General features: G+C 42.3%; 5 protein-coding genes across 8 annotated transcripts; 1 reads left to right on the top strand and 4 right to left on the bottom strand.

Moving 5' to 3' along the window:
* Positions 1–20,766: 20,766 nt before the first annotated feature.
* ANXA5 (annexin A5) lies at positions 20,767–40,207 on the bottom strand. 2 transcript variants are annotated; one of them, XM_066186711.1, is made up of 13 exons: positions 40,165–40,207; positions 40,004–40,046; positions 33,356–33,440; positions 32,220–32,314; positions 31,745–31,858; positions 29,492–29,582; positions 28,471–28,550; positions 27,994–28,050; positions 25,498–25,591; positions 25,031–25,126; positions 24,508–24,566; positions 22,352–22,474; positions 20,767–21,298 (listed from the first exon to the last, which is right to left on the bottom strand). In XM_066186711.1, the coding sequence occupies exons 2-13, from the start codon at positions 40,010–40,012 to the stop codon at positions 21,236–21,238; spliced, it is 966 nt and encodes a 321-aa protein (XP_066042808.1). In that variant the 5' UTR covers positions 40,013–40,046; positions 40,165–40,207; the 3' UTR covers positions 20,767–21,235. The 2 variants fall into 2 exon arrangements, with proteins under 2 accessions (XP_066042808.1, XP_066042807.1); XM_066186710.1 differs by lacking the exon at positions 40,165–40,207 and adding an exon at positions 40,124–40,164.
* Positions 40,208–61,564: 21,357 nt separating this feature from the next.
* EXOSC9 (exosome component 9) lies at positions 61,565–66,534 on the top strand. The gene is made up of 12 exons (XM_066186709.1): positions 61,565–61,669; positions 61,845–61,939; positions 62,519–62,638; positions 62,725–62,827; positions 63,253–63,390; positions 63,497–63,579; positions 63,738–63,870; positions 64,342–64,430; positions 64,601–64,747; positions 65,055–65,245; positions 65,543–65,621; positions 66,116–66,534. The coding sequence occupies exons 1-12, from the start codon at positions 61,604–61,606 to the stop codon at positions 66,195–66,197; spliced, it is 1,326 nt and encodes a 441-aa protein (XP_066042806.1). The 5' UTR covers positions 61,565–61,603; the 3' UTR covers positions 66,198–66,534.
* CCNA2 (cyclin A2) lies at positions 66,526–74,046 on the bottom strand. The gene is made up of 8 exons (XM_066186708.1): positions 73,839–74,046; positions 73,496–73,733; positions 72,576–72,691; positions 72,018–72,241; positions 71,291–71,495; positions 70,410–70,523; positions 70,009–70,142; positions 66,526–69,599 (listed from the first exon to the last, which is right to left on the bottom strand). Exons 1-8 carry the CDS (start codon positions 73,977–73,979, stop codon positions 69,545–69,547), a joined length of 1,227 nt encoding a protein of 408 aa, XP_066042805.1. The 5' UTR covers positions 73,980–74,046; the 3' UTR covers positions 66,526–69,544.
* Positions 74,047–74,964: 918 nt separating this feature from the next.
* BBS7 (Bardet-Biedl syndrome 7) lies at positions 74,965–91,088 on the bottom strand. The gene is made up of 19 exons (XM_066186707.1): positions 90,974–91,088; positions 90,743–90,808; positions 89,457–89,519; positions 88,445–88,620; positions 87,706–87,892; positions 86,966–87,038; positions 85,992–86,108; positions 85,165–85,295; positions 84,512–84,596; positions 82,984–83,086; positions 82,216–82,408; positions 81,168–81,242; positions 80,048–80,113; positions 79,005–79,144; positions 77,872–78,036; positions 77,686–77,795; positions 77,474–77,577; positions 75,939–76,062; positions 74,965–75,624 (listed from the first exon to the last, which is right to left on the bottom strand). The coding sequence occupies exons 1-19, from the start codon at positions 91,007–91,009 to the stop codon at positions 75,491–75,493; spliced, it is 2,148 nt and encodes a 715-aa protein (XP_066042804.1). The 5' UTR covers positions 91,010–91,088; the 3' UTR covers positions 74,965–75,490.
* A 405-nt stretch (positions 91,089–91,493) lies between these two features.
* Positions 91,494–124,894, bottom strand: TRPC3 (transient receptor potential cation channel subfamily C member 3). 3 transcript variants are annotated; one of them, XM_066186704.1, is made up of 13 exons: positions 124,535–124,775; positions 115,538–116,309; positions 107,677–107,862; positions 102,547–102,711; positions 100,249–100,465; positions 98,929–99,162; positions 97,559–97,823; positions 96,857–97,052; positions 95,558–95,767; positions 94,959–95,042; positions 94,394–94,469; positions 92,509–92,544; positions 91,982–92,071 (listed from the first exon to the last, which is right to left on the bottom strand). In XM_066186704.1, exons 1-12 carry the CDS (start codon positions 124,756–124,758, stop codon positions 92,534–92,536), a joined length of 2,640 nt encoding a protein of 879 aa, XP_066042801.1. In that variant the 5' UTR covers positions 124,759–124,775; the 3' UTR covers positions 91,982–92,071; positions 92,509–92,533. The 3 variants fall into 3 exon arrangements, with proteins under 3 accessions (XP_066042803.1, XP_066042802.1, XP_066042801.1); XM_066186706.1 differs by lacking the exon at positions 92,509–92,544 and having other exon boundaries at positions 91,494–92,071; positions 124,535–124,894; XM_066186705.1 differs by lacking the exons at positions 92,509–92,544; positions 102,547–102,711 and having other exon boundaries at positions 91,494–92,071.
* Positions 124,895–136,957: the final 12,063 nt, after the last annotated feature.

The following is a 136,957-nucleotide window of genomic DNA, read 5'->3' as shown; positions in this document are numbered from 1 at the left end:
GATTGGGCAGGATCTGCTCGGTTGGTGGAGCCTCTAGTGTTCACCAACCAGGTGGCCTTTGCTAAATTAATATCCCAGTTCTTGAAGGTTCTTCCACCCAGTGCCTTCAAGGTAGTTTTAAGCAGGCCATTGCACTGTTCAACTTTTCCGGCCGCTGGTGCATGATAAGGAATATGGTACACCCACTCAATGCCATGTTCTCTAGCCCAGGTGCTTATAAGACTATTCTTGAAATGAGTCCTATTGTCCGACTCGATTCTCTCAGGGGTGCCATGTCTTTACAGGACTTGTTTTTCTAGGCCCAGGATGGTGTTCTGGGCAGTAGCATGAGGCACAGGGTAGGTCTCCAACTATCCAGTGGTGGCTTCCACTATGGTTAGCACATAACGCTTGCCCTGGCGGGTTTGGGGAAGGGTGATGTAGTTAATCTGCCAGGCTTCCCCATATTTATATTTGGACCACCGCCCACCACACTATAAGGGCTTCACCCGCTTGGCTTGCTTGATTGCAGCACATGTCTCACAGTCATGGATAACTTGAGAAATACTGTTCATGGTTAAATCTACTCCTCGGTCTCGGGCTTACTTATAGGTGGCATCTCTGCCCTGATGACCCGAGGCATCATGGACCCATTGGGCTAGGAACAACTCTCCCTTGTGTTGCCAATCTAAATCTATCTTTGACACTTCTATCTTGGCAGCCTGATCTACTTGCTTGTTGTTTTGGTGTTCTTCATTAGCCTGACTCTTGGGAACATGGGCATTTACATGGCGGACTTTCACAGGCAGCTTCTCTACACGAGTGGCAACGTCCTTCCATTCATTAGCAGCCTAGATTGTTTTTTTTCTATGCTGCCAGTTGGCCTTTTTCCACCTTTCTAGCCAGCCTCACAGAGCATTGGCTACCATCTACGAATCAGTGTAGAGGTAGAGCTTTGGCCACTTCTCTCTTTCAGCAATGTCAAGGGCTAATTGAACAGCTTTGAGTTCAGCAAGCTGACTTGATCTTCTTTTTCTTTCAGTGGCTTCTGCAACCTGTCGTGTGGGGCTCTATACGGCTGCTTTCCACTTACGGTTCATTCCCACGATGCGACAGGAACCGTCAGTGAAAAGAGCGTAGTGTGTTTTTTCTGCAGGCAGTTGGTTGTACGGAGGAGCTTCTTCAGCTCGTGTTACTTGTTCTTGCTCCTCTTTGTCCGTGAGACTGAAGTTTTCTCTTTCCGGCCAGTTTGTAATTATCTCTAAAATCGTAGGGTGATTTGGGTTTCCAATACGGGCACACTGTGTGATGAGGGCAGTCTATTTGCTCTATGTGGCATTGGTGGCATGGTGCGTGGAGGGAGCCTTTCCTTTAAACATCCACCCCAGCACTGGTAGTCGGGGTGCCAAGAGGAGTTGTGCTTCTGTGCCAATCACTTCTGAGGCGGCTTGAACTCCTTCATAGGCGGCCAAGATCTTCTCTGTGGGAGTGTAGTTGGCTTCAGATCCTCTGTAACTTCGACTCCAGAATCCCAGTGGTCGGCCTCGGGTCTCCCCTGGCACCTTCTGCCAAAGGCTTTAGGACAAACCATTGTTCCCGGCTGCAGAATAAAGCACATTCTTCACATTTGGTCTCGTCCTGACTGAGCCAAGGGCTACTGCATGAGCAATCTCCTGCTTGATCTGGGCAAAGGCGTGTTGCTGTTCAGGGCCTCAGTGGAAATTGTTCTTCTTGCGGGTAACTAGGTAGAGAGGGCTCACGATTTGACTGTACTCAGGAATGTGCATCTTTTAAAAACCTATGGCTCTTAGGAAAGCTTGTGTTTCCTTTTTGCTGGTCGGTGGAGACATTGCTGTGATCTTATCAATTACTTCAGTGGGGATCTGCCGCCGTCCATCTTGCCACTTTACTCCCAGGAACTGGATCTCTCTGGCAGGTTCTTTGACTTTGCTTTTCTTGATGGCAAACCCGGCTTTCAGCAAAATCTGGATGATTCTCTCTCTTTTCTCGAACACTTCAGCTGCAGTCTTTTTTCACACAATGATGTCATCAATGTACTGTAGATGTTCCGGAGCCTCACCCTTCTCCAGTGCAGCCTGGATCAGCCCATGGCAGATGGTGGGGCTGTGTTTCCACCCCTGGGGCAGCCGGTTCTAGGTGTACTGCATGCCTCTCCAGGTGAAAGCAAACTGAGGCCTGCATTCTGCAGCCAGAGGAATGGAGAAAAATGCATTAGCAATGTCAATAGTGGCATACCACCTCGCTGCCTTGGACTCTAGCTCGTACTGAAGTTCCAGCATGTCCGGCACAGCAGCGCTCAGCGGTGGAGTCACTTCATTCAATGCATGATAGTCCACAGTCAGTCTCCATTCTCCATCAGACTTGCGCACAGGCCAGATGGGGCTGTTGAAGGGTGAGTGGGTTTTGCTGACCACCCCTTGGCTCTCCAGCTCACGGATCATCTTGTGGATGGGGATCACGGCGTCCCGATTTGTCCGATACTGCCGATGGTGCACTGTCGAGGTGGCAACAGGTACTTGTTGTTTTTCTACTTTCAGGAGTTTCACTGCAGATGGGTTCTCTGATAGTCCCGGCAAGGTGTTCAACTGCTTAATGTTCTCTGTCTCCACAGCAGCTATTTCAAAAGCCCATCTGAGTCCTTTAGGGTCTTTATAATATCCATTCCTGAGGAAGTCTATGCCCAGAATACATGGAGCCTCTGGGCCGGTCACAATCGGAAGTTTTTGCCACTCCTTCCCGGTCAGGCTCACCTCGGCTTCAACCAGAGTCAATTCTTGTGATCTTTCCGTCACCCCGGCAATGGAAATCGGTTCTGCCCCCACATGTCTCGATGGCATTAGAGTACACTGCGACTCAGTATCTACGAAAGATTCATATTTTTGTGGCTCTGATGTGCCAGGCTATCGAATCTACACAGTCCAAAAAACCCGATTTTCTCGTGCCTCTTCCTGGCTAGAGGCAGGGCCCCTCTAGCACTGGTTATTATTCCCTTTTTGGACATACATGGTAGAGGTTCCTTCGAGGGAATCTGACACAGCACTCTCACCTCCGTAATACCTGGCAGCTTGCTCATGGGAGGCTGAGGCTACTTTCATTCTAGTGGAACTCCCTCTGTTAGCGTTTCTCTTCTTGAGCTCACGTACCCGTGCTGCCAGGACAGAAGTAGGTTTCTTGTGCTATGCTCCCATGTCCTCTCCATGGTTTCGCAGATAAAACCACAGGTCAGCTCGAGGGGTGTACCCTCTCTCTCTCGCTGGGGGATGTTGGGCTCTGATTCTAGGGCCTGTGACTCGCACCAGTGCTACATGGGAACTGTTCTTTCTCATCTCCTCTCTTATTTCCCTCATCTCCTCTTTGAGTTCTTTCACCACCGCAGAGACATGAGCCTGCATTGGGCTACTGATCATACTTTCATAATTTTTGAGCTTGTTGGCAACAGAACCCACTGTTTCTCGGTTATCCTCGGCATTAATTGTTGCGATGAATGTGGCGTATTGGGATGGTCCATGAGTTGCCAGATTCCACAACATGTGCCCTGTGCATTTAACCTTGTCGGGGTCATTATCATGCTGTCCGGTCCTCCTAAAAAGTACTTCCAATACTGCCACTTCTCTCAACTGCTGGATTCTTTCTTCAAGGGTCTTCCATTGCATTCTATTGTTGTGCTCTTGCATTCTATTTCTGTGGACAAATCTCTCTCTCACACTCATTAGAAGTCGTTCCCAAAGGGGAAGGGGCTTTTGCTCTCTTACAAATACTTGATTTATACCTGAGTCCTGGGTCAAGGGTCTCAAATTCCTTGCTTCAGCACTATCCAGTTGCACACCTGTACCCATAAGGTCCCAGACTCGAAGTAGCCAGGCTGTATAAGCCTCACGTCCTCGTCGTGCAATATCTTTTTGCAGATTACGTAGACTTTCATATGTCAGGGACTCAGTGATGATCTCAACCTGTGGCTCTTCTGTGGACTGTGAGGACCCTCCTTTCTTATCCTTAATACCAGGATCTGACGATTTCACTTTACACTTCCTTGTTTCCACAGGGGCGACTGCTGCTGACTGTGGCTGCCCTTGTGGTTCAGCTGGAACCTGGACAGTTGTAACGTCTGTGGGTTCCACTGCTGCACTATCAGACTCTGCCTTCTCGGGGCAGGGGGAGGGTTTTTCATGAGCTGGGGAAATGTACTCCTTCAGCATTTGGCCCATCTCTTTTACCAGAACCTCAACCCAGTCCGGGTGGGTCCTTTCTGAGGCAGGCTGTGGGGCAGAGTCAGGCTCTGGGGTATCATCCCTATTCTGTGGGGTAGGTATCAGGGTGGTTATCCAGGTCAATCTTCCTTTATCTCTGAATGCTAAATAGAATATGCTTATTAGCAGCACCAGCCATTGTATGATATCATTAGCATTCAGAGAGGATTTAAACCCTTCAAAAACTGGTGGGGCAGACCCAAAGAGATGGGTAAAGGGTTGGGAAAAAGAAACTTCCCCCGGTGTCATTTCCTCACAGTAGGTACCATTGTTAAAGTAACTCCAAAAACACACAGTTAGTGTACGATAGCCCTGAATCCATGTGCCTGCCTTCCAGAGGAAATTAAAAATCCATGAGTTCTTCACCTTATTAAGCTATAAAATAAACTGGATGACAGTCACAGTAGCCTTAGTTATAGGGCCCATGTTTAGATAAGGGCCTGCAAATGGAAGGAATACAGCCACAACTACATGCCACCCAAACCAGGCTAAGTTAGACCACATGATGCAGCTTAATGAGGTTTTTATATCCAACACACACAAAAGAAAGCACTAGGTTAGTTAAGAACTGCTATTTCTCTTCCTTTTTCTTTTCTCAGTGCCTTCAAGCCGCACGTTGGGCGCCAAAATCTGTCTTGGTTTAGGAAGACAGGTATCTGCTAGGTAAAATTACAATCAGAGGCTCTTTGGCAAAGATTTGGGAAATAGGAATAGCAGTTCTTTACTAGTATGTAATACAAAGCAAACAAACACAAAAAAAACTCCCCTCCCCCACCAAACAACTACAGCATTAATGACAAACGACAACAGTACCAAGAACCTTGAGGGCTTTGTTTCACAAAACCCAGGGCAGTTTGGTTTCGGTGTCCCTGCAGGATCCTCAAAGCACCAAGCTGAAACAGTGGAAAAGTCCCGGGCTGGTAGCTGGGATGGCAGGGTGTCTCGGCAGCGCAGGGGTTGCAGGGTCACGCTGCAGCAAGAGGAGCAGCGCCAAAGAAGCCGAAGGCGAGGCAGAAAAGCGGCCCAGCTTCCGCGAGTGGCAGAGAAAACTCAGGATTCAGGTCGAACCGGTGATAGTAGATTTCCCAGGACTGGATCCCTTTGGCCACAGTGAAACTCCTCCAGCCAGCAACAGCCGTTCTCCGCTCGGCGTGCTTTGCGGCGGCTGAGCTCCTCGAGAAGCGGCAGACACGCGTCTCCCCGAACACCGGAAAAAGAAAAGCACGAAGCTGCCTCAAGCTTTGTCTTTTACTTGCGTTATCTCCCCCTTCCACCTTTGTCCACCTCTTTGTTTCGGTTAAGTACTCTCAAGTATCCAACACTTGGTCTCCTTGGTAACTTGTGGTGAAAAAATTCTTTAGAGAAAGAAGGAACAAACCTAACCCCCAACAGCTGGCTTTTTTTTCTGGGTTTTTTGGGGGGGTTTTGTTTGGTTGGTTGTTTTGGTTGTTTTGGGGTTTTTTTAGGAGGAGTGCAACTTCTGAAATTCCAGGTTGTGTCAGGTAGAACACTTCAGATTTTCTCAGCAGATTCATCGTGTCAGATAAGGGACCTGCCCCATGTCAAAGATGATTTCGGAGATCAAGTCTTCCTGTGGGTAAGGTGAGAATTGTGAACAGGAGAGGGAGGATGAGCAGGGTACCCAGGTAGGAGTTACTGTGGCTCTACTTTTGACTGCAACGCTAGGGTGTGCAGCACAGAGCAGTTCCAGTCTGGGTTGTGTTGTCTGGCATTTTGTGTTGTCTAGCAAGTCTTTGCGATCCCTCAGATCCGATATCTCTGCCTTTTCCCCTCGAGGGCCTTATCACAGCTGTCATCTCTAGATTCTCAGATGTTCACAGTTCTTGGCACAATGCCGATATAAGTTTGTTCTCTTACCTATTGGGATTGCACGAGAGAGACAGGACCAGTGAGAAATCTGTTAAAGCAGGATTTATTGTTCTTGCCTTCTACAGTCTCATAGGAAGGGTGAGAACATCTTCACTGCATAAGTCAGAGGTCATAAGATCTCAAGTTACAATGCCTTTTAAAGATTTATTAGCCAATAAACTACTGCCACAAAGATTGTTTTTATCTTTAACCTAATCGTTAATTCTTTTGTTTTACATATCTTTCCACAGTGCGGACTTTCTTAACTAATCACATAATGACACACAAACCTACAGAACTACACCTTAAAACTTCTTACTACCTTTATAACTACTTCTATATCTTAAACTTTAAAACTTTCCACTACCTCTCTTGATATGTTTTTGCTTAAACTACAACTCCACATTCTTGCATCTAGTCTCTAAATCTGGAAGCCTTTTCCAAGGTCTTAAGCCGAACCCTGTATTCATTTCTAAGTCTGGGCCTGTAAGCAGAAAGTTTTGAGAATTTTCTATGCCTTGATTTCCCACAATTACTGGCGGGCTGGGCCGCATCTCAGAGTCACATCTCAGAAGCATCCAGTAGGATGTCTTTTGGGGCCTCATTCCCGGCTGAATCGCCCTCTGTCCTTTCCAGCCCTGAGTTGTAATGTCCTGGGGCTTGTAAGTTTGTATGGATACAAGGAGCATTCTAAACATAGCATTGTCTCACAGCCATCTTGATCATTGTGACCAACAGTTCTTTTAACAGATCACTCTGTTATAGTTTTTTCTTCTGCCCCTTAGAGCCTCTTCCATCCAATGTTGCCATGCCATCGGTCATCTCTTTTGGCATCATCTCAGTTTGCCATTATTCTTCTTTTTTATTCTCCTTGTGTCACACGGTAGCATAAGCTGTTGTGTTTAGCCTGGAACTGCTCTGCCTTGTGGAATAGACTGAGGGGTAGGTGGAATAGAAAGAAGACTTTATAGGTAATATTTTGCTTTGCTTAGCCACAGAGCCACACCTCGGACAGAGCAACCATGGCTGGTCCATGCAGAGCTGGGCAGAGACAGCAGGAGTGGTACAGTGGTGGCTGTTCTCTAGTTATTTGTCTTAATGCACGCTGTTGTTGGATCCTAGGCAGTTTGCTTTCAGAAATGAGGACTTTGGAAAGGTTAAGCTCTCCTTGTGTGTCTGAGTGACTTTGACAAATAATCTTTTTGCAGAGGCAGAGGGATAGGGACAAGTAAACCTGACATGAATGCAGGAGGCCAGGGGAGTACAGCAATGAGGTGGGTCGGCACCCAAAGTCTGAGCTGCAGCCTGGCTTTCTTCTCTACACTTACCTCGTCATTCAGCTTTTCATTTCATTTTGAAGATGCAAAGTATTCATCACGGCCAGATATCAGCACCAGGGGAAACATGACTGAATGAGTACCAGTGATGGAGATATCGATTCCAGCACAGAACTGGGTGCTACCAGAGTTGTTGTATTAGTGATGAAACTGTGAGCAGCCTTTCTTTTTTTGTGTTTTACAGGTGGTCTGCAGCATTTAAACCGCTGGTCCAATATGACTAAGATCCTTGCAGATGGAGGTCAGGTATGAAGCAGTGCAGCAATGTATCTGTATAACAGGCCATTCTGATGCACCAGCCAAACTCGTTGTGAGTAATATCAAACCACCTGCAGTTTTGTTGTTAGAGCTCTCAGAAATTTGTCAAGGTTACTGAGAAAACAACAGGATCAAAAATAAAAAGAGAGCCTGAGAAACTCTCTGCAAAAAATGTAAACCCTAGATACGGGAAGTACAACGTGAGGATGGACGCTTGACCAGTTGGATGTCCTGAAGGATGTGTGCCTGCCTCATGACGAAGCAGCTTAGCCAACTGTCTTGGTTTGGGAAGACAGGTTTCTGCCAGGTAATAAAAAAAAACAACTGCAGTTTCCTTTGGAATGGAGAGTGTAAACCCCCCCCCTCCACCCTTTTTTTTCTTTTTCAATTATAAATTACAATCAGAGGCTCTTAGGCAAAGATTTGGGAAATAGGAATAGCAGTTCTTTACTAGTCTGTATTACAAAGCAAACAAACACACAAAAAAAAAAAAAACCCACCAAACAACTACAGCATTAATGACAAACGACAACAGTACCAAGAACCTTGAGGGCTTTGTTTCACAAAACCCAGGGCAGTTTGGTTTCGGCGTCCCTGCAGGTTCCTCAGAGCACCAAGCTGAAACTACCGAGCTGGTAGCTGGGATGGCAGGGTGTCCCGGCAGGGCAGGGGGTGCAGGGTCACACTGTAGCAAGAGGAGCAGCACCGAAGAAGCCGAAGGAGAGGCAGAGCCAGCCCAGTTCCCGCGGGTGGCAGGGAAAACTCAGGATTCAGGCCGAACCGGTGGTAGTAGATTTCCCAGGACTGGATCCCTTTGGCCACAGTGAAACTCTTCCAGCCAGCAACAGCCGTTCTCTCTCTCCCCAAACGCTGGACAAAGAAGAGCCCGCAGCTGCCTCAAGCTCTGTCTTTTACCTGCTTTATCTCCCCCTTCCACCTTTGTCCACCTCTTTGTTTCGGTTAAGTACTCTCAAGTATCCAACACTTGGTCTCCTTGGTAACTTATGAGGAAAAAATTCTTTAGCGAAAGAAGGAAAAAACCTAACTCCCAACACCAACCCAGAGCTGCGTGCCCATGTGGACAGTAGACCTAGAATCTATATCTGCCATGTAATGTAAACAATAAACGGCTTCTGTTGGAATCATATTGGTTCTGTTATTCCGTGGCCCATTTTCCCCCTGCATAATGGTGACCCACGATGTTTCTAGGAGCACGTGGTATTGAAGCAGACCAGGACTCTTTGAACTCTGATCGGGTGGGAAGAGGGTCAGTGGATAAGGCAGGCAGGGGCCCCAGCCTGACGCCTCCGTGGGAGTAGGAGTCAAGGGACAAAAGCATTAAGCCTTTTGAAGAAAGACTCCGGAGAAACGCACGCTGCAGCGAGTTCACCGGATAGAATAGGTGAGAAGCCAGGGCTCGAGGAGATGGGGGAAGGCTTTGTCCAAGGAAGAGGAAGCCATGTTACACCTCCTCCAAGTTATCCTTTCTGGGAAGGGAATTGTATATGACCAGGAGGTCTTAAAGAGATTATTAAAATGGGGCCAGGAGAGAGGATTTTTGCCACCCCCAGGAGCTCCGTGCTGGTGAGTTTTATTCTTCAGAAAGCCCCTCGCCCCGGGTACCGGTCCATTCGCGGCTCTGAACACGGCAGGAACAGGACAACACCCCCTGAAACACGACTCCTTTCCCGGAGCTGAAGTTCCAAGGCCATTCCCTCCCAGTCTCGGCGCGTGGGGTTTTTTTAACAGACCCAGCGGCTTTGCCGGGGCGGGCCCTGTCCCCGGGGCTCTGCGGGCACCGGGGGAAGTGAGACTGGGTCAAAACCTCTCAAAATAACAAAGGGACGTTTACTGTAATTTAGAGGCTTTGCATTCTCGTTCGATTTCCAAGCAAGAAATAAGAGATTCATTGCTCAGGTGTTGCAGATGTTCCTCTCGGTCATACAAGGAGGCCCCCGGAGCGAACACATTTTAAACGTGGCGCGGAAACAGGCGGTGTTCTTCGGCAGCACTGCGCATGTGCAGCACGGCCGTCCGTACAGCAAAATGGCAGCGCCCTTCAAAGGCCTTTCCTACAGCAGAAGGGCTGCTCCTTGTTCTTTTCCGTACAATAAAATGCCGGCGCCCTATCTGGAGCATGCGCGTTTCCGCCGACGCCATTTTGTAACCACCGAGGCTCGCAGCCTCCAAGTACAGCGCCGCCTCTGGCCGCTTCTATTATTGCAAGGAGCTGGGGGGAGAAGAACGGACGGAAAGTTACACACGAATGGAAGGAATGCGGCAGCGAGGAAATTATTCTGTCTCGGCAAAAAAGGACAGATTTGCAAGATACAGGCTCACTGGATCTAGGAACAGTCCTCTCAAATTATAAGCCACAAGATGTTTCAGGGAAACAGTTTAAAATCAATTAATCGGGCTGAAGTGAAGCGAAAAACGATTAAAGAAAGAGGTTTTTGTGTAGTAAATGACCAGCTTTTAATTGTGCCTTGTCGAGAAACTCAAAAAAGAGCCCTCGCCTCCTCTTCCTCCGCGGTGGCCAGAGACACAGAGACCCGAGGCAGCGGCAGAGCGGCTCCACCATCGCTGCCGCCGCAGCAATGTAGATTTTTAATTGGAGTCACAGTTGCATTCACCACTCTAAAGCTAATTGGAAGACAAATAATCCTGTTTAGGCAGATGCGGGTAGAAAAGATCCAAGAGCAGCCGGCTTCGCAGGGAGATGAAAAGACCTTGTAAGAAATCTCAAAGAAGACAGTAACAGCAATCCAACGACCCAGAAGCTTGCCAAGAAATACAGAAGGAAATAGAAGAAGCTTGAATATATTGTACAGACATTTCCAAAATACTGCAATGATGAATAACAATTTAATAAACTTTAGGTTGTTGGTGGTGGTTTTGTTTTGGGGTGGTTTTTTTTGTTGTGGTTGTTTTTTTTTTTAGTAAAGCTACAGTTACTATGATTTATACTTAAGGTTGTATTTATATTTTAATATAAATTAAGGGTTGATATAGCTAAGCATAATTAAGCTCCACTATGTTTTGGTTAGGGTACCGTTAAGTTATATGTTCTTGCTTTAGTATCTGGATGCTAAGTTCTCTTCAGATTAATTTTTATTAAGTTTAAGAGTTGTTTAATTCAAAATTCTTAAGTTTTGTTAAAAGATGCTTCTCTAAATTTTAAAGTATTTGAAATAAATTTGAAAAAAATATAATTTTTTTTTTTAGGAAAAAGGCAACTCCAACTGAAGCAGCTGTGATGAACTGCTCCTAAACACCTGCTTGTAGATGGAAGAAGATGTAGTTTGTTTGTATACCTTAAAACCATGTTGATATAGGGTTTTTTTAAAGTTAATTTTGTTTTTTGAAGGAATTCTAATCTTTTACAGTTTTAAGGCTGCTGGAGAGATAAGAAGCAATAAATGCAGTGCCTTATTACCTATCAAAGATTTCAGCATAGTCTGATTTCTTAAACAAGAATGTTGGCAAATTTGCCAGATGAGATTCCACAGGATTCAATTGCAAGACGCTACTAAGCTGTTCATCAATCTGCCGAATTGCACGTTATTATATTTGTTCTTTCAGTAACCCTGCACTTTAAGAAGTTTTACTAAATTCTTGTTTTGGTGAAATTTGCAGTTGCCAGGGGTTTTTCTCATAACTGATTTACTTATCAGTTTACTATGCTTGTTGAGACTTTTATCCCTCCAGTATACCATCATGCTGTTATTCTTCTTCCAGATTATTCAGTTTTTCATTTTATTTTTGTGTTAAGAGTAGTAGAATAAGCTATATTTTGTTGTGTTTATAATGGTATTGATGGTACACTTTGAGTATGATGGTTGAGTATGATTGTTGACTGATTTCTCTTCAGGTTACCTTCTGTTTACTGAAGTAATAATTGAGCTACATTTTATGAATTTGAAGTCCTTTTAAGGCAGAATTCTATTGAGTTCATCTTGTTGAGCTTCACTGCTGTCTGAATTCATTTATGCCAGCTTTGAGTGTTATTCAGTCTGAGTTAGTATGGCTTTTCCTTGTCAGTTGTTCAGTGTTTTTCTTTCATATGCATCCTGATACCCATGGGTTGTGGCGGTACAGGCTGTGAAGGAGGCAGGGCTGTTTGGGCTTCTCTGTGTGTTCTAGGGGTTCTTTGGGCCTCTTGATGTCTTTGAGCTTGGGCGGAAGGTGGAAGCTTTTGTGGACCTTAGTCTGAGTGGTGGAGAGACTCTCTGGTCTTTTTCTTTATGGAGCGTTGTTGTCCATCCTTTCTATGGGATGCTGTGTGTCTTTTCAGCTTTGGATTGGGTTTGTCAGTGCAGTCTCCTTTTGCTTCCATTCTGTTTCTCAGATTCCAACTCATTTGGTGAAAGAGCTCATAATTTTGCCTCCCTTTTTGTTTCATTTCACAGTTATAAATACATTAATGTTTAGAATATATTATCTTAACTTTTTCAAATAGTTACTTACAACTGGTATATTTTTAAGAGAAAAGGTTTCAGATGACTTCACCCCTGATAAGTCACAGCTGTGTTTTGAGCGTGATAAAAGAATGGGATAGCTACTCAGGGGAAGATCCTGAGGAAGAAGGAATTGAAAGTATTGCAAGAATGGCTTGGGAAGGCTAGAAGACTGACCAAATGGGAGAGGCACTTACTGCTGTGAGGAATCTGCTGTGAGGTGAGTACTGGACCCTTCAGTAGGAGTTTTGCAGTCATAGTCGAGCTAGGTGAAGGCCTACAGTCAGAGGCAGCAAGGGAATACTTATCATATTCTACTGTCACAGTCCTACTAGAACACAGCCATATTCTAGTAAGAAATAACCAGCAGTCAGAGTCTGCAAAAGGAACCCTACAGTGGGAGTTTACTGCAGTCAAAGGTCAGTGAATAGTTAGGATCACGATGACTGAATTATAAAGAAGAATAAACAGAGACTTTTTCACATTATTAGACAAGAGTCTGTAGCTTGACCCATTTCTATCTCAAATGTGAGGTCTGAATATTAATTGTATGGTGTGAACTTACTGATATGATAATAGGCATTACTCATAAGTTGATATTTTTGTATTGTAGCCAACTTCTTAGAAAACGTGTTCTTTCAAGATTTTATTTATTTTTTCTTTAATTGCCTTAGGCATTTCATAATTGCTGTTGTTAAGGACTTTGTTTTAAATATGTGTTATTGTTCTCTAGGTGTTTATGCCAGTTTCTCTACTAGCTCAGGGGTTTGACCCAGTGCTGTCTCATGATTTTTAAGTATTTTTCTGAGTTCAAAGAAACGAAATCTGAACTTTATCGAAAACCTCCTTTGAACTGATGATATTGTGACCTTCAGTTCTTGTTAAAGAAGCACTCTGACAGTTTGCTGTGTTTAAGGCAGCCCTATCCTAAGGGTATTTTAGTGGAGACCAGTTATTAGAAAGCTCATTTAGTCTTTCACCCTAAGATTCTTAGGAGCCTTGTTTTGAATGTCTAGGGAATTCTCTTCCAGTTAGAGCTCAGGCAGTGGTCAGGCCTTAGCTCTGTATGGATGGGAAATTTTCCAACAGACCCAGGTGTTTTCTGCCTTCAAGTTGCCTTGACTTGGCAATTTGGCCCTATGGATTTGACAGCTGGACCTGTCTTTGACAAGAGCTTGGAGAATCATTATCCAGAGGATGATTGTCCAAATCTTCCCTGATTTGAGGTTTATCAGCTGTCTGCAGACTCTGGGATGATGGTACAGTATTTCAGAGATTGCTAATTACCTAATTTCACATGTGTTAATGATTAGGTGTATAATCTGAAATACTCTTAATGGTTGTACCCAACTTATTCCTGATTGCTGTCAGTTTCTTGTTTCACTGCATATATAGTTTTGTTTTATTATTCCCTTCATGTTCTTAGCAAGAACATGAAATGCATGCTGGTTTTAGCACAAAAAATAAAAACAAAAACAAAAAGGGGAAACAAGGGGGAATTTAGTGCCTTGAGAGGGGTGAATAATGCAAGATGTGCATCAGAGCTTTAGGCAACAGATAATTTTGAATAATGCAATAGTTACATTATAAATTTGGAAAAAGAGTTATCAAATCTATATTTCAGTTTTCAGCTCAGATCACATCTGCCAGAGGCTCTTTGTGTTCAGATCTACCAAGTTTTTGGTTGTAATCTACATGCAATTAGAAAACGAGTGAAAAAAAACCTCTGTAACCTAGCTGCATAAAGTTTCCCAAAAGAGTTTCCAGGCCTTTAAAGGAAAATCCACTTTACCAATATAACAGATTTTTTTCAAAATATTTTTATTAATTGATTCATTAACTTAAAGAGAAGAGGTGCACGTGTTTTTATCATTAACAGGTTAAAAGTAGTCATCTATTCATTTGTTCAGACATCAATGGCCTCTGAGAAAAATGAGGTTCAGTGAGAAGAGAAATTACTTCATCACCACCCAGCCTTTTGTAAGCAGAACAGGAGCAAAAGTAGGACTGCCAAAAGAGGGCTGTGTCTGGAGACTTAGAGGGAACTAGCCAACAAAAACCTTATGTCATCATCATGGTACAGTGCTCCTACTAACCTTCTCCAGCTATTTCCTGTTCCAAGTTCCCAAAAAGACTTTTGGTGACATCAAGAATGAACATTTTCAGCTAATGGGCCTTCTTCCTGTGTCTCAAGTATTTGGACTTTAAAGTAATGATCATTCATGTCAATGTTATTATGTTAATATTAGTTTTCATTATATTTTTGCTTTGTTTTATTCCGTGCATTATAAAATTGGTGACTTGTTTGGTAGAAAATGCAGTAAAGAAAGTTTGGCTGGTTCAAGAAAGAGAAGGGGGAACTGTAGTGATGTATCTGAATAACTTAGGCCATTCTGTGTACCAGCCAAAATGTTTGTAGGTAACAAGCCACCTGCAGTCTTGTTTTCAGAATTCTCAGGAATTCATCAAGGCTACTGAGACAACAACAGAACTCAAAATAAGGACGAAGAGCCTGAGAAACTGTCTACAGGAAATGCAAAACCTAGACAGAGGACACATAGTGTGATGATGGACACTTGACCAGTTAGGTGTCCTGAAGGATGTGTGCCTGCCTTGTGAGCAAGTGGCTTAGCCAGTCAAGAGATACCTGTATGTGTGGACAGCAGTCCTACAATCTATAACTGTACTGTCATGTAAACAATAAACGGTTTCTGCTGAAATCATACTGATTCTGCTATTCAGTTGCCCATATTCCCCTGCATCCCATCCCATCATATCCCATCCCAGGCAGGAAGCCCCATCCAACTTGGCCTTGAAGGCTTCCAGAGATTCAGGGGCTGCAGCAGCTTCTTGGGCGAACCTGTGCCATGGCCTGACAAGGCTACAATTCCATACCCACATCCCATCTCAGCCTGCCCCTGGCAGCGCAAAGCTCTTCCCTGTGTCCTCTCCCTGCAGGCCCTTGGCAAGAGTCTCTCTCAGCCAGTAATTGCTGCTCCTCCCTGCCGAGGGCCACAAGCTGCAAATTGATGTTGTTGTCCGTGGCCCCGGCCCAGCCCGGAGCCAGGTCCAGGACCTTTCCCCGCAGCTCTGTGGCCGCTGCCTCCCTTCGGCCTCAGCCCAGCAGACGGAGCTTGGAGCTGCAGCTCCTTGCCAGGGCTGGCGCTGGGGCAGCTCCCACCTGGGCCCCGGGGGAGCAGGGACAGCAGCCCAGGGAACAGCTGGGGCTGGGCCAGGCCAGCTGTGGGCTGGAGATCAGCAAAAGCTTCTTCCCCTACAGGGGGCTGGGCCACTGACCAGGCTCCCCAGGGAACGGTCACAGCCCCGAGGCTGCCGCAGCACCAGGAGCCTTTGGACACCGCTCCCGGGGAGCCCCAGGCTGCCACTGCCTGAGCTTTTGTCACAACATTCAGGATCAATTCGGATGGGTTTCATGGGTTCTTGATGAGACTCATGGAATCTATCCTGGACAAACACATATTTACATCCCCAAATGTTTCTTCCTTCCCAAGAAGTTGCATTTGTAACCTTCAACATGTGCCCCAAAAACATACAGGAATGAAAATCATAGGCTCTTCATTCACACCTCTATATACCTGTCACATTATATGTGTGTGGTGTTGCCTTAACACCAGCTGTGGCTATAATGATGGTTTCAAAGGCCACAGGTCTCCAGACTATGCCTATTTGATTTTCCATAACAACTACAACTCTTCCTATTCTTCAAAAGCTATTGAGCTATTCTAACATTTTACACACACACTATTCACTTTCCCGAATAAGGTTCAATTTTAGTTCATTGTCTCCCAGTTTGGATCTCCAGATTCCTTCAGGAACCTTCTTCACTCGAGTGTGATGAATCCAGGCATTTTGCTCTCTGATCTTGATTGCAATAAATGTGAGGAGCACCTGGTCCTTCCCAGTGGGGTTCCAGAGTATTTTATGCAAAAGACATATACCTGTTATAAATCGTGTAACATATTCCCTGGCTGTATGTTATGTACTGGCTCATCTAGTTCTCTGCTTCAAGCCCCAGCCATGTTTCTCATTTTCTCTAAATTGTTTGTTTAGGGCCACCATACACCTGTGTAGGGTTTCTTCCCCTCCTTGGGTAGGTGTTGTTCCTTCTTGGACCCTGTACGGTCTTCCATACAATATTTCAAAAGGACTTCATTTTTCTTTTGTCCTTGGCTTGGTCTGAATTCATAATAATGCTAATGGAAGAGCTCGAAGCCATTGCTTCTTGTCCCAATCTTATAATTTGCTGCTTAATCAAATGGTTCATTTTCTCTACCTGGCTACTTGACTGAGGATGATACAGGAGATGAAGTTTCCAGTCTATGCCTAAATTGCAGCTAATTTGCTGCACAATTTTTGAAATAAAATGTGGCCCCCTATCTGAAGACATTGTGGCTGGGACTCCAAAACATGGTATTGTTTCCTGTAACAATGCTTTGGTTACTTCTTGTGCTTTGGCAGTTCTGGTAGGGAAAGCTTCTGGCCACCCTGAAGAGGTATCTGTTAACACCAATAGGTATCAAAACCCTCCCCATTCTGGGTAGTTCTGAAAAATCAATTTGCCATTGCTGCCCAGGCCTACAACCTTTCCCAATTTGTCCAAGCTTTGGTTTAGGAATATTTTGGGGATTGTTTGGGCGCAAAGGCTACATTGCTGAGTCACTTGAATTACTGTACTTTGCAAATTTCTGGCTATGATTCTGTCCTTCAAATAGTTATACAGAGTGTTTATTCCCCAGTGTTGTTTTCTCATATTCCTCTTTAACCAATGACTGTAGCATGTAAGAGGGAATCCACTGCAGCAGTGGCTCTGAGGCACCCTGGACATCCCTTGGCTGCTCTATCCAGTTGCTTGGAAAAGTAAGTGACTGCCCTGTGATATGGGCCCAGGTCTTGTGCCAGTATTCCCAAAGCAATCCCCCGCTTTTTGTCAGAAAACAAAAAGAATGGTTTACTCACGTCTGAAAGTCCCAGAGCTGGAGCTGACATGAGGGCCTTCTTTAGTTGGTCAAAGCCTTGTGTTGCTTCTTTCATCCATTGGAGGTCTCTGTTTCCTTCTGTAACCAGGGCATTATAGGGGATGGACTAACAGCCCACAATTGTAAATGCACAGTCTACACTAGCCTGTCATGCCAAAAAGGTTCTCAGTTCCTTTTCTGTCTGGGGTTTTGGGGTCTGGCATATTGCTCCCCTGTGATCCTGCCCTAAGGTTCTTTGTCCAGCACTGACCACGTAGCCCAAGCAAATAACTGTTTTCCTCACCATATGGGCTTTCATCTGGGATACTTGGTACCCTTGTAAACCCAATAAGTTTAGAAGGCTTACTGTCCACTCCACACATGTCTCTTGAGTTCTGGTCGCTATCAGGAGGTCATCCACATATTGTAACAGCTGTCCTTCTCCTGATAGGGCTTCCCAGGATTCCAGATCTCTTGCGAGTTGCTCCCCAAATATGGTAGGTGGGTTTTTAAATCCTTGGGGTATAACCAACCATGTGAGCTGTGTTTTAAGCCCACTCTTGGGGTTTTCCCATTGAAATGCAAAACTTTTCTGGCTGGCCTAATGGAGAGGAAGGCAAAAGAAAGCATCTTTCAAATCTAAAATGTAAACTAAGTTAATTGAGGTGTTAAAGAGGTTAGCAGGCTATAGGGGTTGGCAACCACTGGATATGAGTCTTCAGTTATCTTATTAACCACCCTCAAATCCTGTATTATTCAGTTAGACCCATCAGGCTTTCTAGCAGGTAAAACAGTAGTATCAAATTCAGACTGACTCTTTTTAATAGTCCTTTCTGCAAAAAAAGTTTTCAATTACTGGGCTAATCCCTTTCCTGTCCTCCTTCTTTAAAGGATATTGTTTAATTCTAACTTGCTGTTTTCCTTCTTTAAGCTTAATTTGTGCTGGGGTGCATTCTTTGGTGCATTCCCTGGTATATCAGAATCCCATACCCCTGGAAATACTTGGTTCATTATTTTCCTGTTAATCTCATCTTTCCTTTCAACTTAGGCCTCATTGGCTATTAAAATCAGGCTTAACATTTCCACATATTTTTGGTCCTTAACCTCTGAAATAATCTCTCAGTTTTTAAAAATTATTTTTGCCTCCAGTTGCTCCAGTAAATCTCTACCCAAAAGTGCTGATGGAGCACTGGACATGTATAAAAACTTGTGAATTCCCCACTGTTTCCCAAGTTTATATTTCAGTGGTCTACAAAAGTATGCTCTTTCAGATTGGCCAGTTGCCCCCTTTACCATGACATAATCATCTGTTATTGGTACTAAAGCTTTATTTAACACTGAATATGTTGCTTCTGTGTCTACCAAAATTCCATTTCTTTTCCTTTGTTCCCTAGTTTCATTATAACCAGAGGGTCTCCTAGGATAAGATCCTCCAGTCCTCCTCAGTCTTCCTTAACGTGAGCAACCACCCCCACCTCCTTTCGGTCTCCTCTTTTCTGATCATTGCCGTTTCGTTGTTCTGGGCACTGGTTTTTCCAGTGTCCAGATTTCTTACAAAATGCACACTGGTCTTTCCCTAGCCAGGGTGTTGGCCCTTGTCCACGCCTCCCTTTTTCTTCTTCCCTTACTACTGCTACTAATTTTCTCATCCCTTGTTTGCATCCTTCTACCCGGTTACTAAAAACTTTCCATGCCTCATCTAGCAAAGTCTCTAAATCCTGCGCCCTTGGGCCCTGAATCTTCTGAAGTTTGCGTCTGATGTCCCCTGTAGATTGTCCTAGAAATAAACCCACCAGTTGTTGTGCCCCTTTCTCAGGGTCAGGATCTAAGGTTGTATGGCGATGCATTGCATCTCATGCATCTAATGAGATGTTCTAAAAATTCAGAAGGTGTTTCAGAGGGACCTTGCTTAATTGCATGTAGGGCCAACCAGTTGCTGGTGGAGAGCACAGAAAACACACAGGGCTCCTGCTCCAAGCAAAGTCACAGAACCCCCCACGGAGGCCACAAGATCTGCATGCAGCAGTCTCCCGGTTCCAAGGCTGGCAGAGGACTAGCTTCTCTGCTTGTGGAGAGAAGGGTGAGAACGGATGTGTTGGTGAGGGATGAGTTGGTGAGGGGTGGGGTTTGCAAGGTGGTATGGCGTGGTTTGGTCTTTTGGAGTGTGGCATTAGAGGGAGGGGAAGAAGGGGGCACTTTTGGCAATGTTCCTGCTGCTCATAGTAATTCTGGGGCCTTGATGACCCTTCTGGGTGGTTGCAGTTCAATTGGGAAGGTTGAGGTCAAGGTGCAAAGCGGTGGAGATCTGCAGTGAAGTGCCAGGGATTTGGGGAGAGTGAGGGCACCAGGACGGACGGACGGACGGACGGAAGGAAGGAAGGAAGGAAGGAAGGAAGGTCAAATTGTTAGCAGCACTTGGAGCCTGAAAGCCGATATTTGCTGGCACCGGCACTGCCCCCCGATGTGCCAGTGCCTGGAGTTGAGATGCAGCAAATTGCCAGCGCCTGCCCAGGTGTGTTGTTTGCCAGCACTGGCAGTAGCCAAATGTGACAATTTCCTGCTGCTGGGGCACTGGGGAGCCTGGCTGAGCAGGAAAGGTGAGCCTGAGCCAGGAGATTTCCTTGTAGCTGCAGCAAAGCCTTGGCACACCAAGACCTTGCCAGCGCTGTACCCTGGGCCAGGAGGGATTGTGCCATGGCAGCTGAGCCTAAATTTCTTCTCCCAGGCAGCTTTAGAACATGGACTGTGGAGAAGGCAGAGCTGACTCTCGGCTTGCTGCAGTCCTCCAGAAGAATGCTGTGTGTGAAGCAGCCTGGGAGCAGGCTTGACGTGCCAGGGCCGGCCAATTGAGAGGCCTTTTCTCCGCGGTGGACCGAGGCACTGGGCCTTGCCCTTTGCAAGGGCCCTAGAGCTGCCTGCCCAGGGGCCTTTCTCAGTAGGATGAGCAAAGTGCTGCTGCAAGGCTGTCCTCAAGCTGCTTTTCCTCCACATGTGCCTGAGCAATGCTGATTCACCAAGCCACTAAAGACAAGTCTCTTTATTCTCCTTCATGCACGTCAATTTGATTTTCAGATCTAGTCATAAATGCTGAAGAAAAGCAGAGAATTCAAGGCAGCCCACAAAACAGGCTGGTGTTTCTCTCACCCTGTGCTCTGCTCCCCAATAACCTGAGGGGTGGGATGCTGCAACCATCCTCTTTTCTCACAAGATTCCCGAAGAACAGATCCCATCTCTTCTTCACCTGCTTCCATCCCAGACATCCTTGACCAGTCCTAGAGTGCAGCACACATCTGCTCTACCTTGGCCATGCACAGCAACTCTCCTTCCTTCCCTGCCCCAGCTTTAGAGGAGAAGAAAAGCACAATGCAGCACAAAATGAGAATGCAATGTCCAGCAATCACCAACACTTTGGTTTTCCAACTATACTGAGCAGCAGCATCACCACAGCACCCATATCCTAGGCTAGACATGAAGATGGAGAGCTGCAAAACACCATAGATACTTCAAAATCTCAATAATGGGAGGAAATATATGCCAACAGTCTGAGGCAGTGGAATCACATCAAAGGGAAAATAGATTGTAAAACATTAAATTCGATTAAAAACCACATACACAACTGTGATGTGAGGGGAAAAAAATTTATTGGTCCTTTGGATTTCCAATGATTACTTGTAATATGTTCAGCAAATTCATTCAAATATTACATATAAAGGATTCCCTTGCCATGTTAGAACTAGCTTAACATTCAGTGGAAGTGTAAGGAATAAAAGCAAAAAGGATAATCTTGAGTTTATCGTGAAATACATGATTATTTTTTCCTATTTCAGCAAAACACCTGTAAAGAACTGGGTTCTGTGCTCAGCACCCACCCTCCATGAAGGTGACTCTCGCAGATCACAAAAGGCACTTGAAATTCCTGGAAATTGGGATGTGGGGAAGAAGAGGGATAACAATGCGCTCCTTTTTTACTAAGTGCAATCCTAGTATAAATTCAAGCAGCCACAAAGCATTAAGATACAAAACCTCAGGCAGACATGCTAATGAAGGGCTGCAAAGCTGGAGGACGACGAGTGCTGCGTGTCCCCTGCCCGTCAGTCGTCGTCTCCACCGCAGAGGAGCAGCAGCGCTTTCCTGTAGTCCCCAGAGGTGTCTTTCTGTCAATGCAGCACAGCAGCCCCGTGAGTCACCAGAGCAGCTGCCAAGGAGGGCCCCAGCCCGACACATTCGTCCCGCCCACAGGAAATCCACACGGATGACTCTCCGCTCAGGAATGACACAAATTCTCTGCCTCTCACGTGCCAGCTTTTTTTACACAGACAGACTCTGCCAGAGCCAAAAAACCTCCAAAAGCTTTACTAGAAAACAGAACTACCCATTGCACATTTGATGCATTTGTCTCCAGGGGAAAGTCCAAAGAAGAAGCTCAAAGCAGCACCAAAAGCAACATGTGGTCAAAGTGCACCTGTCAGTGCCTAGAAAGGCACCAGGTCTGCTCGTTGTAATCAATGGGAAGCTTTGATACAAAATCCGTATGGGCCTGACAGGCAGTGCCAAAAAGCAACGCCATCCAGCCTAGTTAAGGAGCATAATGTCAGGAATGACAGTAGAAAAATCAAAAAAAAGCAGGACTTTCAAAATAACGGGGAAAAAAAAAGCCTTTCAGCTTCACTTTGCAGCAACAGCTGGCTCCAGATTCCTTGCTGGCTCCTTCCCTCCCTGCTCCTTCCCATCCACTCAAAGGAAATTATGACTCAGAGTGGTTCCACAGTGAAACTCTTGCCACTTGGCAATGTTGCAAAGGGTTCCATACCACAACCCAAGATCTAAACTTCAACCTCATGATAATTCAGACTCCCAGCCCCATTGTTATTTCTCTGGAGCCAGCATCCTCTCTGAAGCACTGCACAATAAGGAACCCAGACGAGAACAAGGAAATTATGCAGTAACTAAAAATGGTGTATGAGTAATTGCAATTTCAGAAAATGACATCACATCTGGCCCTAGTGAACACTAGAAAGGGAACATTTTTCCATAGGAAGTGTCCCCCACTTAAACAATGCCATGTCAAACTGCAGAGGAACCCATCAATCTCAGAGCCCAGGTCACCCAGCTCTACCCATACCCACCCTCTGACAAGAAAAACAACAGTGAAAACAGTGACATCTCAATGACCCCTGTGTTCCTCGAGAACAGAACAGAAATTTTACCTGAATCATTTGATACAGGGATTTAGCAAAATTCTTTCTGAATTCTCGTCTAATATCCAGCAGATCAATTTCACTTCTTGAAACCATGACTCTGATTAGGGTGTCATCATCAGTGCCAGCCCCCTAAAGAGAAAAGATCACATAACATTCAAAAATGAGTTTGTTCTGGACAGATGCTGCAACAAAACATGAAACACAAACAACTATGGTACAACATGAAAGCAACAAGTGGCATCTCAGACCACTCCTGCATTACAGTTCAGCTCCAAAACAGGATACTTGGGACAGTACCACAGGACACTCACACCAAAATGTAGCGAACACAGGGCTGACCACGCAGGGTGCTCTAACCCCTGGACCTCTGTCAAGTGCCAAATGCTCAGGCCTCTTATTTTATGTTTTACCTCAGGCTTCAACTGTGAATGCCCACAGATTTAAAAGAACCCCATTCCAAGCTTACACAGTAGCACAGCTGCTCACCACAACCAGAATCACGTGTAAATCCCCCTTGCAGTGCACCATGAGGCTGCAGAGCTGCAGGCAGTTCTGGAACTGGGTACTTCAATCCCAGCAGTGACCAGTGCAAAGGAACATCATACAGCAGGACACAGGCAGCACAACTCATCCCATGAACTCTCCAGCTGTTTATTATGGGGGCAAACGTCACAAACCTTTTCCAACCACACAAACATGCCCCACTCTGTTCATCATCTTCAGTGCTTGAAACATTTCACATTCCTGTGCAGACCAAGGCCCTGATCCCTCTACTCAGACAAGGCAGACTCCACACAAGCTGAAGCCATAGAAACTTTCACATGCTGACCTGCGGATGCACCTCAGTGAAGGACTTGGCAGAGCCCCCATGGTCATCTTCAGCCTAACGTCCAGGGCCACTCAATCCTTCTGGGGGCAATATTCTTGGATTACACCTAGAAATGCCCTAAAGCTGCTCACAAGTTATGCCATGAGTCTGGTGGTTTCCAAGGAATAAAGGCCAAGCTCTGCCCCATGTAATCATGAAAGCAAACTCTGCTCAGTGTAGAACCTTGACATGCCAAACTGATAAATTAAAAGTACAAAATCCTCTGTCAAAGTAATAATTGACAAAAAGCTTTCTTATTCGAAGTGTTTAATGATTTTTGTTTTTTAAAAAAAAAATAAAATCTGGGGATCTCACCAGCACACCTTGGTCAGGCTCCTCATAACAGAAGGGTGTAAGAATCTAAAGCCTACAGGAAAATTTCATTCTTTAAAAAATAAAAATTAATATTTAAAAAAAGGTAATCCTCCGCAGCCTACTGGTACAGTATTCTGTGTTTTTCACCTGAACTTTATTCTACGTTGGTATCTAAAAAAGCAGTAATGGACTTTTTAAAATTAAGCTATCATTGTGTGTCTCATCATTAACTCTAAAGCTTGTCACCTCCTCTTCTGACAAACATATGTCAGGGCTCTCCAGCAAGGGGAAGGGAGGAATTCCTCAGGGAAGCTGATAACTTGCCTGAAAACAACAAACTACTTGCCTCAGGTTTAATTAATATTACTCACTGGGAGTTAAAAATTACAGTTTTCCCTACTTATCTGTTCCCATCCAAGAGACGGTGAAGCCAACAGAAACATGGATGCACTAATGCAATTCCTGTGTGTAATCTTTTGCAGCTGTTTACGCCTTTCCTTTTCTCTGCTCAGTTTCTTTTGCTTCTCAAAACAGGATGGATAGTAACCAAAATGTATTTCAAAGTTACCTAATGCCCTCAGTCTGGAAATACTCACATCCAAATCAAAGAGCACTAATTTTCACAATTTACAATCCTTTCCTTTTTCAGTACATTCACCACCTAAAGACACTGGAGTTTAATCAGCTGGAAGTGCCCAGTGGATCTTGCCAGACATAATCCAGTGTAGCAACAGCAAATTAAAAAACAGCTGATGAGACTAAAAGGTCTAGGGTCTGACAAACCCAGGAAGAACTCCAAGGAAACTATGAATTGTTTGTATGCTCTCCCAGACCTGCATTCCCTGAACCTTTTACAGATACTTAGTGATCCTGTATCTTGTCAGCATTTACAGTGGCAGAGGAAATTAAGAACAAGCTAAGAGAAAAGGAATTGTAGCTGGAGGAGATGGAAAGTGACTTCGGGAAAACATTTACATACCTTCATGGAATAATACAGGGTCTCAGCAAAATAGGCAGGCACACTTCGGATGCATTTCACTGCAGAAAGCCAAATGATTGAATTATTGACTGCTATTAAATACATGGCAATCTGTGATTGCCAAGACAAGGTGTGTCGTACTGGGTTATTCTCTCCTGTGGCATCATCTGGTCTGTTTCTCTTACAACTTTTTGGGTTCTGAGATTTAGAACAAACATGTATTTCTGATAGTAGAGAGACTTTACTAGTCAAACTCTACAACACTGTCCTAGATAAGCTGCCAGGATGTCAACACAGGAATACAAGTGAAGGCAGAGTTCTGTCTCACCTCTGGCAGAGGTGCACATGACCAAACAGAATGCAGTTAACCATCTCTTCTCTAGATATAAAAATAGATCCCAGGTGATTAATTAACTTCCTAAAGGAACCCTGTTTCAAGCCAGTCTCTGTGACAACTGCAATTTTAGGAGGCCTGGGAGCAAGCAAAGGCAGCCTAGTGCTAGATGTGTTAGGACTCAATTACCCACTGCCAGAAGCAGCTTCTCCAAATCACCGGAGGTCTCCCGGTCAATGGTCTCTTCAATCTGGAAGCCAGAAATGGTCATGTACTTGTCAAACACTGCAAAACAAAGTGTGCTCAGTCAGTGAACAGCCAACATTCCTGACAGTGCCCCTCGGTTCAGGACAATGCCACCTGTGTGTCATTATCCACAGCTCAGGTGCTACTGCCACTCACTGTCCTGTTCTGAGCACCAATTTCCCATCAGACACCCCCTATCCAACCCCTCCTCGCACCTGGAAGGGACAGCCCCATGCATGAATCCCAATGGCCTAAACAGATTAGTAAAACAGACTTATGGACGGGCAAGAAGCAGGGGGGAAAAGGTATTGTGCCTCAATCATCAGCTCATAAAATAGGCACTTTGATGTGGGCTGAGTTTTTCCAGGCTGGATTTCAGGCAGAAGCTTTCAGGCCCTCATAGTACCTACCCCTCCTCAAGTGGGAAATGCTGCGGGTTCCCAAGATAGTGATGAACTTTTCTTCATCTGTTCCCCATTTCAGCTCTCCAGCTCTGAATAAAACCTGTTATGAATTCAAGAGATCATAACATCAGCATTTGTTTTGTGTCCATGCATCCTGTTGAAAAGCTCTATTTGTCTCACTCTAAGGAGCATTAAATTTACTCACAAGCTATAGGTGGAGGGAAAAAAATGAGATAATGCTGCCAAGTACTGAACTCATCTTAGAAATAAATGAAAAAATCTGAAATGGACTGTGAAAGCATTTTCATAAGCAATGCAGCTTCAGGCCCTGAAACTGACTGTGCATAGTCCCCTTCATAAGCCTGAAGTTTCCTGAAACTGTGATAATACAGCAGATGAAATCTATTCACAGTACTGCCTTTTCTGCCTTTTTTTCCCCTTTCCTTTTTCAAACAGAGTAGCAAAATTTTGGTATACGATGGCTCTTTAACAGCAGAACCCTGCCAACTTGGCCCAGGAGGAAGTTTTCCAAGAAGGAGGGGAGGATGGATCTAGCTCTCAGAAACAAGATTTGTGGGCTGATAAATTCTTAGTTGTTTGAAACCAGATTTTAATCATAGTTTTAGCATGTTCATGGTTTTTCAGGCAAGTCTGTCTTTGATGTAGACAAAGACCTGGGTGCATTTTCAGCATTAGGAAAATAAAGCACTTCAAAAAGGTGGAATGGGCAAGTGCCAGGAGGAGAAAGAAAAAGAAATTTGGAAAACGAAACAAGTTGTTTTTCCTGACAGCTGGAAAACTTTGCTGTTTTCCAAATTGTGTGCTAAATACTCTAAGGAGAAAAGTTGTACATGCTGTAGTATATATGCTCTTTTTAATATTAATGGTACAGAATAAAAAAAGGTGGAGAGGAAAAAGCTCTCAAGGCAATCACTGCAAGGATATTTATTACAAATAACCTATGCTAAGCCCTCCAAATGAATACCAGCACTCTCCATCCAGTAGCAAATGAGAAGTCTCAGTACAGCATTTAGAAATATCAGCAAAAGATTGATTTACAACTAGAAGTTGTAAATAGAATTTTATGTCAGCTGTAAGTTTTTACCCGACTTGCCACTTGGCAATACACAAAACGTACCTCAACTATGTAACTTTAAAGAAGTGATATTCACAAAATCTTTTCCAAAAAGTGAGACTTTCTCCTTCAGGCATTTTCAGAAAAGTCTCACAATTGCTCTGAATTAATATTTAGTAATCGTAGACACAAAAAACTTAAAAATTACCACTGAGCAAGAAGTTTGCCTTCTAACGTATCAAGTCCTTTCCAGAATATATGACTTGAGAAAAACAAGGGGAAGCTGAAAATACTCCTACATTTGCACAGCCATGTACCTCAGTTCTGACCGTCTGTACCTGGCAATAGCAATTAGAAAATGACTGAATCTGTTCTAGCTGTGGTGGGTGGTGAATGGAAACTTCATTCACTCAAGGTTCCAGCCCAAGCTAAATGTATGCAGCAAACCACAGAAGACTGCTGGAAAACCAGGACCTTTTTAACAGCTGGGCTTGGTGCCTCCTAAATTTAACTGCTCATTTAAACCCAATTAAAGGGCTGATGCTTCCTTGGTTTCCTCAATTACGTAGGCCCAGCCAAAAGTGAGACTGGAAATTTCATCGTCTAGTTAGCGATTCAAATGTTTGCCCCTCTAATTTTCCAGCTGTAACTGTCACAGGAAATTAACAGCAGAAGAATAATGCTTTCTGAATTGAAGTGACAAAGGATAGGCCCGTGCCAGTAAAATACATTTTGCCAGTCTGTCTCTCCATCTTGCTGTGCTGTCAGGAGAATGTTTTATTGATCTGATATTCTGTGTTTACTCCATGTCACCCCGAACAATCCCTGTACCTCCTTCATCTCAACGAACAATTTATGAGAGAAAACTGTCTCATGCAGAGTTGTCTGAAATAACTGGGAAGAAACCTGTATTAAATGAGTTGTAATCAAATTGCTGGAATATTGACCATCACTCCAAAAAAGCAAATGGCACCCATCAAGAGACTGGCAAGGACATCAATTAACTGCTGCCATTCCTTTCCATCCAGAGCACACGGTTAGGGAGCAGTCATGGACAAGGGATTAAATTCAGAGAGAAGTTCAAGTCAGGTACTAAGGAATGAATGGTTAACATCTGAGTTTTCCAGCAGTGGGCCCCTCAGCATCACCAAATGTCAGCCTCTCTTCCAATGGTCGACTCAACTGGTTCATTCAGGCCCTTCATCACGTAATAAGCAAAACTGAAATGTGGAAGTGCCAAAAATTAGTTTGGCACTTAGTGTTTCAGGTTTGGCACTTCTTTTGTCCAGAACATACAAGATCACATGGAAACGTTATAAAACCACATCAAACTTTAACTATCACTCTTTCACATTTGAATTCTAGCTGTTTACCAACTTTGTGAGATAACTTGTAGAAATACCCCAAACCCCAATTCAGTCACCCACCTGAGCATCCTGCTCAACAAGAGCCTCATCAACTCCAACGTCAGGATCTCTGTTTGCCTACACAGAAATTCAGAAGTTGTTAAACTGAAGAATTAGAAGATAAGTCAAAAAGCATTTATCTGTTATATTGAGCCTGTAAGTTACTGTGAGAAGTCACTCCCTAATGCATCTTCTCCAAAACCACCTTGTTTTTCCTTTTTCCTCACATGCATCTATGAAGTAAGTGTCCTCTTCCCATTTTGCCCTCAAAACCCCATGTAGCAGCACCTGCACCCACAAGCACCACAGAAGCTTTTTGCTTCAGTGATATGGAAATGACTCAGGGGAGAGCCCAAGGCTGACCCTGCACGTCAGAGGAAGTGACTCAGCTCCACAGCCAATCCTGCCTAGCACTGGGCTCATCCAGAACCCAGCTTAGTAAGCAGAAAGTGATAAGTGCACCTGGAAGCAAGAGTCATCACACAAGAGGACACCGACCTGCAGCAGCACCACCAGCAGCCTCTGGAAATGGCCTGATGTTTCTCCTGTGATCTTATCCTCCAGGTCAGCTTCATACTCTGCAAAAGAGCAACATCCACTCACCACCCTACAGGCTCCCTCACTATTTTGAGGGGAAAGCAAGAAAAGGTAAAAAGTTTGCTTGACTCACAATTTGTAGAATCATCTATCAGAAAGACCTTTAACACTCAGGACATATTCTGCTTTCACTTACAACATAACACTACTCTAACAGGAAAATACAGCACCTCATACCTCATGTCAGGAACAGATTACTCACAATATTTTCAAGTACAAGGTGACATGCATGGGTTCAGCTCCTTAAGGAACTAAAGGGGATACAGATATGAAGTCATGCTAAAATATGGCAGTCTCACTGTACAAAAACCATGAGCCCAGAAAACTCTGCTACTAATAAATTTTGCCCGTGGAGACTCTGTGTTTGGGCTCAAAATTTGTTAAAATGTGAGAATTTCTTGTGCAGCAGGAATCTGCATAGAGCTAAAAGGAATCTGTTGAATTAAACACTGCCCTGAAAAATAACCCCACAATCACATGGTAAAAGCATCTACTCCTGTAGACAGCCAAAAGCTGCACCTGCTTTAGCATAAGTGCATTTGAACACAACATAGAGCGAAAGGGGGAAAAAAAAATCACTTCTGTTTTTTTATGTGATATCAGTTTTCTTGTTTCCAGTTACTGAAAATTACCTTTGAGTCAAAGGGATGAACAAAACGGGGGAGGAGAGACATGCTTTTGAAAGAATTCTAACTATAAAGCACAAAGCACCACAACCTACAGTCATAACCCTGAAATAAAAATTATTTCAGTTTACAATTCAAATTCTAGTTCCTTTCAAAACAAAGTCTTGAAACACAGCAGAAAGAATTCTCTCTTGTTGGACACATCCATCAGTTCAGAGATAGGCCCTATCTGAAAGATAATCTAAAATCATAATAAGGGAATTGAACAGAGATTCTTATTTTATAGAGAAAATTACCTTGCTGATAAACCTGTTTAATATTCTGCACTTCTGCAGGTGTTCTGGAGGCAAGAATTTCAGTCAACACTTTCTCATTGGTTCCTGCTCCCTGCAGGGGTGCAAGTATGAATCAGTTGATGGAATAACAAACGGAAAACAATTCCCTTTGACAATTAAAACCAAGCATAAACTCATACATTTGGATCAAGTAATTTTTTTTCTCTGGTTTACTGTGGGGGTTTTGAAGATAATTTCTCCCAGTTCTGTCTTGATTGTTTTCAAGACCAACCCAACAATTTATAAAAACCTAGTGCTGTAGGATACAGATGGGCCCTTCCATGCCCAAGCACAGCCAGGGGTGCCTCAGTTCTTTGCTATTACAATCAAGGACACCAAGAGAAGTGATTGGAGTTAAGTTTGCATCTTGGGTCTAAATCACACAGTGTCTGTCACCAGCCAGGACACAGAGCCACTCAGCACAGATCTGCACCCTGCCGTGAACTGTGCTGTTAAACAAACACCTTCTTCCACTGCAAACGCACTTTACAACAGAATTGCTAACCCAGACAGTTCCAGCAATTCTGCAGTTCTTAATGACAGCAGAAACAACAGCCACTCTTTCACTTTTACAAGGATAAAACTTACAAAAGCCAGGCCAGTATCTTGCTTCCACAAGTCTAAGCCTACTTTGTTTGCAAGAATAATCCACTCCTCTTCACATACAAAGGAGTCATTTCACAAAAGGAACACTGAAATGCAATACCGAGCATTTTTTTTGCATCAGCATGCTATTTACAACCTTTCTTGTAAGGAAAACATTGAATACTGAACACATACAAAGATATGCAACTGCACTACCCAGAATACAAACCTGCCAGGTTTCAGGCAATCATTTCCAAAATGCAGATTGTTTCATGAACGTGCCTACTCAACAAGGGAGGCAGGCACAGTTAAACACACTGTAATCCAAACAGCAGCAGTGAAAATTGATGGGACAGCCTTCAGCACAGAGTTAGCGCTTTTAGCTGAGTTATCTTGCACTCAAGTCCCTGCCATCACATCTGCTTTACTGTTACCCCCCTTGGCTGAACTGCAGCCAGGACTGACACCCTTTCCTGTGCAGACACATTCTCTGAAATTCTATGGTCTCTAAGGTTTAATACTGGTTTTTTTGTAAGTGACAAGAACAAAACCACTCTTGTTTCACTATCTCTCCTTTACCTCCTACACCTATCTGTCCTGTCACATCCCTGTCAGTCTTTGACTCCTAAATCAATAAGAGGAGCTTGGGAATACAATTTTTTTTATAAATCAACAAGGCCTTTATCAGTTTCTGTCCCTTCCCCCAATGCACATAAAGGCATTACAGAAAACCTCCAGGAACAAAGTTTCTGTCTGAGGGACTATTTGCAGGGTCACAGGTGCATGAGCACTTGCTTGCACAGTTGACTAAAGCCTATATATTAACCAGCTGCTCATCCAGGATCTTGGGAGTTTACATGGAAGTGTCATTCCACATAGCACTACCTCACACTAGAGTCAAGTTCAGTGTCCTCTATTTTGATCAATACTGTAAATAGTCCAGGGATACCCAATTCCTGAAATTCCACAGGTGTGACAGAGACAGAAAAAAGGAGCACATAGAAGAGACCCTGAAATTCCTACATTCCTACATTGTAAACTGTTTGTTTACCTGGTCTGCCCAGAAAGGCACGAAATGGTTTCACTGAAGAGAAAATACAGAATGGTAACACGGTCATCGATTATTCCCTCTGTGTTTCTTGAGGCAGTTTTTAGAGCACATTCAATACTACAGACAATACCTGCTCATAATTTTGGGGGACACCAGTTTACACAAGCTCATAAATTTTGGATTTGCACCGCAGTCCATTAGGGCAAAATACTCTGTAGCTTAAATAACAGTCAAAAAGAAAAAAAGAGCACCACACTTCCTTTAAATGCTCTGAACTAATTTTCATACAGCTGTATAGCTATAAAACCTTGTCTGCTCACAGCGGGAAAATCCAGAGTCCACTGGACTTCAGCACTGCACTTGAACAGCAAAAAGAATGTGAAAGTAACATGCACATCTACTCATGGTAGGAGCAATTCTTATGCTGTGTAGATTTCTGAACTGCCTCTGAGTAATTAGGATAAAAAAACAAGGCAAAACCATGACATTGGCAGGTGTCAGCACAACTTTGCTAATTTCTGTTTTTTAAATCAACCAAAAGCACCAATCATTTCATGTAACACATTGATTCCTCTTACCTTGATGGCATGCTTCAGTGCATGAGCATCAAAAATACATGTTGGTCTCATCAGAGACACCATCAAGGTTTCAAACTTGCCAGTAAGTTCTGATTTCAGGTCATCCACAAGATCCTAGTGCAGAACAAACAGGGCCGTGATGAACAAGGACTAAGCATTTTAAAAGGATGCACACAATCTGCAAGCTGAAAGGCTGGAGACACAGCAAAAAACACAAGGGACACCTCTCTCTTTGTTTTAATTGGTACCTAAGCTGAAACAAATAAGGCAGGAGAAAAGGATAAACAGGCATTTGGAAAACCTGAAACCCACTGTGATTTTTTTTTTAGGATAAGGCAAGGTGGAGGACTAGAGGAGACAAAAGCAGAAGTAGGTTTTCTTGCAAGAAATGTTTTACAGGGAACATGGTCCGTGTGCCTTGTATTTTAAAGCAATCATTGTAAGCCAGAACCAGCTCATTTCCATTTCTTCTTACCCTGCCAAATAAGGTTTTAAAGGCAGAAGCTATTTCTTGACGCTGAGCATTGTTTCTGGTGGTGAGGACCGTCAGCACGGTTTCTTCATCAGTCCCTGAAGTTAGAAAGAACAACGAGTTACAAACACACTCTGAAAAACAAACTGCAGTGGCACAAACTCAAAAGGCAGTGAAAGACGCTTTGACAACAGCCTACTGGCAAACAGCAGAAGCATTTAAAACAACAAACGCCACCGTACCCCAAGCTGAGCCACCAAGTTTGGTGCAAAAACATGACTGGAGGACTTAACGTGTTGTTTGCTCTCCATCAGCGCTCTGATCCAGACTCTGCTCCAAGCACCAGCTCTAACATTTAGTCACAGTCTGTATTCCACAGAAAGGCCTTCCCTTTGGGCTCACCAACAAACTGCCAATTCCCAGCAAAACTCAGTCCAGCGATCCCAAACACTCAAGAGGACAGCAGCGTGGAGCTATTATCCATTTATGGACAAAGCTTGTAAGGTAAGTCCTCCCAGCACAGCATCTTCCCAGCCCTACTGAGTTTGCCTGTACGCTGAGGTGTATCACACGTCACTCCTTCCCTTCCTTCTGCTTCCTTCCACAGGTGGTTTCAGAGAAAGCAGCAAGTCGGGGTTTGGTCTCCCAGGGAAATTTTGGGGCAGAAAGCTACAGTGTGGGCTTACAGACCACTTCTAAGTCTGCATTCACACTGTGTGCTCACATTTTTTGTCCCAGTAAGTGCACTGTGCTCACACACTTCCAGGCGAAGGAGGCTGCTGCGTATTTTCCGTGCAGATTTCCTATCATGCTGCTGTCATTCTCCACAGCTGTCCCTGTAAATCCAGGGCTACTGCGCTGTAAAACTTCTGTGTGCCCAGAACAGCATGTGGAACAACCATTTCTTAATGGGGAATGTGTGAACTCCTTTTCTCCCTTATGCTAATCCAAAAATAACACCCTAGAGAGCTGCGCAGTCACAACCAGGATACGCCCAGACCAGGGTCCTGGGGCTGTCGTTCCATGGCTTGTAGACACACGCCTTACTCTCATCTACTGAGACAAAAAGATAGATCAGGAAAGATGTTTGCAAAGGAGGAAGAGCCTTTTCTTGTTTGAAAAATAAAATTTATCCTTACCTATTCCCTTCATGGCCTTACGAAGGGCTTCTGCATCAGCTCTGGCATCAAAAGGAGCGAAGGCTGTCACGGTGCCTCTCGTGTACTGGGGGGGGGGGAAGGGGTCAGGAGGAGAGGGGAAAAGCCATGAAATAGAGTATTGCATCTTTCAGTTCATACATGAGCTCAGGGTAAATTTGAATTCACAATCCAAAAGGTGACTGTATTTTTCTTGCAATTATCTGGCTAAAGAGAAGTCTGTGGGTGTTTAAACACAGCTCACTCCAGAGGCACTACTAAGGTTTTCCTTCGCAGTGCACCAGCTAAATTTGGGTACATTTATGTGCCAATTCTGCAAACTACTGTTATCTCCAATGCTGGAACTGAATGCAGGGAAATGACTAAGAATTTATCATTTGCTAAAGTAATTTGAAAAATTAATTGCACAAATCACGTGTGCCAGGCAAATGGCACAAAGACACATGTGGAAATAAGAACTTCTCCTCAAGAAAATCCTACTGGAACTCTCAAGTAGTATCACACTGATTTCTTCCACCATCCTGTAAATGAGACCCGTTGAACTCTACAATGGCGTTCAATTTTTCATCATAGTCCTTTTGACATGAGCAATTTCTTAAAAAGTGATTCAGCTACATTAGTTTACAGTTAAAAAAAAAACAGTTCAAACATAAGGATAAGAGATCAACTTGTCCAAACACAAAAATAATTCCACTTGGTCTCCATGGAACATGGCTCTTGAGGGAATTTCTCTTTGGATTAAACACAAAATGACATTCATCATCCTTGTGGAAAAGTTTTGCCTTTATTTAAACAGGATAGTTCAAGAACCTATTTGTATTTAGCACAGTAGTCAATTTATTAACTGTGGAAGTGGCCAAAAGGGGAAACACCTGGGTCTGGGGAATAGGAAGGTGTTTCCAACAGCTGAAGAGGGAAAATTTCCTGTAAGTGCTGCCATAAAAATGCAGCAATCAGTACAGGCAGGGCATTTTTCCACTCTCAAGAAACCACACAATAGCAAGTGCCAAGACACCTACTGAGACTAGCACCAGAGGCAGCACAGCCATCTGGCCTTCCCTGGAGTTAGGAATTTCAGCCACTCAGTGCTTCTCGGCCTCCAGTCAATGTACTCATCAGAGACAGGTCAGCCAGAAGGGCAGGGAGAAAAGAGCAGTAACCAGAAACTGCCCCAGGACTCCCGTGTGCCCCTGCCAGCAGAGACTCCCCAGGGCTCCCACTGCAGCAGCAGCAGCCAGGAGTCAGGTTTATTTCTCACATATTCTGACAGATCAGAACAAAAGCTTCATGGTGTTTAATGGCAACAACACATTTCTTTTCGGGAGACGGTCTCCAATAGCCAGAATAACTCAGGAGTAACAATCCCACTGGAACAATCTGCTTGTCCCATTATAAGCATTTTTTTTAAGTAGTACTTTGAATGTATTTATTATCATCTTCCTAGCTAATTCCAAAGGCTAACATGAAAAAAAAACTCAAGGATTTGGGACTCACTTTTATGAACAGAATTCAATTTTGTAGAACAGATAAAGACTGAAAACTCTTTTCTTCCTCCTCCCTTACGACCACTCTAGCCAGAGTAGGGTTATTTATTTTATTTTTGTTTCATTTCACATCAACATAATTAATATTACAGAAGTACCACAATTCTCCTTTGGAAATGACAAATGTCAACAAATCTCAGAGGAAGCAGAAATTGATCTTTTGCTTATCTTGTTATAAGCAAGTGGAATTCCCCATCACAATTCCTAAGTCCTGTGACAACATTCCTGTGTGGCTGTTATAGGCAAAGTATGTGTGAACACTAAATGCCAGATGAAATCCCTCTCTGCATCCCTTCTCATTCTTGTTAACTGACAGGAATCCTTCAAAACTCTCTTTTCCAAAGCACTACATGGAAAGCCTGAATATGCACTAAGCTTGATGAACAGCTCCTGAAAATCTCCTGGTGCAGCTGAAGCCTAAAAGACTTTCCTTGATGTCTGAGCACCGTTTGCATTCCAGGCTTTCCCTTGTGGCACACAGCACCCAGTGGGTTTTGGCTCCCCACCTGCCACAATCACCCCCCATCAGAACCTGAGCCACACCTGCCTTTAGGAGCCACATGCGGGCAGACGTGACACTCCCAATCTGGCCCCATACTGGGGAAAGGGTGAAGCCATCCCTAACTTCCACATCAGAGCCCTACTCAACCTGAGTGCTTTTTAGAGCACTGCAGTGTGGCCTGACAATTGGCTTACAGCAGGGAATACTCAGGCACACCGTGTTCCACAACCACAAATCCATCTACAACACTCCACTATTCACGAGTGCCCTTTTTGTTACTCCAGTTCAGATTTCTCATTTGTGAAATACATGGACAAGATTAGAAAGCTCTGCAGCAGTAAGATACTCAGTCGATGGAGGGAAGAGCTGTCTCCACCTTCCCAAACATGGCACATTTTGGCCACATAAAGAGAGGGCAGCACCTCTTCTGAACCACCATCACAACCTGACACAAACTTGCTGTTGCAGCAAATCTGAAACAGGAGCTATGAATCAGACAAACCTCATTATTTATTTACCTCTGTGAAAAGATATCTTATCTTTAGTATCACCAGAAACATTCCTTGCCGTTTAAGTAAGCAGATACACAAGAACACTATAGCCTCACAGGTACTATTTTCTTTGGATAGTAAGCTCCCCACCTACTAGTAGCCAAAGGACATCAATGAAAAAGATAAACAGTGTTCCATATAAATTCTTTTGTAATCAGGAGTTATTGTTTACTCATTCACCACACCTTACACCAGGCTGGAAAAAAATATAAAGAGAACCACAACACAAAAAACCTCAACACAAAGTGTATCACAGGATTGTAACACCCCAAACCCACACACATTCTTTTCTGCCTACATTCCCCGATACAGTGATGGTTGTTAAGGAGTCATGTGTAGTGCAAGTGAAATTTGTGATTACACACTAGAAATAAGCAGCAGATTTCATTTTCTCAGGACACTTCCTTATGAGACCAATGAAGTTCCTAGAAACACAAAATTAGCATGAAAAGGCAGAGGGGGGAGGAAAAGGAAAAAAAAAATTAGAAGTACTACAAAGCAAGAGATAATATTGCTTTAGAATTTACGCCCCTCCAGATGAGGAAATTCACGGTTTTTTGTATTTTTGTCGAATTCTGTGCAAGCAAAGTTTTCCAAAAGGAGACAATGAAACCTCATCATGTGAAATGTTTCTAACCAGCACCCCAAAGTGAATGTCTCCCAAGAGACAATTCAACCTCACAAATTAATACTGCCACCATATCCTGGCAAAAGTAACAATAGCCACTTAATAAGGTTCCTTTTTATTTTCCTCACCAAGTCACAAAATATTTCCTCCCCACAAGCCCGTGTTTAGCCACTGTTAAATGCAGAGCATTGATATCAGCAAACAATAGACCACACTTGAACTGATTGAGACTCCTTCCCCACTACCATGGCTCTATACCACGTACAGCAACTTCTTCCCAGAGCCACTCCCTTTCTCTGCAGCAACAGAAGCCGTGTCTCAGAAATTTGCTGCTGGAAAACCCAGTATTTAGCGCAGAGAAGGTGCTGTGAGACTTTTTTTCTTTTTTTTTAAGCAGCCATTTGTTTACAAGACGGCAGAGGAAAACTGTGGAGTGGCAAGATTGGAAATGGAGAATATTCACCAACAAAGAGAGAAGGTATGCTATTTCCAATAGACAGAGGAGAGCCCAGAAGGTCATGTGCTAGAATAAATGACAGACTGCTGTAAGATGTCTTACACAAGAACCATCTAGCAGATAAACACAACAGTGTTCACTGCTGACCTGAAAGCCTTCACAGCCATTGAAGCCCACACAGAGATGCCAGTTCAAACTGCGCTCTAAAACCAACGTACTTCCTGACATTTAATGTGCAGTACAGAGCAAATGACATTGTAAGCGGATGGATACAGTCACAGAGCTGATGCAAATATAAAAAAACTATGGAAAACTATAAAGACATGTCTGCAAAACACCTCTTCAAGTTTAACAGTGCTCCAGACCATCTGCTTGCACAGGGAGTAAGCTCAAGTCAGCAGACTACACTCACATCTGCCCCACTAAATTTAAACTCCTAAGAAAACACAATTACACAACATCTGTGGTGAACTCTGAGTCAGTACACCATGGAGATATCAAAGACAAGGGAAGAGGGATGGAAAAAAAAGAAAAGGAAGAGAGGGGGTGGGAGAGAAGGAGAAGAGCAAGCAGCAGCCACACAGGAACCAACAGAGAGACGTTGGAGAAACCCATCCTCACAAGTAACCTCAACAGAGCCAGAGGGGGCTGCTCAGAGCCCAGTTCTGAAGAAGTGTTTGTACTTGGGAAGGTGAGACAGTGCTCTGGAGCACTATGGAGCTGGCAATACTATCCCTGTGCTCCCAGTCACAGGTGCACATTGGCAGAACAGGAACTCCAGATATAGCAGAGTGGCCACACCTTCAGCAGCGGCAAGCAATCCTTTCCTGGCAGTTTACAAATGGACACACTACATACTCCCAAAGTTTTATTCACGAAAAAAATTGGGAGAAGCAGACCAAAACAGATCAGTCTACATCACTTGCTGCTTTCTTTCCAGATTTCTGAGCCAGCAAGCACAGGGGCAGCAGTTCCAAGCCTGTTTTCAGAGCAGGAGGAGATGGTGCCCTGTGCATCGCTGCAGTAACAAAGACCACCGCACACACAGCTGGGAGAGAAAGAGCAGCTTGTCAGTGCTCCCTCAGAGCAAGCAGATAAACACAGCAGGGAGAGACCAGCCTGTGCAGCACATCACAGCATGCTGTAGTTTTCCTACAAAATGAATGAACCTTTCTGTTCTGGACAGTGAACACACAAAATTCCTCAGGCCTTTGAACAAAATAAAAAAAAAAGGCTTCACAGAACTGGGCAAGGATGGGTACTTCAGTAACCACGACACCAAATATAACTTACCTTCTTCAAGGGTTTGTGATGTACCTAGGCTAAATTGGACTCCAGTACACTGTGCTGTGCAGCCTTTGTGAATTCCAAGGCTTTAGTGGTACACAAGGAGTTTCTGTCAGTTGACAGTCAACATTTCATGGGCATTTTCTCTCTTACCTCCATTTCATGATGCAACATACAGAACACACAGCTGTCCTAAGAAGTAGAGTTTCTTCTTCAACTTTGCTTTTTCTGTTTTCATAAAATGAGTTACAGGCTACAACGCTCTAACACTCCCAGTCTTTCGTGGCTGCCTAACTGCACAGGCAAAGAATCCTACTTACTGGAAAGCAGTCCTCTGAATGTGGAAATTGGAGAACAAGGCCTCCCTAATAAAAATCCTCGTTGTTCCTATTACTTCAATGTACCATCACCCACCACAAAGAAAAAAAAAAATCCCCAAGTGTCACCTTAGGCAGCAGAAAATTTACTGCCTGAAGCCAAGAGCAACTGGCTTGCACTAGTAAAGAATGAAATATTCCTGTTTAGAAGATGAATTAAAGTTTGTCTCTGTGGGACAGACAAGAATATTGTAAATCTCCATGTTTTAGTAAAAGGAAGTTAACCCTTAAGCCTATAAGCAATGCTACATATACTGTAATAAAAGTCTTATTGTCCAAGTATATCCCTCTGGCCAGGTGCCCTGCACTGGCAAGGGTAAGGGGCTCCTGTTCTCCTAACACGCATCCTACAATCCAGGCCTGATGTTCTGAGAAAGAAAAATCCCTTCTTTGTCACTCAAAAGAAAACCCCAAAGCAAAACACAACTTCAAGAACTTAAAAAAAGACTATTAAAAACTTCTTTTTTCTTTAAAAGAAGTTTCGTCCTTTTAAAACTAAATCCAGATGTAATATGAGTAGATATTCACTAGGGTATTAAAACACTACTAATCATTCCACTCATTAAGTGCAATTCCTCTGACCTTTGTGAAAGCCCTAATAGATCCTGATTGCTTTCACTTCCTACAGCAGTACAAACACCATAAAGCCATTACAAACCCTACAACAAAGCCATTAAACTCCTCTTTTACTTTTCAGAGCGTATGCATTTGATGCAAATATAGAAACAAATGCTGGAGTCGGGCGGCATTTTCCACTTTCCATTTCCTTCATCCAGACTCAAACCACAGCAACCAAACGGCTGCAAAGGAAAAATCCCTAAACGAAGAACTGCACGAAGGCTCCAAGGCTCCCAGAAAAATTCATGTTAGCTATGGGAAACTGGGAATGGAAATACCGAGCCCCGAGCCCCCACTAGATACTGCCACGACGGTTATTTTTTTCTACTTCCTTTCAGTGGAAGGAGCCTCCACCCATACGCAATATAAACACAGGGTACCGAAAACTTGGCCAAATTAGTGGAAACTGGTGGGGAAAAAAAAAAAAAAAGAAGAAAGAAAAAGGAAAAAAATAATAAGAAAAAGAAGAGTTGCGCCTGACGCGTCTCTCACATGATCCCCGTCCCCCTCCCGTCCGCGTCCGCCCGGGCTTGGGGATAGGTTGGTTTAAGGGAGCCCGAAAAAAAAATCGTTGAGGAGGAAAAGTAAGGAGAGGGATACTACGAGGATGTCCCCAGGAGCGGCCGGGCACGGGCCGTGCCCTCCCGGAGCCGCCGCCCTCCTCACCTTCGCCATCTCAGGGATCCTCCGGGTGGGGCCGAGTTCGAGTCTGCAAAGAGAGATGCGACAGTGAGAGGGACATGAACGCGACAGCGCCCGCCCGCCTCGGCTGCCCGCAGCCCTCACCTCCCGCCGCGCCGCCCTGAGCGAGGCACTGGCACACGAACCGAGGGAGGCACGGAGCGAGGCACCGAGCGGAGAGGGAGGAGATCCCGCCGCGGCCCCGCCGCTCTTGCCTCACCCGGGGGCCGGGCCAGCCCCACCCCGGGCGGGCAGCGAGCCTCGGCCGCCTGCCGGGGCCGCCGGCAGGCCGGGCACGGCCGGCTGCGTCCCGGCTTTCTCCTTCGTCCCGGTGATGCCCTGCAAGGGTGGCATTAGTGCTTTGTTTCTTAGCGATCGTGAACCTTTTTAAACAAAGATTACATCTGCCGACAGACAGCCTCCAGCAGGTGCTCAAGCGCCCTCCGGATGAAGTCTGTATAAAATCGGTTCCCATGGCTCTGAAGGGGATCCTGTGCCAGCACTACAGGGCAAGTCTGAACTGAATTCGGTAAAAAGCAGGCATTTCATTAGCTGACCTAGCTTGGCTTCCAAGTAAACCAGGTTAGCACAACAAGAACAGTGTTGAATGGAATGTCAGGGCTGTAGCTCTCAACTATCAGAAACTGCAAGCATTTCAGGCGATGACACTTGTTACTTCATGTCTTCCAGCGGGACCATTTCCCTGCCCCAGCAATAGGGAAGGTAAATCCCTTTCGGGAGAGCAAGGAGGATGCAGTCTGCATGGCAACTCAAGGCGCTGCTCCATCTAAGCTGCAGACTCACTCCCTCAGCCACAAAGCCTTGAGTCAGACGAAAGGAGGAAAAGTGACTGCAATGCAAATGGAATTCAGTGTCTCCGCCAAAATAAAACATGAACATAAATCCCGCTGTGTGAGCATTTTAACATGTAACCGTCACTTCTGTCTGAAAGTAAGTTGCATTTACCTCACAAGCAGCAAGAGAAACATAGATCATGATGTAAATTTAAATATTTTGTCCAACATTTCTTGTTGCCCCAGCGGTGCACGTACAGTTCAGCAAAAAACATGGGATCCACCCATCTGGCTGCCTCTGCAGGACTGAGGAACAAACTGTTTGCTAAAATGTCCTGATCTACTTATTAAACTCTGATTTGAATCTAACCATTGAAGTGGTATTCCACACATGCCCAAAGATGCATGGAGGGAATAGAGAGCTGCTCATAGCATGCATGCAGAAATGTACATGTGGATTAGATGTAGAATCACAATATTAAAGAAAACATTATAGAATATAGTTTTAAAAAAGAGCAGTTGATATTCAAATTGGTTACTTTTACCTTAAGCACAACCTTGATTAGACATCCACCCCTTTCTGCAAAATTAAGTCTTTTTCTCCTTACACATCATACCCAGATGAGACAGAGGCCACACTGGATCGTGTTTCAAGCTGTAACATCTAGAGAGGGCAGACATAAGAAAATGCAGTGGGAGTTAAATCCACTCTGTTTAACACACTGCAAAATTCTGTCAGTCAGAATGAGGCACATGAACACTGCAGGAAAGGCTCCTCAAGTGCCACATGGAAGTCAAACCTCGTTAGTGAATCAGATGTGTGATAAAGAAAAAAATATTGGATGAGGTGGGAATTTTAAAAAAGCTGTATCAGTATCATGTGAACAATTAATGAGACTCTAGGAAATAATAAATCTGTAATCATCATTACTTTGAAATAAGTCAATAGAATCTCTACTCCAGTAAATGTCACACAAAGGTCAGTAAGTTACTTTTCTTGACACAAAAGTATCTATTAAACTTCACAAATAACCCTTGTATAATTTGGAAAAAGGTATCTGACAAATTATTTAGCAGTTGGCATGGGACCACCTGGACTGCATCTGCTCTACCTCCCTCTCCTCACTGCAGCAAGCCCACCCCAGCTCCCAGTGAAGCTTGGAGCAATCCAAGGTTCGAATCCTTGGCTCCCTGAAGTGCTGGGTGTAGTTTAACCCAGGCACAGTGACACACAACTCCTGCTATCCTAAAGAATCTGTTCCAAGTGTGTAATGTGTATTAAGAGGCATGTATATTAAGTGTGTCATGCACATTAAGAGGCAAGAGGGGACAGCTAGGCTTTTTACCTTTCAATTTAGGACAATGGATTTTTCTGGATTATAGGATTTTTGTTTCCTATGCCTTATTTGGTATCCTTACTACTTTATAGCAACTCTCAGATTCGAGGAAATGATCCAACAGATGTATTGAATTCCATTTTGCCCTTTAAGATTTGTGTTGGGGGCTGTGGATTTGGAATCAAATTAACACATGCCTTTTGCTCTGCAGTAAGTGCCTCTGTGTACATTTTGCTTCTCATTTCCAGTGGCAGAAGTCTATTCTATTCAAAATCAAAATATTTGAAATGCTTTTCCACTCTTCTACCTTCAACCAGCTCGTCATTCTATTCTTTGTGAACAAACATGAGGTAACAGTCAATGAGGGGCTACATCTGGATTTCTAATCAATGAAGGAAAAGGAAAAGAATCTTGGGAGTAAGAACACAGAATATTTTCCTGCTCTGGAAGGGGTCTGAAATGTATGATCCAAGACGAATTGCAATGGTAGGAAAAGGTTAAACAGAGAACAGAAGGATCCTCTTGCCAACAGATGTTGTTGGGAGTAGAACCCACTTCAGTCAATCTAAAATGTTATCAATATGTGTTTAAGCAAGGGAATATTTACACAACTTCATAGAGAAAAGAGGCCGGGGGAGCAGGGGGAAATGTTGGAGTAAAACCGTAGGAAAGACTCGCCCAGGCCATTTGGCAAGATTCAGATGCTTGAAAATAAATCTTATGATCACAGAATTTCAGCGTTTACATCAATTTGAATGCAAAAGGAAAAGGCAAGACTAACTCTATGAGCAAATCCAGGATGAACCTGAAGACATGAGCATGTGCCTGGAGAGAAATGCATTTTTCACTGATTGTCTTCAGCAGAAACAATTCAAGTTAGGCTAAACAAATTGGAGATGGTGACTCACAAGCACCAGTTGCAGGACGTTTATGATTACTGTGGGCAGGTATTTCACCTGACAGAAGCTCTAACAGTCAATAGTACCCATCCACAAGTCACAAATAAGCCCTCTAGATTTAGTATAATTCTTTTTATTTTTTTTTCATGAAGACAATTTTTCACACAGGTTAAAAGACCGCATAAGGTCATAGCAGTCTTTTCACCTTCCAAACCCCTCCCTGTTCTTTGCATCTTCAATCATTACTAAAATCATACCAGGATGTAACAGTCTGCTTCCCAGGGCTGCTGCTGGCACAGTGCACCTCCAGCTCTTCCTTAACACAGAGCTGCAAACACCTGGAATGAAAAACAGCAGTAAAATATCAGAAAAAGAGTGGCATTGCCTTAATAGTATATTTAGCTCTAGCACACACTGAGACTTTGCCAGCAGGGCCCTGTCAGTTCCCAGTCCACTTCAAGGCACAAGAGTTGTCCATTGAGAGTGAAATCCTGGGACTGTAGCTGCGCAGGAAGGCAAAGAGTGCATGCAGGAATCATCAGATACATGAAGTTATTAACTTGATATGGGGTTTTTAATAATGGGCTTGAAAATGTTTTCAGAGTCTGGTTGCAGCACTAAAACACATCTGTGTGTTTTTCTGGAAACAATGGAAAAGTCTAGGGGGATGAAAAGTTAGCAAAAAAGCAGTTCATTTCAGAAGCACAGCCCCTTGCAGTTGCTTTGAGAAGTTTGTAAAAAAATGAATAAATAGGAAGATGGATGGTTTGCTGTATCAAGGCAGTCTCCCAGCAGGTCCTCACCTCCTGCCCAAAAGCATCACACCTCATTTTGCTACCAGTGCTATTTCTGAGCTGTTATGTGACCCTACAAAACGACCTTTAAATGCATCACAGATGAGAATAAAAGAGCAAGGCCATCCTCAAAGCTGAGTTTGCTCTACCTATCCAGAAGCTGCTGAAAGGTCCTTCAATTTATCAAACAGAGTTGGGGCACAGTAATCACGTTAAAGCACTTCTCACACAAGAGAGAAGGACCAAGGCCTGTTATTGTCCTAGTTAAAATATTTCCTCCTAAAAAAAAAATCCCATTGCAAAATATTTTAAAAGCCTATTGTAGAGGCACTGAAGGGCAATAGGCTTACCAAGGGAGATCTTCAGGCTTGGGAAATTTCATGGAGCAGACAATTTCCTTATGAAATTATAACTGAAGGTCAACCCTTAATGCTTTTCCACACTTTAATGTCTCTTTGGAAGTGAAACAGTCCAAACTCCTTGATGAACCACAGTCAGAAGCAAAAGTGAGGGTGGGAAAAATAGAGCAGTTTCAAGTTCATGGTTTGATTAACGCTGACAGAAAAGAATCTGTTTTGTTCCAGACTTGGTGCCAGAGGATAAAATTTTCTCAGTGCCTGGTTTCCCTGAGCTCCTACTTGAGGACAGCTCAGAACAAACGGAGAGAGCTTTGTGCTGCACTCCAGCACCTCGTGGGTGGAAGGTGTGAGGCAAACACTAAGCAGTAACACCATCAAAATAAGGGATAAGAGAAGAGACTTTTTCTGGTCTACAGGCAGGGAAAAAACTTCAGTTTAACACTGACAGAAAGTTTATAAAATTCTTTCCCTGCTGCAAGTGCTGCCATCAGGGGGCTGCTGAAGAACAGGGTACAAGTACAAAGCAGAAGATTTTTGCTGTTTCTTGAAGCACTTTGAGAGTTGCTTTGGAGACTAAATGTTGTCTTATATTCCAGCAAAGACAACTTCCTGCAAGTGATTCATTGCTTCTAATCCACAACCCATTACAGAGCAGCACTCTGTCAGATTCTTGATTTCTCTGGGGACACCAGTACAACGTGAAGAGGTTAATGGGAGGTACAGGCATTCATACCAATTACAGCAGCAGGCAGCTGATTTCCTCTTACTGGAAAACAATGTTATTTTCATTTACTCAGAGGAGGTGCAGGTTTCTTTGAAATTGTCTTTAGAGTAAGACACATCACAAGGGTGCCATCAACGCAGTAGTCTCAATTCAAGCAAAGACAAATCACCTGAGCCAGATTCTAGTCCTTGTCTCAGGCCCCTGATGCTGCTCTTGATTACTAGGACAGCTCTACAGCCCTATACTAAGGCAGGGCTTGATTTCCAGGCTAATTCTTCCTGAGGAACACAGTTTACATCCCTAATTACTACTGATATGGACTCTTCATCTGGAGAAAGGAGAGAAAAGGAGATAGAGGCTCAGGCTATATTCCGGCTATTTCCAGCTGTTCTGCACTACAGCTTATTGTGAGCAGATCACTTGGGCTTTGTGCTCTACACTTCCACACCGAGATGGTGTATGGGGGCACAGCTCATCTATAATAGCAAACACTTGTCTTGTCCCCCATCCAGAAGCTTGAAGCACTGTGTGAAGAACTTAAAAGCCATTTCAAACCTTCGGCATAGCATTAAATAACTACCCTGAGCAACCAATTCAAGCTCAGAAAGGTATTGCCCTTAACCATCAAGGCCATTAGTTCTACTTAGGAGAGATGAGCAGAGAGAAAAATAATTGAGTTCTGTTAGCTTAATGGAAATTCAAAAAGGCTGAAGCACAGAAATAAAAATCACCCATGAGTGGTTGTTTCCCTCTCTGTGGAGAAAAGAAATAAGTTTAGCTGAAATGAACTCGCATAAGGTCACTAAACAAGTGTGGGCTTTGCATTTACTGTTCCCTAAAACACTTTTAAGTGAGATCCTGTAACAAGACCTCTTTCTCACCAAGGGGCCTCCCATTAGAAGCCACACAAGAGTCCTGGGATATAGGAACAGCATTATTTTCGTTTTCAAATGGAGAATAAAGGCAAGCTGAGGCTCAGTGGTGTCCCCAAGGTCACTGCTGGGGACTGATAACTGAGCCCAGGTTTCAAGTCACAAGCTACTGACTTTGCACTGCTTTGTTCTTCCTCTCTCTACTTTGCCAAAGGCCCTCATTCACTGAGAACTGCCTCCTTCGTTTACCTATTGACTCATGAAGAAGAAAAGAATCCATAAATTATTCTGAAGGTGCCTGGATAAGAAGCACCCTCCCACCTCCTGGTGGCTGTTGTCACCTGACACAGCACAAGCCTTGGTTCCCATAAGGAAGAGCACAACCAGGCCCGCAAAATTCTGCTTTGATTATGAGGAAGTAACCCAGATTACCCAACAGTTTTATCAGGAGTCACTTGTGTCCTACAGAGCTGAAACAATTTGTTTGGAACTAAATTCCATTCTTTCTGTCTATAACTTTCCATATCATCCTGAACTCTGGATGTTTAATACCCTAAAACATAAGAAATATTTTTAGCACTTAGCTCAAGACCTCTAAAGCCACTTTCCTGGTTTCTACAATATTTTTTGATACCTGAACTAAGATAAACCTACCTAAACTGCCAGCACATAAGTAAAGTGTGTTTTAATTGCTCATTGCCAACACAGACACTCTAGAGTAAAATCCTCAATTTCTTAATTTTTAAACTTCAAAAGGTGAGCAGGTCACTCAAAGGTTTATGCATGAACAAAGCCATGCAAAAATGAGGCTTTGGGCATAACAGTGGATAGGAAAACATTCCATAAACCTTCTTCTGCTCACTGTCATACACAAACAGAAACACAATATTCTGAGTTGGAAGGGACCCACAAAGATCAAGGCTGAAAGGCCTGCCACTGTCTAAACCCCAACCTCTGCCTCAAGAAAATATTCAAAGACATTTTAAAGTAGCATTTCTTAGCATTCTACTATTCCCACCCTGATCATTGCAAGGCACCAGGAGTTTTTCCCTCTATGGATTACTGGCCCTACTGTTAAAAAATAGGGCACTGCTGGTAGTTTAAATTTCTCACCTCCATCATAGCTTTGAAGAGTTGGCTGTAGGACAGAATATTTTTATTCTTCCTAAACTAGCTGTTTGCCTGGGAATAAACTATAAGTTCAAGAGAAATGTCCATGGTATTGCTTCTCTAAAAAAACCTCAGTGCCTCAGCATCTCTTTTGGTGGAGTTTTTGTTACTTCAATTCATATTTTCAAGTTCAAAACAATTAATATAGTACACCAACAACTTCCTGTAGCGTTAATGACAGCAGAGCTGTAAGTAAACCAGAGCCAGGTTAAGGTCCAGGAACACAGGAACAAGTGACATCCTGATGCAAACTGCAGTTCTGTTTACTGAAAGGTCTTCCCCCTCCCATTCCCAGCAATAACTTATATGTAGTTATTATTCCAGTATTCACAAAGGAAAATCTGGTTTTCTTAATTCTATTGATGGCATTTTAATTTTTAATTTTATTTATTTATAGCTATATTTTATTTTAAGTTTTTTAGATTAGAGGATGAATTCAAAGTCAGGGGTCTTTTCAAGATCCACTGTTAGGCTCCTGTGAAACCTCAAGCCTCTCTTTTCCAGGAGTGATATGGTTAAAACAGTATTTATTCTTCATAAAAGTGCCTTGATGCTAATCCCTACCCAAGAACCAATAACAAGCACTAATGAGCCCTAAACTATAGATTAGAATTGGTTTTGCTGTGTTCATGTAACACCTGCTACGTATTCTGATCCCTCACAAAAAACGAGAGTGGTTTTTTGGCATTCAGATGCTACAGGATAATCCCATTTGCAAGGGGAACCACAGACTTCCTGATGTTAAATGTCATTCCCTCCCTCCTCCTGTGCCCTGAGGTCCTCATTTTGTTGCATCTATTTTCAGTCAGTGGTTTGACTGACTTCTCCCGAGCTGTCTGCAACACCACCTGCTTGACCACACCCCAAGTGATCAAAACCCTAAAAATAAAATTGCTATTCCATTCCAGGTCTGGAGGCCGTTGCTCAAAAAAGCCAATGCCCAGATCCAAGAGTGGAGTTCAGAAGGAATGAGATGCCACAAATGAGCCAGTCAAATCATCTTCCCAGAAGGAGAAAAGAGAAATATCCAGACCTCACTATCCCCTGGCATGGGTGAAACTGAGGTTAGACAACATTAAAGTTTTGTCACACAACTTTTCCAAACAGGGCAAATCTTTCTGCTCTCTAACTGCACAACTCCTAGCTTTGGACTGCTAAGGGGGGGGGGAAAAGGGGAGAAATTTCTGCCTTGATCCCTCCAACACCTTTAAAGCCCTTAGGCACTACAGTGGCAGGACTTGCAGCATCAGGCTGTGAACTGCAGGAAAAGCTGGTACAATGCCATCTGTACCACAGCACCTGGCAAATCAGCATGTTTAAACTTTGCATCCAAACTACCAAGCAGGAGCAGATGTGTTTTATTTTTTAATGGCTAACCTATTTTCTTCCTGGTGTTCTATTATTTGCTTAAGACAGCTGTGGACATAAATTACCTTACTGCCTTCAGCCAAAATAAAGAAATATTTATGGCTAATTAGGACTCTCCTCTCAGGGTTGGGGGCGTTCACCTGGCTAAATAAAAGGTCCCAGGAACAGGGAGCAGCTGCTGTGCCTCTAACTAGAGGGAGAAACCAGAAACATCAACTTCACAGCAACCCCAGCCTCCATCTGCATCCCGGATCTATATCGCAGTATAGTAGGGATGTATACAACTGCTGTACAGCAGCTTAATACCAACTGACCCCAAGTTATTCTGCAGAACACAGTGGCAGAGAAGGATGGATACCTGCTTTTTGTCAGGCTCCCCGTCTCAGTCACTGCAGGAACTTTAGTTAAACAACTTCAAACCACGCTCAGTAGCAAATTTTTCAAAAGTAGGTGTGGTAATAGTCAAGGGCGAAGTGAAAAGATGCATAAATATCTACACAGACTTGCTGAAATCCCGTCCTGCATTGCCAATAGCCCCAGGGATTTGGAAAGCGGGATGAACCTTACAGAAAGCGCACCATCTAGTGGCACTGCTCGGGAAAAGAGAAAGGGTTTGTTTACCTACACCCCGTAGCATTTAATCCCGGAATATTTTTGCTTACCAAGCATTCGCAGCAGCCCTAGGCAGGTCCTCCGCCAGCTCTGCCTTCTGCAGTGTCAAACTGTGAGCAGGCTTCTGTAAGGCAAATTTTCCATAGGAACAGATAATCTCATGCCAAGAGTTTGTCTTTTACACAGGAAAGTTCAGTTCTGAGCTGGAAAAATGAATCCAGTACAGATGCAGTAGGATCAATAAGGGGGAAAAAAATAGAAGGTCCTGGTTTGGGCTTTTAATTTTTTTTTTTGTCATTAATCCTTATTAAAACTTTGTATTTAATTTTGGGTATGTGTTACACATTGAGGAGATAGTTCATGCCAAAAAAAGCTGCATACTAATCCTACAGTCGTGATGAACAAATAAGGAGAAAATAGTAAAGCCTGTTGATTAGTCAGGTTAATTCCGTGGAGACTGCAACCAAAACCATCACAACTCATAAATGCATTTCATGCCTTCCTCTGTACTAGCACTGGGTAGCATTGCAGTGCTTTCTAGTGTTCAAATAATTCCTCTCAAAGCAAACCTGAAATGGGAAAGGTTTTACAACAGTGTCTCTACAGACGAGGCTGATTTTGGTCAAGCAAACTGGTTTTTAAAAAATTTTATATTCACAAATGATATCAAGCAAACAGCTTTCAAATGATGAATGAGAAATCCAGCCATGTCTTGACTATGCTCAAAGGACCAGACTAAAGTGGAAGTACTAGATTTAAAAAAAAAAAAAAAAAAAAAAAAAAACAAAAAAAAAAAAAAAAAAAAAAAAAACAAAAAAAAACCAAACCAAAAAAAAAAAAAAAACCACAAAAACCAAAACAACCTTTTAAATTTAATTTCTGTTTAAATTAATGTTGCACAGTTCCACGACTATGCATTTCCTTTAAAAGTTAAATTATTTCTACAGAACCTCCCAGGTGGTATTTGGTTTCTCAGCACTGCAGGCTGAGACAAGCAAACAGATGAGTTTGTTACACATCTCACATCACACAGTTCTGCCTTTTCACAAGCATTTGCTGATGCTTGAGGTGTTTTATCCTAAAATGTTGTCAACCTTTGTATTTTCCATAGCGCCTGCTGTTACTTACAGAACTGGTGGCAGAAACAGAAGGTTGAAAAGGAAATTTGTTTGGGGGCTTAGGGCCACAAGTAAAGGCCACCAGGCAGCTATCACAGGGCAGACAGGACCTTTGTGGGTTCATTAAACAAGCTTCCTCACCGCACTCCCGGTAACCAGCCACCTACGGGGCAAAACAAATTCTTATTCCATAAGCAGATTCACCTGCCTTCCACACTACAACAGGACAAGGGGAAGAGTACTCCTTTCGCTGAAGGCCAAATTGCAAGCTTTAGTAGCTGGCATTATAACACACTTTCTAGCAGTCTTTTGGGTTTCTGACCTGCATTAAAGTGGCAGGTAACAGTGCATGCAGAAGTAGCTCTGAGTCCATTTGTATTCCGTTCCAGCAACCCAAAATCTTGGCTTCAGCCGCCAGGGGCCTTGAGGCAGGTGGGTCACTGCTCACGCTCAGGTTTTGAGAGGCACACAAACTCCCCACAGGTGATCCCCACCAGAGGCTTGCATTGTATCCCTGCTCAGAACCACTTTATGCCTCTGTTTCCCTGCCTGAGGAATCGGGGTAACACAGCTTTGCCAAAAACCAGCAGCCAGGAGAGGATGAGCGGTGTACACACAGGCCAGGTGTAGCACGTTTACCTCCCAGTTTTTTTGAGCCATGGATAAGGTGATTGAATTTAGTCAGGTTTGAATGAGGCATGTGAATACAGGGCTGGAGCAGAGTAGCAATGAATCATCTTTTCCTCCGTGCTTAATCTTTGCACAGTAACACATTGCAGGCCTGTAATTCCTCTGCTAAACATCCATAATTTTCTGGCAGCTGACAAATCTCCAGGGGTTCATATGTGAATCAGGGCAACAGACATAGCCAAGTCCATTAAAGTAGACTTCACTAAAGCAGAGCTATAAAATTTATAGACTTCTACTTTAACCAAACTGTGCATTTTAACAAAGAAGTGGTTTACGTCACTTCAACTACTGGCACTCTTAACAAAATTATTTCATTGGGGTTTATGAAAAGACCATGAAGATATACCGTCTAATTTCCACAAATTTTAAGTAAGGAGGGCTCCCCCTCCACCTCCTGCCAATCCTCACTCCCCCCATGGCTCCCCCATGGCATCAGAATCCCCTAGGGCTCACAGGCGCAGCCCTAGGCTATCCCAAAGAGTTAGCGACATTGTCATAACGTGAAGATCTGAGAGTTTTTGGGAGGCTTTTCTCATTTTCAGGGCGGGAACACCAAGTTTTCATGCCATGTCTGATGTTACGTGGCATTCACGTCGCATAGAAAGGACTGGTTTGAATACATCGATCACCCCAAAGGAAGAGAAAACAACGGAGGGAATGTACACACCAGTGATCCTTTCTCCAAGCAGAGCAGTTAAACTTGTCTGCAGCAATCAATCAAGGCTCCAGCAAAACCTGTTCTACCAAAGACAGGTGATCTTTTGCGAAAGAACAGATTCCTCTGAAAACTTCATTACCATGCCTGAAGACACAGAGTTACCTCTTGACAGGCTCCTTAAATTTTAATAAGACAGCACACACCATTTCCCAGGTGTTAAATAGTGTGCCCTGGTGATCACAGCGGACTCGCAGTGAACTCAGCTTTGAAAGATATTGTCTTACTGAAAAAGCAGAAGGACCATTTGCTAACACAGAGATTAAGTAAAGCTTTGTGCACAAAGGCTGGAATGAAAATAAATTTGTTTTTCTCTATCAACTGCTTTTTTCAGCAAGCAGGGACTTGCCTTTTAACCATTTTTGCAGAGTGCTGTTTCTGTCAACACAGATCCAGAAAAAGTACAAAATTAAATTCTAAAAAACCTCACCCATAAAGACAGAAATAATAAACTAAGCAGACTGAGGATGTACATTTTGTCCCTGATTATTAAAAAATGATCCAGGAAATGCAAAATACCATTTTATTTTTAACCATTGTTATTGACAAGATCTGTTCTGAAGATGTTCATTTTTCTGAAATCAAAAATAGGATATGCATTTCAGAGAGAAATCACCTAAAGCATATGCTGCAGAATTGCACTGAAAGTCACACTGAAAACAAGTAACATTCGGATTTGTGAGTCTTTCCATTAATTTCCTCCAATAATTATACAGATTTCTCACAGAACTGATTAACACTTCAATTTTTCTAACTACATGGAGCAATATGCTCCCCATTCTCTAAAACTTGCAGTCATTACCATGTGGTAAAATATCAGAGTAGCAGTAGTCGTAGTAGTAATAATAATAATAAATTTCTTCTGTAAATCCAAATAAGATGGACTATCATATTCTGTATTGAAAGCTCTGTCAGCTCAGATGTGCCCATACACCTGAACAGAAAACCTGTTTTGGCTGAAGTCCCCCCAAGGCACTTCAAAACAGATCTTAAATGACTGTCAGAATTTTGACAGCAATTCAAAGAGGTGGATTTTCAAAGTGGAATTTGAGAGATGTAACAACGTTTGAAGGGAGGCAGCACAGCAGAGGGTTTCTCAGGAATGCCAAAAAATTAAAGGTACTGAGCAGGCCTTGCACAGCTGTGGGTGTGAGTAGAGCTATGCCACTGCCCATCACTGTGAAAATACACCAGATTAATCATCAGAAAAAAAGAAGCAGATTGCTGTGCTTGGTTTAGAGTATTTGTAAATACCCAAATTAGGACATTTCTGGCATAATTCTTCAGGCCTCGCTGGGAACTGTTCTGGTCCAATGAGCCTGTGTGTCTTTTAATCTACAGATGAGAAAAGAGGTGACAACTTAGTTAGTGCCTCTTCATGAGAGCACAGCATTATTCCATCTAGTGACAGTCTAATTTCCAACGGGCAAACGTCGAGCTTTGTGTGTCTTCCCTGGGAGATCACTACTGAGTACATGCCAAGTACTTTCTCCTGCTTTTAGTGTTACTAGTCCCTATCTGTACTCTCTTGTGCCTAGTTACAGATAATGCTAAATAAATCATCTTCTTCCTCAGAATCTGTATCTTTCAAATACGTGCAGATGGTTTCGTTACCCTATAGCTGCCAGCTAACAAAAGCATACATATTTAACTGTTTCATTTCTGGACTCCCCAAAGGCTTTTCACGGCTCTTATCTGACTTTCCCTCTGGTGTTGCGGCAATGGCCCAGTAATGAGGTGTCCCAACACGTCAGTTCTGAACAGAAGGGAGACCTTGCCCCCTGCCAGGACAGGATACCTGTGCCTGCCACTTCAGCAACACTCGGGGCTCAGGAGTAATTTCCTACTAATGATTCCATCTTGTATTTCTCTCACCCTGCAGCTTGTTTACATCTTCTTCCCCTGATGATTCATCTGGCTAATCTTTTAGAACCTTTGGCTTACTTCTGCCTCTCATCACTGATTAAACAAAAGGGTGTACACCTTCTCTTGAGAGGTTGGACACTGGCAATTTAGCACCTTCCTACATCTCTGGACAGTGGGACCAGCTCTTTGCCCTCGTTCCTGAGCAAAAGGATCAATCAAAGGATTGGCAGCATCAATCTTTGGAAAAACAAAGTACCTATAACACCAGCAGAGAAGAGCTGAATATCCACCCGCCTTCCTGCCCTGTGACCGTAGCAGCAGAGGGGAAAGTGCTGCCTCCACAGCTGTGCCCTAAAACACATCAATAAATGGAAAATCGTTTGAATGAAGCAGAGGTTTGATGCCTCTTGGGTGTGCTATGCCAAACAACTCCCCTGCTTGTCCTTCCAAATTATACTGCAGATGACAGCACTGGAACATGGAGCTTACTTAAAAGGAGCATTCATCTTGTGATTTTGAGGTATTTATTCCTACACTGCAGGTATTTGTGAAACAATAAGAATTGAGATACAGTACTAGTACCAAAACAAGACAAAGCAAAGAGATTATAATCCTCTGACCTGCAGATGTTTCACTGAGTAGCCCCCACAAACTTTTCTCCCGCACTGTTGGTGCAAAATGCTTATATGTCAGAGAAAAATCATGTACTAGTTTACATTTTCCAGAGAAAGGCAACTGTGCCCTGCCAGTCATGCTTGTAATGAGTCATTACAAAAACGAGATTCTCTCTGCTCCACATAATACAGTACGTATGAAGGTCTTCTGCAACACAAGTTACTAGAAGTGCCCCAATCATTCCCAAGATTATAAACACTTCAGGACTACTTATCTGTGAAGTCACCTTCTGAAGGTAATCTCTTGGTGCTCATGCAGAATATGTGTCACAGTTTTACTCATATTAATTGAGCAAAACCATTAGTCACCTTCTTTCTAATCACTGATGTGAGGCCAAAATCATTCCCACCATTTTCACAGAGGAAGAACAAGAAAACCATAGAGATAAGAGGCTGATGGGTCACTGGCAGGGAAACCTACACTGGATTCTTCTCTCATCATTTTCCCCTGACTGAAAAAAACAGCCAAGAGTGGAGAAGAGCAGCTGGGGCATCAGGCACTAGGAGGGGCTACAGGCAGCAAATCCTTCTGGCCCGAGGTGTGTGAGGCTGCATGACATCAGCTCCAGGACTAGTATCCCAAATAGAATGTCCTGTGTCTTGCAAAGCCCCTGCCAAGCGGGACTGCGTGTTGGGACAGTCTGTATAAGAGATGATGGATCTGTAATGACGCAAATAAAAGACCTGGCCTAAGTCACAGAGTGTGCAACAATTTCAAAAGCTTGAAATAAAAAGCCATAGTGAGCCACCTGGAAGAAGGGCCAGAGCAATGCCAACACCGTCTGGAGGAGGGCCCCTCCTGCATGATTTTAACTACCCCTGCACCATTAGTGGATTCCTCCCCCATGCCAAGCTACCCAGCAGCAAGCAGGAGAAGAGAGCTCAGATCACTGCAGCAAGGCCTGGAGAGCTGGAATATCCTATGTTCCCTCTAACAGACTCCTCATGCTCGCAGCACACTGCCTTGTAACAGAGCAATGCACAGCAGGAGTGAAGAAGGCAGATCATGTACTAAAAGGCACTTGTTGAATTAGCAGCAACCTGCCCTGTAAAAATACACTCCACAGCAACGCTGGAGACCTGGCTGCCTGCAGCCACACCGCCCCAACAGCTGCCATCTAAATGTGGCCTAAAGAGCCCCCAAACCCCACACTTTTAAACAAGAACACCAGCTCTACAGCACTAAAATAATTTTTTTACCACCCTCACTGCATAACTGTTAGCACCTGTTCTCAGCTTCTCCACAGGTCCTTCCTGTAGGGACAAACTGGAGTCTATCCATCTTTTGCCATGGTGCAGAAATTCACCACCAGAATGAGCACAGGTCAAACCTCATGTTTGCTTAAGCTCACTCTCTGAAAGACACCCTCGTTCCAGAGAGCTATCAAAAGGCCATGCTCTGAAAGGTCTGCAGCCAAAGGTCTGCACGAATTTCCTAAAGGCCTCAAGCACGAATTTCCAGCGGCTGAGTTGCTTTGTCCATGCCACCCCCGGTGCCCTGCACAGGATGGGGGCAGTCAGCAGTCGGTGGCTGCTCAGTCACACTACATCGACACCAGCTCCAGGGCATTACCTGGGGAGCAGCAGCTGCTGTGCTGGGGCCAAAGTGGTCCCTGGGGGACATCAGAGATGGGGCAGGGTCAGCCATGGCTGTTGCCAGGTCTGCTCCCACCCTACAGGGAGTGAAGCCTACTTGACGTTTTAGCTATGTGACGGAGATGATTTTAGCTCCTGTGGAGTAAAAAGGAGGAAAACTGAGTTAGATGTGGTTGAAGTTAGGGGTAGGAAAAAAATAGTTCTTTTAAAAGGTGAGTGTCTTCTGCACTGGAAAACGCTACATTTAAAAATTCTCTAATCAGGTCAGATTCGCATTTCTATATGCCAAAGGAAAGCCTACATAACCTCCTCCACAAAGAGAGCCTGAGGGGAGATTTATAACACTTTCTTACAGAGTGAGAGCTGCAGGGTGAGCGCGCCTTCAAATTTCCCCCGAATTTTACATGGCAAACGTAGAGACAGCGGGGAATCGGGGACAGGGGATGCTGGCGGAGCAGCACCCAGCCCATGCCTTCCCTGGGAATGCGGAGAGGGAGAGGCGGCCCCGGGGGCGGCCCCCAGCCCTCCCCGCGTGTCGCGGACTCACCTGGGGGCGGCCCGAGGCGGCGGCGGCAGCGGGCGGCTCCCGGCTCCCGGCTCCCGGCACTCAGCCCAGGGCTGCCGGGGTGGCGGGAGACGGCGCGGGGCTGCTCCCGCCGAGCCCCGCAGCTGCCGGAGGAGCAGGCACAGCAGGAGCAGCAGCAGCAGCAGCAACAGCAGGAACAGCGCCAGGTAGAGGAGCAGGTTGAGCTCCCGCTCCATGCCGCCCGCGGCACGGCTCGGCTCCCCGCGGACCGCTCGAAGCCGGTGCCGGCCGAGCCTCCTCCCCTGCGGCAGGAGAGGAGCACCGGGCGGAGGGGCCGCGGAGCCCGTCCTGCCTTCACCCCCCGCCTCTGCGACACCTCCCGCCGGGGCAGCCCGGCGGCAGTCGGGCACCGGGGCAGGGGCGGTGGGTGCGTGGGGCACCGGGGCTGCACCGCGCCGGTGCTCCGAGCTGGCGCGGGTTGTACCTGCTCCTCTGTCACAGAAAGGACGCTCCGGGATCACTTGTTATCGGCAGGAGAAGCTCCTGGCGTGGCTCACCCATCCAGACTGGAATGCCCGCATGTGCACCCATCCTCCCTGCCTCCCCGGCCCGCGGCACCGTACCCCACACAGGCCAAACAGCTCCGAACTCCAGCGGTACCAGAAAATGTCTTTCTCCTTGGAGACATTCGAGAACCCTTCCCTTGGCCCGAAGCACAAACACTCATCACGTATTGCCGTGGCAATTGGAAAGTTATTCTGAGTTTTGGCTGCTCGACTCGGATTTTGGTGAACGATACAATTATCATGGAGCCACCATGAGTTCTGCTTTTCATGACACCACTTGCCTGCATGATTTGTCTTGACTCAAGTCACATTCCCAAAGCTTCCATGGATGTATAAGCCAGGGAAGTGAAGTTTTGCAGAGGGAACATTAGCATGGCTGTGTATACTGCAAATTTTGTGAGGGTCAGAGAAAGTGTAGTGTTGTCTGAAAAAACATATAGTAAAAAAACGCTCATAAATTCTACTTCATCAAGCCTCCCGAATTCTTAACATAAGTACAGCATTACCCCAAGTCTGAGCTAAGGAGACAAATATGTATTGAGTTATGATTTTACACCAAATCTTCTATCCTTGTTGGACCTCTGAATAATATTTCACAATAAAGCTCAATAAAACAATTTGGGGCAATTTGGGAAAATGATAAATTTACCTTTTCTTGAAACATCATTAGGGCAACTTCATCCATACTGTAGAAAACATTACCTGCTGGAAAAAGGCAAGGCCAGCATCCATCATTCTCCGGTGCTCATCCTGGCCCTGTGGTCCCTGACACAATAATTGGCACTTCCCCATTTTATGCTTGTGTTTCTATGAGGAATTAAACTACTCTCAACAGTTTGTTGTAAGCATTTCTTGGCAGGGGATGAAGGATTGGGATCTTTGGGAAATATGGAGAGATTGACACTTACACCTTACACGTGGTACACAGAAATGTGAGACAGTCTGCTCTTGTGCAATGAGACACTGGTGAGTGGCTGTTCTACACAACAGGAGGCACTTCTCAACCACACTTCCATCTTTTAACAACACTTGCATTCTAAGATACAACTGCAAAAGTGAAATTTCATTTAAAATCAGCTGAATCAACAAAAAGATGCATCCCCTACATTAAAAGGAGCATTTTAGTATCAAGATTTTAAGAAAGGTTGTCCATGCAGAACAACAAAAATACTTGGCTGAGAAAGGTTATGACTTCCAGCATTTCAAGGCAGTCAAGATTAATTTCTGGTCTGCAACAGATACTTGGAAGCTGAATAAGCAGCAGAAATAATTGGAGAAAAAACCACTTTGATTTAATGGTTTAACTAGATTATCTGATTATCCGCCAATTTTATTAAATGTGCTGTCATCTCTTAGGGATCAGATGTGACTCATAAACTTGTCAGTACTCTGGATTTCCTCTGTATTGTAGGACTATCAATATGTGGTACCATCAAAAATTTTCTGACAAATAGAAATTTTCCAATAGGAAAAAAACCCAGCTTCCAAATAGATATTCACTTCATTTTCACACTCCTGAGTTCTTGCATCAAGTCAGAATTTAACCTATCTGTCAAGTAATATTTAAGATTAGAATATCAGAAAGTGCTTTCTTTCTGGCAACAATTTTGGTTATTTTTTGCCTATTGCCCATGAAACGAAATTACGATTTCTACTTTAACATGGACGTTTGTTGCTTCTTAAATGAATTTGAAGATGCTTCTAAAAGGTTTGAAAATCTTAAACCCCGCTAAAATCTGAACTCAGACATTGGCTTTGTATGTTCAAAGCCTTCAACTCGACCTGTAACGATTCTGGCTTAGCATGACACTTAACTCAGCAACTGGTTTCACTTGAATCCATAGAAATCATGGAAACAGTTTGCCTGGAGATAGGGAAATTGCAGGGTGTGGCGAAAAAAAGCAGGGATGTAACTTCTTTTCCTCTGACTTTGTTGCTTGCCTCGCATCCAGCCTTGGAAACACTTCCCACTTTCCCAAAGGGATTGCTGAGAGCTGGGAAGTGTTCAATGTTCAACTGTCTACAGGATCAGAATTTCTGGCAGGACCCTTTGGAGCAAAAAACTTCTTCCATGAGAGCAGAAAACCCCAAGAGATGATGTGAAGGCTAAGTACAGGTGGAAAGAGCAAGAACATTTTGGTGTTTACTCTGAAATCTAGCCTTTGGAAGATGATCAAGCAAGCATCCAGGAAGTAGATGAAGATGTTGTTACCAACTTGCCTTAAGCTGGTGTTTGGATGATTTCCTGGAAGTACTAAGTTCTGGGTCCTTTTTTTTAAAAAAAAAAAAACAAAATTATTTGAGCATATATACCAGGCAACTTCTTTCCTCAGTGTTAGCCTTGGAAGTTGTGACACATTCCTTCTAATACCTAAGGGACAAAGGTGCTTATCTGTGCTTCAGATAAAGAGCTTTTTTGAGTGCTTCCCTGGATCCTGGCCAGAATATCCTGCTCCCCATCTCAGCAGGAGGTACTGTTCATGCCTCCCTTCTGCCAGCAGCACCACTTGCGAGGATTACCCATCCTCCCCCCCTGCCCCCCCCCCCCCCGGTGGAACTCTTCATCAGAAAAACAAATTATGAATGACATTATTACATCTAGGCAGAGCCTTTCTTCCCAAATACACTTATCAGCTGGAATAATGCATGCATTATGTCGTGCATGGACGTGTAAACGAGCAGGACTTGCAGCCAAGCAGCAAAGGCACATTGCAGTTAAGGCTGCCATGGAAAGAGAAGGTCAATTTCTTATTTATTTTGATTAGGCCATAAAAATTGCTGGCAGCTTGCTGTCAGGATGCTGAGATTCTGATGCAGTTTGGTTTTCTTCTCCAGTCCTCAAATGTGGTTTTCCCTCCAGGCTGGGTTCAGTAAGACAATCCAATTCAAGCATTTCAGCCCACAGAGCATTCAGCTCAAATGAAGTAACCTTCCATATGGACACAGCAGATCATCAGGATCTTCTTTCTAAGAATTCCTGCTTTTCTAAAAATTCCTGCTCATTTATTCACTTTGCAGGGTGCGACACTCACTCCTTCTGAACACCCAGAGTATTTCCACCATTTCGTTACCATTGTAACCCTGTCCTTCACTGCTCAGAAACACAGAAATTACTCAGCTTCAATTTCATTAACCATTATTACTGACCTTATTTTCTATGTACCCTCCTTCTACAGATTTCCAATGCTGTGGTTTTATGTCTCCTTAATTGTCCGTGAAATTCTTTACCCTTCCTAGCACGTGTGCAAGCACAAAAGCTGCAAAGTAGCCTTTGTGTGAAGAAGATGGCATGGATCAAAGGGGGCATGGCTGATTTCTAGCCCCAGCACATGACTTATTTCCCCTAGAATTAAATCCAGTTCCCCCTGAAGTTCACCATCACCACTACCTTCTCTGTTTTGAAGAGGGTGCTTTGCCACCAGCCTGATGGATCGAGGCACCTAACAGTTCACTGAGAGAGCAGGAACAAGAATTTTTCCCACTCCATCCCGAGCAGAAATCACAACATATGCCGGAATTAACTTTTTTTTGTAAATGATGAAGAGTAACAGAGTTTGGACAACTCCCACAAACAATAAAAACCCTTCCAAATTTGCTGTTAGTAAACTGTACAGTTAGAGAATTTAACCCCAAACCTTCACTAATGAATATTGTCACCAAATTCACACAACAAAAAAGTAAAATCAGACAGAATTTCCACGTAAAGATTGCCAGTAGGACTCTAAGGGCTATTTGCTTATTTTCATCCTTGGAGAAGGAGTACCCTTCTATAATCTCATCAGTATTGTCTTACAATATTTGTGACGACATTAATTTATCCCAAACTGAAAATATAGAACCAGCATGAGATAATCAGGCAGCAGTTGTCCTCACCAGCACAAACTTGTGAGATTCAGAAACACGGCTTACATTTTAGTTTGTACTAGAATGGTAGTGTGTTAACAAGGCGTAACTGAGCTACTTAAACATTTTTGTGTGGAAAATGCCAGTGTCTGAGGGTTTAATGTTGGTGGGAAGAGAATCGATTTTCTTGTTTCAGCTCAAACTAAGCATAAAAGCCACTTGAAAAAGACCTTTTTATTTACGGGGAGGTGTGCTCTTCAGGCAGACTGGATGTCTTGGCTGCATTTTTTACATGCAGCACTGACCGCCGTGTTCCTCATACCGGCCGGGCTGTTTCCCGAGGGCTGCAGGGCATCCGTACCTTGAGGGCTGGGCACCACAATAGTGTTAACCGCTCAAAACGTCTGGCATGCATGTTTTGTGGTTTTCTTTGGTTTGTGGTGTTGTGGGTTTGTTTTGTTTTGTTTTGTTCTTTTTTTTAAATTCCAGATGGCTTTCCCGACGACCGGCACTCCGGCATCAGCTCACGCTGCCTCTGTGCCGTATGTGCCACCTCATGGTTGGCCTGCTCTGCTGCGGCTTCTCCTCGGGTGCCGTGCGCAGTTTTGGGCACCACAACATGATAAAGACATTAAGCTGGAGAAGTTTGAAGACATTTAAGTCGGAGAAGATGCTGAAGGGTCTGGAGGGGAAGCTGGGTGAGGGGCGGCTGAGGGCACTCGGTCTGTCCAGCAGGAGGAGACTGAGGGGAGACCTCAGCATCCTCGGGAGGGGGGAGAGGAGGGGCGGGTGCCGATCTCTGCACTCCGGTGGCCAGGGACAGGGCTGGAGGAAACAGCATGAAGCCGAGTCGGCGCAGGTTTAGCTCGGGTAGCAGGACAGCAGGGTTTCCGAACACAGCGCCTTTGGGCGCCGGGGCCGCGCTCCCCCTCAGGGGACGCGCCCGGGGGCGGGAGGGCGGGGCGGGCGGGCTGGCCACGCGCGGCGCGCGGTGATGACGCGCACGCTCCCGCTCCTCCCCCCCGCCGTCATCCGCGCGTGCCGTCCCCTCACGGCGCGGTCATGAAGGCGACGCCGCTCTCCAACTGCGAGCGGCGCTTCCTTCTGCGCGCCATCCAGGAGAAAAAGGTGCCGCGCCAGCATCCCCCTCCCTGCCCCTTTCCCCATCCTTTTTCCCATCCCCTTCCCCGCCGCTCGGCCAGCGCGGCTGTTCCCGGGACCCGCCCCGCCCCCGCGGTGCCATCGCATGCCGGGCATGGCGCACTAACCCTCTCCACGTGTGTGTGTCCGCGTATTCCCGCAGCGCCTGGACGGGCGGCAATGCTACGACTACCGGAACATCCGCGTCTCCTTCGGCGCCGACCGCGGCTGCTGCATCGTGGAGTTGGGCAGGACCAGGTGGGCGCGGGGCCTCGGCCCCGGGTCAAATAGAGCCTGAGGTTCCCAAGCCCGCAGAGATCTCTGTAAACAGGTTTTAACCTTTCAAGCCTTAAAATCGTAGTATTTTAAAGGGTAGGAGGAAAGAGGAGAAGATGGAAAGGAAGGTAGCGGGGAAGGGATGGGGTTTCCGTGATGACTGTAGTTACAAATAATTTATAAAGTGCAAAATTGTTCCCAAGTTTTCATCCCGTTGTTCACTGATCTCGCATTTTGCATTCTTCCCCAAACCAGAAGACCCTTTTTCTTTGCTTGTATAAAAATGAAATATATTCACTTACATAAATATTTCATTACAGTTTCTCATGTGTTCGAGTCATTTTTTTAGGCTCGAAAGGATTATGTTCTAGTTCCTACATTTGGTTCTTTCGGTTGTTGAGCAAAGTTTGAAAATGTAGGACAGGCATTGAAACAACAAGCTGTCAGGAGTGAGAATTACAAACTGAAACCCTAACCACATGCTGTTTTCCCCAGTGTGTGTTTTGTTTCTAGATTTTCCCTGGCACGTTCTGTGACGTGGTGCTTTGTTTGCCTTGGCAGGGTTCTTGCACAGGTCTCGTGTGAGCTCGTTCCCCCGAAGCCCAGTCGGCCCACGGAAGGTGTTCTCTTCTTTAACCTGGAGCTCTCACCCATGGCTGCACCTGGGCTGGAGCCTGGCAGGTAATGAAAGTCTTAAAAGAACTAAACAAGGATGGCATAGAAACCACTGTAATCATATTAAGTTTGGGTTAATTTTGTTCCAACAGACAGTCGGAGTTACTGGTTTCACTGAACAGACTACTGGAGCGATGCTTCAGAGATTCCAAATGCATTGACACCGAATCTCTCTGCGTTGTTGCCGGTGAAAAGGTAGGAATACTTCTTAATTTCTGGTGGGTTTAAACTAAAAGGTACGTGTAGTCCAGTTTTAAGTTGGTCTCTGTCTTGTGTTGGATAGTAGAAGTACTAATTTTTAGGTTGATGTAAAGATCCACCTATCTGATTTGAGAGGTGTTTTTAACTTGCATGTCTCCATAGGCTTTCTGAAGTAGCTGGGATCCTGCAAAATGATGTTTAAACTGTGCTGAAGTGCTACATGTTTTGTCATAATTAAATCTGGCACAGTGGGTATCTTGAAATATACCAGGATCTCTCATCTTCTTAATCAAAGACCTAAGGCATATATACTGGTGCTTTTTCTGGTTCAAAAACATGACCTAGTTTTGAAAAAAAAAAACAAACAACCCTAACTTCTGTAGAATCAAACAGTTTTTTATTTTTTGTATTTTTCTCAGGTTTGGCAAATTCGGCTGGACATGCACCTGTTAAACCACGACGGCAACATCACTGATGCTGCCAGCATAGCAGGGATTGTAGCTCTGTGTCATTTTCGCAGGCCAGATGTGTCTGTGCAAGGAGAGGAAGTAACTGTGGTAAGTTGTGTTTGTTTTGTTTTTTTAATTTCTTTCAATATCTTTGTAATTTTAAAATCAAACAGTTTCATAAGTGACTGTGTTCTGGGCCTTATTCCTTTCAAAGTACACTCCTGAGGAGCGTGATCCTGTCCCCTTGAGTATCCACCACATGCCCATTTGTGTCAGTTTTGCCTTCTTCCATCAAGGGTAAGATTTTGACATCTTGTGTACCCATATAACGGGTATAAATCTTACGTACCCATAGTTGTGAATATCCAAACCAACTGCTTTGTTTAATTGTGTTTAAGGGCAGTAAGATGCCTTGAATTTCTACTGTTGCCTCATATTTCTAACTTTGATTCTAGGACCTATTTATTGGTGGATCCAACTGAACGTGAGGAGCGGGTGATGGATGGGCTCCTCGTAATTGCCATGAACAAACACCATGAAATTTGCACCATCCAGTCCAGTGGAGTGGTCATGCTGCTGCAGGATCAGGTAAACCTTTGCCTTGACCAGTCTTTCTGTGGTGTATATAAACTGGTTCCTGTGCTGCAGTCTTGATGTGGAAATATCCATGACATTTGTAAGCTGAGAAATCAATTGCCTCTCTGATTTTATTGGAAAAGATTACGTCTTTTTTATCTTAGTGGAAGAGCATAGTACTGGTGTACCATGCTGCAGAGGGGATGTAGGAAAAGCATAGTTTTTGGTCAGAGATGCATCTTTTTATTTTCCCTGTGATTTGGCTGAAAAAGCCTGCAAATTATTTCCAGTTGCACTCTGGAGGCTGTTAAGTTTTTGCGTAAGTCCCAGTGAATCCAATCCCTCATTCTAAGGTGCCCTATTTTAAGTGTTTGTAATTCCTGTGATGTAAATGTTTGTGATCCTTACGATGCTCTGCAGTTTCAGTTAAATACATCTTACTTTCCTGGTTGTAAGCTGTTTTTTTGTGTGTGTAACAAACAGATTCTGAGATGCAGTAAAATAACAGCTGTTAAGGTCGCAGAAATAACAGAACTGATTCAGAAAGCCTTGGAAAATGACCAAAAAGCCAGGTGAGTGTTATAGGAAGGGACAGAAATGGGGGATTTTAAGAAATGTAGTGAAAACTAATGTCAGCTTGTGGTTTTAGCTGTTTTAAATAGCAAGCATTTGTATGTTTGAACTTGAAGAGAGAAACAGTTTTTGGGTTGTCCTGAAATGACGTCTGTCCCTGAATGACCAGGAAAGAAGGCAGGAAGTTCGGCTTCGCTGAATCCATCCCCAACCAAAGGATCACTGCCTTCAAAATGGAGAGTGCTGCTGTGGACACCAACAACGTGGAAGAACAGGCTGGAGAAATCATTGCTAAAGCTGACCCTCCTTCAGAAGTGTATCTTTTCCAGGGTATTACTCAGGGGAAAACCAGGCTAAACTTACATCTAAGGTGCCTCATAGCTCAGGTAGCCACATAACTTTGAAAGGAAACATCATAATCCTGTTTTTGGTTCAGTCTGCTTTTAATTCCTTGCCTGAAATGCAAAACTGAGGTCAGAACTGTGATTATTAGAGTGACTAGAGAAGTGGCACTCTGATCTCCCCTGCAGGGCTCTTTTCTCCAGCTTATAAACCACCTGATTTGCTTTCAGAATACAAGGAATTTTACCAGCAAACACCGAGGTTTTTCTTAACTCCTGCAGTTGTGCCACTCCAGTATTGCACACTCCTGGGACAGCCCAAATTGGGGAAGGAATAGAGAGCTCCTGGGGAGACCTTGAAGAATCTGAGAAGGAAGAAGCAGCGGAAGAGGAAGGTGAAAGTGAGGCAGCTGCTTTTGAATGTGAGAAAGTGGAAACTGAGGATACAAGTACACTGAGGGAAACTAGAACTGGTAAGTATTTGTTTTTCTTAATATCAGATCTTATTATCACTTTATCAACAGTTCAGAATTAAAATGTGAAAGGTCCTTAGGAAGAAAGAACCATTGTAGCCACTTTACACATCTGCTAATTCCACTTGACCTGGTCAGTTCTTTTCAAAACTTGATTTCTGCAGTATCGGGAGGGTTCCAAATGAATCAGTAGCCCCTCTGAATGTTCTTTAAAAATGCTGTGGTTATTACTTACAGGCATTATTTGTACAAAACTGATCAGTGGTTTGGGGTTGGTGGGGTTTGTGTGTTTTTTAGGTGAACCCATTGTACTGTCTGACAGTGAGGAGGAAGAAGTTGTCATTCTGGAACCACAGGAACTACTAAGGAAAACAAGGTGACCAGTAACTGGAATTAGGAGGGGAAAGGAGCTTGTAAGAAGTATCTCCAGGAAGGACAGGATGAGTTTCAGTTGATCAAAGGGAATACAGATACAGCTGAGAGCAAGGAAGTTTAAATCTAGGCTAAATCTCTGGCCTTCTGGCCTGGGAGGCCAGAGTATGGCTGGCCTGCAGCTGTCTGAGATGGTTCTGGCTATTTGACTCATTTTAGTCCTTCCAGAGGGAGTGGGAGCATAAAAGTGGATATCAGTCAGTGGCTCCTTAGAGGTGCTGCAGAGATTTTATGTGCTGCACTAGAGCTGATGTTGAGTTTTACCTCCAAGAAGTGAGATATGCTGCTGTGTCCATGCAAACCCTCATTAGTGCACTTTCAAAAGATTATACCTTGGCCCCAGGCATGGTGTGTAGTTGCCAGGTTATGGATGATCAGCCTGTGTTATTTTGAAAAACTGTTCAGTATGTTTCTGATACAACTGTTGTTTGCTGACAGAACACAGACCAGCTCCAAACAAGAAAATCCAAGTAAGAAAGCATTTAACAAAAGGAGAAGAAAGAAGAGAACTTCTCGTTAAAGCCATCATCCCTGCTGCAGGAATGCTGTATAATATGGATTTTGGTGTATTATTACTGAACTTATAATATCTGGTCCTGCTTTTACATATACGTTAAAATGATTGTACACAGATTTAAATTAAAAAATGATGCCTGTAACTGAAATCCTATGTTTGGCATCCAGCAAAAACTCACCTAGCTTAGCTTTCTTCACAGGGGAAAATCTATGTGCTATGATTAAAATCTTCTTGCCCCTGTTACTCCACACCTTACCTTGTACTCAAACCACTTTGTATGAAAATCACCAGGAATGCGTGGATTTAACAAATGAGCACAGAACTTCAGCAGTGGTGTTTCTTAAAAAGTTTAATTAAATATTACATGCAACAGACAGGAATGCTTCTTGAACTATAGGCGAAGAGTTACGCTCTGAATTTAGGATCAGGCCAAACAAAGAGACAAGGAAGATTGTTAAATACCTGATCTGGGCACTTTGTTTGCAAACAAGTGACACTGGAAACACACACATATTTACAGAGTGAAGCAGGGCTATTTTACAGGTGACCTCAGTGTTACATGAGCTGTGAACAGGAGAGAAGTTACTGTTGCAGATTTTACTGTCCCCAAATCAGGTTAAGAACTTAATGTATATGTATATATATATAAAATTGCTCCCAGCCAGGCAAACCTTGAATCAAGTTGTGCTCTTTCAGGAAGGGACCAGCACACAAAACCTCTTTTCTCCAGGAGCTAAACTGGTGCAGTGTCACTTCTTCCAACCCAAAGTCACTGTCCTGAGTACAAAAATGGGCGAAGATGCATTTCCTCCTTAGTTCTGTAGTACCACAAGACTGTAAACTTCTTCAGAAAAAAGAACAGTTCTTTTTGCACTGCCATTTTCTCTCTTCTTCACACATAACATCCCTATATTTCTTAGAGCCTTTAGTTGGAAAGGGTTAGAAGTTAACCTGGATAGGCTTAACAGTAGTACAGTACAACCTGGGATATTTTGTTCAAAACTTAGAAGCAAAAGCTGGAATTGTCCCATATTAACTTCAGAAAATGAGACGGTGGAAAAAGATAGCACTTAATAGCAGAAGCAAGAGCTGTCCTGCGGAAGGAGGAACATTGTCATGCTGGGCAGAGATACCAGCCCTTGACTGGGGATTTTTTGTTAGGCTGCAGAGGAAGACTTGTTGATAATGGTGAAGATAAAGCTCAGGGAGCTTGAAAGAATTTTTCTCTGTGCTATGGGAACAGTAAGGGAACAAGTTCAATTGAAACTCGAGCACAGCTCTTGGATAAAGCACTAAATTAATACAAAAACCCACTGAAGTCTTTTCACCTAAGTACTGCTACTTGCTCTTTTTCTGGAGAAAGTAATTCATAAGCTTCCTTTAAATTATCCCCCCAATGTTCATATTTCTCAGAGGTCTTGGAATACACCACAGAAAGGCAGGGGAAGGCAGAACTCAGTTTCCCAGGAAGAGCACTGTGGCTGGTTATCTTCAAGTAATTGCTGCCAGTCTGCATTGCCAGTTACCCTTCCAAGGTCACAAACAGTGAAAAACACATTCCTCCGTATATAAACTCTCTCCTGCAAGGTTAAAGTGTTTCCAACCCCAAGCACCAGACATGATACGCTGCACAGACTGTCCCCAGTCTGTCTCAGCATTGCAGTAGCAGCCCACTGAAATGCATCTAAACAAAAGCTGTTGGCCAATGAAATGTGGCTCTTCATTAACCATTAGAATATGCATAAAGGTCCAAGTGCATCCTAAGAAGCTCAGATTGGCCAAAAAGGCTACTCCTGCTGCATATTTCAACCAAAATTTTGACCGCCACTCGACTCCATTGGTTTTGTTATTGGGTGGTTCAGGGAAGGCTCTGGCAGGAGCACAAGGGTAGGGGCAGAGCAGTAAATTTGTAGTTGTTGAGGTGAGATAGAGCTCTTTCCCATTAACACCTGCTGCTCAACCTGACAGAGAGATGACGAATTTAAAAAAATTATTTCAAATAGCCCACGGCCTAACAGCTGTTGGACATCTGTGAGGAGGAGTTTATACTGCTGGGTGCCCAGAGAGACAGTGCTGACTCAGCTTCAAGTCAAAGAGGCACAGATTTCACAGGGCAGCCGTTGCCAAAACACTTCAGGAATGAATGCCTGTTTAAGATGGCAGTACTCTACCCCTCAGTGATTTTAAGCTATTGGCAAGACTACTAACATCAGATGCAAAAAACTGTTTATTAGCCAACCTGGAAATGGCTCAATTCAGCCCACTTCCATGCACTCGCTGCTTTACATGCAAACAACAGCGGGTGCAGGGCAGCACCACTCCATTTACACAGGCTGAAGGTAAACATGCATTTGATTTAATGCTGATTGAATGCCAGTTTGCTCATGTAACAGTTCCAGAACTAAGGAGAAACATGGCACATTTTTGCTGTGTGCCACAGAGGAGCTCCTCCCAAGTGTGAGGGGTGTCAGAATTCATGCTGTGCTGCAAGCAGCCCGTCCACGCCAGAAGACATTCCCTGCCCTTGAGGGCACAGGACAGCAGTTCACCCACTGCAGTTTAATTCCTCCACCACCCCTACAGAGGTACAAGGGAAGCAGGCTGAGGGTTAATTTTCTCAGTCGGCATCATTGAAATTTTAGGACAGCCAACACATTAATGGGAAGTCCATGAGTTTAGATTAGTACCAGTTTTACACTTGGACAAGAAAACACTGACAGCAAGACCATTTTCTGCGTAGCGGAAGCACGAGCTATGAACTGGTGCAGGGGTTTTAACTGTGCAGACCCCTCCAGCAGAGCATTCAGTCTTTCCCCTGATGAAGATCTGGCACTACATTATGCAGCAACTGGGGCACGTCCTAAAGAGCCTCATGAGTCTGTTCCAGCAAGGAGTTCTCCTCGTGGCCAGTTTCTTCCAGTTTTGTAGCCATTAAGGCACGTTTTGGATCTATGCTAAGTCTCAGTTTAAACTAGACAGTATAAAAATGCTACTGATACTCTGTGGTGACCAAGCCTTTCTGATCCAGAAGGAGAAAAAGCCCTACTATAATAATGCATTGCTAATATTAACATTTAGTCTATAATTAGATAAGCAGTCTCAGACTTCACGTGGCCGTCATGGTTAATTCTGTGCCTGAAGAGAACAGTTTGATAAAAACATAGCTAAAACTCTTAACGAGATTGCATGTACAAAAGATTTACATTAAAACCACATGAAACTAAACTTCATAACTGAAGTCAAAGCCTGTATTCGTATTCTAAGTGATCATATCTAGAACCCTGAACCACATTTAAAACTGTACATCATCTCCTGGTAATATACATATCTTAAAAAGATCAGTCTCTTGACTATGACAAAAAGTTTAGTGTGTCTGGTGGGTCAATGAGCGATACTCCATGGTACCTAGAGAGGGAACAAAAGAGGCAGGATGTCATCTTGCTCAAGTGCTCTTTGCCACAAAGAGCAGCATAACTGCAGCAAAGCAGATTTCCCACCAGGCAGGAAACATCCTGGGGCTTGTTGGCTGCCATGCCCCACACAGATTTTTAGGACCATTAGACATCACCAACTAAGGAATGTCAAGCAAATTCCTCCAGTTTCTACGTGACGATTCAGGCAGCAACAGAACACCAAGTATTGCTTGACAAACCACCATGCAAAAACCCCAGGGAGTCTTGTCACCATCCCACTCGAGGTGAATTTGGTTAGCTGGGTCTGCCTGAAGACTCAAAAGATACATCCCACACCCACACCCTTCCAGCCAGTTACATGTTTGGGCTACTCAGACCTTAACACCTCCACAGATACTCACTTGGTACTCTTGTACTTTTCCCTTATGGACTGTTGTGTGTGCTGGGCTGCTCTGAGGTAGGTATTGTGTAGGTCTATGAGGCAAGGCTTGATGTCTTCAAGGGTGTAGCCAGTTACTTTGCACAGGGATTCAGGCTGAGGGGGAAAAAAGAAAGGGACATTTGCATGTTACTGTTCACTTATGTTGATCACTGGTGGAGTTTTTAGCTTCCTGTTGAACCATATTTACCTTACCCGCCTCATCCCATTTTTCAAACGCCACAGGGAGCAATCCCTAATTAACAGCCTAGGAACACAGAGAGGCTGCAATCCTTGCAGCCCAGGCCCAGCACTCAGAACTGTGTACAAATAGACTGAACACACACAGAGGCCTGTGGAGGCTCACGTTGGACTGCTACGTACCCAGGTTTGTCCAGTGAGTGTGTAGTCTGCCAGATGAAATGCTGCAGCAGCAATAACTGATGGCAAGTATTTCAGGTAAGGATCAGCATCAATTAGACTCAGCTCTCCCAGGTACTGCAAGGGAAACAAAAGAGGGAATCATCTGCTTCCAAAAGTTAACAGTTGCTTCATAACCCTAACCTGAGCTTCCAATCCTGCCATGAGTTGGAAGGACACCTTTTATTAGTTTCCACTTACATTCTCTTTAAGCATCTCCTGCTAGCTACTGTCAAACAGCATTCCCGAACACATGCTTTCCCAGCACATTTTATATTTAGGGATATATAAGAACTAGAGGGAAGAGTGTAGTCAGGTCTGACCTTTGCACAGTGAGACAAAAGAATTGTGTTTAGGACCTCTGGTACCTACCATACAGCTAGGATTTACTATAACTTCAGGTGAAATGTTATCTGTGCTCTGCTTTAGCCTCTGGATTTAGAGCTTGCTGCTAGTTGAGGGGAAATCCAAACCAAAAGTCCTTTTTTGCCGAAGTGTGTGTGGGGGTAGGTGTGGCAGCTGTAGATAAGAGAGAGGGAAACATCTATCTAGCAGTGCAACAAGCCCCAATTTAAAGTTCATTAATCTCTGCTTGTTTTGAGTAAGGGTGTATGCTTGAGCCAGGCCAAGTGATCCTTGTGATAAGCATGGAGTATCCCAAACAGAAAGTGGCAATAGGAATGTTAGTTTCCTGCAGTGGGGCAGTACTTCTGGAGGAGCACAATTCATAAGGTGTCTATATGCTGCACATACATGCATATATATATGTGTGTGTGTGTGTGTGTAATAAATATCCGCAAAAAACCTCTCTAATTACATGGGCTATGCTAGTAACTCTTGCTTACCATTGACAGGCTCTCCACTTTAGCATCTGTCTGCTGGTGTAGGAAGTACTGGGTGAGGAACTGGTTGATTGTTGGAGCCGCCAAGTCAAATGACAAAACCTTCAGAATTAAGTGCTCCATCCTTAAGACCTGCTTCTTGGTGTAGGTGTCATCTGTGATGTAGACAAACTCAGCTACTTCAGGGGGGTAGATCTCTTCAAACTTTCTGCCAGGAGAAATGTTTATGAGTAAATAATGGAGCACTGGAAAACCATAACATTTAACGAAATGCTTATTTAAATTCTGACTTGGGAAGGAGCTGGGCACTAGTGCCAAACAGGTTTGCTGCAATTGGTTCAGTAGCTCTCGAATCAGCAGGATTTGAAATTAGGGAGCTACAACAGCGTGATAACTTAGGACTAAGGAATTTGGGACTTGGAGTCACTGAAACTCCAGAATAATCCATTAAATTAGTAATTAGGGCAAGTCCAACTTGCTTTTCACGTGCCTTATGCATATTCCCTCAAACACTGTTTAGATGCTGGCTGCTGCAGCTGGAAATAACAGATCCTCACTTTAGGGTCAAACCTCAAAGATAACTGCCAAGCTTTTAGGTGGATAACTCCTGATTTTTATCCCAGTGTGAAGACCTCCCGAGTCAGTCCTGCTCTAGGCAACAGAACAGCCACAAAATTTTCATCTGTATGAAACCAGCAGGTAGAACTTGAAATGAAGCAATTTCACTTACGACGCCAGCAGCATAGCTGCAGTACCCACAAGCTGAAGTTTTCCTCTCAAAACAGACATGGAAGAAAGAAACCTATCAATGTAATTTACAGCTAAGTGCAGGGTTTCGTTCTGTAATTTATATTCTTCTCCAACTTCCACCAGCCAGTCCACAAGGATAGCCCGCATGCTATTTGTGATATCAGGTTGCTTCTTCATGTAACCTATTTTGGGCTTGCATTTCACCTGTGGGTTTAGATGACAGATAAAGTTGAGGTTGGACCACATGCTGGTAGGGAAGCAACTGTTTAAACTCCATTTATCACAGTTTAACAAATCATAAGTAAACACTGGTGAGTTTCGGATCAGCAAGTTCTATTTCTGTAATCTTGCTTTCCAGCTTGTGCATGGCACAATCAACTTTATCACAACAATAAACCAGTCCCGTGCTCTTATTTCTCCCTTTCTAGCAAGATCTAATTTAGTCACTGTCTTGGAAACTTGTGCTCAGATACATTTCTCCCCCCCAAACTCTTCCCCCATGGGCTGTACACAAACAAGAAAAGGGACAGCAGCTCACCTCCATTTCCCTCAGGTACGTATGGATTTCGCTGATATAGTCTGGCACATTATTAACGTTTGGTGCTTTCTCTTCTGTTTCTGAGGTTATTGAAATATCCATAATACTTGGAGAATCTAAGCAGAGGATAACAGCCATGTTAAAACGGGCACCATCACATCACTCCCTCACAGCTGGGGAGCCTTGTGCAGGTTCACTCAGCTGGACTGGGAGTTGAGAAGGCTCTACAGAAGTCAAATGTTAGCGCAACAGGGAAGTTTCCCCTTCCCCTTTCTCTCCCTCCCGCCTAGAATAAAGAGCTGGAAAACACTCTTGCAATTATGTAGTACTCAGCACACCCTGTGTTACATTGTTACACAGATGCAGATCCTGTGAGCTTAGATTGTGCTTTAAAACAGGGCAGGGTTGCCAGAGCTTCTTGTGGCCTGCAGAAGGGGATCACAGGAAAATCAGCCCTCAGATATTCAGACGTGTTACACAAGATTGATCTAGCAGTTCCCATTTCTCACATACTGGAAAGAGCTCAAAACACTTGCACCACTACCTGGGAGAAAAATCTTTTACTTCTTGGGATCTGGCTGGGTAAAGACCCCTTCTAACTCTGTAATGGTAGCAAAGGGCGAGGCTTTATGGGTTGATCTTGTCTGTAATCTGGCCTCTCTCTCATGAGGCACTGATAGTTCAAGTTATAAAGTATAAAACGGCCTAAAATAGCAGGGCATAAGAACACAGACTCTCAGCTGCATTGAAGAGCTGTTGCATCCTGGTGGCAGGCTCAAATGAGCCAAACCAGCCCGTGTCCCAAACCACAGCCGTGCAGCTGGCTCTGGGAATCATTCCGTGGGTGAGCCCCTCGGCGCTCGCCGGGGAGCAGGTGGGACGCGGCCTGCACGGCGCAGCATGGCCGAGGTGTCACCTACCGAAGCTCAGCTCCATGGCGTTGCCCAGGGGGGCAAGGGGCCGCCGCTCCCCCAGGGCACACACGGCCGCACGCAGCCCCAGCGCCGTCTCCTCATTCTGCCCCGCCGGGACGCCCCGCTGCCGCCGCGGCTCCCGCTCCCCGTCGGGCTCGTCCACATGGATAGAGAAGGGCTGATGTTGATGCTGCTGCTGCAGCCCCGCCGCCGCTCCATGGCTCTCGCAGCCGCCCCGCGTCGCCTGTGGGGAGAGCGGCAGTCAGCGCCCGGGCCCTGACAGCTCCCGCCGCGCCGAGCCGGCGCTGCCCCTTCCCCGTTCCCCCGCACGCCGCCGCTCGCCCCTCACCTGCAGCGGGACCCCGGCGCACTGCTGCGCTCCCCGTAGCAGCCTCAGCGCCACGCGGGTGCCGGCGGCGGGCGGCGCCGCCGCGGCTTTGCCGGCCGCCGGCGGGGGCACGTTCTCCTGGTTCTCCTGCTCCGCCAGCATGGCCGCGGCAGGAGCGGGGGGCACGGCGGAGGGGACAGCGGGGCGACGGCGGGGCCGGAGCGGCGGGGCCGGGGACGGGCGCGCCTGGAGCCGCCCGCGCCGTTCAAGTAGCCCGCGACTCTTGAACCGCCCAATGGGCGCGCGCGGCGTCACGGCCGCGCCGGATGGGGCGGACAGAGGGACCGACAGACAGACACGGGCGGACACGGAGGGCGGGCAGTCCGCGCGGAGCGAACGCGGCTGCGGCGGGCGCCAGGCCCCGCGCCCGCCCAAGGGCGGGAGAGAAGCGCCTCGGGCGTTCCCGCCGGGAAACGTGCGTGGGAAATGTGGAGCTTGCCGAGCCAGGCTCGTGAACGTGTCCCGGCAGGCGGGGGCTGTAGTCGGGAGAAAAGGAGGCTCGGGCGGGGAGACCTCATCACTCTGCAGCTCTCTGAAAGGAGCGGGTAGTGAGGGAACAAGAGGAAATGGCCTCAGGATGAGACAGGGGAGATTTCGATGATCAAAGAATCGCAGACCACAAAGATACTCTTGTGGCAACCATCCTGCTATGGGACACCTTTCACTAGACGAGGTTGCTCAGAGCCCCATCCAACCTGGCGTTGGAACACTGCCAGGGATGGGGCAGCCACAGCTTCTCCGGGGAACCCGTGCCAGGGCCTCACCGCCCTCAGATAAGACAATTAGGAAAAAAATTAACACTTTTAGGGTGAGTCACCATTCCTGGAGGCGTTTAAGAGGTGTCTGGATATGGTGCTGGAGTTTAGGGGTCACGGTGATAATGACAAGTTGATGGTTGGACTTGATTATCTCAAAGGTCTCTTCCACCCTTGATGATTTTATATCTCTTCAACGGAGCTGATTTTTTTTACTTGCAAACAGATCTCTGTCTCCACTGGCTGCTTCATCTCTTCTAATTCTAAATAAAACCAGCTGAGAAAGTAGGCAGAGTTTTGAAATGAAGCACAGGGAGGCTGGAGAAGCACTGAAGAAGTTTAATGCCATCCATTCTTACACAGATGTTACTTTAAATGGAGCTGTCATCAGTCTAGAATTCAGAGTTCTCCCCACTCTGCACACACCAGCTACATCAAGTCTGGTGAGATTCTCACACCACATTCTCAACACAAAAGGAGAAACTAAGCTAGGTACAGCTTAAACACAAAGATTTCTTCCAAATCCATCCAAGTTTCTGGAAACCAGTTTCTTCATCCATTCTTGCAGCTGGGGGACAGGCTACTCCATGTCATCTTAAACAGTAGTGAAAACATCTTTGCCAAAAGGATATTTGGTATTTACATCTGATCTTTCTTGAGCTATTAACACTGTACATAAAACCTCTGCACACTGTTAACATACACAACAGTTAATATGAAGCTTACTACTGTATCCAATATGATAATAAATATGAATAAAACCTAGAAGCTGAGAGTACATCAAAAGAGTAAAAGTGGTTTTACTTGATACTGAAATGCCTTGGTTAAGCCCAGAAAATTTTCTCCGCTTTTTCCTTGTCAGGCAGCATCAAAAAAAGCGATCAATCCATCTTGATCACAGCCATCCAGAATTTCCAGAAGGAGAGGAACTTTGGTTTTCACATTGGTACCTTTAAATTTAAATTTATCTATGAAGAGATCTGTGATCATACCTGTAAAGGTAAAATTCCAGGAATTACTATTTATTTTCAGTAGGTGGTATCTCTACTTTTAACTCATGATTATATACCAAGTATTCCAGTTCTTAGAAGACTTTTTAAACTTCACGTTTTAAACAATGGTTTACTTGTAAACAAATCCAAGCCACTTAACTTTTCTTAACATTCTTAAATGCCATTCTGAATTTGAACACCATCTTTAACCAAGCCCATAAAGATAAGAATCATCTAAATACAAGGGGCTGTCTATTTCACCCATGTTTCTGGACATCAAGCCCCATTTGAGTAAAGCTGAATTGTGAACAAACCATAAAGTCTCTCGAGATGTGCAGGTTGTCTCTTGTATTCCTCGAGCAGCTGATCTGCCTCTTCCAAAATGCTGCGGTATTTTGGGAGCAGGAAGTCCACGTTGCCTTCATGAACTTGTAATTCCTCAAAGACAGTTTAAAATGGTAAGAGCTAACAGCAGATAAGTATCATAAGAGCAGGTAAAAAGAAATTAAGCTTAGATATGGAAGTACTTCAAAGGGAAAACAATCACCTTCTAAACTAGCAAGTGTTATTTTCAGAGTCCCTCATTTTCTAGTCTTCTAATGAAATGACATTTGTCACTTCATAGACTGGATTCTCAAAATCCTGTGTATTACAGCTTCCAGCTCTGAGCCAGAACAGGATCACACCATACAGACTCAAGCCTTGACCATACCTTCATCTTTAGAATAAGTGAAATCCTAAAAAAGTGTAACACACACTGAAGTCTGAAGGTAAAACTAAACTCTGAAGGTATCACTCAATTTGTGACAGCAAAAAATTTTGAAGGTCTCTTCTAAAAAGCCTCAGTCTATCAGCAGACCATTTTGGGATGGTTGATAGTATAAATCTTTATCCTCCGGAGAAAGGCACTTCTGTTCTAGACCAGAGGTAAGTATGTTGGGCAGTCTGCTGGGATAACAGCTTTCATCAATCATTAGATTATTTTTCTGCCTGTCAATAAGTTATCATTCAAAAATCTGACCCCAAAATTTGTCAAAGATTTGGTGTCTAAAACAAGCAAGATGTACAACACCATTATTATTGCACAAACACAACAGGCATTAAGAACAAATTCTCTACTATTGTTTCATGCCTGGTTTGCCAAACCAAGCCCAAGTAAAACCCTTTTAATGATAATAAAGATTCACAGTGTTCTCACTGGTAGCCAGCTTTTCTACTATCTAAAGAAGTGTGACAAGTATTTGATTCCCCCAAAAGGACAGGAGAGAACTGGTTGAACATTTTCACCTCCCCATTAAATAAAAAATACCAACTTGATGATGGTGAGCTTTTGACAGCAAAACTCTGGTTGTTGGAAAAAAAGTCCAACAACTGAGACAAGCTGCCTAACTGGTACCTCCCAAAGGCTATTGAGGAGGGTATTGAAGAAAAGATTCAAAAGCAGGTGATTCAGAAATTGAGACACTGGGATGAAGTTCCAAAGCAAACAAGTTGCATCTGGCCTGGATGACCTAAAAAACCTATAAATGTTAGTGGAAAGAGGGACAGAAGGAGCTGGAAAATAACAGCAGGCTAGGAGAGAACACTGTATGATAAAGCTGCCTGCCCTTCTACCATCCAATTTAAGCATCTTCAGTAATCCTACATGTTATTCACTATATAGCAAAAAAGAGAATTTTCGTTGAAGAAATTTGTCTCCTAGACACTCAAAATACATGCTTTCATTTAACTTTAGGGAACAGAAAGGGAACAGATCCCCACATGACACACCTGACTTGAGCCATGGTTTGGTATCTGACAGCACAACCCCCCCCAATAAAAATCAAACCCCAAGAGTTCAGATACTTACTCTCAAAGCATCTATTAAGTGAACCTTCTTGGCCAGCAGCTGCTGATACTCTAATTTAGGGTGGATAAGCTGTAATGTGTGCCTCACAGATTCTTCATTTACATCTAGCAGAGAGTAAAAAAAGAACCCCAACAAGCAAATGAATACTACATATTCCATTTATGGGGATAACAAATGAACTGAAGGATAACAAAACAGAGAAGGATTTTTACCATATGATATGTTGAGATTAATCTTCCGTTTAGTAGCCTCTTTGGAAAGCACATCTTTGAGGATGGATATTGTGGAGATGTTGTCAGATTTAAAATATCCCTCACCTTTTCTATAAAAGAAGAAAAAATTTAAATAAACAAACTTGAACACACAAGCATACATCAGGTTTAGTAATTTTATTTTACCTGTAGGTACTTTCAAGCTGTGTTCCCAGGAAAGTGTTCTGAAAATAAAAGGTGATACACTCTCCAGCAGGAGTCTTTTCAGGCACCTCAGGCAAGCAAAACACAACCCAGGAGTGAATTTCAGCAAAACTGAACTGGCCTTTGAGCATCAGTGTATTCATGGGCCTGTGACATTGTGAAATCAAAAGAGAGAAAGGAAAGTTAATAGTTAAGAAGGAGGGACGCTGTCCATGTAAAAGAAGTTTAGTTCCATGTGGTAGTTTCCTCTTAATCAGCACCCTGTAAAGAATCAGCTCTCTCCCTAAGTACAGATACATATTGCAGATTACAGCTGTTTTTCTGTACTTCAAAATGCAAGGCTACATGCACATTCAAGTTTTACCTCCCACTAGGCATGTCAGATCTAGAAAAAACAAAACAAAACAAAACAAAAAAACAAGTTGGAAGTTTCTGATGTCCCATTACAAGTTGCTAAACCTGAAATTTAGGACAAAGGTAAATAACTGACAAGAGCAAATATGAGTAAGACAGAGCCTCAAGAGCCTCCTGTGCTGTAAACCCCAAATGCTGCATTTTTATCAAGAACAAAGGCATAGTGGAGCTCATTTGCACCCTGAAGCCTTTGGTATCCTCCCTTCAGTCTTTCAGTTTTGGTTTGAATAAGCAGATCCCTGGAGGCAATACGAGATGTTAGCTGAAGGCGGGCAAAAATCCATTAGAAATTATGTAAAATACTAAGCTCCTATAACAGAGAGATCAAGGTAAAAAAAGTCTTGGCTCAGTTTTTGGGCCAAGTTAGCTGTGAGAAAAAAATTAAGAGGAAAAGGGTGGACCAGAGAATGAGGCTGAAACCGAAAAGACAGAGTTACCTACCACACCCTCAGCTCTACTAAGACATGGGGCTGAACTATAACCCAGGGCAGTAAAATGAAACATAGCCCCAAAACAAGAATGGCAAGGAACTCATTTAATCCATAATTTCTATTAAGAAATCCATGAAATGGAACTACAGGCTCAAAAGTATAGGTTAGGGGTTAGAAATTCTACACTTAAGTTTACAGAGCAAATGTTTCAGCTGGCCTTGTGTCATTTTTTCCAAGTGAAAAAAGGCATTGATTTTTCATTGCACATACCTGTCCTGGTCAATAGAATGAGTTCTCTGGTGAAGTGAAAGTGGCTTAATTTGATATTGATGAACTTGACAGGTTTTTGGTTGAATTCTGGGAGTTACGTATGCCTGAAGTGTCCCGTACTGTCCTTCAATCGAGCGAACCTGCAGAGAGGAAAGAAGGACCCACAGAAAAGAAGAAAAGATTATTTTACCACTCTTTGGAAATTTAGTCAATATTAAAAGTATGTTAAAGAAAGCCTCTAGTATTTCAAGAATATTTAGAGTACTATATTTATGTGATAGTGCCACTATAAATAAAGCACACGAGTTTAAAACTAAATGGAACATAATCCAGTGAATGCTGCTGTATTAGATGAATTAAATATTAATAAAAGAACACCCTCTAACTCCTTTTCTGATCAATTAAAATAAAAAGCCTCAAAATTGAGTTTTATGCAAACATGTATGAGATTCAGAGGCTGCAGTAAAAAAAGAGAAAACCTTCTGCCTGTGTGCATGCCGAGCATTTTCCTAATTGGGATTTCCTTCGTTATTTCCTGTGGTGGTTGCCATAAAATGTGTGAATTTGGTGGATCCTTAATAAACTCCAAAACACCCACATGCCTTGAAGTATACTAAGTATGGGATGACAGGATTTGCTTCCTCTCCAAAATACAAATTGGGTCTATATTCTTTTGTTAGTTGCCAATGTAACTTCCTTCAAACACTTCAGAAGATAAACAGTGCCAGAGCTTTCTTTCCCACACCTCCCTCAGCTTTAAATTTCACACACTGCCTTCAGAATCCTGTATATTCCCAATCTGTGGTGTCCTCACTGCTTAGGGACATCTTAGGGACTCTTAAAAAGACCCCAAGGCTCTCCTCTGACATATTTTCAGAAGCCCTTAGAAATCCTAAAGACAAATAAAAAGGAACGCAAGCCCCAGATTAGAAGGTCTTAGGAAAAAAACAGCAGTAGAAACTGGACTGATCCACGTAGAAAACTCTCCATTCCAAAGCAGGACTAACCATTAATTTTATGGAACGTATTTTTGAGCATTTTACCTTAAGTTCAAGTCTTGTAGTATTTGCTTGGCATCTGTAAGTTGCAAGAAGAAAGTTGCTATTTGGCTGAAAAAAGGAAGAAAAAAAAAACAAACCAACTAAACAGGAAAATAATACAAAATAGGCCTGTAGATTCACAAAATTTCTACTGGTCTGTTTTAACTGTAGATATTCACTGTCACTTTGAAAGTTTTTGCTATGCACGTACAGCTATTTACAAGAGTTAAATACAAAAAAGCAATCCTTGATTCTCCTGAATGTTCAGATTATCTCTATAAGGAGAATACAACCAAAGTTCTTTAAGACTCTTTAATTTTCTACAAAGATTATATAGATGTGTACTTTTCATCTGAAAAATGCATGTCAGCCTGCCCCACTCATCTACAAAATTAGTTCAACATTCAAAAACTAAAGCAGGATCAGTAAGAAAATACACCCCAAAAGGCATTAAGTTAATCATCAGAAATGGCACAAAACCTAAAATAAAAAGCTGATTTCTGGGAGCTCCAGGGCAGAACAATGATGTGCGAATTGAGTTCTTAAAACTAAAATAAAGGACAGTTAGAAGGGAAAAGATTTTACACAAGATTTTCATAAATCCTAAGGTAGTTTCCAGATTTTCTCCCCGGCTCTCAGTTTCAATAGTAATTCTGTAACTATTTAACTCTCTAGTTATTATATACAAAAAAAGGCACGCGAGCAGTCGACTCCCCACACAGCAGGACTGTCACATTCTAAAGATGTATTTTATAAATTAACTAAGTAAGAAATGCAACACTCTTCACCTAAATTACTTGGAAGTAAATGTACATGAGTCTATGAAATCCAGAGAAAAGAGCAATACTGAATGTGTCTCTCACAACCCTCATGAATGAAAAGAAAGGAAGACAGCAGGTATTTTTTCACATATTTAGGTTTGCCTTATGTTAGGACCTGCCTTTAACTCCTAATTCTGCAATATCTCTAATGAAGCTGTGCTCTCCACAATTACCAGATGAGTAGTTTAACTGAATGTATTTTAAATCAGAGATCTATAAATCCAAGTTCTACTTTTACTACACAGTAGTAAGAGTTTCCCTCATGCCATCTCTACAGACATCACCTCCTCTGTTCCACTCACCTCAGAATCACAGCTGCTAAAACTAACAACGGCAGAATTTTTATCCACATCCAGCAAGTCTAATGGGACGTCACTCTGCAGAACACAGGAGGAAGGAAAAATAAAGAGCTTACGTTCCTGAGTAGCTCCAAGTCCAGTTATCCTCTAACTGTCATCAGTCTTTGTAATAAGGGAGAGGCAAGGAGATTGCTTCATCTCTGAGGCAAAAGCCGAACAGACATGCAGCTTACTACTTAATCCTGGAGTAACATGATGTTCTCTTATTCCCTTAAAGAGTCCTGAACTCCTGGGGGGGTTGGCTTTCCACAATCTCAGTGCAAAATCGGTAACTGTCTTTCAGACATGAAAGGTAGATTAAACAATTTCATTATTTCTCATTTAGTTATGGAAACATCTGATATTATACAGTGGCAAATTAGCTGTAGCTTAGCATTGCTCTGTAACATCATTAATAAAAACAGGATTTTTATTAAGAAGTGACAAATAAAATCCTTCTTTCCCATTTGTCATAGAAAACTCGACTCATAAATTCCTCCTTGTCACATTTTTCCCCTCACGCACTTCCCAAAAGAAGGTAATTCAGTACTGCTACTCTTTCTGACTACCAAAGATAGCATTAATTTCAGCTAATACAGTAGGAGGAATAATTAATTAAGGTTGCTGTGATGGGCAGGAGTATTTCTCCCCAGCTGCACACAAATCAGATGCTGTTCCACACTGAAAGTGAACGGTGAAAGTGAACAACCTTCTGAAATTAATTTTTCACTACAGAGGGCACTTAAGTGGCAAATGAGGATGTGCATCTCATTTAATTGGTATTTAAATAAGGACATCTAAAAGAAAACACAAAGTTACAAAGAAATCTATAACAGCAGGCACTTTGGTCCATTTTGGTAAGGTAAGGTTGCTCTGCTCAATACAAATTTGTTGTATTTGTTCCCTAATAAGCATGTCCTTAAGATGCTGTAACTTGGCTTTTTGAAGTAGAAAGTCTCTGAGTGCTTTATATAAGCATCAAGAAAGACAACAAGAACAAAGCCCCACTGACCTGCACCAGGACATTATCTATCGCTGTCTGCACTTCCAAGATGAGGCTGTAGCTGGCATCATCCTTGTTCAGTGTGAACTTGTCATTCACACTGAAGGCAGGTACTGAGGAAACTGCAGTGCTGGATTGAGAGGACTGCTGGTATTTGTCCCGTTCCTGAAGTACTTTTATCTGCAACTGTTCCAATTCATTCCTAGAAAAGCAAAACATTTTCTTTAAATGTCTTTTTAAAAGGCAACTATAGAGCTACCCTAGAAATTAAGCAGTTTAAACTTGCAAGGCAATCATGTTTATCTTCTGTCCTCAATTTTCCAGCCAGAAGTGACTGGTGACTCCCCTTTGATGTACTTAGCAAAGATAAAATATAAACTCATTCACATGGACATGTGGATTTTACATGTTCCTTGCCAAAAGAGGCTTCTGAGACATAGGAAAGGACAACCTTTTTCCTTCAAGAGTACAATGCATTTTGAATAATATGGGAGTCACTCCTTTCCTGCCATCATTTAGAAGCTACAGAGCAGCAAGGAAGAAAGGAATCTTATCTTGCTGATACTGAGGCAGAAAGCATTAACACATCATCATGTGAAGGCAAGATAGAGAAAGACCGTGAAATGAGGCTGATATTTATTTCTACTTTGAAAAGGTTTGATTCTACTTCTGGATATATTAATGATAGAGAAAATCCAGTGAGATAGGAAGGAGAGATGACATTCCAGCTTTTAACATTTCCATTCTTCCATTTAAATTTCTTTCTAGCGCAATTACCTTAAGGATGAAATCTTGCTCTGCATTTCTTGACTTAATTTTAGTTCTTCACCTGATCCACCTTCTCTATGGACAGGTTCTGTAGTCAGTCCTGTCAGCCAGCCTAAACCAATACATGAAGTTTATATTCCTTATAAGCTAAAAAGAAAATGCTACACTCAGCTACTGTATGTGTGGAGTGGTGTTTGTTCCACACACTGGGTAGAGAGAATTGAGCCCAATTTAATCCTTTTTTGTAGGATTAATCCCAGAAACTGAGCATCATTTTTATGGGTTTCATTCTTAAACTGGAAACATTACTTTTTTTTTTTTTTTCCATTAAGTACTTTGAGCAATAAATTCCTCTTTAACTGTTTTTAACTGAGCAGTTGGATTTTTTCTCACCTCACTTTCTGACAAAACCCTGAATTACTGGCAGTACTGAAAACAAAACTAAAGCTGTGCAATGTGCTTATAAGCAAACTGGATGCTGCTCAGTGGGTTTAGAAGCTGGATGCTGCTGCTTCAAAGAAGTCATACTTTTGCTTACTAAATTGCATTTATTTATAAAAGCAACTACTAATTGATTATATTCTGATACCTCAGGCATGATATGCAGATCTGAATGGGTGTTTACAGCTCTGGTTCCCTGCCAATATCAGCCTAGTGCACATCCTACCAGAATTCACCATTGAAAGTCAACAGGGGAACACAGGCTTTCACTTTTCCCCTTTCTTCTATGATCCATGGATCTTTATAACATTCCCACTAAAAGAAGCCACAAAAGACTTAGGCTTCAACAGTACTGTGGCCAATTATATTGAAACAATTCATATAAGGTCAGGTGTAAGGGTCTTTTGATCACTCAAAAAGGTTTCAAAGACATACTTGGAACACCATTATTTCTCAGTAACTGACTGAGGATTGCATCTTGCCAAATGACATGATTTTCACTACAAGAACTTCCATTAGGTTAAATTTCAGCACTGAAGGTAACCTAAAGAGAGAGAATTAGCAATCTTTTAGCTCCCAGCAGCTGACATATGCAGCATGTTTATCATGGCCTCTGTCACAGACAGGCCTATAGCTCAAGTCTTACAGACGAGGTTCATGCCTCACATGGGGAGCTTTATTTCCTACTAAAATAAAAATCAACCCCATTTAAAGCATTGAGAAGCTGAAAAGGAATGAAATTACAATTCTGTAAAAGACAGAAAAATAGAAGAAAAACATGCTTGTATATCAACATTTTTAATATATATTAAAAATTACAACTAATTCTTTCAGATATACTCATTAATTCATCACAATAAGGCAGCAGTTTACACCAAAATATAGCCAGTCACTGTGTTATACATGAATATCTTTAAATATAAATTCCCCACAGTTTAAGAGTAGGAATCTTTTATTTAAAGTATGAATATTACATCAGAAGAGATCTTTTCAACACAAAACTTTAAGAGATGTGACTTATACTAACAATATAACCTGCTTCATTTCATCACCTCACCGCACATGGCATTTATTGTGTCAATGATATGAAGCTTACCTGAGTATGTTGCTGCTAAAATTTCATCATAGCCATCTTTTCCCACACAGCCACCCTGGATTGATGCAATGCTCTCTGATAAAGCCTTCAAATAAACATATTCAATAGGAGGGAAATATCACTGCACTCATTTCAGAAGTTTTTAGAAGATTCTACTCCACATAGCAAACTTGAAAGCAAAACACTTGATAGACAGTGTTTTTCCAGCAGAAATTTGCAATTTGACTGAAGTGAAATGATCCCTCTGGATCCAAATACTATTTTAAACAATTGATAACAAAAGTAATTATGCTCAGTGAAGCCCTGGGAGCTTCCATTTATTAATCTGTAAATCACAGACTATACACAACACTCTCTGTTTTTTCCAGCGAGTGGCCCTGTATTAGGTTTCATCCAGCAGTCAGCTAAGCCAAAACTTGAACATACACTCTTCTCTACATCGTTTTGATTTTTACTGAAATCATGACTGCTTCACTTTCTGGTTCTTACATTCTACCATACTGATTTCAAGTTCAGATTGCCAACATTACAAACTTTCAAAGTTAAAGACAAGCCACGTATTTTAGCAGTAATGATCATGTAAGCTTTGAAATACAGATTTTTATTTTTAATTGGTTTTTTTTTTCAGCAGAGTACGAAGAATGATGACTTACATAATCATGTCGAAGGACAGGATCATCAGCACTCTCAAAGTTGTAAATCTCTATCATTCCATCATCTCGCCCAACAAGTAATTCCTTAACTCCATCTCCCAGAATGTCAAAACTATCAATACACAGAATACCTAATGAAGAAGAAAACAAAGCCATTTGCTTCATCTTTATTAGTTTATGATACAATAATACACAGGCCACACTCAGTTACACAGAAACAGACACCTGGCCAGGAAGCCTTTTAAGAAAAGAATGTGCTGATAACTCTTATAGTTAAATAAAAATGTATTTATACGTTCCATTCCTGATCTTCTCCTTTACAAAGCAGTATGGGCTGGTAGATGGTGCAGAAGCAGCACACCAAGGCTAGAACTGGGAAAGTTTTGGTCAGTTATTGTGGAGACATATTCCACCTTCAGACAAAACCCTTCATTATGACTCTTTAGAGACCTTAAAACCACTGAACATCTGGTAAATTTGGCAGGTATATTTGCCAAATATACACACACTTAGAAATAGAAAAATTACAAACATTTCAATCAATCATACTTGAATCAACACTGGTGTTTTACAAATACCACTTAAAAAATAAGTATAAAAACAAAAGCTTGCTAAAATACTGGAACTAATATGAACACAAAATCCAAAGCAAGACAAACTGATAAAAATTATTTGTCAGAAAATCAGAAGAATGAAAGATACCTTAGTCATATTAATATCACATACTGACATAATCACAATATGCCTCCAAAGTTATCTATGAATAAGATTTCCCAATTACCTCAGGTATGCTGGAAAGCTGAAGAGCAAGAAATTGAGACACATACCTCCTCTCTTCTTTTCATTTCCAATTTCCCACCTTGGTATTGCCTTGGTACCAGTAATCTGGGTGAGACCCAATTTCCCATCAGAAGTCCCATACACAATTTCTTCCCCAGAATCCCCTGGACACAGAAAACTGAATTTAGAATTGATAAAATCAAGCACACCAACTTCAAAATGTTGTGCAGTTGCACTCTGCAGCCCACGGGAAAAGAAAACACTGAATTAGTGACATGCAACAGAATTGTCAGGTTTCAAACCTGAAAACAAATCCATGAAAACTGCACCCATCCTGATCATTTCCTTGTGGCTATCACTATTCTGTATTTGGCTGTACCCCTGCACTGGAGTTCTGCCTAAGAACCAGTCAGAATCTATTACTATATATTTCAGCAAAGTTAAGCTGAACTATATATGCTATTCAATGGACTTTATAGAAGAAAAACAGAAAAATCCTTTCAGAACACACACCCCACAGTGACTGTTGTGCCAAAATTTCAGCAATTAAGAACTACTTTCCCAAACCAGTTCTGGATGTTTGCCACACAATCTAACTGAAACTAAATTAAGCGCCAGATTAACACCCTAAAGCGATTTCTATGAGGTTAGAGCAGATTAGCAAGAAGGATGATCAAACTATTTTAAATTTGAACCTTCCAGTCTTAGTTTCTGTTAGCTCTACTCAATATTCTCGTCCATCCATGTTTTCCAGTTTGTTTTTACACCATGAGATCCCTCAGATCTCACTAGTGTTGTAAGAGGCCTTCAATTAAATGTGAATATAGTTTGGAACTGTCTAAAACAGTCATATCTCTGTCTATTTATATGTAAAAAAAAATCTCACATAGTCACTTTTCTGCTGCATTTTTAATATCAGCTTAAAAATCAAGACAAAATAACTAACAAAGGCAAGCTACAAAATCTTTAAAATATAGTAAAATAGTATTATTAATTATGTGTATCTTCAAAATCTTTTTACCCCCATTTCCATTGCCCAGAGCAAGAACAGTAGGTGGTCCAGGAAGTTCTACTTCATACAGCAAATCAGATCCCTGAGAGAGAACAATCTTAAATGAATTTGTTAAAAAACCCCAAAAAACCACAACCAAAACAACAAAAAAAGAACAAAACACCAGCCACATCCCAAACTAAAGCCCCACAATAACAAAATTATTATGGACCATACTAAAAGGTAAGCTTTATTTATTCAAACTCCTATGGCAGAACCATTTCTAAGCCAAAAACCAGGTGAAGTCTGTAGAAATAAAATCTAGGACTCTTGAAACGTATTGTTATCATTAAAAATTATACAGGAGCTCATCTGGCAATTTAATATGTTAAACTGCTTAGTATCGCTTAAGACTTGTCACAACAGTAATTTATGAGAGCAAGAACTCCCAAATTGATAAAGACTTCAGGAAATTAATTGTGTATGTGATCACTTTTAGACAGAAGAGACAAATTTGTCATTGACTTCCACCTATGGATTCCAAAGCCTGTTTACAGTGGTTTTATTAATCCTCATTTTTGGCAAGTTTACGATGATCATTTTCCTTTAAAAAAACAACAAGAAGGGAATGCACCAGCAGCAACACTGCCAAGTAAGGCACAATTCACTGATCCTTATGATGTTTAAGCCATGCTGATATATATTCCCTGAATAATTAGTCCAATTCCATAGCAGCCATACATAAAACATAAAGAAGGAAGCATTTTAACCTGTAACACCCTGAGGACTCTGTCCTGACACGCAAGCACCGGTGTGATGCACTTCACTTTGTCTACAGGAAGGCAGAGAACATCATTGATTTTATCTCCTGATAGGAAATAGTGCTGGTCCTTGCAGTCACAGTAATGGTTATAGATGTAGCTTGCACAGAGAAAGAGATCTGCTCCTGAAATGTACCTGAGGAAAAGAAAACACCTCCTGTAGCATCTTGCTGCAGTAGGGGTCTTTTCTGCCTTACTATGCTTGCAGCTCCAAGGTATTATGGGACCCTGCAAGCTGTTCCAGCTTTTAGAGTTCCTTATAAATATTAAAACCATGCGGTTTCTAAAGCTCTCACACTTCTACTTTGTCTCCAGGTAAATCTCTAAGAATATCTTTACAGAGATCTCATTACTATATTTTTTATGCTGATTTGTCTATGGCAGCATCTTACAACACAATCCAAACAAGATTTTACTCCAGATGTGGACTGGACACACTGTGGCAATAACCCCAGCTCTGCTCACAGAGATTCTGCACTGCTATGAGTGCCTCCAAACCACTCCCAATTCCCCCTACACTTTCAAGACTTCTCCATGATATTCCACATTCCTGCTACAGGTCACAGCACAAGCTGAGGTTGGACTGGCACATAGTGTCACCTACATGATATGCCCAAAAATTATTGCATAAAATCATAAACTAACAATCTGCTACATCTCTCAAAAAAATGCAAAATATCATACATACATAGCTTTGATGCTTTCAGTAAGGTTAGTTTCAAAGGAAAGAAACTGCTTCCCTCTTTTTGTGAAACCTCTGACTTCGGATCCTATAGCCACAAAAATTTTCTCCTGTGGTGTATTAAGAGCTCCTCCCAGCTCCAGTCTGGAGATCTTTCGTCCTGGCAGTGTCTTGAACACTGGCTATCGACAGGAAAGCAATTTTCATCATCACAATATCATATTTATGGTAATCTTCTAACCTAAAGGTTAAGAAATTGCTTTACAATTTCTGTCAAAACTAAGATGCAATGGGTTGTACACAGACAAAAATAATCTCTACATTTATCTTCAGAATCACAGAGCAACCAAGCATGTTATCAGTAAATAAATACAAAAAGCTTTTAAACATAGTAAATTAAGACTTCATTACCTCAGTGTTATTTATTCATCTGTGGGAAAAATTCAGCACTGCTGTCAGCTGTTTTGTTTGTAGTTTGTTTTTTATTTTAAAGAACAATACACACACACTTCCTCCTTCTCACATGTTACATTCTTATTCCAGAAATCTACTTTGACTTATTTATATTGCTATAGAATACTTATGAGCTAATCATGAACTTTCTGGAGAAGAAAACCCAAGAAAGAAAATAATTTTTCATTGAGCTGGGCATAAAAAGCAATCAGTTTGTCCAAATCTCTAAGGTGATTTAATGAATCTCTGTAGGATTTTGTCCCATTACAATAACAGCATATGTGCTCAGGCTTAAGCCCAATTTAACTGAAGTGCAAAATGTGTGGAAATTACTTTTTTTGGTGATGACCCACATTAGTTTTTGACTCTGTAACTGTGGAGGAATCTGTGCTTTATCAGGCATGAGATCAGCATGCCCTCACCACAGTTAGGCATCAGCCCACAGCTCTACCCAGACACCTTCCACAGGCATCTGATTTGCGATGTCAATTAAGAAATGGACTTTCAAAGTTCACGGGGAAGAACATTTCGAAAATAATTTTTTAAATGGAACAATTCCACTTACCACAGCTTCCCCCTTTTTTATGCCAAAACACGTAACGACCCCATCCTGATCGCCAACAACCACCTTCAAAGGTACAATACGTTGTTATTTTTTATTACACACACAACTGTGTTTTTAAATAATGCACTTCCTGCATTCACAGAATCACAGAATGGTTTGGGTTGGAAGGGACCTTAAAGATCACTCAGCTCCAACCCCTTGCCATGGGCAGAGACACCTTCCAGTATCCCAGGCTGCTCAAGTACCAACCAACCTGACCTTGGACTCTTCCAGGGATGAAGCAGCTACAGCTTCTCTGGGTAACCTTGCCAGTGCCTCACCACACTCACAGCGAAGAATTTTTTCCTAATATTTAATCTGAACCTACTCTCTCGTCAGTTTGAAGCCATTCCCCCTTGACCCGTCACTACGTGATATTGTAAATAGTCCCGCCATTATAAAATTAATGATATTTTCATATATTTAAGGGCACAAAATTCTGGAAAACTTAATTACATATGGGAGTATATTTTAAAGATCTGTGTAAAATGCTATAGATAGGACACTGAACAGCAGTTGAAGTACTGGCATTTACAATCCTTTTCCTGCTTCTACTTGCACATGCTGGCAACCATGAGGTGAAGATGTGTTTGGGAAGAGTTATGTTTTCACACTAAGACTTCACTATTAAAGAAAAAAAACCCAGTTATTTTTATTGCATTTCCCTAACAAGGCTTCCTTAATTTGAACTTATATTATGAAAAGCTTAAAAAAACTTAAAAATAACTGTTTCATAGAATCATCAAGGTTGGAAAAGACCTTTAAGATCATCAAGTTGTCATTATTCTTGTAACCCCTAAACCATGGTGCCAGATCCGGACATCTCTTGAACAGCTCCAGGAATGGTGACTCCACCAGCTGCCAGGGAAGCCTATTCCAATGCTTGACCATCCTAACAGTAAAAATCTTTATAAAAATATCTAATCTGAATCTCCCTTATCTCAGTTTCAGGCCATTTCCTCTAGTCTTAAGTGTTCGTAAAACCAAAACAGAATAAATATGGAAGAACTCCCTTGTGGTTTCAGCAATGCCGTAAACTACAAAAATTCCTTTCCGGTTCTTTAGTCTTTCATTCACAAATTCAGAAATTTTTTTCCTATTTTTTTTCCAAAAAAAGAGGTTTTCCAACCCCCCAACCTTGGGCCTGCACAGTCTTTCCCTATGAAGTCCTATATCTAAGGAAACTCTGGAGATGATAGGATGAGGCACAGGACAGGAGAGGCAGCGAAGCACCGGGCGGTCGGTACCTTCTGCGTGGCCTTCTTCCCGGAGGCGGGCAGCAGCCTCATCGTCTTCTGCGCCGTGACTCCCACCTGTGGATGGAAGACACTCTCCTGAGCGGGGCCCGGAGAGCCGGGACGCGCCTCGGGCCGTAAGCAGGCCCCGCCGCACGGCCGCCCCTCGGCCCCGGGCGGGCCGTGCCGCCTCACCCCGGTTCCAGGATGCTGCCGGGGGGTTGCCAGCACTGCCGTGCCCACCTGCAGGTAATCCACGCGTGCCAGGCTCGGCTCCATCGCTCCCGCGGGACGCGCCTCCCTCTCGCGGGCACGGCGCGCCCGCCGCCCGTCACCGCGGCAACCTCGGCGGGGAGCCCGCCTCCCAGCGGGGAAAAGGGGAGTGGCCTCGGTCAGAGAAGCGCTGTGATTGGTTGGAAAGGACCGGGGGCGGGGCGAGGGGCGGGCAGAGCCGGGAACGGGCCTGAGGGGGATCCCAGGGCTCAGTGCCGAGTCGTACGCCAGGAATGGTTTATTTGACAACGAGGCCAAAAATACCAGCCCTGCACGGAGTTTGAGTTTAAAAAAGAAATCCTTCCTCTTCCCACAGTAAACACACTGAATTAAGAAAGGGTCGGTGCGGGCACGTGTATACACAGACAGGTTTAAACGACGCTGCTGCCATTACATTCCCACGTACCTGGTTCTCAGCAACCTCCTTGCGGTCATAACCATGAGTTCTGGGCTTAAACGCGTTACTAACACCACTAATAAAGAACAAAGATTTCAAGTAATCCTCCACTGATCTCTAGTTGGTTTATTGTAGTATGAAAAATCCTATTTTGTACCTGGACACTGCAAGGAACAGAGTATTACGCTGTATCTGTTAATTTTTTGTCCTGCAAATTTAGTGCAAAGAATTCTCCATATGTAATCATAAACCTGTTAAAACATCAGCAGTCGATACCATTATACCTTTTCAATGCATAAATGCAAAAAAAATGTTATGATAGTTCTTGCTTTTAGACAATTAAAATGAAGAGAGCAATCTTTTTGTGGTGAGTTAATAAAAGTTCCTAAGACTAAATTCCAGAGAAGCTGTACATAAAGTTATTTAGTGCTAAAAATCTACAATACATTTTTTTCAAGTATAAGATACTGAAATATTATTGCCAATAAATAGTTGTGCTGTAGTCGAAGCCATGGTTTCTTTGTTGAATCATTCACATCTCAGCATATTAGGATTTAGTTTTTCACTGAGTTTATGTATTAAAATTGCCAACTCTTCTGTTGCTTGGGACTTATCCTCCAACAGTTCATAGCGAAGACTGGAGATGTCCTGTTTGATTTCCTTTAATTCACCTGCAGTAATAATGGAAAGAAACCCTCATTAGCAAAGCTCAACATTCAGTCAACACTTTTCTGTTAAGTCACATCAGTGCCTATTTCAGATTATCATCCCAAAATGTTCATGAGAGCAGGTACAGGATGGGTCAGGAGGATTTACCTCTTTAGGTTAAGTGAAGACACATCAGTGAGATGTGTCTCCACCCCTAAATAGTACCAAAGGAATTTTCACAGCCCATTAGGGTCTCACATTGTGCTCCACATGTATACAGAACACCAAAGATTCCCAAAGGGCTGTACAAAGGTTAATGAATTAATCACACCAACACTGCTGAACAGCTGGTAAATATTAGTATCCCCTTTTTAGAGAGAAAAGAAAAAGAGTTTTTTTTCTGAAGGAATGTGCCAAAATCACAAAGGAAAAGTATGGCAGAGCTGGCAATAAAACTCACAGCTTCTGAGTCTCTCTCCTCTTCCTTACCAACATCCTTGGAATTAGAAAAAGTCAACCAATTTAACATGACATTATAATTTGACACAAATATAAAAAAAAACATTTAAACAAAGACAGCTGTCAAGGCCAGGCTCGTAATGAGCAGCAGCATGTTTTCCCTTGTAGGATATTCAGTTCAAGAGCAAAAGCTTTTAAAAATGTTCAAATACTGTTCTTCCAGCAAGTGTGAGGGATGTGAATTCTTACACAGTATCTGCCTCTGGAAATGACTTGTCATGTACAAAATAAAAGAGTATGAAGAGACACCTAAATTCTCTAGTGATGCAGAATAGGGAAAATCTCTAGGCTTTTGTTAAAGCAGTTGTGCTACATAGAAATGTCAAAGTTTTCTGTTTAGGGTATAGCAGACTTGAAGAATTGCATCTTCAGAGGCTGGGTCTCTAATTTGGGTACCAATGAGATGCTCAGGACACACAGAGCACTTGGCTGTGCAGCTGAGGAGTGAAACTCAAGGGTTACTTGCCCTGCTCAAAGTTGTCTTTCCTCTACAAAACCTGGTGCCAAAGCCAGAACTATGATGTCAGTAGGCCCTGATTCTTCTGCACTGTCTTCCTAATTTAAACACATTTCTGCCAACATCAAAGTGGCATCAGGGACTTGGAGAGGACTGGCGCTGCTGGTGACAGAACAGTCTTTTCATCAGTCACTAGGTAAATGATTTCCTACATCACAGAGCAGGAACAGGAAGAAAGCAGTGGGAATTCAGGAGAGCAGCACACTGAGAGGATTCACTTTTAGAAGCCTTTTTACTTTTGTCACTTACAATCACAGCTCTGTACAGCCACACAGGATGGGGAAGCGTCAGGGTAACAGTCAGTGCACAATGCTGCCTTTTGAAGGCACTGAGGGGGATTTAATTTAATCTTTTTTGCTCCCTGCTTCTTGCTGCAGAGAGTTACAGGTAAGCAGAGAGCAAGTAAGGAGCAAAACAGAGGCTTTGCTGCCTTAGCTGAGTGCTGAGCAGTCTTTTCAGGCCCCTCACATCACACATGCACACAGCTGCCTGATGCTGCCATGCCAGAAAAATATCTTCTGACCCCAGGCTGTCCATCACTGCATCACACTATTGCTTGATAACATTCTAGCTGGAGTTTGTGTTTGGGGATCTGCACAGAGCACAGGAGTTTCTTTGTTGGACTGCAGGCCTGTGTTTCACCCCTGGAAGGTGGGAGGAAGGAGGACAACCTTTGCCATAATCTCATCCCAGTCAGTGGTGAGTTAGGGCATGGACCTAGAGCAAGCATCTCTCACATCTCCAGGGAGCTCAGATTCACTGTCTCTCAAAAGGTCTCCCACTAAAAGAGAGGTTATATTTGTCAATTTTTATCACCATGCAGCTGACTGTGGAGCTTTGTTTAATGACGGGCAGCTTCACAGGTGATTTTTCCTCACAACTTTATGAAGGAAGGCAGGACAAGTAGTTCACGGTGTAAAGTGGCAAATTGTGTGTAACTGTGTGTTCAGTTGAATGAAACAGAGAGGAAGATCCTGCAGCTTTGATTAGTGATTAGGACTCTGGAAGTGTGAATACAGTTAGTGGTTCCTTCACAGATTTTCTCTGTGCATTATGTCTGTGCTCTCATGTTCTATCTGTAAAATGAGGCCCACAATATTTGTCAGTTCTACTTCTTTAGCCCTATTTTTCCTTTTTTCTTTTTTTTTTTTTTTAATGACATGGGCATACTTCCATTACTATCCAAGCCTCAGTGCGTGTGAAATAGAAATAATCCCCCTTTTCACTCAAAACCCCCATGCATCACTGTAATACTGGTTCCTAATACAACATGAAGAAAATTGCCTCTGAATATTGCAGTCTTTCTTACCTTCATTGACTTCATCATTTTCTTTGTCCACTTGTGCTTTCAGAACATAACGTTTTATCAGTCTCTTCATTATTTGCTGCCAGATTAAAACAGTTATATAATCACATGAAATTATATAATTAAATATTGTTCATTTTTCTTTCTTAGCTCTCTCTGTCACATCTGCCTAAGAGAAATAATGAACAGCCCCAGATGAAGCACTTGCCTCAAATGAGCTTTTCTGGGGCACGCTGAAAAGGAAGGGAACAGCCAACCTAGTCAGCTTTCACATGCCTCCCCCAAAACCCCATTTCAGATATTCCTTCCCCAGTTCCAGATGTTTGCTCCTCACACTTTCCTAGCTGGGACATCAGAGACCAATTTTAAGTACTGCATGAGGTAGTTTTGAAATGCTTCAAATAACAGGCTTGAACAATGACATTGTTTTCAAGAAGCATCCTAGATTTTGATTTCTACAGGAGGTTTTCTTTTTCTGGTGAAGGCAAAATGTACTTGAAACACAAAATTCTGCTAGAACCTTCTCACAGTTCTATTACTCAGGACAGTGATCACTGTATGGACTTACCTGATAGCGTGTTGGCTGATTGAGAATGCTGTTAAAACTGTGGGATTCAAAAACTCTGGAGTTCGACTGAGTGAAAAGGTTTAACTAGGAAGAAATAAGACAAAATTAAAGTAAATTATGGAATTCACAGTTAGGATTCAGCTCCATTATTCTTTTTCTTTAGACATGTTGGGGATCTTTCCATCTTTTACTATATTAAAGTATTATTTAAAAAAAAAACCGAAATTGCATTGAATTATGTGTTGGTTGCTTGTTTTTTTTGAACGCTGATAATTTTAGCCATCCTGTTCTGAGGACATAGGCTTAAAGTATCTTTAATCAATATTCAAGTAACTCCTTGTGGGAATTATTTGCATCTTTGAACACTCATCAATTTTTGTTTTAAATGCGTTTCCCCAGATATGGTTGTTCTAACAAAATTTAAGTCTACTTCTTGTTTCATGCACTAGGTTTAGGCAGTTTGAAATTGAGATTTATTGATATAAGTGATTAATTACTATCATCAGAAGCATGGATTATAGGCTAAAACAAAAAAGAAAAGAAGACTGCTGGACTGGACACACAATTCTTCACCGCAATGAAAAGATCTCAGAACCTACCCTTGATTTGGAATTGCCCATTCCCATTTCAATGTCCTTCTGTAGCCGTCTCCTCCTGCACTTAGAAAAGTTAATGATCCTCATGATGAAATAGAAAAAAGATTTGGGGCTTGGTACAAGACTGAAGGGTGGAGGTAATGTTTTTCCGTCATCAAAATATGACAGCCAAAGTTTAGAACGAGCAAACTTCCACTCTACATCACTGTCATCCTGTTTTAGGAAATAAAACAAATGATGCTCTTGGTTTTTATGAAATGCAAAGCTTCTTTCCAATGATGCTGCTTTGAAACATCTTTCTGGTTTTAGATAAAATGTTATTTTCTTGCTAGTAAGACTTCCAGCAGTTCTGCAAAAATGCAACCACTTTACTTAGTCTATTTTAACCAAATTTCACTTGCCTCTTTATGGCAGTATTTCATTGAGAATGCTTACTTCAAGCACATGAAGCATTTAAACAAGCATAATTTTTGCATCAAGTGAAAGCCAACATATAAACTCCCTGCTATTTAAAGTGGAGCTTTCAGGGTTTTTTTCAAGTCTTGTTTTTCTTATTAAAGTGGTCACATGAGTTTGGTACTTGCACAAGTGTTGAAGTATTAGACTCAAGGCAAAAAATGGCTTAAAATGGTAGTGCTCACAGCTTTTTACATAACTAGGACAAGCAACTCTGATTTATAACGGAGTATAGAAAATACAAACTTTGTGGTTCAGAGGAAATTGTGTTAAATACTGACAAACTTATTTTGTCCTAATGCATTCTTACTGAAGTATTCCAAGGCTGGATTATAACTAGTTTTCTCCTGCTGAATTCCCCAACATTTCCCAGAACTCATTGAAAAGACTGGGAATGACATATCCATTTGTACACTATGTCTTAGACAATCCTTCTTCCTGTTCATGTGAGTGTGTGCCTGCATCCATGTGAATGTAGTACTCTTTGAACTCATGGTCTGGAAAGCTAGCACTATAAATATACTTCTACTTTCATTTCAGCAACATAAGATTTATTTTTGAAACCCAAGTATCTTCAGTACTCTACATTTTCTGATTTGTTTTTTAATTGGAGTTGGATACCAAATATAATGTGTACATGGCACGAGATAAACTTGTTTACATCCTGTGAGGTTCTGCAGCTTGGCTGAGTTGCTAGATAAAGTCAGCCTTATTTTACACATTTTGTGATATCCTTTCCTGTGGCAATCTCTTCTTTGTACTTTTTGCGTATCACTGAAATAATTCCTATTAACTCTGCCCTTTTTTCAGCATAACAGAAGACAACAGCTTGAGAACAGAGCCCACCTCAATTTCTTGATATGAACTGTTGATCATAGCAATCAGCATGTTGAGCAGAACCACCACCATTGTGACATTGTATATGCCATAAAGAACATAACCAATGTTCTCAATGAACTTGTGATCGTATTTGAGGACAACAGAGGTTACTTCAGACAAGCCAAATATCGACCAAAATAAGGTCTTGAAACTTTCTTCCACTCTGTAGGGAAAAAGAGAGGAAAGCATTAACAGTAACTACACAAGAAATATGTAAGTTGTGTATTCAGTGATAAACAACCTCAATTAATTTGTCTGTGAATCAGAGCACTGGTCAAAACAACAAACATGCAAGGAAGCATTTTTCACAGCACTTTCCCTTTCTCCTCTGTGCTCCACCTATCCATCACATCTAATAGAGCTGTAACAATACATGCAGAACAATAGGAACTAGAAAGGTATTTTATATCAAGTAATATCCTCTTCCAATTGGTTGCCCACAAGTCTGTGTGATTGAAATATATACAGGTGAATTTTTGTCAGGCTGAAACGAAAGCTTCCATTATACAAACAGGGAACAATCGATCTTTTGTGTTCTGCTTTCTGAGGTGTTCAGTTTTATTTTAATGCTAAGAGAGAGCACACCATATCTCACAGTCTTTTTAATCTTAGTGAAAAAACCTGAAAGTTTTGATTGGCTTTTTACTTACAATGAAACCTCATACTTACGTTGTAAAGGCCGGGTTTAGTTTAGCTCCAAGATAGTAGGAGTACAGTATGAACATTCCAATCATAAATGCAAGAAATACCATAATAAAAAGGACCATAAACTTGAAGATATCCTTAACAGTCCTTCCAAGTGAGATCTGCAAGGGCCCAAAACTCTCATTTGCAGGCAGGATATATGCAATCCGAGAAAAGCTGAGAACAACAGCAATTGCATAAAGGCCTTCAGATATTATCTGGGGATCAGATGGGAGCCATTTATCTCTAGCTGGAAGATAGGAAATACCGGGGTTACTCATTTATCACCATCTTGAGGAATAAACCTTGATAGGATTTTTCCATTAACATGTCTGAATTTAGTTGAGACAAATATTTGAAGAGTCTAATAGTTGCTGCTCTATTCCTATTTCATTGAAATTACAAATTATGAATATGAGTTACATTACCTTCTGTTAGAAGAAAAGTGACTTGAAGAAACATGACATTTTCTTTTGCAGTTTGCTTTTTAACCTGAACTAGACAATAACTAATTCCTTACTGCATTTTTTAACATGTCTGTATTAGCTATCTTAACAAGCACTACTCTAGAGCTGGGAAATTTATTCCTATTTGGTGTTTTATTGATGGGAAGTTAAGTGTTGCCTGATGAACAATTTCATTTATTAGTCACACCAAGCTTTTGCTTTTTGCAGGATATAACCTAGTTCCCATAGTGACCATAAAGATTTTTGCCAATTACCTCAAAAGAAATAGGATTGTGCATTTCACACACAATGTGCACAGAAACAATTGAGTTATACAGAAATTCATAAATTACTATGTGAATTCATGCACCATCTTAGGAAGAACAACAATGAATTAAAATGCATTTCATATCAAAATACCCAGTGTTTCTAATGTGTATTTACATATGCACAAGACTAGATTGGTTATTTTGCAATTAAGGTAAGTAACAAAACCAAGTCTGCTGTTACAATATATTGACGCCCATCCTAAAATACACTCAGCAGCATTTTCTTGTGTTGCAAATACAGATTAATCACAGCTTGCTTGACAATTTCTGCACTGCAATAAGTATTTAGTAGTTTTATTCTACTTAAGAAGACCTTCACAGGGCCAGCATCCTTCCTTTAGGAGGGAATACTGATAGATATTTATGAACATGAATAACTATCAAACAACTGAACCAAGAAAACGAGAAAGGAATCACATCAACATTTCATCTGTTGTGCAATTAGCCAAGAATAAAATATAACTTCCAAATGTTTAAAATCAAGGGGGTCAAATTTAGCTCTAGGATAAAGAGAGGCTTCTAAATGCATCCTTCAAGCTTTCCTACGTTCAGTTCTGTTTGGCAGAAAAACTAAGCTCACCATAAGTAAAATATTCAATTTCTGGAGGAAGTGTGACCTCCGAGAGGTCGTTCTCCTCAATGTAGTTGTCCACATACTGTTGTGCTTTTGTGGCCTGAAGGAATGCCAGGAGCCTGGCTGTGAAAGCAGCAATGAAAATGGACAGCATCCCAAAATCCAGAACATTCCATAATTGCAAGATGTATTCCCTGGGTCCTTCCAGCCACAGCTCTTTGCATTCTGACCACATCATACCTGCAAGAAGAAATGAAAAAGCACAGCAATGTTTGCCAAACTGTTATCATTTAAATTCCCTGTATTCTCCCATTTCATGGAAGTGGGTGATAACAGTGGAGCAGAGATTCACTTATTTGCAGTATCACAGCATCATCATTCCCTTCACTAAGGTTATTCTTTCTTGGTTTCAACAGGGTTGATCAAATAGCAAGGTATTAATTGAGATTATTAATGGAAATATAGTTCCGACATCACCCCACAGAAGGTAGAGCAGAGCCTTGATCTTGCAGTGAAAGTATTGTGGCCTAACAACAAAACCTCTGTAATTCCAAAGGAGGAAAAATAAAGTGTGGGGAAAAAATGTCCTCTTATTTTCTTACCATTTACATTCCTAAGCCACTTCTGAATCAGACAGTTTAATTTTTCCACAAGAACACAACTGCCCAACAACACAGATGACCAAATATGAAGGGCACAATTATATTACATTTTTTCCACTTTACAGAAAAGGATGCTATTCAGCATACAAAGTGGAATATGGCTATGTGTAATTCAGTTTTCTTACTTAAACTTCTCAGAAATTAATATATGTGGATTTAATCCAGATCACAGCCTCACCATAACCATGAGATGCAGTTACTGTGAATCAAGACTTTTTGCTTGATTCAAAGATGTTTCTCAGGGAAAATAAAAACCCAACAAATAACAAAATCTCGACCCCACAGACTTTTTCTTGTTTCCCCGGCTGTGTAATTCAAAGGGACTGCTGCTGCCATCTCAACCACACTCAGAGCAGCCACACACTGGATTGGAAAATCCCAGTCCTTGCCTTTTGTCAAATAAAGAGTATAAGCTGGAACTCCCAAAAGGCAGCACGCAACTGATACTCATCTTCTACCTTGACACAGTTTAGGATAAAGCAGTGCTTAAACCAGGAGATACAAATGATTCACAATCTGTCCTAATGCCCTGTTACCTGCCCTAAGGGTTTATTAGTTGCTGCACACAGCAGCTGGATCAAAGGTTTGGCACCTGGGCTTCTCTCCTCCCTTTTAGAATTTCTATTTGCAGGAAAACAGGAAGATGAAGGGGCAGTATACCTACCGAGAACCCAGACCATGATCAGCATTTCTGTCCAGGTGAACTGGGTGGTCTTCACCCTAAAGATCTGCTTGGGGTAATCAGTAACAGTGACATTCGGCAGCGTTGTTATGCCCTCAAATCTGTCTGAGGCATTGAACACCAGCAGGCCTAGGAAAATAATGAAGGATGCTGCATGTGCCACAAATTTCATAAATGGGCTTCGAAGAATTCTTCCAAGCTGCAAAGGCAGAATGAAAGCAGTCACTCAGTTTTCTCAAAGGAACTCCAGGCGTTCCCGAAGCATAAATGGGCACTCAGAGCTCAGGAGAGCCAGAAACCTCATTCTTTTAAAGGATATTCTTCCCAGAGCACTCAACTGTGATGCTTTGCCATTTCAGACAAAAGGCTCCCACAGGGAGCTGCACAGAGTATGTTGTCTTACTAGTGAGTGCTCATGTTATCCCATAAACTCTAGATGGCAATGTCTGAGGGGAAACACTCCAAGGAATTGCAAATGTACAATGGCAGTGACCAGGAAGAGTTTGTAAAGCAAGCCCAGGGAAAGATAAATTATTAAAATCACCAACTCCAGCAAAACATTTTCCCTAACAACAAGAGTGTTCTATTAACTTCTCTGTAACTACAGCTCTAGGAAAAATTAGTTGTTTTCTTATCTCTGGTTACTGTATTCCAGTCAAAGAACACATGTTCAACAGCTCTAAGTGCCAAATAAGTACCTGTGTCTATTAAAACTAACAACTGTTCCACAAAACAGACTAAGAAAAATAAGATCAAAAACACTAGTGATTTTTAAAATAAATTCTGCAGGTTTAATTCACATCTGCACCTGGTAAATGAACAAAAAGCAGCAGTAGGGGCAGTCTGTCTGCAGCAGAAGAGGGGACAAGCTACTTCCAGAAGATCACATGAGCTTTCTTATTTCAAGGAATTGTTTTCCTTGAAATTTGGGTCAGCTACTGTGAACTAAGCAAACCAGCACACATTAAACTGCATTTACTACCTGGGCAAACAATCTCAGCTTCCCTTCCTGCTCCTGACCTTTAGAAAGCATTTTGTAATTGCAAGATCCAACAACTGACTGGAATGTATAGCGCTTTTATTTGACATGAGCACCGACAAAAAACATCAGATGTTTCTGCTACTGGGAATTAGAGCTCAAGGACAAATGTCACTTTTCCATATTAGACACCAGCTAAAAATATATTAATATGTTCCTATTATATGGAGCTGTGAGGAATATATTTACTAAAGATATTAATGCAAAGTGACATTTCAGAGGATAATGAGAGTAACAATTACACTGTTTTCACAAAGGTTCATCATTAAAGCAAATAAATATTTAACCCAGAGAAATAATCAGGTTCCCTTCAAATATGCAGATGAGAAAAACCTTATCCTCTTTGAGATGAACTAAAAGAATGAAATACAAAAGAAACTTGCATTTCTTTGCTTTACACTTGCTAAGGAAATAAAATTGGAAGACCACATACAGCATAGGAGTAAATGTACTTAAAATTTTTTAAAATGTTAATGCAACAGAGAAATCTTTTATCTGATTTACCAAAGATCTATCAACACACCTGATTTGCAAATAATTCATGTGCTACAGACTACCAGGATTTCAAAGAAACTGCTGTTCCTTTCCTTGTGAGATCAGCAGGAAAGGTGGGAGCATGCTTAAACTTTAACATAGTTTTAAAAGGTCAGAGTTTACAGCTATGCTCTTTCACAAATATACCCCACTACATGGTCGGAATGATGCATTTAATTTAATTTCTGCTCTATGGTTCAGCTGGCAAACAGACCTCCTAGGGCTGGGATAACAAATATTTTACTTAAGATTAAGTTCTGCATCAGTAAAGTCAACAGATGTTCTGCTAATGGTTTATATGGGAACAGCATGAGACCTTAGGATGCCACCAGAGGAGACTTAATAAAGAATCCGAGTGGTGACTTTCAAAAAATCCATGTTACTAATACAAATAAATTACACAGCAGTGACTGTGAGGTGAGTACAACCTAGGGAAAATTATAAATGAAAAAGAGCTCTCAGAAAAGGTTATTTTTCTTTCCTTCAGCTTAATGCTAATTTATATTCACACTTCATCATTGTGGTCCCCTCTTTACAGTGCAAATAACAAGAAAGCCCTTAGCATCTTTTGGCTCAAGGTTAGAGATGGCTAAAAATATCATTAATTAGTTAAAATTTGGAAGCAGCAGAAATTGCACATTGACTGCCAGAAAAGGAAAAGCAGCTCTGAGAACAGCACAAGACATACAATTTATAAAATTCAGTACCCTGCTACAAGGTGCAATCCAATAACCAATGGCTAGAAAGGGAAGGCCCAATGCCACAACCAGCACCACCAGACACTTGATAGCTATGGTCTGCTCCCGTAATCCTGAGAGATTTTCATACCAGATTGTCAGTAGCTGTTGCTGACAGTTTGGATGGGCCACAAACTGCAAGGAAAAAGAAAGAAAAACCAAGACATGCTGTCATTAATAAGAAGAGTTATGTAACTGCTACGTGCACAATCGCGATCACCTTCAGGTCTAAATCAACACCAGATATTTAAGAACCATGGCTTTTTTCTCATTTCCTTTAAAGCAAACATTAATAAATGAGAAGAAACTGCTACTGATGCCTTAGTTTTAGCTTTCATGTTTTTCAGATTCTGTACTGCCTAGGTGTGTAGTTCTGAGCCTCATGTTAAGCATTGGTAAGCTCTCTTCACAGAGCAGGTAGACAAAAGAATTCTTTTCCAGATGCAGACCAAGGACAATGGTTACAAGTTTTCAGGCCCAAAAGCAGAAACAACAGTGGACTGAAGAGAGAAAACAAGAAGGATGGGACTTCCTAATCTGAAGCTGTAGTTGGAGAATTAACCCCAATATGCAAATGGACCAAAACTCATAAAAGAGTGAAACCTTGTGACTGGTTGTCCATTTTGTGACCATTTTGGGTCCATCTTGGGTGTTGCCCTGGCCAGGCTCTTGTACTGCCCAAGGTGTATCCTTTAAGGCGTTTTAATAAATACCTACTTTATTCTTTTTGTTTTGTCTAGTCTCTCTTCCAGGTTAGCCTTCCCAAGGCATCACCACATCACAAGAGCATGTGGGACAACAGTTAAGCACAAGGGTGAGCAGCCTGGTTTTCACAGCAGTTTGAAGAAATCTGGTGATATATTTATCGATAACCAGTGAATCAGAACAAAGAAGGCCAAGTGTTTCACAAAAAAGGGTTTGAAAATAAATCTGATAACCAGTAATTTGTGTTGGGTTAAGAGTGATATTTGATATCAGTTGGTTATACTCTGCAAAAAAGAATTAAAATACTGTAAACCTTGGATAACCACTTTATTATCCCTTGCACTCTGCAGAGATCATTATGTACTACATACACTGTTGTTTGCCAGGTCTTGTTTGCAAAACTCTATCAATATTCCAAATCTCATTAAAAAGTGCATAGAGGAGTACAACAGGACAGACTTTTTAAAGAAAATCAAATTAAATCATTGGCAATGAAAACAGGGAACCTGAAACCTCTCAAGAAGAGCAATCTGAAACTGCTGCATGAACTTTAAAAAGGGAGGTGATCTTCATACTTAAATCTACTTTGCTGTAAAATAAAGTCCCTAAGCATTTTGGTGTGTGATGCATTAAGCAGTTACTTCACATATTAATGTAGTTTGTACATAAAGTGGAGTGGCCAAGAGAAATAAATAAAGAGATTGTAAAAAAGTCCTTTAAGAAATTAATGTCGACTCAAACTGCTTCTGTTCTTTTTATTAGGCTGTCACCTTTGAAGCTTACGCACCATAAAAACTGCCAGCCTGGCCCATTTGAGAAGAGATTGGGTTTTTGTGTTTGTGCATTCTGACATATGCCCCCAGCCTCTTCTTTTGCTAAGATAAATTTCATTGTCAACTCAGGACATCAAAGGGACAAATCCCACAGCAGATTAACTGTGGACAAAGGCAGGAAAGTAAATAATTATTTCAAATTACAAAGACATTTTTAAAATCAGGCTTAAAACTGTAGGGAAGAGGAGGGAAGAAACACCCACATCATTCCTTCTGTTACCACAGGGAATGGGAAGAAACAGTAAAGGAGCTTTAAGGAAGTTTACCCAGGGTTGGGAATCAGCCCATGGGCCCTGTGGCGCCTCATCCACAGCTCTGTGCTGGTTTATTCTCCTGATCTATCAACTTTTTGATCTGACACTAAGAGGAGATCTGCTATAACTTTCAAAAAAACAAAGAAAAAAAAAAAGAAAAAAAAAAGAAAGGGAAGATTTAGTGAATAAGATGCCAAGGGTTATGGGCAAGTTCTTCTCTGGCAGCGAGTCTAAAGGCTCTTGAGAGGATCTTAGCAACTTATTCAACTGCTGGCAACTGCACAATGTGTACCACTTCCAAGCCCTTGGAGCAAGTTGTGTCACTTCTCATCAATAATAGCTCTGAAATTCATCCCTCCTCTCTCAGTCCTCTCTGAAATACTTAAACTGATGATTATGTTGGTTTTATTTTCAGCAACTTTAAACTATGCCCACCCCTGTTGCCTGTGTGTCTGTATTACCTGTATTTGCCTGCAGCTTCGTCTCCTCCAAGGACAGTAGGTTCACATCACATATTACTACTGCTCACATCATCCTACAACTTTGTTCTTCCTGCATTTCTCCTCTCACTCTATTTTCCATGCAGTTTCTCAGTTTTCATTACATATGTTGAACTTATTATCACGTGTATCTAATACCTTCAGCTCCAAGCAGAACCCCAGTGAACAAAAATGATGCATGAGAACAGTATCGGTCACTAAAAGAAAAAATATCCCAATTTTAATGTAGCTGCTTTTCCAAGCATAATTGACAGTAACACTTCTGATGTTTTCAGTTTCATGACCACGAACCAAGTCATCAGTATGTAAATATTTTTCTGTATGACTCAGAGTGATTATGTTATTTATTTCTACCATCATAATGGCTGGGTTTAGATGGAGCAAGAACAAATCCTGGCACACTCTGATACACTAACGCACAAAATACAAAGACAATTTTGCATCTTCCTTCTTATCTATCAATTGAACACTTCAGGGTTTGAAAATTAACTCCTGTGGTTTTATTCCAGCTCTTATTGATTTCACTTGAAAATTCCATCCTGATTTTTGTCTCGGCAAGAACTGCAGATTAGTTGGGCCGGTGTCAGCTTTTCTCTGGAATTTTGTTGGCAATCTAAAGACAGAGTTGAGACACAAAACTAAAAGCACTAATACAGCAGTAATTCAGTATAAAGAGCAAGACTCATTTTTTTTCTTTTTTTTTTTCCTCCTCTCTCTCTTAATTCCCTTAGTCCTTCTCTTTTGGAGCTGCAGTTTCAGTCTGAACCTTAGCTTCAAAATCACATCATGTTTAAAAGATGGGCTCCACTTCGGTGCAGTACCTAGGGCATTAAGTGCAAGAGTTTCATTACTAGTAGAATTAAAAACTCCCTTTCCCAAGCAGTGAAGTTCTGACCACATCTGCTACTTGTCATATGTTTTTTCCTGCCTCTCCTCCCTCTGTATAGGGCATAGGCTCATTAACTATTTCATGGACCTGCTGCTCTGTTTGGCTGCACTACTGCCAACAGGGAACTGACCTTGACGGACCTGACCTGGAAGCACAGCTAGAAATACAGAAAGCTAAGGAAAATCTGCCACATCCTTGCCTGCTTCCTATGAAATAATTCCATGTAGAGTTTCCACATCTGAACCTGTTCCAGTCAGCATATCACTAGAATCTGTCACAGCTCTGATGGAGCAAATCCCAGCATCAAAAGACCATGACAGCAGAAACATTTCCATCCTTGCCATGCCTTGTGTAATGGGCACTTACAGGGAACTGCGCATGTATGAATATGGTAACAACTCTGCACCATCTATTTCCTCCCACCAGGATCATTCCTCTTGTAGGTTCTGAACTGCATTTGTTGTGAACTGCAGCCAGCACTCTGAGTTTCTCTCTTGCAAGAGAAGGGAACAAGTTTGCTATGAGGAATTTTTTTTTTGGTCCCTATTTAGATTTCTGTTATTCTTAACAGATCTGTGTGGCCCTTTGCTCAGCAGTGAATTTCATCAGTGACAACAAACTCATAAAAGAAAACCACAGCCTTCAGTGTGAAAGCTGAGACACGAGCCTCAAAGTTTTCATACACATTAAACTGCAATAGGATAAAGAATGTATATATTTACACATTACAGCATGCTTATGCACTTTGATTGTTTTCTCCCCCTATTCCATTTTTTAAAATTAATTTAATGCTTATATATATTTACCTTGATTTTTGGCAAATAATATGCATTTATCTGTTGCAGACCAATTCTATACTGGAAATGATGACTTGCTGCTTGGGATCTGTGTTTACAATTTTTGTTCTCAATCTTTTGGAGCTGTCATAAACATCAGCAATCCCCAGTTCTGGCAGGGTCTTGCCAGAAACAATTAGTTTTATATGGCAGATTGGCTCAAGAGGTGGCCACAGAGCACAGGGTTATTTATTCTGAGAGACACAAGGCTTCTTGTGGAGATGATGAAACTATAATGGCTGTAAGGAATGGAAGCGATGCTAATCACGTAAATAGGTAGCTGTAAATAATGCACAGGCACTGCTGCATTTCCTGGCTCCTCTCACAACAGGACACAGTATTAACTATTTTGTGTGCTAGCCTAACGTGGGATCTTGAGGAGAACAACATAGCAATCCAATAAAAACTACTATGAAAGGATATGTATTTATGTCAAATATGTGATGCACAGCTGCATTTTTCAACACACAACATTCATTCACAAAATGCAAACTACTTTGAGAGTGGCATCAACTGAAAACTCTTGCCAAAACACCAGTAAACATAGGTACAAAGGTGAAGAACTGAAATTAATTGATCAAGCAGCCACAGACATATTCCATGCCTTTCCAGGACTGAGTTTTAAAATATTTTTTAAAGGAACAAACACATAAATCAGGTGGAATTTCTCACTATGACACATAGTTGCAGATGAGCTATTTATGGGTTGAAACTAACATTTTCACCAGCACTGCCTTCTCTTTGGATTAGGTATTATTGCATTGACTGACAGGAAGACACAGCCTGAGTGAAAGGCTGGCTCTACTGAAATATCCTTTGGGTTAATCAGGAGAAGGATCTGACCAATTGTGCAAAGCCTTGCGAACACACCTCATTTACATCACTGCAATGTCCTGCCACTTCTCAGCGGTGGCAAGTAGATTAAACTGAACTCCTTCATTACAGGCCTTTTCTGCCTTCTGAGAGTCTTGATTACTCCCACCACGTCTCAGCTGTGCATCTGACCACAGGTTCAGGACACCTGCAGAAGGAGGAGGTGGCATTGCCCTCCTGCCACAGCATCCGAGAGCTGTGAGGAGTTACCTTTTTGACCTCGTACTTAATGGCCAGCTTCACACGGCTCAGGGACGCTCGGTGCCTCTGCGCTTCCAGCGGCTCCGCATTCAGATCCCCGTTCAGGATGGCCTCCACCTCTTCTGAGTCCCGGCACAGATCCAGGACACCAACCACGAAGTCCTTGCACTGCATGGACAGCTTGCGGTAGTCGTTCTGGAACAGAAAAGGGCCCGTGATGAACGCGCTGAAGAGCCAATGGCGAGGAAAAAAAGACCTGCACAAGTTGCTAAAAATGAAGTGTTGGATTTTTACTGCGTCAAGGTTGGAATATATCAGATATTACGGGATTTTTGTATGGCAGAATCATTTGTTCTCTGACACAAGGTGAACATCTAACGGCATCTGTTTAACACAGCAGGGGAACATGACGTAAGAGTGTGATGAAAATAACCTGGATGGGCAAAAAGGGGCAGCTGAAAATTTAAGAGTTTTACAAACAAAGCAAGGCCAGGACTATCAAAAAAGTAACCTCACTCTCACAAAAACTTTGCTGACAACTAATGAAATAATTGCCTTTGAGGCTACAAATATCTTTTAGCTCTTTCTACACTGCTGAAGTGGCTGGTTACTCTTACTCTGATGTACACCAAGTACATTTCCCCCTTTTTTCTTTTCCACCCTCTGCTTCCCACCTTCCTTGGAATGTCTCACACCCAACAACTGGTGCAGTGGGTTACAAAGTAACTGCATAGAATAACAGGACAAACTGGACACCAAGGTTGTGGGCAAAACACCCTAAACTTCCTGTAAGAGTGCCCTGGAAAGATGAGGAGAATTCATCTTACATACCTGTTCAGTGTTTCCAAGGACTATCATATGAGTCAACTTCAAATATTTGCCTCTCTGTAATCTCCTTCCTCCTCTGACAAAACATTTGTGGCTGCATTTCAGAATGTTCAGCTAACTTTGTAAAGCATGCATATCTGAAATTTTGCCTGTACTTTTGTTTAAACTTGTAAATGTCGCCCACCACCTCGGTGACATTACCTATAAACTCTTATCTTGAACTCTGCTTCAGAAGAAACCTCCGTCTTCATTTTTGTGTCCATGGCCCCTCAGACAGATTTCTAGAAATTCTATACCTGAGATGTGGCCCCTGATTTCCTCACGAGGCTACAGCTGGAGGAAGAAACTTGACTGGATCTGCCAATTTTACCATCAGTGCCCAACTAGAAACAGCACAACCACCTTTTTCAATTACTCTCTAGATTTTCTTCAGGTTTTTTTTTTTCCCCTCCATCAGGCCACTAAAATACTAATTTGAGCCCTCCACATTTTTTGTGTTTTACTGTTCATTTCCAGACACTGCCTTTTCAAAATCACTTTTTGAGGGTGCAGATTGTCCCTTAGAGGTGCCCGTCTTCTCAAAAATGCTTCCTTACTGCTTCTGCCCTCATAATTTTCTCACTTTATCTCTTTTTTTTTTTTTTTTCTGAAACCCTCACTTTCCTATGTAATTTTACCTCCTTGTACTGGTAGCTATGCTAAATTTTCAACTTAGCGTCTATATAATGGGACAGAGAAACTAATGTGCTCTCAGTAGTTTCAAATTATTTTGGGAAATGATGGGAAAAGAGGCTGCATAGGGTAAGTGCAAGAATCAGCCATCAATCACATAGGTCAGATTCAGATATTAATCAAAATGAAACATTACTGGAGACAAACAAATCCTCCTAGAGAAGCTGTGTTCCTACCCAAGACTAACATCCCTGCTACAGACATGGAAACAACCAGTCCTAATCATAGACCTTAAACAGGATCCTGTTATTTCCTTTGGTCATAGAGGACAAATTAATTCAGTTGTCAGTGAAGCAACAGGATATAAGGTTATTTTAGATTTGTTTTTGGTAACCAGGGAGAAGAGGACAGAAGAGCTAATTATAAAAATAATACTGGAATGTGTGATTAAATTCAGTGAAGGGATAAGCAAGTTTATGTAGAACCAAGACTTAGGACTTTGAAAAAGGCAAAGTCTCATTAAAAAATTAATCAAGGCAGTGAAATATACTTGCTAGCATGGAGGTCTGAATGCACATAGAGCTTTTACATGAAATGTGATTAGATTTCAGACATTACAAAGATAAAAACCTTGCAAAAGAAGACTCCAGGATGGTGGCTAGAAAATAGCAGCAGTTAAAAAAAGAGGAACAGTCTTTCATGACAGCCTAGTCAAAAAAGAGCTTCATCACAGAGGCCAAAACTCTTAAGTATAAACTGCTAGCATTCAGGTTATGGAGAATATGCATAATGCAAAGCACCAGGAGCTAACACAATGTAAAAAGAAGATGGGGATTTTATTCACTGAAGAAAAAGGAGTGACTGAAGACAATCTAATAAAGCTAAAAACAATACCATGCCTTCAGTTTATTCAAGTCCTATGTTGTTTATATTGTTTCCACAAAAGAATTCCTAAATATCGGTGAGAACTCGAACACTCTTCCTTAAGCATCTAATTTAAAGCAGGAGTTGCTTACAAATTTCACTGCAGCTAAAGGAAGTATTTACTAAAGTAGATGGCTGAGCAAAACCCATGAAAATCATCACACAGAGCTTAACGTTAATTCAACAAGAATAAGACTGATAATCAACTTTTCTCTAATACTTTAAAGCAGCTGTAAATCTGCTATTCAAAGTGCATGGGAGGATATGCTTCATGCAGTGACTTCAGTAATAATACAACATAACTAAAAGAGAAAGTACATTCTTTCTTACCTGAATTTGCAGGCACCTTTAACTTTTCCAAGGAAAAAAAAGGAGTATTTGTTTTACTATTCTTTGTATCTAACCGACAGTCTAAAGTGGTATCTTATTGAGGTTTAATAAAGTTTAGTTTAGATGGTTTTGAATGATTCAAGTGCTTTATGACATAACACAACCCAAATTTTGTCCTTGTATGAATCAACATAGGCTGTCCAGTTGCAGGGAGAGGCTTCAATTACAAAGTGTTTTCTCATTCTTTTGCTAATTGTGAAGAAATAGAAGAAGAAATAGTGGATTTCTAATAGTTAGGAAATAACAAGTGTTATTTCCACGCTTTGCATGTTTGCCTACCACAGGAGTTACCCAGATTTCTTCTAATAGCAGTAGAATAGCAGTAACAACATGAATGACATGTTTCTTTATTGGTAAATACACCCCTTGCTAATACAAGTTATGCTTATTGCCAGATAAGACTAATGATACAATGGATGAGGTTTTATTCTATCCAATTTCAGGATTAAATACAACCTACATTACTCACAAATGCTGTTATGAGAACTGAAAACCAGTACGCGCATTCTTAATATCCCACTCTGGCTTTGAATCTTAGAGCAGGAAAACTCGTCAGATTTCCCTCTCCAGGTCTTTATTTACCTAAGTATTAACAAATCAAATTTATGCCAGTCTATCTGATTGCTTTACAGAATGAAACAGACAAACAGTACCCGATTCTCAAACAACCTTCTACCTCTAGGGTGTTATGTGGATATCAGAAGTTTTAATCTACGGTCCCAGTCATCCAAATCGCCTCTGCTCACTCCTGGGAACATACAAATGAAGCCACCAAATCAACACTAACAGTTGCACAAACATCTTTGTAACATCAAAAAATAACAGCCTACACCTTGCATTTCCCAGGTTTCACAGCTGACTCCAGCACATACAGGACAACCGATGATGACTGGAATTGCAAAGTTGTGTCTCACAAGCAGTTTCAGAGGACTCTGACACACACCAAAAGCTGGATCTCAGCCTGCCCAAATTTTTGCGTGTTCTGTTCTCACTTGTAACATGTGAATTCATCAGGAGCCTTGACAAAGAACATATCAGTCTGTGCGCAAAGAACGAAGCGCACAAACAGAAAACCTTCAGCTGATCGCACACGAGATTCGTGTGAAATTTACACTGAGCAATCACAGCCAGTCAAACAAAGTAGGGATCTGTGACCTGTGACAGGAGCCACGCTCCTGCAAGCACCAAAGTTCATGAGTAAGGCACAATTAATTCATAGTCATTACACTGAATCATAAATTTATGTTATTGTCTGGTAAACGGCCACTTTGAAACCACGTATACGTGGTGAGTTTGCACATGTAACTGTATATGCAAATCAAGCACATAATTGCACTAATGGTTAGGGATCTGGGCCCTGTCCTTTCAAAAGCTGGGCCTAAACCTAGATCAAGCTTGAACACTCTTTGTTAGTTCAGCTGAGATAACACTATGTAAATTGACTTGGAACACTGACAGATTCTGCTTTTAGATGCACGTCCACGTCTTCCGTTGGTTCAGTGGGAGCTTTTAGCAAAACTGGGAACAGGGATTTATCCTATAGAAAGCAGGACTACAACCTTTTTGATCCTTGCCAGAGCAATTTCAGCTGGGAGAACTGAGCTTGGTTATACAGGACAGTATTTAGTTGAAAGCTGGTATAAAGAGATAACCACGGGGCTTTTTAGCTACTTTGTCCTCTCTCTTCCTATGGTGACTCCAAAGGAAAGTTCTATCAGCTGAAATCCTCCCTTCCCTGGACAGTAACAGCTTTAAAGTCCTCAGGGAAGAGGGTGAATATTAATTAACTTTAGTAACCCAAACCTTTAGTAAACCTTTAGCCAAGCTGCAGTGGCCATGGTCTGCTAAAAATAGGAGAACAGGAAAACAACAACAAAAAAAGGGAATATTTGTATTGCAAAGTATTTTGTGGTGCTACTGAACAGGAAAAGATAATTCTCCAACTATTGTAATGGTCACTTATTTACATTAAGACAAGATACAGTTCCAGTTTTTATGATTTGGTACCATCCTTGACTGAAATCAAATAGAAATTCCTGATATTATCTGAAATCCTGCAGGCAATCCCTGAAATTAGGAGACTAGAGGGACTAGGAATACCAAGTGAAGTCAGAGAAATACTGTATTCCCTGCCCTAGTCATGAGAGAATTGAATAGAAGAATACATGGGAAGAAGACAAGTGGATGCAAAGATCAAAAAGGAGTAAAAGTGTCAAGAAGAAATAAATACAATAGATGAAGAAGAGCAAAATGACGAACAGCAGGTTGAAACAAGGACTTCACAAATGGAAGTAAGGAAGCTTGGAGATGAAAGGGGTAGAATGAAATGGTCTTTAGGGCTACAGTTTCCTCTTCTATTTTTATTAAATTTCAGTACTTTTTTTTTGGCTATGTGTCTTGCATCTTCCAAGAAAAATCAGGGCTCAGTGGTTTTTTTAAATGCTTTCTCCTTACTTCTAAAAGGAAAATAAAACAAAACTCTAAAAATCAGTGTAATTAATCAGGTTTTCTTGAGGAACCATCACGAATCAATGGCCTAAGTCACCTTCCCACATTTCTAATTCACTTGTGCAAACCCTGGTTTGTGCATAGGAATATCTCAGTGCAAATGGTAAGCAAGAGAGGCATACTGGACTTTGCACATGCAATGGATGTTAGGTTCAATTTAACAAGCATTCACCAGGAAACTTGGCCCTCAGGTGTTTTTAAACAGGTTCAACCTAAGCTCTTTCTCTGTGGGAAAACCGCCCAGAACTGTATTTCCCATAAGAGTGCTCTGCATCCTGCAAGTAGAGCATGCACAGGAAACATTGTGGGCCTTAATATCCCATAGATGCTGAGAATAAATCATGATTTAAACAGGTTTGTCCATTTTTCTGTTGTGAGAGAGATGAATTATTTTGCCCATTTTTCTCCACCCTGAAACAATCCTGCTCAGAGCTGTGCTACAGATTGAATTTGAGTGGAACACTCGAGCATTTCCAGTGATAATCCTAGAGGAGAGTGCAGCAGAAGTCTGCAGGAATGTAAATGCTGGATTAGAAGCCTTCTCCTCTGGGATGTGACAAAGCACACAAGTTATCAGCCAAACACATTCAGATGACACATCTATAGGGAAGAAAGCACTGAAAAGGCAATTACAGATGGCAGGGACTCCAAGAAAACACTCAGTTCTCCTATCAGGCTTGTTAAAAACAGAAGGGGAAAAAAAAAAAAAAGAGATATGACGTCAAGGAGGAGAGTAATTATTTCACTGGAATGTTCTGACGTTGATGAGAAGCTGGAATTTCCATGCCAGCAAGTCAGGAACAATTTTTACTGAAGGTGCCAAGACTGAATCATCTGATACACCTGGCAAGGTTAGTAGCCATGTAAGTGCTATCCAAAAATACTGAAATCTGTGAGAACAGTGAATTTCTTGGGGTTTCAGGCATCCCAAAATAGCAGGGAATTACCATTTTAAAAACTGAAATAATTTTTTAAAGTTCTGGTTTGAAATGAGAAGCTTAATCAAAAAACTTCACCTTTTCTCCTCCAAAATTTCAAGTTACTTTTTTTTTTTCCTGATGAAATTTGTATGCGTGGTATTAGTACCCGTGAGATGGGCATCTCCCATGAATTTCTATTTCCACTGTAGTTTTTCTATGCAGTTCTAATCATCTACATCCTTGCCTAACAAAAACACAGTGCAGCTTGCCCTAATTTAGCTTTTGGTGGCGGGGTACTTTTTCATCTGAGGAAAAGGAAATATCTGACATTTTTCCCTGGATAAATACATTGAGGAAACATTCAACTAATTTGCCAGGTTACACAATACACAGCATGGTATTAGTGAGTTCCTTCAGCAAAGAAAGGGGAGGAAGGGTTTAAGATGAATTTTACACTTCATAAGTGTGTGTTATAATACATTAATCATTCTCACCACTGAAAAATTATTTGAAAATTCTATTTTAACTCGCTCAGCTGGATAAGGACCTATTCTTTCTCAGGAGTTTTCTTCCTCTTCTGTTAAATTTCATTTTATTAATTTCTGCCTGTCTTTCTCCAGGTTGTTGTATATTCCTCCTGAGTACTCCACAGGGTGAGCAATGCTTGCTGCTGTTTGGAGAGGTTAATGCATCTTTTGTCTCTCTCAGATCATTTTTTGAAGATATTAAACTAGCAAGTGGTACCCAACACTGGCCTTGCAGAACCCCAATAAACTTGCTGTTACATCCAGAGACAATGCTGTGAATATCTTTACTCACTGAGAGCAATCTGTCATTTCCCAAGCCAAGCTTTTCTCATTACAAGCAGTCTACTGGGGTTTGATTTTTTTGTGGGGTTTGGCTGCAGAGGGAGAACGAGGGACAAGAGGAAAGGTGGCTGTTATGGTCCTTTTCCAGGTACCCGACTGAACTGAAAAATGACTAAAAAAGCACTGGGCAACAGTTAACTAAGCCATTAATTGTCTGAGGGAGAAGCTGGAATATATAAAGAAGTCAGGGCACTGACATACAAAACCAGATACAGCTGAAAACCAGGTAGGAGGACCAACATCTGTAAGCATTCTAACAGCTGGTTTTGAACACGGGACATTCCTACAAGGTGCATCCAAAAAAATCCACTTTGGGTCTTCTTAACCATTTGGAGACATCAGCCAAAATCAGTACAAATTAGGAGAGAATAAGGTCAGTGCTGCAGTGCCCTCAAGAAAAGCAAAATGTTTCTGCTTTCTGCACTTATATTACTCAGCATTTGTAAACAGGAACAATCCTTGTGTGCTGCAGCAACCAGAATTGTTTTCCATCTGCTGCAAGGTTATCTGAACGCCCACTTTTTCCAGTTTCCAATTTTACCAATTTTCTCCAAACACAGCAGGTGCAGAAGCAATTTCATTTAATTAAAAATTCTTTTTAAAGCCTTATGTATCAAGAATAAAAGAGACAATAAGATGAGAGTATTTGTAATTGAAAAAGTAAAAGCACAGGGAAACATTTTAGCATCTAAGGACAACATGAAGCAGCAGCAACTTTAAAACAACAGCAAAGACAGAGAAACACAAAAACACCATTACCTTGAATTCTTTTTCAATGTTGGCCAACTTGGCAAGTTCATTGCTGAGTTCTAGAGCAGTGAGCACTGGATCTTCACTGGACAGGGACAGATAAGCCGGACTGGCCAGTCCTTTGTACGCATTTATTCTTGACCTAGAGTGACTGAAAGAATCATGTTTTTGCTTCTCTGTACAGTCATTACATTTGCAGAAATAATCATGAGGTCTTTCTATCCTCGCTCCTTTCATCAACAGCATGTGCACGACCTCGTATTTTTGGCAGTGGGCTGCTAAAATTATGGGAGTGATGTCTGGAGAAAAGCGGGTACCGTCTTCGTCATAGGAATAAAAATCGTCATCCTGGAGCTCCTGCTCACAAGGGCTCAGAGTCAGTCGCTTATTTACCGAAAACCCAGGATGATTCAAAATTGCTTCCACTATCCTAATGTAACCCTTGCTGATTGCGAGCAGCAGGGCATCTCCAATCCGTGCCAAGTTCTCTTTTTTTAACAGAAGTTCTGTCACTTCCAAATGTTCATTCCCCACAGCAAGCTGCAGGGCGTTCTGGCCCATGTAGTCAACGCAGTTGACATTCAGCGTCTTTGACTCCTCCAGCATTTTGCGCACCACGGGGATGTTCCCGTACTCGGCAGCGTCCAGGAATCGCTCCTCCTCGGCTGTCAGGCTCGTGCCCCTGTTGTTGAACATGAAGGCCGGGCCCCTAATGGCCTGTCGCCTTCCCTTCTCCCTCATCACGGTCATCCGCCTCAGCGAGGGGCTCTCTTCCATGTACCTAAGGGGGAAACAAGGAAAAGGTGACAAATTTGCACTACGGTGGTAATTTGTAACTTCCAATCCTGTGGCTAAAACAAGTTATTTTGTCCCTTGTCCTTCGCCCATTTATTGACAAGCAGAATCCTGGGTTGGGATCGCTCTTGCTTGTCTGCAATCTAAAGGTACTCACAGGCTCAATGCCTCAGGCCATTGCTGTCCTCTTAGCGTGGTCAAGATTTATTAACATTTTTCATTTCTTTTAAGACGCTGCTCCTCTTCAGAGGAGCTCACTCACCAGCTCACTTACCACATATATAAAATGAAAATACATCTACTATACTGCTTTCAGTAGTAATTAATATTATCCATCACAGGCATTCAAGCTGATGGTATAAGGAAGGCAACACCAAATGCTTACCATGTTGTAGATCACATGAAAGTGAGGTGAAAACACATTTTCTTCAGGATGCCTTGCCAAGCAACACATGATGAAGCCTGGTAACAGCTTCTCGTGTTACTACTAGAAACACTAAACCTGGAAGCTTCTACTCACAAGTCACTTTGGTCAAATTACAAACTTTTGGAAAACAATAGTACATACACATTCAGCAGACTTCCTGCAACTAAACTGCTCCCAGGTTCCAGACACTAGAGTCATCCAGTACAGACTGAGATCAGCTCTCACTCCAGTGGACTCCTCCAATGCTGTGGATTGTGTTGGGCCTCTTTCTACATCACCCATTTTAGGAGCTGAGAGAGTCTATGTAAACATTCTTGTACCATAATAAAAAAAAAATAAAAAATGGGAAAATCAAAGAGTTAATGAATGAAAATTGGGTCACTGCTGCACTAGAAAGAGGAAAGCTGGGTGTAGGAGAGTGAGATATTTTAAAGGAAAATGAGAACCAGGGAATCCATGAACTCTCCACAGAGACCACTTGCAAAAGAAGAAAGAGGGAGGAAAGAGAAGGGTAACAGGTGAAAAGAATGGGTGAGCAAGCTAATTTGGCAAACACGGAAACTGGAATTATGAACCAGTGAAGGTACTGGCTGAGGGAACAGGCAGATTGGATGCTGAGCTGGATCTAGCAAGGCGAGGAAACAAGAGAGGGGCGGGGAGGTGCAGAGCAGTGAAACTGGATGGAAATTGCAAAGAAAAGGGACCTAGGATGAGAGGCTGAGGAGCAGACACTTCCTAGCTGGAGAAAACAGCAGCAGGAGACAATTGCCTGGCAAGGCCTGAAACAACAGAATGGATGGGATCAGGCTAAAGTGGTCACAGCTGGGGGAAGAACAGAAGCCTTTGTGCCTGCCAGAGCAAAAGGCCTGAAAATGTACTCAGGATACCCTAACCTTCCTTCACCACCATCTGCACATAAGTACGAAACCAGTCAGCAATCTCCCTTGCCTTTTCTAGTCCAGCCCAATAGTGAGGAAGGCAGCTTCCAGTTGCTATCAGTTAATCCAGTAGCTCAAGGGATAGAGATCACTTGAGATGATTTGATGGGCATGGAGACACCAAGTGCTGCTGATAAACAGTATGGCTTAATGGAGGGTGTGCTTCGAATACATATAACACACAAGATATATACATATATACACACTACACAGAAATAAAGAATTTTTTGAAGTTCCAGATTTGTTTTTTAGGTCCTATGTGCCTCTGTTCCTCACCTTTAGAAAAAGAACAGTTGGCTCCCATTTTACAGGAGCATTGTGAAAATTAATTTTTTCACTTTGCTGAAAAACTCAGACACAGGAGTAAAAGGCCAGACAGAAAAACTGAAAAGGAAATTAATCCTTCTACCCTCAGTGCATTAGAAGAGATGTGAGTCCACGTAATGAATGCCAAGGGCAAACCAAAATATTAAACAACCCTTTTTAAGCAAACCCTGTCAGTCTGCAAAAAGGGCAGAACCAAGAGAAAAATGCCACAGGCACCTTTGGGCAGGCAGGGACTCTGCATTAAAATGGACACAGTAGCACCTGCATGGGCAGCTTTGAAAGGCAAACATCCAAACTGATGCAGGTTCAAATTCACAGCCAGAGAAACAGCCTCCTAAGCGCTGGTGGGGGTTGGTTTTTTGTGGGTGTGATCCTTCAATGAGGAAATCTTTGCTTTGTTGAGATTGCACAAAATGCACCCACTGCCATCCCTGGACGCAGCCCTGCAGGCCCTAGGAGTTCTCATTGGGCATAGTTAATTCCATTCAGGTCGTAAGGATAGGCCTGACCTTCCAGCTATCTACATCAAAATGTAAAATCTTAATCACTTTATCACAGCTACAAACATCCTAAAACCCAGCCCAAGCCCTGAGCATTTCAGTGAGCACAAATGGGCAGCTCAGTTGCACATCAAGCAAAGAGACTGTTAAACTCATTAGCAAGGGCAGGTCTCTCCTGGGATGAAGCATTTGATCTTTTTACCTTTTGATCTGTGGCTGCCATTTCTGGACTACCTGAAACAGCCTGAGTGGCACTGCAGTATAAGCAATGCTAACTACTGTTTACTTTTTGAAAGATGTGGCAAAACTGCTCTGGCAAACATGACATGATCCATTCCTTCATTTTAATTTTTTCTTCACTTCTGTACCACTCTCTTTATATCTATAAAAAAAAAAAAGGTGGATAACGGAGAGGATTTGTAACTCTATCGAACACAGAATTGATTTAATGTCTTAAACCTCAGGCATATTTCCCACTTAGGCGTACTCAGAAATAAAGACTTGAGCCCAGAGTGTACGTTGTGAACTGCAACAGTGCACTGCTATCTTATTCCCCAACAAAATCAGAAGGAAAACCAGATACATTGTCTTCTCATCGTTTCTTTCTAAACAAGATCTTATTGTCTCTTATGCTGTTCCACTTCCACTCTTTCTCCACATCCAAAATCACACAGGTGTAGAAATGTAGTGTTTACTGTCATGCTACAGAAAAAAAAATTACAGATATTAAAAATGTAACAAAGACAAAACAAATTGACTCATGCTGACTTCTTGCTTTAAGAAGACTCTATACTGCCACTTTGAATCTCATTTATCTTTTATGAAGTACACAATACATTTGTCCTTATATATTCTGTATAATTTTTCAGCACATTTTGAAATATGACATTTATTTTCATTTCATCTACTTTCCTTTCAAATCCCACTATCTGGGTGATCACTGAGGTGATTCATTTGACTTCTGTAGAGAGACACACATCCTTTCAAAAATGTCCTTCCAGGAGTGGCTTCCTAATAAGAAAGATATCCTTAACTATAAACCTTGTGACAGAAATGATGTATCTGAAGTGACTGCAATACCTTCTCAAAAGAAAGATGCACGATGCTCAGTATTTTAATGACTAAAATATTGTCAAGACATCCTCCCAAAAAATGAAAAGCAAAACGTCATGTGCAGGACCACAGGGCCATGAGGCTGTTGTGTTCATTCACACTTCTCCCCTCTTTTCTTCCACTTTCCCCTCAGCAAATTCAAAGAAGCAGGCATAGCTCTGGTCAGGGTAACGCATGCAAGAATCAGGTACCAAGTCTCCTATTCCATTTTCTGCTTTCCTTTTCCTGCATCTAATATTTTTAGCTATCCCAAAGTATGAACAAAATAGTTAGAATTTTAGTTTTAAGTGTTTGACCATTTTCAGCATATTTTATATGCATTATTTGCCATCTGAAAAAAATCAAACCAGCAAAATCTCAAGTTGCATCTCTCAACATCATTAGTCTGGCTTAAAAATATGATTAAAATAGAACTAAGTGTGCATTAATTACTTGTGTTCTATTTCCAAAGCCTTTAAAGTTCAGATACTCAGCCTTGTCACTGTAAGGTGCTGACAATCTACATTGAAAAAAGAGGGAAGGAGAGATGGGAATCATGCTGCTCCTCTTCCCAATTGTTCCAAATAGCTGAAAGAACACACACACAAAATACAAAAACATCCGTAGAATGCACCGCAAAAAAAAAACCAAAAAAAAACCTCACAAAAGAACCAAGTAAGAAAAATGCTCAATTATTTTGTATCATTTAGTCAGCAGAGATAAAGAGGGATGAATTGGAGATCAGTCATGTTAACTGAAGCACACCTGTCCCACCACATCTGGACATGTTTCACTTGGCCTCCAGCCTGCAGCAGTTAAGCAGCTGTTTTGGGGAACTGAAAATCTTCACTGGAAAGAAGGAAGAGCTTCAGGAACTGTACACCAACCTTCAGAATCCCGCATTTATCAGCTCTGCTTTGCAGCAGAACTTCCAGACAAGTGAGGCCAAGGCTCCTAAAGCAGCATCACCTTCCAAGACCTTCACCTAATGATAAATATCACAGGCCCTCAGATAGAGCCGTGTTATGTGCACTCTCAACAATTAATTAGTACATTATAGACCTGGTAAATAAGACACAAAAACCTATCCTACATTATAGGATATATATCTCAAATACTTTCATTTAAAATGTATGACCTTCATATGGGAAATAAAAAAATAATTAAAAAAAAAGATTTTCTACTGAACAATCAATGCCCACTTGTCTCCTGTTTTCTGCATACATCACATTTACCGTGACCTTACATTGCATCATATCCTTGCCTAGTCAGAGTCATTCCTACAATGAATGTACAAGGCAAGACATTTGAGCTAGCAGAGCAACTGTACAGGGTTGGAAAAGGCACAACAACTCCTCTGCTTCTACCATGGGCTGTTTCAATTACAGATTTCTGCTCTATTACTCTACCTATCCCTTTTCATGTTCAATCTAGAGCTGCAGCAGAAAAGAAATGTGGGATAAGAGCTGACCTGAGACTTCCTTTTTCCTTATCCTGCTCATTATCTACAGCAATCCAAAAGATTTACAGTCCTGTTTCTAAGCCCACTTTTTAACACTGCATGCAGCATAAGCCATTGTAAAGGAAAGGAGAGTAGCAGGAGAAACAGAGATTTCATTCTGGGCCTTCCCAGATCCGTAGAGCAATTTGTGCTGGAGAACAGGCTGTTACTCTCCCTAAACTATCACATGCAATAAAAGATGGCATCAACGATTTACAAGCAGTTTATCCCCCTGCTAAACTACAATATATTAGTGATCCTGATTCCATTCTAGCCCTGAAAAGGAAAGGCAGTCCAGTGGTAACAGACAGATCTGATAAGTACATAATGCCAACAGCGCTTAAAAGCAACAACACCAGAGTGAGCCGAGCAGGAGATGCACATTGTGCCTCTTGTTGTGCCAAAAGTAATCTCTGAAGTCCTAGTTTTAACATTAAAGACTGGTAGTTGCCTTACAAAAGTGTTCGGACATTCACATACATAAGAGCAGCATTGTAGCTAATGACTCCTGAAATCTCTCAAACCATGCGATCTCAAGTGTTTCATTTGTTACTGTCACAGGAAAAAACAGCTCTTCCACGTGAGGAAGTGGCCCCTGGCTTTAAGCAGGGCCACAGGCAGTGCCAGAAGGGCAATCCCCCATCCTCACTGCCTCTCCAGAAGGAAGGCTTGCCCATATCTCCAAGCTCTGCTAGAGCCACATGTCAGAGCGGGCCGCTGGTAAATTTGTTTCTTCACCACTAAAACCAGTGTCTCCTTCATGCATGTTGGCTCATGTTCCAAAAAAATTTGGGAGTCCCTGCACCAAATCCTAAATGCATTAAATGAGAGCTTCCTTTTCCCTTCTGTGGAGCTACTGCCTGGGCTTTTCAGAAGAGGGAGGCTAATTCAGCTGAACAGCAGAACATAAATCAGGCCAGCTGCAAGATCAGACTGAGGTCCATACTCTCCCACTGGTCTGAAACGACATAATCCATCATCCAAAATACCCTCGTGTCATCTCACAGAAGTTCTGGCTCCATACTGGGGAGATTTAGTCCAAAAAAATGGAAAAAAAATTACAGTGAGATATCAGGAGGAGGTGTACATGCACTTAGGGGATGGAACAAACTCCTGCCTCATAAAACTATGCAGAGCTTTTTCTGACCATTACCCTTCACTAACTCCTCAAAGGAAAATACCAACCATCTGAATTCCTGTGGGACAAAAGGTCTAGATATTGATGGCAGGAGGGCATCTATGCACACACAGAACAAGGCAAATATCTCACCAGGAAAGAACCAAGTTAACAGGGCTGTACCAACAAAGAATTCTAAAGCTCCTTTGAAACTTAGTACTTTCTTTGTGTTCTGTCTTTCCAGCCAGAAAATTACGCTGTGATTTTCAGAGAGACTCAGGAAGTCAGGTATCTGATGCCTACTACATTTAATTTACAGGTTTTGTCCACCTTTTCCCCACTGGGGCACATAGTACTCCGTGAAACAAGTATTACATCCAGTCTGCAAACTTAGTGGGAATCCAAGGTTAATTACTTCTTTTTTTTTTCCAGCAATATTTCGCACAGGAGGGAGCCGGCTGTACACTGACAGGCACCTTGCACAGGCTAATACTTTCAGAGATTTCAAAACCCAACGAGGTCTGCCTTCTTGGGAATACTACTTCACATCTTCCGGCCTCTTTCCCCCTACACCTTGTGCTGAATATTTAGACTACAAATCCTTCCAGCCAAGGATTCTCACCCTGTGTCTGCTAAAGCCTGACATGTGCCAATCTGAGCACATCAGGGGCAAGCTGATGCTCATCTTTATCTCATTAACATGCACAGTGATTTTAGGCATTAGCACCAAACACAGAATGTTACTCCAGGAGAAAAATCCCACTGCCACGCCAAGGATGACCACAGGAACATAACAGGGAAAAACCAGTTGTGTGTCTTTAGCCTCTGTGCCCCAACAGTTCAATACGCTCCTACTACATTAATCCATGTCCGCCCTTTTATCTGTCCACTGGGCTCACAGATTCCCAGGATATCAAGAATCATCTACCAGGGAGCAATTCCATGAGACAGAGCTCACTCCAGGCTCAAACACCTATAGCTGTGTAAACTGAACTCCAGGCTGATAACCCCGTGGTGTAGTACCCATTTCTTAAACACAGGAATATGTCAACCTTTCTAGAAGGACGCTCAGGACCCAGAGTTGAGGATCCGCAGCTTACAATTCATCTGAACCAGCTTCAACTGTCTAAAAATAATGTGTCCAAGTCTCTTTTTATGGCAGATAAAGACAGGCACCTCCAAAAAAGAAGATAAATGACTATGCTGCCTTTCCCACTGCTATTTCCTCTCCCATTCCATCATCTGCATGGGAGTCTAGACAAGTGACTCAAGCACAACTAACTTTCTGACAGCTGAAGACATGTGAAAGACCAACTCACTCAAAGTGCAAATTGCTAGGCACAGGGTATTTGTGAAGAATTTCTGCACAGGCATGGTAAACATCACTTTTATTTGTGGTTATCCCATTCTAAGCACTACCCTAATTATTTCTGTATTTTACAGCTGTCTCTGGGGTGATTTTAATTAAGGCTTTTACAAAAGCTGAATATCTTATCTTAAAACTCAGTGTTTGCTATCTGGTAATTAAAATATTTAATTAAGAAGTAAATGTCCTCCTGAAAATATAAAACAGTCAAGGAATCCTCTGAGGTTAAGTCTACCTAAACTGCAGCATGTCATAAAAATTAGTGAATAATTCATAGACAACCTACATTTTGCAAGTCAGGGAAAAGAAAGTTAACATCCCTACTAGTAAAATTGAATGCATTTATCTTGCAGTAAGTCTAGTTGCACGGGCAGCATCTCTTTATTTATCTAGACAGACAAATGTTCGTGATTGCATCTTTGAAAATAAAAGGAAATTTTGGAAGAGCACATCCAAACGGGATAAGGTGCATCTCCAGAACTAAGGCTTTTCTGCACAGGTGTCCTAGATTTCTGCGGGGAATTTGGTTTTATTTCAGCACAGCTTTAAAAAATACATATAAGGATAAAGCGGATGCATTCGGAACGGGTCCTCTAAACCTTAGCTGAGCCAATAATTGGGCAATTTCTCGCCAGCTACGCTTGTATCCAGCGGGGAAAAAAAAAAAAAAAAAAAAGAGGGGGAGCGAGAGGGAAAGGAAGGGATGGAATCTTCTGTGCCCCGGCACACACCTGTCCCCGCCTGAGGCCGAGGAGGCAAAGCCGCGGTGCTGGGGCGGGGGCCGAGGGCAGGCTGGGGCCGGACCGTGCCCCGGGGCGCTCCGTGCCCAGCGGCCGCTCCCGCTCCCGCCCGCGCTGCCCCAAAACTCGCCGGGAGCCGCATCCCTGCTCCGGGGAAGTTGCCGGGCGGCCCCCTCCGAACACCCCCTCCGGGCCCCACTTACATGGTGCTGGCAAAAGGGGGGGGCGGGTAGTATCCGTAGGGCTCCCGGAGGGTTTTGACAGCTCTTTGCGGCGGCGGAGGGGGCTCCGGCCCCCCATTGACGCCTCTCCAGCCGCGGCGCCGGCGCTGCTGCTCCTCTTCCTCTGCCCCCTCCTCCTCCTCCTCCTGCTGCGGGGGGAAGGTCACTCTCCCCTGCTCCTTGCTCTTCCTGCTCTTGCTCGACATGGTCGGGGTCCCCTCAGGCGGCGGCGGCCGCAGCTCCCGCTCCCGGCCGGCCTCGTCCGGCAGCGTGTGCGGCGGGGAAGAAGGCAGGAGAAGGAAGAGGGAGACACAAGCCCTCCCCGGCGGGGAACAGAGCACCTGAAGAGGACAAACCCCTCACCACAAAACCACGGCCGCCCCGCCACCCGTCGGGAAGGCGGCGCGACGCGCAGCCCGGCAGCGGGAGCCGGGAAGTGCCGGGGAGGCGAGCAAGAGACAGGGCTGCCGGCGGCGGCTCTGCCTCCCTCCTCCTTCTCCTCCTCCTCCTCCTCCTCTGCCTGTCATCATCCCTCGCTAGGACGGCATCATCACGGAGGCAGCGGGGCCGTGGAGAGCACACCCGCCTCCCGCAGCGGGCGCTCCGGAGAGGAGGGGACGCTCCCGTCCCACCTCCGCCCCTCACGGCCCGGGAGAGGAGGGGGCGTGAGGGGGAGGCAGCGCTACAAATGCCCCTCAGCCGCCCGCCGGTGCCGCTGGGCTGAGGTAAATCCCGTTCCCGCCAAACCGGGCGTGAGGGGAGCCTTCAGGAGGTGCCCGTAAAGGCGGCGCCGAGTCCTGAGGGAGCCCGGGTTCCTTGGCCTCGGTGACGAATGTGAGGCGGGGGTCTGCCGGCAGCAAGGGAAGTCCCGCCAAAACGGCTCAAAAGCAGCCAGCAGCTCGGCCAAACCTGCACAGAGCTCGGCGGGCACTTAGAGAAATGCCCAACCCCGCACTGGAAACAGGTGAAGTTGAAATTTTCAGGTAAAAAAGAGGCGCTTTTGGCAGACTTACCGAGCGAGCCGAGGTTCCCCAAAGTGTTCCAGATGTCTCTGCCTTAGGCTTTCGTACTTTAGTTCTGTGTGGTGCCAAGCTGAAAAACAGTGGGAGGATGCTGAGACGTCTATGCCATGTAATCAGAACTAATTATGCTCCATAGACCCCAGTCACAAAAATTCCTGCCGTACACAGATGTATCACCTCCTCCATTATTATGAGGGTTTGGTTTTTTTGGTGCGTTATTTCCCAGGACAAATAATTTTGTGATAGGAGGGTAACCCCTTTAAAATCAAGGCAGAGCCTTTGAGATTTTGTGTCCAGAACACACAGAACAGTAGGTATGTATAGAGAACCTGTGTTAATTTATATATAATAAAGTCATTACTTTGTCTACATGCTGCCGAGATACCATTTTTCTCTTGCTTTAAACTATTTTGGGGCAGTATCGGTATAAATTTCCATGAAGCTGCTTTCCAAATCTGCATTCAGGTGCTGTTAAAATTGAAATTTATGTAAGCTTTCCAACTACTTCAGAGAAAGTGGACTTTCAATCCACATATCACCACTAAGATGAAATTCTCATTTGAGAGCATCATCAAGCAGTCTTAGTGTAAAACACTTATTAGCTCACACTGTTTTCAATGCCATCCCTGGTTTTGCCTTTTTTTGTTTTCCATATGTACAAAGTTTGTCCTCGTGAAGCACAGGAAAAGCCAACCAAGGGTTTCACAGAGATAATTTACTCAGTTGCAGCTTTGGAGGAAGAATTGGGCTTTGTTTTCGTCAGTTTAATTAACTTGCATCTTGAACTGTTTAGGGAAGTGTTTTTCTATGTCTTTCATCACATGCAAAAGCCCTTTGAGCTTCAGTGGCATTATGTGCACAATAGAGCAAATTTTGCTCTCCAAGAAACTAATATATTGTGTAGCTACTGTAACTCTGAAGTGCTTGTGGTTATTAATTCAAGGCAGTCTAAATGTCTAACTTAATTATATATCTGTATCAGTGTTTTATACATTTTAGGGCACAATCTGTCTGCATCAAGCCTTGTTATTCTTGGAGGGGTCCTTCGACTCAGAAGATTGTGTTCCTTTTATAAAAAAAGTCCTCTGTTATTACAGGGGGCTACAGGAATGGACTTTCAATTGCCTTGAGTATTTCCCTTGAGAACAAAACATGAAAGTACAGCTGAAAGTCAATGCGAAATGCTCTTGCCTCACAGATGCATGCTCAGAGCAAGCCTTTCACTTATCAGGGTTTGTTTGGGGTAGAAAATTGTTTTAATATTAGTTCTTAGTTTTAAGGAAGTCTTATTCTTGCTTTCCCCATTGCACCTCCCATCACTAATTTGAATTGTGTCCTGCATGCTGTGTTTTTTCATAATTTGAGTATCGTGTAGTAGAGATTGGTTTGCTGTTCCTATAATGAAAGGTTCTGTCCGCTGTTTCATTATCCAGGTCACTGATAATTCATCCTTGGAAGGATGACTTGGAAGTCATCCTTGCAGAAGCCTTCATGATACATCTTTCCATTTCCAGGGGTAAGGTGATAACTCCCCGAGTAATCTTAGTACTGAAGGATGAGGTTAACGTAAAAAGAATTTACCAAATCCTTTTTTCTTTCTCCCCATACTGTTACAGAGCCACCAAGCTGAAATACATGGTTCCTAATATGTGTTTAGATTAAGTGTAATATTCCTCTTTATTTCTTTCCATGAGATCCAACCTAAAACCAGCCAGCGTGGCAAAAAAAGAATCCATTGCAAATCTCAGATGTACTTTGTATGGTTATAGTGTTAGAAATAATGTATATTTCTAACTGGAATATGTAGGGTAATTATCTTGGTCACAATGAAATGGTTTATAGAAAATTTACCACAGTTTGAAGTGTCAGGCTGCTACCATTGGAACAAGGATGTGAGAATCCTCCTATGATTAAACTTCAGCCATCACTACCTTACCTGACAGTAAGAATTTCATAATCATTGTTGTGCCTTGGTGGTATGGTTGAGGCTCTGAAGTGCCAGATTCAGACAAATAAAATGCATGAACCTACACTTTTGAAACAGCAGAACAAGTGAAAAATCTAAAAGTACTGAAATTATACCTACAACATCCTGGTCAGGGCTCAACGTCCCAGAAAACTGATTTCTATTCATGGCTCATGTTTTTGAAAGCATTTGTAATTTCATTAATGGCAATGTTCTAAATATTTTTTCTTAAAAGTATTTCATGTTATCACAGTATCAAATAGATGTCAACATAGCCAAGTTGAAGAAAGTGAGGGAGAAAAGATGAATAAATTTGAAGTATCAGGCAGAGCAAGGCAGGCAAGCTTGTGCTGGCTGTAGATTCAGCTGGGTAAAGACTTTACAGTCAAAGGCTGCCAATCCAGTATATTTTGTGAATGCTGACTTGAATTTCCAGGGTTTGGAAGTGATGTCATTTTAATCTAGAAAAATGCTTCCTGGAAGTTGCTTAGACAGGAGCGAAATAATGAAAGCAACACTACCCTAAGGACAGAGCAGGTGCAGAAAAGCCCCAAAGAGTTACAGCTAACAGGGACATATAACAGGTGTGGTATTTTATTTGTAAAGGCGCTAAATTATTCATCATTTTCTTTTAGAACATGGATTTAATGCCATAACTATTTCATGTTTGATTTGGAGTTACAGTCAAAATACAATCCCTCATTGTTTCTGCCAGAAAGATTTGATCAAAACAGGGTGGGACTGGGGCTTTGTTTATATTACTCTCTGACAGAATTTTTGTGTCCTCCTCAAAATAATGAGATAAGTATAATTCAGTTTTCAAAATTTCCCGTGGCAGTGTTATTCAACTGGAAGGGAATAGCTTTTCTAAAGTGAAGCAAAGTGTCTCCTAAGAACCCACAGCAATACATTTCCTTGAAATATTACCAGAAATAGGGCTCTCTCTTTCTCTCTCCCATTTTTTTCAGCTTCTTTAAGCTGAGTGAATGACAATCTGAAATATGAAAACAGCACAGCTAGCATTTATTATAACAAAATATCAGGTTTATTATAACAACATATTCAGGTTCTTAGACTAAGCTACCATAGCAATAAGACCTTGCAGGTGCATGAAGCGCCTAAATGAGTTGATATGCACTTAAGTAAGACTGGGAAAAGTAATGGGGGAAATGATAATTTAGGGAATTATGCCATGGGGTTACCCCTTACCAAAACTTCTCTGATAGATACATTAACACTGTTAATTTGAAAATAAATCTAACCTGTTTGTTGAACATTGTGTTGTAGACACTAAGACCTCCTTGGTGAAAGCAAGTGATTTAGATTCAAGAACCAGCAACATGCAAGAAACTTCTAGTAACAATTTCCCTTGTGGAACAACTTTGTATGTTACATGCCAAATTATTATTTTTCCTGCTTTATTAAAAAAAAAAGGAAGAGTACCTTCCCTCAAGAGACAAAACTGGTTTTTATTTGCTTGAAGTGATGGGTGAAGAGAAGCAAAAAGACACTCATGGTAATGGTAGAAATAGAATCCAGGTCGTGCAGTACATCGAACCCTTCTCTAACGTGCATGTACTACTTCCACAAAAATTGGGAAGTTGGTGGGAATAGCAACAGTGTAATGAAAGCAAAATTTGCCTTCTTTGCCTCATACTGGGAATTTGCCTACTTGCCAAGAGCCCAGTGTTTTCAAGGACATTTAGGTCCTACATCAAGGACTTCTATGAAAGTCTAAACAGGTTAAATCAGCGTGAAGGAAAAAGAAGAATTGATATGATGTCACTGATCTGTAAGCAGATCTCAACCTCAGAACTAATATTATGGTTTAAGGCTTTTTACATGAGATGAAAAGTCACATTCCTGAGACTTGAGCCTGTAATTTAAGGCACCCTGTGCAGCCATTCAGGCCCATGTGAAGTGAGTGGGTATAAAATGCTGTCAAATCACCTACTGCAATCCAGGCCCTCACAGCTGTGCATTGCAGTGGTATTATGTGGTCTACTTTATAATAATAGAAGGCTACTGAAGTGCCAGTGGTACCATTAGATAGACATTGGCTACATTTTCAAAGAGAAAATGGACAAATGCTCTTTCTTTTTTTGGCATTAAGTGGCAACTATATGTACATTTACATATTTGCACCTATTAGTTCCTTTTTTCCTAAGGCAAGCCAGGTACGTCTTTAGACAAATCCAATCCACTTTTGAACAAATCCCCAGGCTCCTGAGCCTGTGCCAATTAAGTTTCATTCCTCTCTTTTCAGTCCTACTAGTAGAAATTAGAAGTTAGTAAAAGTGCCAGTTGGAAAGGGACTGCAGAATCAATTCCCTTATCTCTGCATTGCCCTAGGGACTGTATGTAGCTTATAACCTCTATAAAGCTTACTTTCCGAAGATTTGCTTATCATTTATATATAAAGGCTGGATTTTTTTCCTTAGATGGGTTTTCCTGTCCCTGTGTCAGCCAATACTCCTTGAAAATGTAAACATGAACCTTAGCCTACAGCTGAGTGCTGGGAACCATGTGATAAGTAAATTTATTGTCACAAGCCAACATCTTTAACAAATCATTTTTCTTTTTGACAGTGATTCAAATATGGGTGGGTGAATGCAGTGTGCCCTCCTGTCCCCTTGCTGGTTGATAGCAAGAGTTATTGCATGGATATTTCCAGTGTTTCAACTCATGAGGGTAAGGGTTGCAATGGATGTGTGGAGTGCAGAGTAGCTCTTATTTTAGCAAGTTATCAATGATTTCCATCCTGTGCAAGTAATTAATTCTGAGTAATTTTTGGACACAGTTTGATCTTTCTGTAACTGGGGGATTTGAGTCACTGTGGAGATCAGAACAGGGGAAGCAGGACATAATAAAAATAATAGCAAGAGGCAAAAAGGTCCAGTGGTGAATTAAAACAGTTCACAGTGATTTTTAAACCCAGAAACAAGTGGCTTTTTCCATGCTGTTTTGTATTGTAATGTATTTTAATTTGTAGACACATTCTTACTTGTGATTCCTTAGCAGAAAGAACTTTAAGCAGCAGCTCACTGGTATGGGAGACAAATCTGAGTGACAAGCATGGCTCCCTGAGGAGGAAAAAATCCTTCATCCAGGTTTGCACCATTCTAAGCTCCCTCATCCAGGATGTCTGGCACTTTTGACTGAAAGATTGCCTGATTCTGTCATAGTTCAGAGCCTACTTTCCTTAAATCTCATCATTGGATAAATACCATCTGGTGCGAACTACTTGCCATACCTCAGAGCATTAAACTCTGGTTGGAAGAGGAGTAAATACCTCAGTGCACAGTGGCATTAAAAATGTCATCTCTCCTTCCACTGACTGCTCTGGAATAGGTGATAACACTCCACCAGGGGTGCTCTCTGTTTCGGTGACAGCAACTCAGGGAGTCATCCCAAACCCCTGCTTTCCATCCTGCATCAGAAGGATGGACATCTGCAAGGGGGAAGAGATCAAAGGAAGATCCTGCTAAGCACTGAAGCTATGCTGTGAGTGAGAACACATCCTCCTGTGCAGCTCCAGAGTCATTTGGGGCCAAGAGAAAAAAAAAAAAAACCCAACTCATTACCTTGTACAGCAAAAATCATGTTTCAGCTCTACCAAATACTTCCTACCCTTGAAATGCTGTTCAGTGCTGAGTGAAGGGCTCAGCACTCTGAGTATCATCATTCCCAGGGGAGCACAAGATGATATTGGCAACTGGTGGGTAAATCTTAAGCCTCCTGTAATAAACTTTTTATAAAGAGGCCACATCTCACCTCTGAGCTAAGATGCAGAGCCATTCATTAGGAATTAATCAGAATTGATATCCGAGGCATAGTGAAGCCTGAAGTCTGATTAAAGCAGCCACAGGTGCCAACACCCTGCTTTTCCATAGCACAGAACGTGTTTCATTCATGGCAAGTTCAGGTGTTCTGTAAGGTTGGGGATCCCATATTCTGTGTTATGAAATGAAAACAAAAATCCTAAATTTACTTTGGTTGCAGTTTTCCTGCCCTGTATGTAAGAAAAGCCACTTTTCATAAAAAGGAGTGAGGAAATGCCAACATTTCTAGCAACTGAGAGGTGCTCAATAACAAAAAAGAAGAAAACCCCGAGCAAACAGGATGTTTGGAAAAAGACTATTCCTTTACACTTGCTGGTAACAATCTTGGAAGCAACTGACAGAGAAGATGAGAAAGTGTGGGAAAAGGAGAGATGACATTATTATAAATTATTCCCTACAGGCAATTTAGAATATATTGAAGATACAAAATCTTTTGCCGTGAAAATTAGAATAACTCTTCGGTTGTCAATAACAGGTAATATCCCATTGAATTAATATGTGTTTTGGGAAGGAAGACGTTTGTAGAAGTACAAGTAAGGAGAAAGAACCTCAACACTCTTGTCTTTCATGGTCCCTGTGATACTCCAGCATGTGTGACCAGGTGCTGACACAGAGGTATGGGCATCACATTTCCCACTTCATTTCCCAAATTAAGGAAAGTAAAAGAAAAAAACAAAACAAAACAAAACAAAAACAACACCACCAAAAAAACCCACAAACAAAACCTTTAAGCATCTTGTCCTTTTTTTTTTTTTTTTTTTCATCAATCCCATTGCAATTACTTTCAGTGAAGTTTGAGGTTCATATTTGGCTTTCAGTAGGAACAGTAACCCATGAAAAGCTGAGAGAAATTTTCCTAGGGTTTCAGAGCAGAGCCGAGTCCACCTGGTACCTCAGACAAATTAAGGAGAAAAGGTAAAACTCAAGAGACCCTCACATGTTGCATTAATTTTTAAAACATCCATGTCCTGGTTTTTAGCAGTAAACTGCAACTGCAGCTCCCATTAAAACTCAGGCAATGAGACCTGAGGTGCTTATTCAGCAGAAGAGCTTCAGTAGGAGGCCAAGTATTTTGTGATGACAGACAGACACAAGGAAGTGTCTTTCATACAGAAAGCATTTCTGTGCCCATAATAGAAGTATTTCTATCTCCCTCAGTATTTTTCATTACATTACCAGAGCTGCTGTATGGAAACTGTCTGCAACAATGAGGGTTTTGTCTAGGAATCCCACCCTGAATCTGTTAGGTTCAGCTAACAGATTTTTCTTACCAATAGAGAGCTCAAAGGAAATTCATCTAAACAGTCAGAGGTAGAGTAAGCCCTGAAAAATTCAAATCCTAAGCGTCAAAATTAGTCCATAAGGGAAAAGTGATACAAACGGTTTCCTTATCAGATGGAACAGCTGTTGACAGAAATGTGTGCCTGGCAAGTCAGAGATTTTGGAAAACTGGGAATCTGAACATTTGTGGACTTTGATGTGGGCATAGAATTCATTTGAGGAGATCTAAAGGTTATTCAAGGGCGTGTTAAAATCAGATGAGTAAATATACATTAAGTATACATCCTGTGTGTAAAACAGTATGTTGGAAGACTTACAGAAGCATTTTAAAAATTTGCATTGTGGCCAAAATTAGGTTCTCAAATTAATAAAATCCCTTTTACACATGTAATCAACAATAAAAAAATTAACCTGCAGTATTAGATTAAAAAAAGAAATCCTCAAGAGCCTCACACATTTCTAACATTTGCATTGTAAAAAGGAGAGTGTGAAAATGATTGTGAACACAAGCAAAGTTCTAAAAAAGGCCAAGAATGATACACTGACTTTTCCCCAAACCAGTGAGATAAGTAGGAAATTATTGAAATATTTTGAGGAGAAGGCAAGAGCTTTTTTTCAGCCATCTTCAGAGGTGACATCACCACAGAATGGAGGTAGGGTAGGAAGCATGAGTGCATATTTGCTCTTTTCTCCCTGTGACATTCCCACAATTAACACAGCTCATTAGATCCTGAAAGGACTGCTAGACACTGTCCTCAGCAGTGTCTCCCTGCAGCCCTATTAGATTAGATATGCTGAGCCAATTAAATAATTAGCATCCAGTTTTCTGGAAACCACAAATAAAATCCAGAGACAAGGCACAAGGATGCCCTTGACTTGCAGGAACTGAAAGATCCCTGTCACATACTGAGATGTTAAACCTGACTGTACATCCCATGAAGAAAACGAAGCAGGAAATTTTGTGTTCCAAGGGGCACATAAAGTTTGCTTGTTCCCATGCAAGTTCCCTGCTTATATTTCTTTACTTTGCCCATCTTTCCTCTTTTCCCTCTACTGTGATCCCCACACAATGCAGCAATAATTACCAGTAGTTCTTACTGAGGCATCTGGACCCAGTTCAGCAGCAACAGAATATGAATCAAATGAAGGAAATTCAGTGGAGCCCTCCTGCAAGGCTCTGATCAGTGCATCCTGTTTGTAGCTGTTTAATAGAAATAGCCTCTAACGTCTATTTAAAATCAGAAGTGATTTTTTTAATGCTGGCACAGAATTGTGGAGATTTGTGAATTCTATTGATTTATTCAACTGCTGAATTGAAATAGAAATGAGAGAGGTAATGAGAATGAATGGGAGCAGCATTGTGCACAAAAACAATTGACAGTTCAAGAGAAACAGACCTAACCAGAGCATAAACACAGACTTAAATGTTATTAAAATATTAAACCAGTACATTGGGTCATTCATGCCATTTGATTACTTTAACATTTGCAACCACATGGGACAAGGACTTGACATGAAGGATGGAGTGGCTTTTGCACAATGGACTATTCAAATTGAAAAATCGGCCAAGTGCATGATGGACAATTTGCCTTCCTTTGAAGCATCTTGCATTTGCCAAGCAGAAGGGACAATATTGAACTTGATGGATCATGGGCTTAATGGAGCATGGCAGGTCCTATGTTTCTATTAAAACTGACTGGCAGAGAGCATTGTTCCAGACACCAATTTGGGATTAAAGTATATGTACATATTCTTCTGAGCCTTCCCTATATTAAAAAAAAAATAAAATTACAAGCTGCATGGTTTCTGTCAAAACTCATTAATTTTATGTAGCTTGATTTTTTGGTGTGTCACTCTAATTTACAGATTTATTTATGAGACACATGATTTAATATTATTAATTATATTACTATATTATAATCATATAAACTGTTAAAATTTGTGTGGTTGAGAAGTGTGGTGGGTTTGTGACAGAAGTACTTCTAGGTAAAATGAAGGGAATAATCTTGGGAAACCAGAGATACAATTCAGTGGTGGCTGTCTTTATAACCTTTCAGCCAGTGTAAAGCAACAAACCGACCTAGCCCACAGCCATAAAACCTCTTATCAGAATTAAGCCAGAATTAGGAAATAAAAATTTAAAAAAAAAAAAAAAAGCCATTTAAACCTTTTTACAGGCAAAGTCAGGGCTAGAATGGATAAGTATCTCAGAATGACATCATCTTCCACTCTGTCCTCTTTGTGGCAGGTCCACACCCTTAGAAAAAGGGCAAGGCAGGGCATCTGGTGCCTGGCTGCCCATTAGTGCTACAAAATGCTCTCCCTAAATCTAAAGGGACTTGTCTTGAAAGTAATTAGGTGTTTTACCTGCTTCTGTCTTGTCCTTTGTTAGAAAGCTACTCTAGAATTCATCTTTGTCCAAGTAAATAATTTTCCATGGCTGAACACCACTGTTGTTGTCTAGGGACTACATGCCGCAACATAGTGCATTTTTGCATGTTATTTTTTCAAGCTAGAAAACTATTGCAGTATTAAAGGCAAAGAGCCTTTAAAATCCATCTCCCTCCCATTCACATCATAATTATTAAATTGTCTCAGAGCTCAGGTGAACATCCTGTAGTGAGCCATAACAGGAGCAGAGAAGACTATCATACTGTATAACTTTGAAATTAAGTAATGAATTCAGAGCCTTCCTACTACCTCCCTTATGTATCAGTGGAGAAAAGCAGCAGCTCTTCCAAAGAGTCACTCTTAATGCCTGCATTAGGGAAAGTAACAAAGGAATCTAACTGGCTTTCCAGTTAGACACCTACATTTGGTCCCTGAGGTCAGGTGGTACATTATGGTCAGAAAGGGATTGCTTTACCAGCTTTAGCTGGGCTTTTCTGTATTATGACAGGCACGTTAGAGGCATGGTAAGGACTCTAAGACAACAGCCCTACTGGAATCCACTGCTGGAAGTGGGGCTTTGAATGCCAAAAAGGTTGCTGCAAGATTTCTTCTGGTTCCTGTCAGACTTGGACACTTCCTTGGGGAAGGATGCAGGGAAAACACAGGTAGAGGACATGGGGGAGAAGGTGAAAAGATCCCAAGTACAAAAGCCACCTCGGATTTCTATTCAAAGCTTGCAGTATTCAGCTTCCTCCTTCCTGGTAATCCCATCTCATCCAGGGAGCTTCACTTGTCAGCGTGATGTGAACATGACAAGCAGGCACTGCTTAGCACGGCCTGTGGGCAAAGTGCAGAAAGGAGACCTGAGTGCACCTGAATTTCGTGCTTCTTAAAAGTGTTTTCATTTTAGACCTTTCAGCATTGTGCAAGCACTCGCCTGGGAACGCTCGTGTTGCCATATGAACAGATGTTTAATGCTTACAGAGTGCTTCGTTTTTTTATCAAAGCGCTTAAAGAACATAAATAATTGCTGTGGTGTACCCACTACTCAAATTGTTAAGTTCTTAACAGGCTTAGGGCCAGATGATCTGCCTGCACCTTAGGAAAGGTTTGAAAGTGCTTTCAAAAGCAGTCATAGCTGGCAGCTGTAAAGAGATGATGATAATTTCTTCCCTTTACAGCAGCCAGAGAAGACATTGAAAAGGCACAAGCTGTCACAAATAACAACTTCCCTGTCACAGGACAGGCAGGATTTTGTGAGAGCTGGAAAATGATGAGCCAAGTAGTAGTTTTTTACGCTGGTGACAGCTTGGGCACAAACTGAAGTCATCTCTGAGAACGCTGAAAGTGGAGGTAGCAAAGAAGATAGTGGGTAATAAGGCAAGACAGTTACATGAAGAGGTTTCTTCTCACATTTCCAGAGCTGATGATTCCTGCTGATTTCTGAACGTGTCTTTTTGGAGCATGGAGGTAAACAGGTATGTCCCTTGATGCTGCAGATGCCTGCAAATGCCTTCTGGCCTCCAAAACACAGTAAAAACTAAGTTTTACTACATCTTTCAGCTTGAAGGGATTTATGAGAAGCTTGCCCTCATCTGTTCAGCTCTGTGCAGCCAGGGAATATGAGGTCTCAAGGGCTTTTCTTTTTATTAGAACAAACCCATTAGTTTTATGAGCTTTTAAGTAAAGCATTGGCAAAAAAGCAAAAAATAGTAGCTGATATAAAAGATGCATACCTCTTTATCTGTGCATGAGAAATTAGATAATTTTCATTAATTTTCAGGGTTAAAAAAGGACTTTGACATACATCTAAAATCAGGCCAGGCTGGGGATAAGGCAAATAAAACATTCTGTGCGAGAGCTGTTCTCAATCACCCAAAATGTTCATTTCTCATTCACTAAG

This window comes from Chamaea fasciata, unplaced genomic scaffold, assembly GCF_029207755.1.
Source record: "Chamaea fasciata isolate MVZ Bird 193981 ecotype frontalis unplaced genomic scaffold, bChaFas1.0.hap1 SCAF_6, whole genome shotgun sequence".
In the NCBI taxonomy this organism is placed as follows: Eukaryota; Metazoa; Chordata; class Aves; order Passeriformes; family Sylviidae; genus Chamaea; species Chamaea fasciata.
The sequence above is the reverse complement of the archived record's forward strand: the minus strand, read 5'-3'. Positions and strand labels throughout refer to the sequence as shown.

What these genes read in the sequence shown, in the direction of transcription:
- ANXA5 (XM_066186711.1), bottom strand. An exon ending in TAAGGCCATGAAGGGAATAG is followed by an intron (nt 32,315 to 33,355) that starts GTAAGGATAAAT and finishes TTCTAACTTCAG; the next exon opens with GGACTGATGAAGAAACCGTG. An exon ending in TTGTTGAGCAGGATGCTCAG is followed by an intron (nt 25,592 to 27,993) that starts GTGGGTGACTGA and finishes AATTCATAACAG; the next exon opens with GTTTTATTCAGAGCTGGAGA.
- BBS7 (XM_066186707.1), bottom strand. Translation starts at nt 91,009, where the DNA reads ATGGAGCCGAGCCTGGCACGCGTGGATTACCTGCAG. An exon ending in CAGCTTGAAAGTACCTACAG is followed by an intron (nt 77,796 to 77,871) that starts GTAAAATAAAAT and finishes CTTCTTTTATAG; the next exon opens with AAAAGGTGAGGGATATTTTA. An exon ending in ACATCTCGAGAGACTTTATG is followed by an intron (nt 75,625 to 75,938) that starts GTTTGTTCACAA and finishes TTACCTTTACAG; the next exon opens with GTATGATCACAGATCTCTTC.
- TRPC3 (XM_066186706.1), bottom strand. Translation starts at nt 124,758, where the DNA reads ATGTCGAGCAAGAGCAGGAAGAGCAAGGAGCAGGGGAGAGTGACCTTC. An exon ending in ACATTGAAAAAGAATTCAAG is followed by an intron (nt 107,863 to 115,537) that starts GTAATGGTGTTT and finishes TTTCTGTTCCAG; the next exon opens with AACGACTACCGCAAGCTGTC. An exon ending in CTAAACCCGGCCTTTACAAC is followed by an intron (nt 97,053 to 97,558) that starts GTAAGTATGAGG and finishes TTTTCCCTACAG; the next exon opens with AGTGGAAGAAAGTTTCAAGA.
- CCNA2 (XM_066186708.1), bottom strand. Translation starts at nt 73,979, where the DNA reads ATGCTGGCGGAGCAGGAGAACCAGGAGAACGTGCCCCCGCCGGCGGCC. An exon ending in CGCCATGGAGCTGAGCTTCG is followed by an intron (nt 72,692 to 73,495) that starts GTAGGTGACACC and finishes TCCTCTGCTTAG; the next exon opens with ATTCTCCAAGTATTATGGAT. An exon ending in GCAGCTATGCTGCTGGCGTC is followed by an intron (nt 71,496 to 72,017) that starts GTAAGTGAAATT and finishes TTCTCCTGGCAG; the next exon opens with AAAGTTTGAAGAGATCTACC.
- EXOSC9 (XM_066186709.1), top strand. Translation starts at nt 61,604, where the DNA reads ATGAAGGCGACGCCGCTCTCCAACTGCGAGCGGCGCTTCCTTCTGCGC. An exon ending in AAGGAGAGGAAGTAACTGTG is followed by an intron (nt 63,391 to 63,496) that starts GTAAGTTGTGTT and finishes TTCCTTTCAAAG; the next exon opens with TACACTCCTGAGGAGCGTGA. An exon ending in GCTGACCCTCCTTCAGAAGT is followed by an intron (nt 64,748 to 65,054) that starts GTATCTTTTCCA and finishes TAACTCCTGCAG; the next exon opens with TTGTGCCACTCCAGTATTGC.